The sequence below is a fragment of the Toxorhynchites rutilus genome, chromosome 3 (genome assembly GCF_029784135.1).
Source record: "Toxorhynchites rutilus septentrionalis strain SRP chromosome 3, ASM2978413v1, whole genome shotgun sequence".
Taxonomy (NCBI): domain Eukaryota; kingdom Metazoa; phylum Arthropoda; class Insecta; order Diptera; family Culicidae; genus Toxorhynchites; species Toxorhynchites rutilus.
This window is the reverse complement of record NC_073746.1, coordinates 312617142-312719721: the sequence shown is the minus strand read 5'-3', so window position 1 is coordinate 312719721 and position 102580 is coordinate 312617142. Positions and strand designations below refer to the sequence as shown.

The 102580-nt window shown below is 40.1% G+C and overlaps 7 protein-coding genes across 12 annotated transcripts in view; 4 read left to right on the top strand and 3 right to left on the bottom strand.

Annotated features, from left to right (window-relative positions):
• The first annotated feature begins 7017 nt into the window (after positions 1 to 7017).
• On the top strand, positions 7018 to 8072 carry LOC129778672 (uncharacterized). 2 transcript variants are annotated; one of them, XM_055785726.1, is made up of 3 exons: positions 7018 to 7145; positions 7209 to 7737; positions 7800 to 8072. In XM_055785726.1, the coding sequence occupies exons 1-3, from the start codon at positions 7139 to 7141 to the stop codon at positions 7957 to 7959; spliced, it is 696 nt and encodes a 231-aa protein (XP_055641701.1). In that variant the 5' UTR covers positions 7018 to 7138; the 3' UTR covers positions 7960 to 8072. The 2 variants fall into 2 exon arrangements, with proteins under 2 accessions (XP_055641701.1, XP_055641700.1); XM_055785725.1 differs by having other exon boundaries at positions 7209 to 7740.
• Positions 8073 to 18902: 10830 nt separating this feature from the next.
• LOC129779936 (Golgi-specific brefeldin A-resistance guanine nucleotide exchange factor 1) lies at positions 18903 to 39886 on the top strand. 2 transcript variants are annotated; one of them, XM_055787723.1, is made up of 11 exons: positions 18903 to 19126; positions 19276 to 20977; positions 27091 to 27581; positions 27641 to 27849; positions 27912 to 28403; positions 31440 to 32865; positions 32928 to 33023; positions 33089 to 33358; positions 38181 to 38295; positions 38359 to 39168; positions 39317 to 39886. In XM_055787723.1, exons 1-11 carry the CDS (start codon positions 19025 to 19027, stop codon positions 39337 to 39339), a joined length of 5736 nt encoding a protein of 1911 aa, XP_055643698.1. In that variant the 5' UTR covers positions 18903 to 19024; the 3' UTR covers positions 39340 to 39886. The 2 variants fall into 2 exon arrangements, with proteins under 2 accessions (XP_055643698.1, XP_055643697.1); XM_055787722.1 differs by having other exon boundaries at positions 38359 to 39886.
• Positions 39730 to 77232, bottom strand: LOC129779942 (UPF0235 protein C15orf40 homolog). Its single transcript, XM_055787732.1, has 2 exons — positions 76941 to 77232; positions 39730 to 40063 (listed from the first exon to the last, which is right to left on the bottom strand). The coding sequence occupies exons 1-2, from the start codon at positions 77170 to 77172 to the stop codon at positions 39870 to 39872; spliced, it is 426 nt and encodes a 141-aa protein (XP_055643707.1). The 5' UTR covers positions 77173 to 77232; the 3' UTR covers positions 39730 to 39869.
• LOC129779940 (glyoxylate reductase/hydroxypyruvate reductase) lies at positions 75983 to 78668 on the top strand. Its single transcript, XM_055787730.1, has 4 exons — positions 75983 to 76118; positions 77341 to 77601; positions 77664 to 77831; positions 77891 to 78668. The coding sequence occupies exons 2-4, from the start codon at positions 77411 to 77413 to the stop codon at positions 78618 to 78620; spliced, it is 1089 nt and encodes a 362-aa protein (XP_055643705.1). The 5' UTR covers positions 75983 to 76118; positions 77341 to 77410; the 3' UTR covers positions 78621 to 78668.
• On the bottom strand, positions 78635 to 79282 carry LOC129779943 (U6 snRNA-associated Sm-like protein LSm3). Its single transcript, XM_055787733.1, has 3 exons — positions 79116 to 79282; positions 78948 to 79055; positions 78635 to 78890 (listed from the first exon to the last, which is right to left on the bottom strand). The coding sequence occupies exons 1-3, from the start codon at positions 79131 to 79133 to the stop codon at positions 78711 to 78713; spliced, it is 306 nt and encodes a 101-aa protein (XP_055643708.1). The 5' UTR covers positions 79134 to 79282; the 3' UTR covers positions 78635 to 78710.
• A 9269-nt stretch (positions 79283 to 88551) lies between these two features.
• LOC129779941 (H/ACA ribonucleoprotein complex subunit 1) lies at positions 88552 to 89800 on the top strand. Its single transcript, XM_055787731.1, has 2 exons — positions 88552 to 88743; positions 89082 to 89800. Exon 2 carries the CDS (start codon positions 89115 to 89117, stop codon positions 89736 to 89738), a length of 624 nt encoding a protein of 207 aa, XP_055643706.1. The 5' UTR covers positions 88552 to 88743; positions 89082 to 89114; the 3' UTR covers positions 89739 to 89800.
• A 6443-nt stretch (positions 89801 to 96243) lies between these two features.
• LOC129779937 (uncharacterized) overlaps positions 96244 to 102580 on the bottom strand; it is a 10322-nt gene continuing 3985 nt past the window's right edge. For all 4 annotated transcript variants that reach the window (XM_055787725.1, XM_055787724.1, XM_055787727.1 and 1 more), the window contains 4 exons: positions 97903 to 98348; positions 97427 to 97840; positions 97224 to 97357; positions 96244 to 97158 (listed from right to left, as the gene is read on the bottom strand). In XM_055787725.1, the coding sequence (XP_055643700.1) occupies positions 96510 to 97158; positions 97224 to 97357; positions 97427 to 97840; positions 97903 to 98348 (1643 nt within the window). In that variant the 3' untranslated portion in view covers positions 96244 to 96509. The remainder of the gene's footprint in view (positions 97159 to 97223; positions 97358 to 97426; positions 97841 to 97902; positions 98349 to 102580) is intronic.

The following is a 102580-nucleotide window of genomic DNA, read 5'->3' as shown; positions in this document are numbered from 1 at the left end:
GAATTCATGATATGAACTCATGAATCCGGAGTGAAAATTTAGCTCGATCAGCTGCTCAAAATTTCCGATCACCAATGGGTTCATGACCTTACACCGGATGAAGAACCGAAGAGATAATAAATTGAAGCGATCTTTTAGTGGGAGTAGGCCTGCCAAAACCTCGAGACTCATGGTATGCGTTGAGGGCATACATCCCAAGGCGATACGGAGACAAAGATACTGAATTCGCTCGAGTTTAATGAGGTGTGTTTTGGCAGCTGATTGAAAACAGAAACTGCCGTACTCCATCACTGAGAGAATAGTTGTTCGATACAACATTATAAGATCTTCTGGGTGGGCTCCCCACCATGTGCCGGTAATTGTACGGAGAAAGTTTATTCTTTGTTGACATTTTTTACTCAGATACCTAATATGGGCCCCCCAAGTACATTTGGAGTCGAACCAGACCCCAAGATACTTGAATGACATAGCATGAGTGATCGGTTTACCCAAAAGTTGAAGCTTTGGTTTTGCTGGTCTATGCTTCCTAGAAAAAACCACCATCTCTGTTTTCTCCGTGGAGAATTCGATCCCTAGCCCAATGGCCCAGGTTGAAAAATTGTTCAAAGTATCTTGTAAGGGTCCTTGCAAGTCGGATTCGTTTGGTCCTACGACAGACACCACTCCATCATCTGCAAGTTGCCTTAGGCTGCAATTTTGTATAAAGCAATTGTCGATGTCGCTTACATAGAAGTTGTTCAAAAGGGGGCTTAAACATGAGCCCTGGGGGAGGCCCATGTAAGAGACCCGACTTACTGCCGAATCTCCGTGAGAAAAGTTCAAATGTTTCTCACAAAGCAAGTTATATAACATATTATTCAATAGAGGCGGCAGACCCCGAGAGTGTAATTTGTCCGACAAAACCTCTATAGAAACAAAATCGAAGGCCCCCTTTATGTCTAAGAATACTGAAGCCATTTGTTTTTTTTCGGCGTAAGCCATTTGAATTTCTGAAGAAAGCAACGCAAGACAATCATTCGTCCCCTTGCCCCTGCGGAACCCATATTGTGTATCTGAGAGTAGGCCATTCGTTTCAACCCATCGATCAAGGCGAAGCAAGATCATTTTCTCCAACAATTTCCGTATACAAGACAACATTGCTATTGGGTGGTACGAATTGAAGTCGGACGCGGGTTTTCCGGGTTTTTGAATAGCTATAACTCGTACTTGTCTCCAATCATCTGGAACAATATTATTCTCCAGAAACCGATTGAATAAATTCAACAAGCGATGTTTCGCCACATCAGGGAGGTTTTTCAGCAAGTTGAACTTAATTCTATCCGATCCCGGAGCAGAATTGTTACATGAAAGCAGAGCAAGAGAGAATTCTACCATCGAAAACTCGGAATCAAGATTGCACCTACCTTGTGGTATATCTCGAACAATTTTTTGCACAGGAGCGGAATCAGGACAAACCTTCCGTGCAAAATTAAAAATCCATCGATGTGAATATTCTTCGCTTTAATTCGTTGAAGAGCGATTTCTCATGTTCCGAGCCACTTTCCATCATTTTTTCATTGACGTTTCTCGTGACAAACCTCCCACGGGTTCCACGTTTCCGAAAAGCTTTAAATGCATTCGATTTTTCTACATAAAGCTTGGAACATTGGCTATCCCACCATAGATTGGGAGGCCTTCGGGAAATGGTGGAACCTGGGATGGGTTTCGTTTGAGCGCGAACCGCGCTGTCATAGATCAAACGAGAAAGGAAGTTATACTCCTCCAATGGAGGTAAACCATCTCTGGAATTGATGGCTAGAGCAATCGCGTCCGCATTTTTTTTCCAGTCAATGTGTCTTGTGAGGTCATATGCCATGTTTATAGATTCAGAAGAATTCGACCAAATGGTGATGGAAATTTTGATTGGCAAGTGATCACTACCGTTGGGGTCCTGGATTACATTCCACTTGCAATCTAACGATAGTGAATTCGAGCAAAGCGAGAGGTCAAGAGCACTTGGGTTAGCAGGAGGTTTAGGTACACGTGTTGTTTCCCCAGTGTTCAAAACGGTCATATTGAAGCTGTTACAAAGGTCATATATCAACAATGAACGATTGACGTCGTACTGTTCCCCCCAGGCAGTTCCGTGAGAGTTGAAGTCTCCCAAGATCAATCGTGGCTCAGGAAGGAGTGAGCACATGTCATCAAGTTGTTTGCGCAGCTCTCGGAGGCCAATACAAGCTGACAATACAGAGGTCTTTGCCTCTGATGTTTGCATGACAAGCAACAGCTTCGATCCCTCCAATAGGTGGAAGGTCAATTCTAAAAATTGAGTGGCACTTATTGATCCCCAAAAGCACCCCTCCGTATCTATCATCACGGTTCAAGCGTATTATATTAAAATCGTGGAAAGAGATATCATCTCGCGAAGAAAGCCAAGTTTCGGACAGAGCAAAAACATCACAATTGAAGTTATGAATTAAAAATTTGAATGTATCCAATTTAGGGATAAGACTACGACAATTCCACTGTAAAACAGTGATATCTCCGACCTCTCTATTTGAATTAGACATCAAGAGAGATAATCATTGCAAGGAGGGGCCATGTTTGCATCAATTGTTGCAAAATTGTCTTTAATACTGGAACACATTTTTGCGCCGGGGATTCCCTTTGAAAATAAACGGTGTGCCCCCGCTAGCTGTGTCCGCTTCCATTTCATCAACTGGCAACGTGGAAAAGGTATTGTGTGTTGAGATTGGTTGTTCTTGTTGTTGGGTCAGTGGCGAAGCGCCCTTTAAAATTTCCGCAAATGTGGTTAGATAGGTTTGTTGTCAGTCAAATACTTTTGTGATGTCGCAACACCCGACTGTTACCGACTTTTGAACATTAATGTTGTATTTTCAGTTCTGTTTCAAAACATACAAACGAAATTTCTTCTATGTTTAGCCAACAATAGATGAACGTAGATTCAGGAATGTAGAATATAATCTTGTTTCGACTTCCGGTTTGTCGATAATAGTATTGAATGACAAAAAAATTAAACCCCATATGATTTGGGTATTGGTTGCAGGTGTCTTACAGGCGGAAGTCGAATATCGTATTCCGATGTCATTTTGAAATTGAGGATGGTGACTTCCGGTCATTAAAAGCGAATCTAAAAGACCGGAAATGGCATGAAATCCCACATTACGAATGATAAATGGTAACGTTGGCATATAACCGTGGGTACGCGAAGAAGAATAAAGTTTGATAGTGAGCAGATAGGATTTAAACGAGAGGGAGATGATATTTAAGTGGTAAGAGAACCCTAGAGAGACGCGTGTGGAGTTAGACAAAAAAAATTGCACATACAAATGCACACACAAACGTCAACGGTCAACGATCAAAGTCAACGTCAAAGTCAAAGACATCTTCAACACGCAAACATAATCGCCCTTGAGCACATGCACACGGATGCACACGAAGAGCTTATCAGAAGTATCTGATAGCAAAATCAGATGCGTTCCCTCGGTGGTGAGCGTCACTCGATGAACCAGGCGTATGCGAGCCATTGATGGCAAGCGCCAGAGAGAACGTGTAAACAATCACGGTGTACAAACTGAGGGTCGGTTTAGGACCACCCTGACTTTTCCCAAATAACGACATGTCGTGAACTACAGGTAACAGGTAGGTTCAATTTATATAGCTTATTTTGATAATCATACTATAAGCAATTAAAATTGCCTTATTTTTTTATGTTCCGCAATCTAAAAGAACATTGAACTCATTTTCTATACAGGTCAAAAATATTTTTTCTCTGTTTTTGAAGCAATGAGAACGCAAAATGGCACTAAAACGTTAGAATGGAGAGAGCCAGAAAAAAGTCACCATCAGTCTTCCGAAAAACACTTACACATGTCCACGCGATGTGAAAATTCCATGTTCTTGTTTGAATTCGAACATGATTTTCGCTAGTGTTGAATGTCTATCCCAAACACGAACAATGATACACAAACATAAACATTTGAAAACAAACACGATGTTTATAATTCAAGAACATCATGTACAAACATATCACCCGATGTCGCAGTATTCATTGCTTTCGTTTCGTTTCTTTTCATACACGGAAAGAAATTATTCATCCCAAAACATTTCTTCGTAGAATACTTTTTCACAGAAACGAACTTGAAATTTAGTTCGCTTTTCAAAAATTGCACGAACTAAGAGGCTATGAGTTCATGCACCAAAATATATATTTTTATTAAGGCTCATATGGCGTCAGCCTAACGGGGCCGGGAGTTCAATATTTTGACAATATTTGCTTACAACTATGTTAGTAATATATAACCGATTACTCGCGGTTGGCTCGAGGTTAGTATTACAAGTGTTCTCATAATTGGGATGTTGCAGTCTTCAGTGCTCTGTACGTGTGCCCGACATGGGATACTTCCTATTGGGATGCAGCTGACCGTTAATCAGCAACGACCCCCTAGTCTGCACCCCATATCTAGCGTGATGCGTCTTTTTCGACTCGAGGAATCCAGGATAGAATGATCACTAGCCGGCGCAATCATCAGCTCGTGTAGAGTTGTCATGAGCGGTACAACCTTTGGCTCTTGTTGAATCATCAGTGGACTGCACAACCTTCGGCCCGTGTATCTGTAAAGAGTGTGTGTATGTATTGCCGCGACTAAGTAAAAGTTTATAGATCGTTCATGCACATTTTGCAAATGTGATTAAATAATCCTTGGTTTCGTTCAAAGAAAACATTCTCTGAATAGAAAGAAGCTTTCTATTTTTTTTTTGCGTGCATGTTGGCAATTGAAGTCTGGGGAGCCGACTGCATAGCGGGCGACGTCGTACAAATGCTGACCAAAAACATAAATACCCAAAAATTAGTTTTAGATGCAACCTTCAGCGGCACATAGCAGAACCAGCAGAGAAATTTCAGCGGCTAAAACACACCATAATTTCTCGATGTTATCACAAACTGAATGAAGAAAAAAACTAAAAGCTACACTTACACTGCACTACATATGCTATGTGTGCATGCGATTGCATCATCCTTTCTTCTCCTCTTCTCCGCTCGTTTTATAACTCGGGTCGCGATCGTCGCGAACAAGCAGTATTGGCCATTTGTATTCAAAGATCCAGCCAAAATTGTTGCTCCCGTGGTCGAGTGGTTAGCGTCACGCCTAACATGTCACTGCTGAATAATTCAATTTTAGTACTTGTTCAAATAGCTAATAATAGCGAATGTTACATGAATTCAATATATAAATTGATGCGTGCACTAAATAATGATATCAAATGTGAAAAACTTTCATATCAATCGATGTTTATTTTGTTCAGTTCAGAAAAAGAGGTTTATTTTATTTGCCCAATATTTGAGACGAAGCACCCATTGTCATGAAAGGAAAGCATTTTTTCCATGTCAACATACCAACACACCACGCGTTGAGTGGTGGTGGTGTGGTGTCCGATTCGCTTCATCTGCTCTACGCACTGCCAGTGCTTGAGGTGAAAATGCAAGAGAAACTGTACACCATGTTCGAACATCATTTGAAACATTGGGATTAAACATCGTATGTCCAAACATACCACGAATACAAACATTTTCTAACATAGATACGAAAGAATCATGTTTGTACTCAAACACAAAACTGTGAACAGCAGCGTGGACATGTTTATTCCGGACGCAGTGTTTTTTGTGAAACATGGAAGACTGGTCACCATATTATCAAATTTTCAGCGTTGTGAAACCTTTCATTTGACACCATCGAAAATACGGTAGCATCGTTCCTGAGATACAAGGGGGGGGGTGGTAGGTACAGGACCACCGGTTGCGTTAGGACCATCTTCCCCTATGATATGGGCTTTTAGAAGGGGGAGGGGAGAGCTCAGAGGTCGAGTGACGTGACAACGCTTCGTGGAGACTTTTTTTCCACACAGAGCGCGTTGTCACGTTGCATAATGCATGCCCATTTTTTCTAAGTTCTTGCGAGTTTTTTGAAAAACTGAATGTACTGGAATCCACGTTCATCTTTTGTTGATAAATCATAGAACAAAGTTTATTTGTATGTTTTGAAACAGACCTGAAAATACAACATTAATGTTAAAAAATCGGAAACCGCAAACAGACAGGTGTTGTCACGTCACAAAAGTATTGGGCTGGCAACGAGCGAATTGAACTGTAAAATATTCTCCAACTGGAGATTCTTGTAGGAAATTTTCTCAATTTTACTTTGATCTCGTTTAATATTTGGAAATCGTGTGATTTATACATGAAAACGAGAAAACCCCTGTTTTTAGCGAGTCAAAACGTTGCCACGTCACGCTGGAATGGGTCTCATGCAATAGTTGACAATCCCCAACTTACAGTCCAAAGATGCTTACTAATGGACGAGGAGACGCTTGATCTGATAAAAAAAAATTAATAAAAAGCATTTGCGCACGAAAAATCGAGAATGTCGATGATTACGAACGAGCATATGGACTTGAATATGTACAACAATAGTGGCTGAAGAAGCGTATCCTACCGTACGAAGGTTTACCAGTGATATCGTGAAAATGAAGTGCATGTCATCGGGTAGGACCCACTTGGAAAAATTTGGGGTAATGCTCAAACAAAATCTGGAGGAAAGTGAGAGATGGTAGAATCAAACGCTTTCTCTGATTGAATAACGGGATATTCAAAATATGATGCAGTATTCATTGTATTTTGATGAGGTATTCGACTGGATTGGATTACATTTTCATCAAAACATCGAAAAATATCCTTTATTTTGACTCCTCATATTTTGTCTATTTCGTTGAAACTCTTTATCTACCTACCTAGATATGTTTGTTTCATCAAAACCCTGCCAAAATAAACTGGTTTTTTATTTTGGATTGTAAGTTACTAGAGTTTTAGTATTTCTAAAAAATTAAGAATACGTTATTTTTTCCTGAAATATTAAACGGGAAAACATCTCGATGTCCAGAAATATTATTCAGTGTACCGAAGGCTATTATCGAATAGAATATAACAAAACAACAATAAAGCTTCCCTCCTAGTGAGCGGAACGGTATATTGTTTGGGTATTGTTTACTAACATGCTCTTGAATAGCTACTGATAAGAAATAAATCCGCAACTCTTGCATCATTCAGTGCAGTTTTTCGAAGCGTCAACACGTTAGAATGGACAGTGAGCAATTTTGATTTAAACTACTCAATTTTGGGAATTCATTTGTCTTTTTTGTACCCACAGACAGCGCCTGTCGTCATCGCTTCCGATGTTTGATGTGTTCCGACATCGCTTTGTTTTGCGATTGTTCGGAAAACTGCCACCATGATCACCCAAGACAGCTGCTTATCTCCGATGAACTGCTACTATCACAATACGGCTCAAAAGCGAATGATCCCGAGTATACAGAGATTACCATTTTCAGCTGTCCATATTGCGATCGTCAGAAGCTTAGTGTTTCTTCGCTGTATGATCACATCACACTCGAACATTTGGATATCCCGTTCAACGTGCGTTGTCCGATTTGTGTTTGCTTCAGTCGAGACAGTGCGTCTTTGGGGAGTACTCACCTCACGGCGCACATACTTGAGAAGCATTCCTTAACTATGGAACAATACCATGAGCATATTTTCGTTTACGATACGTACGGAGAAGACGAACTAGAACTGTTGATGTTCATCGCCTCAACACTTCCGCCCACCTACAATGAAGTCGGACGCTCAACAACGGCGACTGCAGTTCCGAGGGATTCAGCTCATCCACCGACGAATGAGTCGTTAGGAAAATGTGAAGTTAATGATGAAGGGGTGAATTTAATGATTTTTAATATTTCAGGAGAACACTGGGACGCATGTGTCCAATTTGCTTGGAACTGGCGTTTGAGGTTAATTGTTGCGAGTTGCAGTGCAAACACAAGTTCCACTCGGAATGTATTACCCTCTGGAAGGCACAAAACCCTACCTGTCCGGTATGTAGGAAGCGTATCGAAAGATAAGAGCAATTGGACGGCTTCCGTACACTACTGTACGGACTACTGTTGCAATTGTATTTATATTGTGTAACTACAAATATTTTTCATCTCAATTTCGATGTGTAAGAATACATTGGTAAGGATTACATTGAATATAAATATTCAAACAATTTTTCAACAATTGATATTGCAACAACGGATTTATTGGGAATAAGATAATGCTATACCAGCGGAAATTATTGAACCTAGGAATGACCATAGAGGCTGTCCACATACCACGCGGACAAAAAAAGTACGATTTTAGACACCCCTCCCCTCTCTTCCCCCTCCGTGGACAAGCGTTGACTTTCTTTATCGCCCACACATACCCCCCCCCCTTTTGTCCACGTAGACATTCCTTTTTGAAAAAAAATAAGAAAATTATTTTTTTTCGCTTAAATTTTATTTCAAGTTTTTTTGTTTATATGTTCTATTCCATGTTTTTATTGACAAAAATGATAGCCTTAGTAACAGTAACGATTTGATTTAAATTCTTCAATTTTTTTTCAACTCTTTCCGGGAGCTCATCAGTTTCTCCCGAATTCCATTTACGTTCGGCTTTATTGACGAATTTACGTTGGATTTACAACCAGATGGCGCAGCGAGTAAAATGAGGATGTTATGTTTGTTTGGTACGAAATTCGTTCAAATATTCTAGAAAAATCAGAATTTATCTTCAAATTTCCTGGTTTTATGTATTCTTTTCACGCTGAAAAGGTTAGAAAATCATCATTTTACAATGTGCTATGTGTATTACGAGGAATGGCTTGTTATAAGTATTGTAACTTTGATTTTTGACGTAGGATTACGTCTTTCGGGAACATATTGGGGTACAAATTGAAAATCGAAAATCGAGCGCACCGTGAAAATTGTCCAATTTCAAATGCTTATTGCTCAGTCATTTCATGATGGATTGATGAGATTTTTGCGTCAATCGATTTCGGCACTACATAACATTTTTGACGTAGGACTACGTCTAACCGGAAGATATAGGGGGTGAAATGGAAATCTAGGCACTGAACAAGTAGGATAAAATGCAAGATTTGGAACGCTTATAACTCGAGCATTTCTCAATAGATCGCAAAGGTTTTTGCATCAATTGATAGGAAATATATCTACGCATCTATCATTACGAATAACATTTCATTTTTCTTGAGATAAATAATTGAATAATTGTGAAATATCAAGCATTGTCAAAATGCACTATGTGCCCATTTTTGATTGGTCCATTTTGTGCTCCTCAAATCGTACCGACCAAAACGGGCAACCAGAGCAGCAGCGAAATAGAATGAAGCACGATTGGAAAGGAAAAAGAGAAAAATGAACGAAACATTGGTCGCAGTCTCACACATGCGTAATTCTCGAGCCAGCCAGTCAGCTTAAAAATTCCCGCTCCGCTGCCGTAACGATCATTCTCATTCAAACGTTAGTACCAGTGCACCAGTCCACCTAGCCGGCGTTATATAGTTTCGGCCGCCGAAGTGATCGAGATGGCTGGCAAAGCTGCGACGATAAGAAAACCCGCATTCGGAACAGATGTGTTCTGTGTTCGGTTCGGCGGACATCAAGACAACAGGCAGTTGCAGCGAGTGGCGAGTGGCAAACGCAATCGCAAAACGGCATCAAGTAGCAGAAGAAAAAAGTTTGTTCTTTATACAAACTGCTTTGGTGGCAAATCTAGAACAAGGCGGCATCAAGGGCGTTCGAAATGGTTTTTTTCAAAACCACGAGTACTAAGTTTTCTAAATTGGAACCATTCCATAAAACAAGGCGCTTTTCAGGGCCATTAAACCTTCCAAAAAAGAGTTTACGAAATACAGTTCAATGCTTTCTAAAACAATATCCAAAATAATAATAAAACACAAATTGATTTTTTCATAATTTGTTTGCCAGGATATGATGAGTATGTGAATTTGGCAGTTGTTCTTAGCTTATTGATTTTCACCAATTCTTAAATTGCTTCTAGATTGAAAGTACAGTAATTTACACTTATCTCGACATTTAGCTAATTGGACGGACCTGTAATGCGACATATTTAGTTGGACATTTTTGAAAACATAGAGTTCGGGGTCCAAATTATGACCCCACATTGAAAGTCGACACTGTACCACTGTCATCACAAATGTTCAATTACAGGTTAAAATTACCTCCAATCCGACACTGAGTAGTGGTAATGCGACGTGCCATTGAATGTAATTTACTGTAAAATATGTCACAAGCTGGATGGGAAGAAATTTTCCAACTGTGAAAGCTGTGGCGAGTGGCAAATGCAATCGCTAAACAGAAAGGTTTAGCCGAACAAGATGGGGATATCGAGTGATAACAAAACAATAAACTCTTTAGATTGAAGATAATTTTGTGATCCTGAAAAGGACCCTTTTTAGCCTGCATGTGAATCCAACGAGCGAACAAATCGTAATGAATGTATTTTTTTGCCATCGCTCCCTTTTAACGCTCATTCGTTCGTCTCGTTGGACTCGCCCCTCTGGCTGAGTCTGCCGATTTGTCTCTATCCTGTGAGTGTGTACCGCTAGAGTATAAAACACGCGGACCCCAAAAAAATATCTTATTTTCTTTCAAACCGTAAACCCGTGTGGTTGTACGGCATCGGCATCGTGGACGTAACAAAGGAGGACAAGTTAAGGGAAAGGCAAAGTCTCACTCGAACCGTGCAGGTCTCCAGTTCCCTGTTGGTCGCATTCACTGATTGCTCCGCAAGGGTAACTAGGCCGAACGGATTGGTGCCGGAGCACCAGTATACCTAACAGCGATTATAGAGTTTCGGCCGTCGGAGTGCTCGAGTTGGCTTGCAAAGCTGAGCAGACAATCAGAAAACCCGCATCAAGAACAGAGCAGGTTCGGTTCGGCGCTCATCAAGGCAACAATTAGTTTCAGTGAGTGGCAAAGTGTTTCTCCGGCACGTCGCATTAAATGTAATTTACTGAACAACATGTCACAAGCTGGATGGGAAGAAATTTTCCAACTGTGAAAGCTGTGGCGGGTGGCAAACGCAATAGCTAAACAGGAAGGTTTAACCGAACAAGATGGGAATATCGAGTGATAACAAAAACACAACACCAAAGGTTCTTTTCAGAACCATCAACATGTTCATAAAGAGTAAACAGTAAACTAATCCATTTTTCAGGTAGATAGGTAGGTATTCACGTAGGAGAAGAAAATAAAACAATATATTCAAAATATATATTTAACAAAAGCTGTCCCCTTTGTATAGTCCTACGTCACTCCGGTTATGTCCCCGACATTACCCACCCGTCTTTTTTACATTGAATAAAATATTATATGTCATGAAACTTACTATCGAACAATTGAAAAATTTCAACCCCTATCCTAACGGAAATAGCCACTTCTGATTGGTCGAATTTGACGACATATGCGGCGGGTCTCTAACAGAGACATCAAAACCAAGCTGCCTGAGGGAATTCGGCAATGCAAACACATGAAAGTAGGGGGAGCTTTTGTTCCCATCGAAATGTATTCCCTAACAGAGATTTCAAATCCAAGGTGTCTGGGGGAAATCAGCATGTAAATACCCTCGTGGTCGATAGTTTAACTAACGACGCGCACAAATGGATAGTGCTAATTGTAACTAGCGTGGACATTGCTGATTGCATACGTGCTGGCGAATAAGTTGGGAGTGATGAAATAGTGTTTTTTTATTATTTTCGTTCCAATAAGAATCTTTCGATGGGTTGATTGAAGAATGATATTTCAATGAACTGAATAGAATTTATGCTTCATAGAATATAAATAAAATAAAAAATTATAAATTAAATTACCTTTTCCAATTCAAATATATTTTCTCCATACTAAAGTAACTCTTGCTTTTTGGTGAGAAAACTTGTGTTCGATAATGATTATGACCAGACAAAACAGACCCAAATCATTATCGAAGAGTTTAACAATGTAATTCTTCAAACATATCCATATCAGCATGCAGCAGATAGCCTAACGGAATCCTACGTCAACTATGCGGTCGTGTCTTGGACACAACCCTCCTGTGACTTTTTTCAACTAAGTAAACGATGAATAAGGTGTTTTGCGCTAAAAATACTGCAAATCCTTCTCGTATCGGCCCCTACATAACCAATGATATCAGCCAATTTGATATGATATCGATTTCATCGCAATTATCCATAGTATCAATAACCGGTATGCATTATCAAACTTAAAATTTTCGAAGATTATCTATGACTTTGGTCAAATCGCGTGTTGAAACCATCGTAAATATACAAAGCCCTAACTTTCTTACCATATACTGACGACATTCAATGGCTGAAATGAATCTCAATTGAAATAAAATGAATAATCACCACCGAATCTTGCTTTTCAATGCGTAAAATAAACAAACACCCTCACTTTTGTGGTTCCGAGCTCTTATGTAGATGTCGCAAGAGGTGATTCAGCTTTAAGTAAATTCGTCAATTGGCGATCTAACGTACAAATCTACACCTAGGCGGCGCTGCGGTGAAAGTGATGATGGTTTTAAATTTTGCCATGTGAGCTTATGGAAGGTTTGTAGTTCTTTCCATAAATTACAATGTTATAATCTTAAAATATTATTTGATTGCGATGGGTTTTTAAGAAATTTAATTCAGCACATTTTTATATATAACATGTTATTTTCTTATCTCTTTCAGTAGTGAAAATTGTATAAATATTGACAATGGTTGAATCAAAGACGGAAATTCGAGAGCACCATCAAAAACAAGTAGAAAAATGCATGGTTCTTGCATGTGAGAACTACCTTGGAAAGTCCGGAAGTAAAACATACGTGATTTGTGTTTTTGTTTTAGGTTACCTTATCATCATTTTCTTAGTTCAAAAACAGAATCCAGATGTCTCACCGATCGTTTACGTTTTGCGTTAGATCGCTAATTCCCGTTTCCACTTCACGGTGAAAACCGTGAAAACAGAATGCAGTGTATCCGCGATGACAACGGTACGGTGTCGACATCTGGATAAGAAATTAGTTTTCCAACTAAAACTTACCATTATAATATAAAATTATCTTCAGATACAATTTTTGTAAGTTTATTCTACCACAAGAAGAAAACAAAGTTTTGCATTCACACTAATTTGATACGGAGAAGGTAATTTTCATTCAAAATTTCTATTAGAAACGTGTTAGTTCTGCCTAAAAACGCATTATTATTTTTGACGCTTCACTAATGCCGGATTTACAATCATTGACAATGAGCGCGATTATTTTACTTCAATAACGATTTTTAATCGTCAACCAATCAGAGCAAAGCGCGAAATCTTCCATGACAGTGCGAAAAAAAGATTCGCGACTACGAAGCTGAATTTGACAGCTTGTGTGCGTGAAGCGAATGTCAACAAAGAATTGCAAAAAGAATGTGATTTTTAAACGCACCGTTTTTAACGTTTTTTGCAGAAATTTTCGTAATGGTGAGTATGTATCGGAAGAACAATCCTCTAGGATGCTTATTTAGTTAAATCACATAAATTTACTGCAGGGGAAAACGTTTTCTTACCGCATCCAAAGGACACTGTCTTTACTTGTGAAAAAGTAAACAAACTTTCAGGATACTAAATTTTAATAAAAATTAATAATTGTGTGCAAAATTTATCTTCCAAACGGTTGGAAAATGAGTTTTCCTTATGCAGTGAAAAAAAACTTTGCCGTAGCTTAAGCTGAATTTAACTTATAAGTGTTTTTCTGTGACCTTGTTTCATGCATTATCAGGAGCCATCAGTCGGAGAAAATGAAACCTGCTACGTGGCTGTGGAGTTTGCGGATGTGTTCGATTACGCTGCGGGTGGAAGCCGTTTAGTCGTCGAAGGCGAAAGAGTATTCAAAGCTAGTTGGTGTTGAAGAAGTTCACGATGAAGGCTTCAGTATTTTCTCGTCCTGCCTCCAGTCATCATCTCCAAGCTCGGAACCCCATACAATAAAAATTCGTACGAAAATCTCCTTCTCCAAATGGTTGTTTTGTATCATTTGCTTAAATATGTTTTATTTTATTTCTTTATTATTGCACATTTTGCACCAAGTTGGACTGTTTCACACTTTTTCAAAAGTGCGAAAATGTGAAAAAAAAGTGCGACCTTGCATCAAATCGATTTGCTGTCTTCAGCGCACTTATTCGTTATCAATCGAAGAATAAGTGCGCTGAAGACACCAACATGATTCGATGTTAGAGCGCACTTTTATTTGTATTTTCGCACTTATGGAAAAGGCCGAAACAGTCCAACTTGGTGCAAAATGCACAATAACGTGTTTTGAATCATAAGTAATTAATTCGCCTCTGTGCTTAAGGAATTACTTTGAACTCATCAAGAGGCTACTAATAAACGACTTGTTTAAAAAAGGTAGTTTCAGGGAAGAAACCTATTAAAAAAAAAGGCCTATTTATTTAAAAAAATATATTCTTAACATGTCTATTGTGCAGGAATCCAGTATTTCCTCTTCTAGCTTCACTGTAGATTTAGGCTTTTGACGATACTGCTTCACGAGAGTCACTGCTTTGACAATAGATTCGAGCATTTCTCTTGATTTAAGTCCAGTCCATGATACAAGATCGTCATCGCTTCCAAAGGAGATCGCTGAGATACGCTTGACTTTAAGTTTATCCAAATCCGTAGTGTCTACCTGAACTGCTTTCTCTACTGTAGAAACACAGACTTCGGGATGATCTGCACATTCAGCATCGATGGCAAGATCCGAAAGGTTTGGTGTATCATGTCTCTGGTCCATCGCTGCCCCAACTTTGGCACGGTTTGCAGCACGTTCAACACGGCCCTCAATAAGTCTTTTCCTGGCTTCGCTGATGGGGGGTTGTGGCAAATTCAAGTCGGGAACTGCTGATGGCCTAAGAATTAAGCGATCAGTGGCACGGCTTGTTGCTATAAAAAGTAAAATAATAATAAAAAAAATAAAATATTATTGCTTCAAGGCGTGTATTACACTTCATACTTGGAGAGTAGAATTTCGACACGGTGAAATGGAGGCTACTAATACGGGAAGTTTTGGTAGGTTCTATCTTTAGCCGTAGTCGTTGGAACCAGTCTAGATACCGCGATTTGTCCGTTTTCGGAGGGAAGGCATGAAAAGAAATTCCGGGGCGATATCTCTGCTTACATCCGGGGACGACGCAAACAATACGGCTTTTGAATTTTGCAGATTGTTCGGAGTCAGCTTCAAGCAAATTTCGTCCGACTTGCATGTTCTCCGGGCAATTTGCGCAGCTTTTGACGTCCATATTTCACACGTTCTAAGGAAAATATTTTGAAAAATATTAGAGCACTGATTGAATAGAAGCCAGATCTTTGTATTTTAGGTATTTTATGAACACTAAGCGGATATTTTTATATTAAATTTCATTAATTCGGTTTACCTCTCTCGCAGGTAGATTGACAGAGGGTGTACTTCAACGGCTTTTTCTCACTACTAAATGACAATAAATTTTGGTTCGGAGCATCGAAACAGCTAAGAAAAACTATTTCTCAACAATTTCCACTAATTGTAAGATAAACACGGTACAAGTTTTCGAGAAATCAATATATTAATTACAAAGAAAATATGCAACGGTTTGTTTACATATTTTTCACTCACACGCGAAACTTTCATAGGTGGCGACACCGTACCTTCGATGACGCGAATACACCTGCATGCACCAATACCAGAGATGCCAAATTTGAAGACATGTCCTAATTTTGAAGACATTTGATTTACTGTGAAGATATTTGATTTTGTGAGGACATTTTGAAGACATTATAGAATATGTGAAGACGTATCAGTATGATAGTGGATGTGGATTTTGGGAGAAATTATTTTCATAAAATTCCTACTTTTTTCCGAAAATATCGCCAAAAGAAGTAAAGCTGTTGTCTCAGTATCATTCGTTCATTTTTCAACAGTGTCACTTGTTTGCTTTTGTCTTTAGTAATCAATGAAGTATTTTGTCTTATTGTCTAAAACATTGGGCCCTGATTCTCGAATACACTTCACGGTGGAAACGACAATAACGGCACGCTATTGAACTACGTTTTACGAGTTAGTGAAGTGTCGAAGATAATGATGAGTTTTCAGGCAGAATGAGCACTTTTCAAATAAAAAATCATTAATGAAAATTATCTTCTTCGTATCAAACTGGTATTCAATGTGAGTGGAAACCTTTGTTTTCTTCATGTGGTATAATAATCCCATACAAAAATTTCATCTGAAGATAATTTGATATTATAATGATAAATTTAGTGGGAAACTAATCTCGCATCCAGATGTCGACACCGTACCGTTGTCATCGCGAATGCGTCTCATACCGTTTCCACCGTGAAGTGTATTCGTAGTGTATTCGAGAATCAGGCCCATTGTTCAAAACTAAATTATGAATTTTAGTTTCCTTCAATATGGTTGTGAACTGAGAGAGAGGAGCCAGCTGAATGACAGATAGTTTGTTTTCTTCCTATTCTTTTTGCGCTTTCTCATCAAGAAAATTCAAATCGAACAATTTCAATCAAGCAAATTGTTGTCATTCATCTATGAGAAAAGTGTTCAAACTTGACGTGAATGTTTGTTTATGAGTACTTTTGTGCGTTTTTATCCTCGATTTGGTTTTTGACGTAGGACTACGTCTAACAGGAATATATGGGGGGAAAACGAAAATTTGAACACTGATCATGTGGGATATAATGAAAGATGTACTAGGTCAGCCCACATCATGGCTTCCAGCAGCATCGGCCCACAAGTTTCTTTTACTTCTGACTATTTCGATATAGTTGTCCTGAAGAATTATTTCGATGATTTCTAAAACAATATCCGAAATAATAACAAACAAATTTTTATGATTCCTTTGCCGGATGAGATCTTGTGTGAATTTATGGGTGTTTTGGGCTCATTTGCGACTTTTTCCGATCGTTCATTCAGTTTTCGAGAATTCATTCATGGTTTCCGGATTAAAAGTCAAGCTAGGCGTGAAGAAGGCATTTTCCAGCGGCGAGAGCAGTTTTCTTCGATTGAAAACAAAAGGTGTTTCGAATGTTTCGTTTTGCGACGGTTGCTATCACTACGCTGCCAAAACATTACCGGTTCGGTTCGGATTACTGTAGCCGTTCAGCGAAAGGTGGTGCAGAAACAAATTTGTGGATTATTAATTTGGGAACGATGTTTTTCACAGCATTTGAGATGAAGTTTTGCTCTTGGCACCAAACAATCAACATGCTAATGTTGAGGGTGAAGGTTTATTCGGATGTTTTATTGCTCCACTGCTTTGATAATGATTTGCGCATTTAGTTTGTCTACATTACATCTGCACTGTATATAAATATGAAACAATGAATTACGTATTTAGAGCTTGTTTTTCTGAAGAGAAATAACTTGACCTAAATTCGAACAAATAAAAATAAACCAATATTTATATTTTTGACAACCATTGGCGTAGTCCTACGTCCCTCCGGTTATGTCCCCGATATTACCGCAGCGTATGTGGAATATATTATTTTATTAGTTTCTACCAGGTGCATTTTGAGGAAAGTTTTTTTTGTGTCCGATGGAAATAATAATAGGTTGACTAAAAAGGATGCAGTACCAACTGTTTGCATAGGCAGTGATCACGATTCGGAAGAAAATTAGAGCTATACTGCCAGTCTCTCGACGTCTTTTTCGTTTCTTGCTTATCGCTGGTGACCAATTCATATTCAAATTTCAAATTTGACATGCAGGTCGCTTATCAAGGCAGTAGAAGCACTGAAGGTCCAATCGAATTGACCGATAGTGTTCCGTTTTCAACGGAAGTAAGATTCATGTATTATAAATCCGCCTATTGAGAGCCACAAACGATGAAATTTATAAGTAGCCACAAACCCATTTTCTACAAAACCAGTGCACAGTCCGCGCACGATATTCAGTTTCACATTCCATTCGACCATGATACAAACGACAAAATTCCAAAATAATCCTACCGAAGCAGAAACGAACCACATAGAGAAAAAGTACTAAAACAATAACAACAGTAACATCATCGCAGTCACGTCGTCCCCACTGCGCATCAGCCCATCAGTGGGCAATGAAGTACAGCAGCGTAACGAAGTGAAATCATTCCTTTCCAAACAGTCAGAGCGAACACGTCCTAACGTGAAAGTGCAAGAGAAAAATACCAGAGAAATATAGAGAACTTTTAACCTACAAATTGATAGTTTATTTCTAGTAAGTGTGTGACCATTGTTGTCGGCGGGTTTTCCTCAAACCGCCCGAACAGATAGTGAAGGTGAACCAATCAGTCTCGTCCACAAAACTAAAAGGTGTGATATAATTAGCTTCACCGTATCAATCTTGAGCAGCGATAACATGTTCCAACCGCTATACAATCATAATTGAGTGGATTTCCAAGCTGGCACCTGCTTATACAGATTTTTGTGATTTCAATAGCTTGCTTTGAAAGCAATTTTTGAGCTATTGAAACTAGTTTTTGGATCAATAACTAACAAACATAAAACGCGTAGACATTCTATCTTTCGAATTACATCCGGTTAACGCGGTTAACATACCATTTCTATCAACTAACAATGCTCGAAATCCTGTTTCTCTAATGTAACGCTCTCGTTCTTGAAGCTTCGAACTTACACCCCAGTATAGAAATGAAAGATGTAGTCCGACGTCAAAATCATTTTCACATAAAATTTCTTGCAAAAAAATGTTATGTTAAATTTTTTTTACATATTTCAATACTTCCCCTTGGTTCACCGTGACTGGTTCGCGCTGACATAAGGGCGATCACAACAAACACGAGCTGGCTCCTCTCTCTCAGGTTGTGAAGACATTTGAAGACTTTTTTCTGTACCATATGAAGATATCTAAAATAATTCATCTGGCATCCCTGACCAATACATTCAACGGTTTAGAAATGAGCGTACCTCCCCACTAGTTCCCTAAACACTTCGACACTTGGAAAAGAAAATAGTAAACGTCATTACTGTGAGTTGGAAGTATGGTGAAAAATTAGTCCTCTGTTCGTAAAGTTTTGGTCCCAAATCTACTGTTTGTGCATCGGAATTCAACACCCGCACCGAAATGTCTCCTCCGGGCAACGGAATCTTCGTCGTCCGGGGCGAAATGTCCATCCTGACGACGGCAATGCGCCGCGGTTCTCGATGGAACTCGAACTCCTATCAGGTTTGTAGTGGATTCAGTGCGCAAGTTTTCGTGTTTTCGTCATTTCATTAATTGTGATTTCTGGTTCGGAATAAAACCCACCAACAGATGAGCACAACGACGAATATGTTTTTCCTTTTCCCAATTGTATTTAAAACTCTTCTTTTTAGGATGACGATAAAGATGGACTGCTTAAAAATTTCCACGATTTGAAAGAGAAGCTTCTGCAGCTGGAAGATTTACGGCTGGTTGAACCAGCCGTGTTCCTCGGACCATTCCTGGAAGTTATCCGATCTGAAGAAACTACTGGTCCCGTTACGAGCTTGGCTCTGTCAGCGGTTAACAAATTTCTGTCCTACGGACTGATTGACCCGACACATTCGACCCTGGCTGCCACAGTGGAGAGCATAGCGGACGCTGTGACACACGCGCGCTTCGTAGGAACCGACCAAACCTCGGATGGGGTTGTGCTGATGAAAATAGTACAGGTCCTGAGGACGCTTTTGTTGAGCCCGGAGGGGAGCGCTCTGTCGAATGAAAATGTCTGCGACATCATATTGAGCTGCTTCCGGTTGTGCTTCGAGCCCCGTTTGAATGAACTGGTGAGGAAAACCGCTGAGAATGCTTTGAAGGATATTGTGCTGCTGCTGTTCATGAGACTTCCCCAGTTTGTGGAGGGAGGTAATTTTAACCTCAAGTCGCTGAAAATGCGTTCCAGTTCCATGGATCAGAGCAGTAAGAAGCGAAAAGTCAGCAGAACGGACGCGAAACCTACTATTACCGTTCCTAAGATAGTGACGAGTGAAGATCTATCCCAGGAGCAAACAGAACCGACCACTCCGGTGGCGATTAATGCTCCCAAAGCATTGAAGCCACCCCCGCTATCAACAACACCAGCGACTCCCGCAGGGACAATTGTGGATATGCAAGGAGCGATTTCCCAAACTCCAAAAAGCAGTCAGGAACCGAAAACTGAATCGACAATACCGGAGGAGGCTGATATACAATCGCAACTGGAATTGCCTCTGGATAACACACAGGCGGACGCGGAGGAAACTCCGCCGGAGTCTTTCGTTAATGCAGTGGGTGTTCGTTTCACCCAGCAAACCGACGAAGAAGTTGCAGGCCCAACGCCACATCTGCCGTATGGGTTGCCCTGTATTCGTGAACTCTTTCGTTTTCTCATATCCCTCTGCAATCCGCTGGATAAACAGAACACCGATGTGATGATCCACATGGGCCTCACACTTCTCACTGTAACGTTCGAAGTTGGTGCGGATAGCATTGGGAAATACGACTCACTGCTGACGATTGTGAAGGACGATCTGTGCAAGAATCTGTTTGCACTGTTGGCAACGGAGCGTATATCGATTTTCGCAACGGATCTCCAGCTTTGCTTCCTCATGTTCGAATCGCTACGGTCGCAGTTGAAATTCCAGCTCGAGTATTACCTCACCAAGCTGGCCGATTTGATAGTGAATGAAAACCCAAGGATTCTGTACGAAGCTCGTGAGCTTGCTCTGGACAATTTGCTACAGCTCTGGCGCATTCCGGGATTCGCTGCCGAGCTGTACATCAACTACGATTGTGACCTGTATTGTACCAATTTGTTTGAGGACCTTACGAAGTTGATGTCGAAGAACACACTTTCGGCTACGTATTCGATCTATAGCGTTCACACGCTCTCAACGGACGCCCTGCTGACGATTATCGAATCCATCGAGAAAAACTGCTTACAGGCGAAAAATGGAGAGAAAACGACGTACATGCGTCATTCGCGGAACAATTCCAGCGTGGATAAGATTGTGCTGGAGCTAGGAGTGGGGCAGCCCCTCTCACCGAAATCGGAACAAGGTGTTGCTAGTCCTCAAGGTGAGTTTCGATACGGTTGAATGCTAGAAAAACATGTCTGATGACAACGGTTGATTACACTGGAATGATTTATTTAATTTCGTCCCGCTCAAAATTATTTTTTTGATATGAATACTTTCAAACTATACTATTTTTATATTTCAGTACAGATGTAATGTACTTCTTCTTCTTTTTTCTTGGTATTAAGAGGGTTTAAACTTTTCAGTTCGTTCGCCTCTACAGATGTAATGTAGACAAATTACAATGCAAAATAGACAATGCGCAAACCATTACCAATCCAGCGAAGCAATAAAACTTCCAAATTAACTCTCAGCCTCAACATTAGCATATTGATTGTTTGGTGTCTAGAGCATGAAACACTGAACTTATCGAATATCAAATTAGTTTTGCGGTATGATTATAGCAAAACTACTACATGCTCTAAAAACATCATTCTCAAATAAATAATCCACAAATTTGTCTATTTGTCCCCTTAAGCCGGGTTCAGACGGTGCGAGTAAGCATACGAGTCGATCTAGTCAGTTACTGCAGTGCAGCTACTCACACCGTGTGAACACATCATGCCAGTTAGTGTCATGTGTGATTCGGCGTGCGAGCTACTTCAAAGTTTTTTGAATTTACTCGCACTCGCATCCCTCAAAACGTCAAAAAACAGAATTTAGCGTTCGAATCAGGGATGCCAAATGTAAACAAATGTCTCTATTTTTAAGATATTTGAAAATATGCGAAGATATTTATAGACTTGAAAAATATTGGAAAAACAAATAAAACCCTAATAGTTTCTAAACGGAATCGTTGTTATTTTGTTTGGCACACTGGCGGGGCACGTTTTCTTATTGAGACAGTTTTATTGGGAATCTAAATATAAAATCATCATCGGGCACAATTTTCATTCAAAATTCACTCACAACTTGCAAAAAAAAGTATTGTTCTAAGAAACAGAATACATATTCGATTTGAAAAAAAGTATATTTTCATTCATTATTTTAGTTTTTGAGACGTATTTATTCCTCCGGCGAATCTACTATCATTTTCATTTCACAAATTGGTACACGAAGCTGCTGTCAACGCGAAGTAAATCAAATTTTGAAAAATCTTTTAGACTGCCATTTGTAGCACCACATACTTTCGGAATTAATTAAGCTATGGATGCTTTCGAGGTTCTAAAAAATAGCGACAATAATCTGATATATATTCCATATTCCAGAAGAAAGGCACATCATTTCTAGTTTCACTCATGAGTGTATATTGGCGTTGTATTTGTGGAGCAATTAAATCCAACAGTTTTTTCACTTTTTCAGGTGTTATTTCCAACACTGCTCTGTACTCTCGGGGATCATCATCGTGGAGTTACTCCAGTATTGTATTTGTTACTCCTTTTCTTTGCATCCAATTCCTGGCCCGAATCCTTTTTTCTTTCTGCTTTTTTCGGATAGTACCCTCAGTTCAAAGAAATTCAGCACAAAGTATTTGTAAACACGGCCAGCGTGTGTCTCGCGATAAAATTTAAAATTGTGTAATGATAAATTCAACTGAAAACCTAAGCCGAAAACAGCCAATAAATAAGTTGATTTCGGATCAATCATCTGTCAAATTCGGACCTGATTGCTGTTTCTGACTATTTGATGGACATTTGAAAAATCGTCTGGCATCTCTGGTAAACCCGTACTTAGTATCTAGTTTCTTGTCAGCAGCTCACATTGTGTGAACGGACAAGGCGAGTCAACCATTTGTCAAGCGAGTTCACCGGGTCAGTAGCTGCTCGTTGTGAAGTCAGCTACTAGCAACGTATAAATGGGCCTTTAGTGATAGCGACCGCTGTGGAACGAATTTTCATCTTTTGTTTTCCTTTGTTTTCAAACAGCTCTCGTCGCTGGAAAATACCTTCTTCGCGTCCATCTTAACTTTTAACTCGGAAACAATGAACGAATTCGCGATAATTGAATCAACGATCGGAAAACGTCACAAATTAGCCCAAAACACCCATAAATTGACACGAGATCTCCAGCGGCAAACAAATCATGAAAATTAGTTTGCTTATTATTTCGGATATCGCTTTAGAATACATCGGAATAATTCTTTAGTACAACTATACCGAAATTTTCTAAAGTAAAAACAGCCTTGTTTGCAATGGGCCGAAGCTGCTGGAAACCATGACTTGGGCTGACTTGGTACATCTTTCATTAGTTCCTACATGTTCAGTGTTCAAGTTTTCATTTTACCCCCTATATATCCCTGTTAGATGTAGTTCTACGTCAAACATCAACTATTGATTCTCGAGTTATGCAAAACTTTGTATTTTATTTGTATGTGAGCCCTTCCATTCAGACGAGGGAGGTATGTCAAACCATCAGAGAAACATTTTTGGTATTCAAAAACCCTTACATGCCAAATTTGTTTCCATTTGCTTGAATAGTTCTCGAGTTATGCAGAAATGTGTTTCATTTGTATAGTAGAAACCCCTTCTCCCATCTGAGAGGGGGCGAGAAGTGTCGAACCACCACCTCCTAAACTCTCGACATGCCAAATTTAGTTACATTTGCTTGGTTAGTTTTTGAGTTATACAGGAATTTTTATTTCATTTGCATGGTACTACAAAGACTAGTTAACGAGCTACAATTTGATATGTCGATCATCTGAATCGGTCCAGTAGTAAAAAAAAGTTATGAAAAAAGCATAAAATTGATTTTGTTATCGGTTAATTTTAAAAAAATCATAACTCAAGAACAAAAAATAACACCTCTCTGATTGTAGGATATGTTACGTAAAAAAATCTCAGCTTTCAAGAAAAAAAATATAGCGCCCTTGGTCCCGAGACCATGCCGTAAAAGCCGTAAAAAACAAATACAATCAATAATTACGGAAACAAAATCATTTTTAGGAGTTGTAATATTTTTTTCGAAAAAGACTAGTTTATTGGCTTTAATTCGATATTTGTGCAATTCCAAATGAAATCAAATTAAAAATGCAGATTTTTAAAACTTGTATTTTTGATTCGAACGAAAATTTGTATTCCGTTTGGGTTGGAGGAAATATGAGTTTTCCACAGTTTTTGGAAATTTTTTGACTCAAGTGTAACTTTTGAAAAGGGCGTATCGATTTTAGTAAGAGAAATCTTTGATAATTTATATCTCAAAAACTACGAGTCCTACCGAAATATTGTTTAGGGAGAGTTATAGAGTGTTGATGACCAAACGTGAAAATAATATACACTGAGAAAAAAATAGTACTTTTTTTAACAAAAACTTCAATTTGCAATATCTAAAATATATATATTTTTTTATATAAAATAGAAGTACAGTAGAACCCCCATTATCCGGGAGCGGATGATCCGCGGTGCGGTTTATCCGCGAAAGCGAGTTCCATGGTAATTCTATGAACCTACCCTAAATTTGACAATGAGTGGTAGGTTTTTGTTCTGTTTTGGTCATGACTTTCACATTATTTGACTACTAGTATACACGACCTTACAGATGGATAGTTCAATGATTCCTGTATTGATAAAACATTGTTTTCATACTGAAATATCTGTTTTTTGTGTTTGCACCTCATTTTTAGTCATTTGTTGTGATATCCGCGATTTTCGTGATCCGCGGTGAGCTAGCCCGACTATTCCGCGGATAATCGGGGTTCCACTGTAATGTATAAAACTTTAAAAATGGGTTCAAGATGGTAAAACTATTTTTTGACGAACTTTGTGGAACATCGAATTTTCATGAATTTTCGTAACTTCAAATTTTTGTATGTAAACAATCATTTAAGTCACAAATTATGAATCCTAATGTGATTCAAAATGAAAAAGCCCTTTATCAATCTCCTTCTAAATGCAGTCATTCTCGAGATATTTGAAAAAAAAAACATTTCTAATTTATTGTCTTTTTCAATTTTATTTTTTTTTTAAATTTATATATGTATTTTTTATTTTTTTTTTATTTTTGTCATATAAAGTAGAAGTCATGTAGAAAATTTAAAAAATGAGTACAAGATAGTGAAACTATTTTTGACAAACTTTGTGGAACAACGATTTTTTATGAATTTTCGAAACTTCGAATCTTTGTATGATAACAATCATTTTCAGCCACAACTTATGAATTCTGATGTGAATTGAAACAAAAAAGCTCTTTATCAATCTCCTTGTAAATGCAGCCATTCTCGAGATATCTTTTTTTATATCAGATAGGCTCTTTTAATATGTTTGTCGTGTTATACCGCCATGTTAATGACATTTTATGAATTTGCTCACAACTTTCAACAACTTTTCCAAATACATCGTTATGGTAAAATATATGTTTAAGAGTTACTTTGAAAGACAATAAATTAGAAATATTTTTTCGTTGTACTTGCCTAGGGTATGGCGCTCCCTGCTGCTCTGCCGTACCACACATTGTTGGTTTACTGTTTGCGGAGGGAGCGCTGCTTCTGCTGCATCTTGCTGCTCTTCAGTACAGATGATGCTCGCTGGTGCTCTTTTATCTGCACCTTGTACTAATTCCGGATTGCAGTTTGCTGTGGTCATTCGAATAGGTAATACTTCAGTTTCTGAAGATGGTGGTTGCTTCTCATTACTGCCTTCGTTCGAAAAAAAGCATCACGACTCACAAATACTCTTCTGGTTCTTGAGTCGTAAATTCGATATCCCTTTAATCCGATTGCATACGCGACGAAGTCGCTCCTTGGAAATGGCGGTCATCAATCTCGTTTCGAATACGTGCAGGTTTGCTAAGTACGGTTGCCTTCCACGAAATCGCTCTTCAGGAGTAACTTTAAGGCCCTTCGTCGGAGAACGATTAATGGGATAAGTAGCTGTTCCAACCGCTTCCGCCCAATATGACTTGTCTAACGTTCTACAATGATTCGGTTCATTCGTTCAGTTAAAACAGTTTTGCTCAGTGTTGTACGACACAGTTGTTTCATCCTGAATTCCACGATGCCGTATGTTTCTGCATAAACTTGAAAATCTTTGGAGCACTCAAATTGCAATACCTCTATTTGCGAGATCTAATGAAGTAGATGAAACAGTTCCTACTGCAATCATCGATAAAGGTGAGGAAGTGTCTGCTTCCACCGATAGGTTTAGTTTCCATGGGTCCACCAAAATCGCTGTGAACAAGCTCCAACACATCTGCCTTTGAATTTGAACGTCTGACGATGATGCTTCTTCTCCAGCATAAACACATTTCTTGTACTATAAAATGCTGACATTTCAATTTTGGTTCCATTTACTCTACATACCACGCTATACGGCCGCTCTTTATACGGCTTTTCGTTGAACAAGCTTGGAACCGATCCGATAGAGTTTGTATGAATCTGTATTGGAATAATTGAATCGTTATACGGCTTTTGCTTGGCGGCCCAGGAACGTATCTAGGCCGTGAAGCGAGGTATGGGTGTATTAATTCTCGAGTTATGCAGAAATTTGTGTTTAGTTTGTATGAGAGCCACTTGTTTTGTAACGAATGCCACTGGGGGAAATGACTCTTGCAAGATCATATTCGAACAAACAAAAAGTTGACGGGTCAGAGCCTAGGGAACGAACGGGATCTAGACATAGGACTATGATTATGTGTAGTAATTGCATTTTAATTGAGTTTTTCATTGTTCAAAATCTGTAGTTTTTCTCTTTTGATACAACAAATGGATGCCCTGGAAAAACCGTTTCCTGTATGTACTTGTATCCTTTAAACGGTTTAGATGACCTAACGTGGTAGAATTCGGTACCACATTCTGTTCAAAAATGCACACAAAAATACCATTAAAGCCATTACCACCCTTTTCTTCTGTTTATTCAATCATGCAGAAACAAAACAAAATCTGGATAAATTTCCTGTCTAATGATATATAACACAACATATGTCGCATCAACCATTTTGAGTAACATGCGTTTGAAAGCTCTTAATAAATCGTTACATTTTTCGTAGAGTGACCCCCCTATATAGAAATCAAAGACATAGTCCTATGTCAAAATGAATTATTCAGAAAAACGTACAATCGGCAAACGCTGCCAAGAATACCTCCCGTCCGATAGAGCGCAGCCGCCGATGGACGAGGAACATTGGGCCGGCGTGAACGTGTTAATCAGTTGATTTAGCAAAGTATTGTAACTTATTTTACAGACCCCGACGGAAACGACGTGGTGGTCGAAAGCATCAACAAGTATCTAAAATCTAGTCAAAACGAGGACCGTCTGCGACAGATTGCTAGCCAGGAGAGTGCTGGCGATGGTACTGCTCTGAGCCAGGAGGAATTGGCCGCCATCAAAAAGAAGAAACGCCTGCTGACGCAGGGTACGGATCTGTTCAACCAGCGTCCCGAGAAGGGCATTCAGTTTTTGCAGGAAAATGGTATCCTCAATAGCACCTTGGATCCACTAGAAGTTGCCCACTTCCTGAGGGAGAATTCCGGGCTGGACAAGAAAATGATCGGAGAGTATATTAGCAAAAAGAAAAACGTTGAAAGCAAGATCCTGGAGGTGTTCGTCAAATCGTTCGATTTCGCTGGATTGACGATCGATCAAGCGCTTCGGTTGTATCTTGAGACATTCCGGCTTCCGGGAGAAGCTCCGCTTATTTTCCTCGTGATGGAACATTTCGCTGACCACTGGCATGTAAGTGTGGGCAGTATATACACTGATTGTCGTTTGATCAAACCATGAGAATCTTTCAGAAATGCAATAACGAACCATTCGCGAACACCGATGCCGCCTTTCGTCTGGCGTACGCGATCATAATGCTGAACATGGATCAACACAATCACAACGCGAAACGACTGAACGTTCCAATGACGGCAGAAGACTTTCTGAAGAATCTGAGAGGATTGAATGGTAACTCGGATTTTGATCAGGATATGCTCACGAACGTTTACCACTCAATCAAGTGAGACTTTTCTGTAGATTTAAATATCAATTTTTATTTCACAATGTCGGTTCCATTTTCAGAAACGAAGAGATAGTTATGCCAGCCGAGCAAACGGGAATAGTGCGAGAGAACTATCTGTGGAAGATGCTGCTGCGCCGTGGCACCACCAAAGATGGCCTTTTCCATCACGTGTTCGGTCCAAACCACGACCGCGAGTTGTTCCGTATAATCCAGGGATCAACACTGGCGGCTCTCAGCTTTATTTTCGACAAAAGCAACGACAACGCTCAACTGTATCAGAAATCGATGAACGGATTTATAAAATCGGCGGTGATCGCTTCGCACTATAATCTACACAGCGACTTCGATGCGCTCGTGCTGACGCTGTGCAAATTCACCACGCTACTGAATCCACCGGTGGATGTGCACGAAATCACAACCAATGTGTTGTTCGGTCAGAACGCGAAAGCTCAGTTGGCGATGAAAACAGTATACGCGCTGATCCATGCCCACGGGGATTGTATGCGGGAGGGGTGGAAGCACATTGTTGAAGTAGTGCTACAGTTGTTCAGGTGAGTACTAGTTCACTTTGGTACCGTTCTGAATCATATTTCGGACAATATCATATTTTGGACAACATCACATTTCGGACACTTTGTTCTAATATCTTGAAATGCTTAATGCACGGATGATTTAACTATAAAATTAATATCACAATTGCTTCTTTAGAGGAATCCCCTGGTTTCACTATCATTTCATATGAGAACTACATTTGAATTATAACATAATCGGTAAAAATCTGACAACACTACTCATTATCGTTTGTGTTTGACGCACTGAGATGTTTCACGGGTTGGCACTCGGGTTCACCAATACAACTATACTGAACTGTCAAGTTCCGAGTATAGTTTTGGAAAATCTAAAAATAGAGACTATGAAAATGGAAAACCTGCTGCTCTTGCTTTTGTATTATTTGAATCGTAATTCAATTCGGATTCTGATTTTGAAGAGTATATTCGTGTAGACGGCATTAAGCTCCGTGTGCTTTCATTGCGAGGCGAAAATTATTATGGATATTCAGGAGGAATAAACATGCTCTCAAAATCAAAATTAGGAATGAAAATTTACTTTAACCTATCGAATATTTATTTTATGTGATGAAATAAGAGGGTTTTTTTCCGATATCGCAGAAACATTGAACGAAAACTGTGTCTAATGATGATTTTATATTATAATAGTAATTATTTGTGGAACAAACAGGAAATGCATCGACAAATGGTTAAGTGAGTGTCAGGACTACATGTGTTAGGTAATCAAACAATATGAAGTAAAAATTTTCATTCAAACTTTTATATTTTTACACTGCACTTGGCCCTTCTGATCTCATAGAGAATACTTTACCTCCCAAGCACTAATATCTCCACCAGACGTCGACACTGTACATTTGTCGTCGCAAATATAAACAAATCAGACTATACAACGCACACCAACAAACCACCGCATTCGTGAAACTGAAAACGTTTTTTTATTACAGAGTCAGTGTGGCACTGACTCAGTTTTAAAAACGAATTTGCTATAAATTTCTCTCGTGTTTCATCATCGTTAACAGTTTGCTGAGATTTCTTGGTAAGTGTTTTGCAGTTGACTGAAAAATATAATCAAGTGTATGGCAATTTTCGTCACAAAAATTACAAAACAAAGTGTCCGAAATTTGAATTCAATCTGTTCGAAATTTGATTTAGTGTCCGAAGTTTGATTCTTATTCGCTTTTTTTGAAAAGCATTTTATTCGATGATTTTTTTATGTTTTCAATCAAATAGGTACCAAAGTAGAAAGCTTAAAAGCATATTGAACTAATTTATTGAAAATATCAACCAAATAATACCTGTGCGTGCATAAAGTTTAGATCTGTTTTCTGCATCATATGCCTTAAGCGTCCGAAATATGATTCAGAACGGTATTTCTTTGTGATGGCGAAGATTGTCGTTTGTTGTGTTTTGTGTCTAAGGGTGGGTTTAGACTAATGATATATTCATGTGAAGAAATATGATGAGATTTATAGAAATCGCATCAACCGTTTACACTAGCGTGAACTTCTATAATGAATATATTCATATTTTCGGTGAATTTATTCACCTGAAGTAGAACTGCATCCAACTTTAGTGATTTCTCACCAGTGAGAAATTCACAAGCGTTTACATATGCAGAATTTATTCAAGTTATATATACCTCGAATAAGTGTATCATATTTATTCTCACCCGTTTACACCTATTTTCACGTGAATAAATCCATCTATAGCTATAGATCTCCCTAGTGTAAACCCGCCATAAGAAATATTACATAGTTGTGTGAGGAATCTTGTTTGAATTTATGAATACCAGCAGGCTCGTAGCGGAGCTAGGTCTACCTAGTGATCCCCGATTTCTGAAATTAATCGTTCATCAACTATTCGAATACTTTTCAGCAGCTTGTTATTCGATACGGTTAACCGTCCCAAATAATCGATTAATCGATTAATCGTCACACTAAGATAAAAAAAAATAGTTAGACTAATATTTTTCATTTGCTAATACGTGTTTCAAGTAATTAAATAACGTGATGTAAAAGTTTTCATTAAAATTTTAACATTTTCAAACCGGCTTCTTATCTTTTGATTTGATAGAGATTACGCTATCTATTTTGGGATCCAAATAATAGACCCTAATTGAAAGTCGCAACCAGACGACACTGTACCACTGTCATCGCGAATGTCGTCAACGCGAATGACAAAACAAAAACTCACTGACAAAAGACATGTACACCAAGCTGTTTACGAGGTGGTATTCGAGCCGTTCGCCGCGAGTAATTTAGCAAAAGCACCCCTCAGAATTTACCAACACATCGCTGCACGCAGTACCAACTTGACAGCGAGAAACTGCAGCTGCACGAGGCGAGGGTGAAAAGAAGCCATATTTTATTATTCTTCACTGTGCTTCCGATGCGCATAGAAGTGAATTTTAAACAACAAAACAATCAAATGTATTTTCACTAAAGATATAGTTATAAACGATAAAAGAAAGTTGTTTTTCATCATGATGTGCGATTCCGTGATTCCGCATTGCTTGAGGACAATTGTTAAGCATGAGAAATTACAGTCCACTCGTTAATTAAGCAACAGGTGGAATGAGATATTACATGCGAAATTCAATATAATCGAATTAACTTTAAAAAATAAAACTGCAGCGGCCTTACGTTTTTTTTTTTGCTCTGGATTTGGATCGGTTAATCGACGTAAATTATTCGTTCGCTTCGATAATTGGTTACGCAGTATTCGTTCGATTAATTATCGATTTCTGTAGGAAGTATTCGATTAATCGATTAATCGAACGATTATCGGGGATCACTACACATGCAGTGTCTCCCAGTTTCGCATTCGCAAATAAACAGCCGAATATCCGGCTATCCGGCCTCGAAGCTTGCCGAATATCCGTTATCTGGTATCCGGCCAAACTACTATCCGTTTCATCACTAGTTAATACTATCATTCTTGCTATTATGAACTTTTAAATTCCTAATAATTTCGCCAATTTGTTCGCTAAATCCTTTGTTTTTCTTATTTGCCATCCAGACTTAAACTTCTACCAAAATCGCTGATGGAAGCGGAGGACTTCTGTGAGCCTGGCGGCAAGGTAGCGCTTGTCCGCGAGCAAAACCAGTTACCCAAAACGGACGCCGGTCTGTTGAGCAGTCTGTATTCTTACCTCAGCAACGACAGCCAGCGGCAGCCTTCCTACGAAGAGCAGGAAATCATTAAACTTTCCAAACGTTGCATCAAGGAGTGCCAAATCGATCAAATAGTGAACGAATCAAAGTTTTTACATTTCGAGTCGCTTGTCGAGCTTGTCAACTGCATGCTCGGGATGATCAAAGCTCCTGAGAGCCACAAGTCAGTGGGCTTACCGTACGCTGAAAATACGGTTGTATTTTTGATGGAACTTCTGGTGAAGATTTTGATACAGAACAGAGATCGTCTGCTCCCCATTTGGAAGCCCTGTCAAGATCAATTCTATCTTCTACTAAACGGATCGTCATCCTGCGATTATACCTATCTGTTGCAGCGAACCACTGTTGCGATACTGAAATTGGCCATCTATCTGATGCGAAACGAGGAAATCTGTTCCACCATTCTTCAAAGCCTGCGAATGCTACTCATGCTCAAACCCACTGTAATTCTATCAATTTCAAAACCGGTCTCCATTGGAATCTATGAGCTGCTAAAAACAAGCGCCCAGAACATTCATTCCGAAGCGGATTGGGTGATTGTGTTTACGATTCTCGAGTGCGTTGGTGCGGGAGCTATGCCACCAGAGTACGACGAAGCACCGGTCGTCTCCGGAACGAAATCCGATGGTGCTCTCAGTAGCGAGGAAGACTCGGGACTGCCCGACCGTGGATACATATCGGATTCGGAGTTGAACACCGTCGTCAAGAGTTCGCATTCGTCGAATTCCTGTACGCCTCTGGTCAGTCCTACCGGTGACAATTGGATACTGGTTAATAAGGACGCCGATATTGTTTCGTCCCGGTCGACCTCCCCGAAGCACACGATCCAATATCACTGCAAGCTGCTGGAGCATTCTCCCTTCGCGCTAGTCAAATGCTGGGAAAGTTTATCCTTCATCGTACGAAACGTGGCCCACATCACACCGTATAACTTTGAGCGCTGCGTGCGCTGTATTCGAACCTTCGTGGAAGCGTCGATGAATGATGGCAAGCAGAAACGTCGCCGGAGCCGCAGTGGGAAGTGTTCCAGGAGCCGGAATCGTAAGAACGATAGTAGCGACAGTGAATCGGAGGACACTCCGGAAGCGTATGAATCGATTTCGATTCAACTGTTGGATTTGATGCATACGCTGCACACGCGAACGGCACAGATCTTCCGTTGGTGGGCCGAAGAGGGAGGCGCCCTGCCACAGTGCTCCGCACTATGGTCACAGGGATGGTGTCCACTCTTGCAGGGTATCGCACGTTTGGCAACCGATCAGCGGAGACAGGTGAGTTTTATTGGAAAATATGACGGCACCATGATTCATGTTCTTCGGTAAACATTTTACAGGTCCGAACAAGTGCAGTCACGTGTCTACAGAGGGCGCTGTTGGTGCAAGACCTGCAAACTCTAACCGGGTTAGAATGGGCCGGTTGTTTCAAGCAGGTAGGCAACCCACAATTAACAAGACTGTGTGTACGATAAACAATATGAAATATATTTTCCACAAGGTTCTCTTCCCGCTTCTGTCGGAATTGCTCAGTGAGAAGCCAGTCAAACCGGTGGATGCTGGTTTGCTGGAGGAATCGCGTATGCGAACCGCAACCATCATGTCGAAGGTATTTCTGCACCATCTGACGCCTCTGATTGCGCTGGCCGGCTTCAACGAACTGTGGCTCGAGATACTGGAGTACTTCGAGTGCTTCATGAAGATCGGTTCGGATCTGCTGTACGAGGCTGTGCTCGAGAGCTTGAAGAATATGCTGCTGGTGATGCATTCGGTAAGTGTTGCATTTTTTCTCATGGTGAATTCAACAAGTGAAATCACCTATTTTCATGTGAGGTGATAATCCGGTATCGAGTAAAAGCAGATGTAGGTCTCATTCTCTGTGCTTATGCTCTTCGCCGTGACTGATCAAGAACTTCGCTATATTGAACTTATTGAAAGTTCACTTGGAAGTAAATCGAGATTGTATTAATTCTGAAAACGATCTAAATACAGCTTGATCCTGTTTAGCGACAAGATTAGCACAATAAAAAAAACAGGGCTACCTTTACGAAGTCAAGATTTGAATGTGCAGCAGGTCTCTTAAAGACTTTAAAATCTGCAGAGCCCAATGGGATTTATCCAGTGCTGTTATAGAAATGCATTGGTTCCTTATTCCTCTTCTGACCTCTTTCTTCTTGGGCTAGCATGATCCTAGCATTCGTAGTAAGTGGCGAGAAACCCAGGTTATATGTATTCCCAAGGCTGAAAACGCAACAGTACAACTCCCAAAGCATAAAGGCCAATTTGTTTAACATCTGTCATTGTAAAAACTGTTGGTTGAGCCATACCAAGTGAAAAGTTTCCTCCCTCATTACATTAACGACCAGAAACCAGAAGATTCAAAACGGCCGCTAATTTCAAAGCTGCAGGAGTAGCAGCGTTTCTGAAAGTTGTATGGAACACGATTGTATCCGAAATAATTTTTAATATGCTTCTCGACTAAGTCTGATATACTGCCGAAACCTTGAAACAAAAGAATAATTATCATCATTTATATCGGAAACGTATATAAAGCGCCCCATACACGCACAATACCATTGTACCAAATTATTGGCACTATTATTGAAGGTTGTCCACAGACGTACAATATTATGGCGCCACAGTCATATATGTGCAATGGAATTGAATCGTTTTGTGATGATATCGAAGTTTGTGCTAAATATTGCGCAAGGCTGGCTACTGACGTTCAATATTTCATCGCAAGTACTTGTTAGAACCTGACACTTGATATCCCATAATGCCGGGAGTGAACGATAAACCTCGATAAACTTGAGAATAAAATACTTTTCGGCGTTTTTGATGGCCATCGCGATACACACGTCCTCGAAAACGGCCTGTAATTTTTTTTTTAGGAGAACACTCATTTAACACTCGTGAAGATGTACATATAAACATAAACTTTGACATTAACTGACACTATATTGCACAACGTCACCCATAGATCATGCAATATTTTAAGCGTTGCACAATAAATATCTAAATTTTTTGATATCGTGCAATATATTGGACAAAATTTCAATATCAGAAACACACGCTCATATTATTTCACAATCTCCTGTGTTGTGCAATAATATTGTAAATGTATGGGCCGCTTAAGACAAACTCACTCATTTTCACTTAGCGAAAGAGAGTTTCTTTTATCCCTCAACTACCGCCACCGTGGAATAAGCATGCTCTCTTCTTTCCTATCGCTGTCGCCAAGAAACATTTCGCGATCTTTTCTTTTTTTCTTTTTTTTTAATTACAATTCTAATATAATATCAAATTAAATTTGTTTTCGGCATTGATATTTGCAGTAGCCGTGAAGTTTGCTTTGTTTACAAACCCAAAAAATTTACATTTCTCTTCGAGACAAATTTTGCTCGAAATCTAGTACACTGAAAACATTAACTCTAAGAAGATACATAATACTAAAATCAATTCGATTCGAGTTTGAATTATCTCGAAACGAGTTACTCGTTTCAAAATGCGCAATGACACCCCTGGTGTCATCTCGAAAAAAAAAATATTTTGACCGAAAATCGATCTATTGGGACTGAGAGACAATGAAGGTGTGCAAAAAAAATAATTATCGAATTTAAAAAAACGATCAAGTAGATTTCGTTTATTGGCCCCAATAAAAATGACCTGTGCGAAATTTCAGCTCAATCGGACATGATCTAGGGGTGCCTCAAAGCATTCAAAGTTTTGATTTTTGGCCACTCAGGCTGTTCCAAAAAGTCAATTTTCGGACAAAATTGTTTTTCTTGATAACACCAGATCTCGACGTTGTATTTTTTTTGCATTTTTAAGTCATTTGACATCGAAAAAAAAAATCGATTTTCTAAATTTCCTTTGGGGCTGTCCACATACCACGTGGACAACTTCAGGGGGGAAGGGTTTACGAAAATTTTCACGCTTGTCCACGGTGAGGGGGTTGGGGGTATAGATCTTTGAGTTGAGCGAAATGAACCATCATTAGATATCTCCAAAGCCGATCTTCACCCGCAGAAAATCATTATTTGTGCGTAGTGAGATAGGAGAAAAATTCTGCATTATAAGCTTCTACCAAACAGTCAATCGATAAATTTCAACAAGCACTATTCGTAACTAAACGAATCAAAATCGTCAATCTAGAACAAACGTTCAGAATTGGCCCTCTTTAGAATAATGGCAAACCTCATGTTTCTTTGAAAGCCTGCTAAAAATGTTTAGAGTTTGACTAGGATGTGATAGTCTATCCGCTATCATCAGATATTGGATTTTTTGTTTATCACTTGTTTAGACCCCCAATAAAGAAATATTGAAGCCACATAGGTTGCGCGTTCGCTTAGTAAGCGATCGATCGTGAGTTCAAAACTCACGGTCCTCAATTGACCATCTTTGTGTTGTAACAGAATAACTACGCCCACGCATTCAGCGATGGAGATCGATCCACGGTCGGAATAAGATCGATTCATCCATACAACTGCTCTGCTCTGCAAGAAACATCGGGCTGTTGTTCTATTAATAACATTACAATGATCATATCAACTGTCGCCGCTGTCCGGTGGTCTAGCTGGACAATGGAAGAACAGATAGAATACTCATACGCCATAATGGCTATTGTGTAATGTACTATATGCAATGGTATAAAAGGAATACTCTTACGCCTAATATGACAACAGTGGAATGCGCTATTTATAGATTCGACAGAAACATGTGACATGTACACGATAAAATGCTAATGAGCCTTAGTATTTTGCTTTCGATTTTTTTTAAATCGGCATGATTATTCCAAACAACTCAATATTACCCAATATTTATTAAGTTGAACGAAGAAAAATCATTGGTAGATGAATCGCGAGGACTTATTATTGAAGCCCAGGCGAGGAAAGATTTTGCAATAGTAAACTGGTTTTAATGGAATGATGAATTTGCGGATCAGCTAAGTGAACCGCATCAGTTATTAGTTTGATCGGCAATTTTGGAGTTGAACTCGCCAAAACTACATAGCACAACACATGTTTATATCCTTATACATGTTATGATTTTCAATCACTGGTTTAATTATCAGTCACTTGATTTCATTGTCTGGTTCTCTTGAAAACTCACAGTTCAGCCAGCTTGCGTCGGTTTATGATAGAAAATGTCCGAGATTAGATTCACATGTGATGTTTTGCTATAACGTAAATATTATGTTTTGGAGCGTGATTACATGGTGAATGAAAGGAAGAAAACAAACAGCAATATTGGGAGTCTTCGTAGCCACTTGGTTACGCGTTCGCTTACCAAGCGATCGATCGTGAGTTCAAACTCAGGGCCCTCAATTGACCATCTTTGTGTTGTTATAGAATAACTACGTCCACGCAACCATCATCAGCGATGGAAATCGATCCACGGTGGAACAAAGATCGATTCATCCATACAACTGCTCTGCTCTGCAAGAAACATCGGGCTGCTGTTCTATAAATAACCCTACAATGATCAATATCAACTGTCTCCGCTGTCCTGTATGCTGAACAATGGAAGAACAGAAAGAATACCCTTACGCCTAATTGGCTACTACTGTGTAATTTACCATAATGTAATGGAACAGAAAACTTAACGCCTAAATGGCTACTACTAACTACTGTGTAATTCACAATTTGTGGAAAACATAAAGATATGTACATGTACACGATTAAACCCGGCTCTGTTACTCATAAATAAATAAATGGGATAAAAAAAACAGCAATACAAATAGCTTTCACGAGTTGTTGTTCCCCAAAGTTGTTCAAGGGATTGAAAAGAAATCGCCTCTATTAATTATGTTCACATGTTTGTAATGTACAAACATAGGATAGAGAATAGGAACAAACATAAACTTAAATTTAGGCGCAATTCAACTATTTTTACGATTATTTTTTCCAAGAAATGGAGAAATTTCCACGTGGACAAAAGGGGGAGGGATATAGAAAACGTCCATGCTTGTCCACGGAGGGGGAGGGGGGTGTCTGAAATCGTACTTTTTCTGCCCACGTGGTGTGTGGACTTGGAAGATTTTCGAGGATGAAAAAATCAAAACTTTGTGCGCTTTGAAGCACCCCTAAATCATGTCCGATTGCGCTAAATTTTGCACAGATAATTTTTTTGGGCCAATAAACAAAATGTACATGGTCGGTTTTTGAAACTTGACATGACCATTTTCGCTGCCACCCTACCCTGTGTCATAACCGGCCTTGAATTCAACAAATATGTAATTCCTGAAACTTGACACACCTGGAAGATTTGTCGCGGAGCTATTTGCCAAACCATTATTTACCATTGGCAATAGACCGACATCTGGAATGGAAATTCTTAGGTACGCTTCAAAATTATGGATACTACATTCATCCACGTCTTCATTTGTGTATGTCTATAAAAAACATTGGAAGCAGTGTTATACCAACGGGCTCAAAAACTCGTTGAGCATACTTCTTAAATGTGCATCGTTATATAGAATCTTCACAGGAGTCCATAGTCTATTTGAAAGCGTATATTGGAGTTCAGAAAATGAACACTTGTTCATGGATTCACTGTTAGAGAATATTTATATTTTTTTTTTCTTCTTAAAGGTCTGTGTTTTCCACAACAGTGACGGAGTGACCCATTCCGTTCTGTGGGATTTAACGTGGCAACGCATATCGGGCTTCCTCCCGAACCTCAAGGACGAACTATTCCGGAATGATGGTAAATGTCTCATTAGCTTTAGGCGAAGCCTTGAATACAGAATTTTTACGCTTTCTCTCTCAGCGGTGCATTCAAGTAAAATCAGCGTTGCTGCTCCTGCAGCACCACCATCCCAAAATGCGCTGACCAACACAGTTGAGCCACCTCCAGCCGTTCAACCCCATTCTAACGTAGATTTGCTTCAACTTCAACCAACGATCGCTAGCCCTCCGGGTGAATTAGAACGAGTAACAACGGGGACAAACAATTTGCTAATCAACAACACAAGCATCCTTAATCCACCACCGATGATTTCTCAAATGCAGACACCTGTTCTGGTACCAAATCTAATAAATGCCCCACCTCCGATAATCCCAGCAACGCAAACATATTCATCACCTGTTCCATCCCACGATGGAATCGAGTTAGAGAGCAGTCCGCAACACAACACGAACCGATACTCGAACATCATCGAGCTACCGGTAACTCCATCGCCGCCCCCCTGCGCGTTAGAACAAAACACTGTCGCGGAGCCAGAACCCCAACACCCTGCTACAATGGACCCAACACAGCCTGTGATTCCACGAAGTCACCTTGTGGCGGGCAATCAGTATCCTTCGCTGCATAACGTTCCCATCGGAATCGCCCAGAGTTTCGCGCCAATATTCGTCCAACCGAATCAGGGGTCCGCTGAGGGTGCCGATATTTACACCGACTACATCAACGATCCGTACAATCTGACGTTGCAGTTCGATCGGAATGCATCCGACCAGCAGCAATCTTCGCCTCCACAGGAACCACAACTCTCAACGCAAGCGAAGCCACAAAACGAACCGTTTCTATCGTCCAACTATTTCGGCACGATGCAGTTCGGTTCGGGCCGGATACCACCAGGTTCGGAAATGTTATTTGGTGAACCCTAGAGAGCTGGACTCATTTCTCACCGTCGGGTAATCTAATATGGTTTCTTTTGCTTTTCTCTTCTGTCGACATTCCTTACATGCCTTCACATGGATCCAATTATCAATCAATGCGCGGTTAGAAGTGGACGAAGATCAGAACTAACTAACCGTTTACCAAGTTACGTTGGAAGATTCGTAGAGTACCGACCGGATATATGTTTTTAACTGTGCTAGGCTAAAGATAGCTCTGAGCATATCGCGACAACGCTGTCGTACGTGTGTTTAGCTGAGAAATGATAGAAATTTTAGGGAAAAAATATTTTTCGTTTATTCCCGATCGCTATTTGTTTCTGTTTTATCCGCAAAACTGTTAATACATATATACATATACCTACATGTTATACACTCTTGTAGAACGAGAAATTTTCCGGGTGTGTGTGTGTGAATGTTTTTGCTAGCACTATGAACAATAGATCAACATATTGAACACAACAAATGTTCCACAAGGAGGGACTTCTTTTTAGTTAGTCGATTTGAAATTTCTGTTCGTAAATATCTTTCATTACGATTGTAACTACCCTTATTTTATTCCACAGAAAAGAAGAGTATAGATATACACATACACGTAACGATGTGAGGATAAAGCTATTATGAACTTACCAATAAATAAAACCACAAGTGAAAAACGACGAATCATGACTGTTGTGATTCTTTCCGAAAAACATCCATCACCTGCTCCGGCGTTCGGCAGCCTTTTTCGAGGACGACCGTCTTCTGGCGAGACTTGGAGCCCCTATCCAGACTGACGTCACTTTTGCGCAACTCGAGCAGCTTGGAAAGATACTTGATTAGCTCCGTGTTGGCCTCTCCATCGACTGGGGGAGCCGCTGTATGGAGAAAACATTTTTTTTGCGATTAGAACGATAGGATACCGTTTTTATACAAAGGGAGGGTCTGGCCGGGTAAGGGAGTAAAAAGTGCCCCCAAACCAAATCACCAGCTGTATGGCAAATATTGTATAGGATATGAAATAAGTAATTTTGGCGGTTTATTTGAACCCCTATGTGGTTTGACGTAGGATCTATAGTAAAAAACGTACTTTTTTCGTTTATTTCACGCAATCCTCAAAAGCTTCGAGATAATAATTTGAAAAAAAATACTGAATGTGCATCTTACTACGGTATATCAAGAAAAATTATCAAAAAAAATGTTTGTCAAAAATAGTACTGAAATAGTACTGAAAAAAATATTGAAATTTAGAAAACAATTTTTTGGCATTTAGAGATTCAGTACTACTCCAATTCATATTTAAATGTGTTCCTACGGCTTTTCTAGATATGTGTGATTTTTTTCAGATTTTTTCAGTGTTGCGCGGTACAAAAAATTTTTTTTTTATATTTCCAAAGGATCTGGCCGGGTAAGGGAGTAAAAACTGCCCTCAAACCAAATCACTAGCTGTATGGAAAATCTTGTATAGAATACTAAATAAAACATTTTGGCAGTAGTACCATATATTTGAGTCCTTATATGGTACACCATAGAATCTATGGTGAAAATTGCACCTTCTCGTTTTTTCACGCCATTCTCAATAGCTTTGAGACAAAAATATGGAAAAAAAATACCGAAAGTACATATTACTAAGGTGTCTCGATAAACATTTTCAAACAATTTCTTCATCAAAAAATCAAATATTAAAAAAAAATTAAATTAATTTTTATTTTAATTTTAAATTAAATTTTCATTTTTTTGCAAAAATATGCATATTTTATTCTGAGATTCAGTACTACTCTAGTTTGTATTCAAATTTCTTCCTACGTCTATTTTAGGTATATGTGATTTTTTTCAGAATTTTTAGTGTTTTTCGCGGTACAAAAAAAAATTATATATATTTTGAGGAATTTCGAAATTTTGAAAGAAATATTACTTTGTGACGAATACAATAAAATAATCGATTCCAAGAAAATAAAAATAATAATGCAGACGATGAAGAAAATTATGGGCTCTATTCCAGAAAACGAGACGAGCAGACGAGCGCTCGTCTCGTTTGTTTCCATATTCCAGAAGCCGAGCTCGACTAAAAACAGACGAGTAGCTCGTCTGGCTCGACGACCGACGGCCGCGCTCGTCGATGAATCAATCGAATCGTCTGGTTTGTTTGATGTGTTTGTTCACCTTGTTGATTGAAAGCATCGGTATTCTTCTGCTCCGCGTTTATCTTCAAAAATTGTTTCACGGCTAAACTAGTATTGCATAAGCAATGTATGTTTTCAACTGCAACCATCAAATTCAGTTCAGTAATTGCTAGATTTTACAGATTTTCAAACGGGCCTCTTCCAAACAACACAACCAAATGTAAACATTGAACTCATATCCAGGGATGCCAGATGACTGTTTTGAATATATTAACACGGCACGAAAAGGGTCTTCACATATTGAACGAAAATGAGTAATTCAAAACAACTACTTTATTGGAAATACATATATATATAGACTAGCTGACCAGGCAAACGTTGTTCTGCCAAATAAATTATTTCTAGTGAATATTTTGGGTGTTGAATAAAACACACTAATATATTGTAAGTGTGTTTGAATATTTTAACGATCTTTAAAATAAATCGAATGTGACCGATAAAAAAACAAATTAAATGATTTGAACGAAAGGTTATATGATGTTTCTTGGTGTATTTCATTAACGTAACTAACATGTTTGATCTCTTAAAAGTTAAACGTCAACTGAAAAAAGTAATATAAGTTTGTCGTAAAGTAGAAAAAATGAAATATAAAAAATAAATATTTATTGCTGTCTCCTTGTTAGAAAATACGTGCATGTGATTCTCAACATGACTTAGTTTATAAAAGCTTGGTCTCGTTCATAAATTGGAAAACGTTCAAATTAATCGGCCTGTTTGGAATCGCGTTATTTTATCGTTGTCGTTCAATCGAGGAGTATTCACATCGGTAATCTAAGTTTGAAACACAGCCATATTGCTTCCTTTATTCATGGATGTTTTTATTACTCTTCACCGATTTGTAGAACTCAATATTCATATATGCATATGAGTGATCGGATTTTACAATTCGATCGAAATCGACTTTTACACTTTTAAATTCGTTCGCCTTGTCGCGAAACAATGGTCAAAATAAGTTGTATTCAACAGAATACAACCAACAATATGTGGGGACGAATACGATCGAACTTCATTTTGTGTTTGAACACACGCGCAATGTCATGACAATGCATTGCGCTTTGGCCTGGATATAACTAAAGCTGTGTCGGCGTTGCTCATGATAGTGTCTCGCAAGTGAATGTATTATTCCTCGCACCGCTTTTGTTGATTGTGTAGTAATATATATGTCGACTTCGCGTATATGTCGACCATAAATTGTTGGCACAGCTTACGATATCTTGAATTGGCGTTTCTTGACCATGTCAAATCACCATATGATAAACATAAAAATCCTTCGAGCGCGCCCTCTGTTTGTGTCGTCGCATGTTCATAAATATTAAATCAAAATGAGAAATGATGTTCATAATGAATTAAGTATCTGTGACGGGGTCTCGTTGGTCTAATGTTTATGCAAGAGATTTTTCGTTAAAGAAACCCTTCTGACTTGCACTGTAGTCACGCGTATTCTTGAGCTTGCCACTCCAGAATACATTCAAGGCGTATTGTTCGTCATAGAAATCTCAACTATTTACTAATAAAAATGACGCAAGTAGTACTACGTTGAGAAGGCAAACCATGGGAACGTTAGTGCCATTGAAGAAGAACATAGCGAGGGTCAACGATGAATTCCAGATTATTGTTTTTTCTTCGCATTAAATTTCTCGTGTCACCGTGCTATCATGATTCCAGCAGCGCTTGTGCTTTGGATCTGCACACGTGCTCTCCAGCTGATGTTTTATCAGGGTTGATGGCAATAGCGTGATTGTCATTTTGTAATCCGAGCAAATGTGATTTGAAGAATTTCGATAACTCATTGTACTCATTCAAAAAGGCTTCCAGCTCGTCGGAGATGCTCCCTGCTTTAGATGAATTGATGTTACTTGTGTATTTGTAGATGGATGTTCAATGAAGCGAGCGTTACGCCATCAGTCATTGAACAACTTAAATGAATTCGTTCTGTTGAAAAAACGAACAACGGTTAAATTATTAGAATATTTTTGACACAAAAATAATAAAATCGAAATTAAAAATAGGGAATTGGGGTCAAAATTTAAGGTTATATGTATGGCATGAAGTAAAATTTTTGAAAAAAAATGTCCAGATCTTTTTTTCTGCATAGAGCCACCCTATTCGGTATTAAATGTATGGTTATCGGTATCCTACCGGTATCATATATAGTTTACAACCTATTCTCATACCTACCAAGTATTTTGAGTATAATTTCATCAAAATCGGTCGAGCCGTTTCGGAGGAGTTCGGTAACAAACACCGTGACACGAGATTTATATTTATATAGATTTAAAACTTTTTTTGATAAATCGTTGATTAGGTGAACAAACATTGTCCCTAATAAATCCATAATAACAGAACGTCTGAACCCATATGCTCGAGGAAAAATATCAATGGAACCAAAAGATATATGAAACTTATTCCTTTTTATTATGTTTTTTTTTAAATTTTGGCACTGTTAAAAGAGTATTGATTGATCAATTTTAAAACAGTTTGTTGTTTTTCTCAAAACAAAAACATGTCTTCTCATCTGACATCACTGATCATACCGAGAAAAACTGACTGAAGTCTCTCCAGTCTACCAAATAAAACCTTTGAATGAAACTCGTGTACTGGAATGGGATATTTTGCTCGTCTCGACAGTGACTGAAGCAGAGACGAGACGAGACGAATTGCTCGTCTCGTTTTCTGGAATAGGGCCCTATGTTTGTGTCTCGCAATGCTCTTAAACATTCAGGAAAAAATTGCACCACATATAGAAAAAAAAGACACATACGAACGCATTTAAATAGAAATTAGAACAGAAGCGGGTCTCAAAGTTTTTTTTTTTTCAAAATTTCGAAATGCCAGATAATATATTAAATTTTATTATACTGCATATTTAATTATTTTTTATAATTACATTTTTTGATGAAAAAATTGTTTGAAGATATTTATCTTAGTAAGATGTACTTTCAGTATTTTTTCCATATTTTTGTCTCAAAGCTATTGAGAATGGCGTGAAAAAAAACGAGAAGGTGCATTTTCACCATAGATCCTATGGTTTACCATATAAGGTCTCGAATATATGGTACTACTGCCAAAATGTTTTATTTAGTACTCTATACAATATTTTCCATACAGCTGGTGATTTGGTTTGAGGGCACTTTTTACTCCCTTACCCGGCCAGACCCTTTGGAAATATAAAAAAATATTTTTTGTACCGCGCAACACTGAAAAAAATCTGAAAAATCACACATATCTAGAAAAGTCGTATGAACACATTTAATTATGAATTAGAGTAGTACTGAATCTCTAAATCCCAAAAAAAAATTCAAAATTTCAATATTTTTTTAGTACTTAAATTTTTTGATAATTTTTCTTGATACACCGTAGTAAGATGCACATTCAGTATTTTTTTCAAATTTTTATCTCGAAGCTTCTGATGATGGCGTGAAATAAACGAAAAAGTACGTTTGTCACTATAGATCCTACGTCAAACCACATAGGGGTTCAAATAAACCGCCAAAATTTCTTATTTAATATTCTATACAATATTCGCCATACAGCTGGTAATTTGGTTTGGGGGCATTTTTTACTCCCTTACCCGGCCCAGACCCTTTGAATAAAAATGGTATGGCGGTCATAAAAATCAGCGAAACCGTAAACACCACCATCGAATCTAACCATGATCTGAATGTAACCTTGTTTTGAATATACAGGATATTAGGTAGCTGATCCAGAATCTTTCAGGAGGAGATATAGACAGCGTTCTAGAACTTTCCTTGTTTTGGGCTTTATATGTCTTAAACTGTCTTTAATTCAAAAAGTCCGCTACATTGTGACAAGCCACTTGTTGGCTGTTGCTGTTTGCTGAAACTTGCCCCCGCCCACGGTATTTATTAAAAATTAAAAAAAGGAGAAAACACACATTTATAGGAGGATAAATAGAAGATATAAAGCATAAACCAAAAAAAAACTATGTACCTATTTAAGGCTATTTAAGGGTTAAAAAAGACGGCACATAGTCATACACAACATTAATTAAGGTTTATATAAAGGGGCTGTCCACATACCACGTGGACAACTTTAGGAGGGGTAGCGTTAAAGAATGAGTCGCAGAACAGTTTGGGGGGATTTATTATGTCAATCAAGACAATTGAGCTCAAAATAACAAAAACTCCAAAAATCACTTTATTTAGAATGAGTCTTAGATGTGTATAGCCAAAAGCTATACACTTTGGAGAATATTGTTATGGCTGAGATTACAGCATATACGTAGAAGATTGTTTCATCAAATATGATTCTCTATAACGCCCGAAGAGATACTTGATCGTTACCACGGTTTTTATTAAAAAGACACGTTTCTTGTTCTTGAATGGTTCGAAATATTTGATCGGAAGTAACGGCTATTAAAGGCTATACACTGTATTATCTTTTAGATAAAGGGTGTGTCACATCAAATTGCATCACGGAAAAAACGCTGTAGAAATTTAATTTTTAGGAATTATATCTTCAGCTTTCGCTTATAATCAGATAAGAGTGTATAGATCACGTTGGCCATGCTTCACTGTCAATTTTTCGTAAATTTGGAAAAATGTCGTCGAACGAAAAAGAACGTCGTGAATTAATCCTGAACACTCATTTCGAGAATCCGGAGTTGTCACATCGGGACATCGGTAAGATGCTGGGAATCGTCCAATCCACGGTCAGCAGAGTACTAAAACGATACTTCGAGAACCTTACCATCGACCGGAAGGTGAAGAACGGCAAAAATGGATGCTCCGTCAGTGAAAAAGATCACAAGCGCGTAGTTAAGCAGTTTAGACGTGATCCGAGAAGTTCGGTCCGGGATGTCGCCAATAATCTGAATTTGTCAAGTTCATTCGTCCAGCGGATCAAGCAGCAGGAGGACCTGCGTACATACAAGGTTCAGAAGGCTCCTAACCGCGACGAAAGGCAAAACATGGTGGAGAAGACGCGAGCCCGGAAGCTGTACACCGAAATGCTGACGAAGCCGCATTGCCTGGTAATGGACGACGAAACCTACGTCAAAGCGAACATTCGTCAGCTGCCGGGCCTGTTGTTCTTCTCCGCAGAGGACAAATTCAGCGTTCCGGAGGAGATTCGCAAGCAGAAACTATCCAAGTTTGCCAAAAAGTACATGGTGTGGCAAGCGATCTGCTCTTGCGGAAAGCGGAGCGCCCCCTTCGTGATGACCGGCACGGTAAACGGGCAGGTTTACCTTAAGGAGTGTCTACAGAAGCGCTTACTACCACTATTGAAGCAGCACGAGAGCCCGACCATCTTCTGGCCGGATCTCGCTTCGTGCCGCTATTCAAAGGACGTGTTGGAGTGGTACGAAGCCAACGGGGTCACCTTCGTGCCAAAGGAAATGAACCCGCCCAACGCGCCGGAGCTTCGCCCAATAGAGAAATATTGGGCGATTATGAAGCAGGCCCTCCGGAAGAACCCAAAAGTTGTCAAATCGGAGGCGGACTTCAAGAGAAAATGGATTTCTGTTCAAAAAAAACTACAACCTGACGTTGTACAGAACCTTATGGACGGGGTAAAGAGGAAGGTGCGAGCATACGGGCTTGAGCTCGAAGTATGAATAAAAATAAAATGCCAAAAGTTGTTCAATAGTTTTTATTTTACTGTCTAAAATTTTCAAAAAGATCGGTCTACTGGGCGAATTTCTACAGCGTTTTTTCCGTGATGCAATTTGATATGACACACCCTTTAAATTATGAATGCCTCGTTGCATTGAACTAAAAACGATATCAACACTCGAAAATAACAAAAACTCAAAATGACCGAAGTGCGACCTCGTGTTGTTTTGATTACTTTGTTACTTCGGACGTATCGAGCATCAAAGGAAAGTGGTGTCCGAAGTAACAGTCGAGTGCTTAAAATTCGAATCTGTACATTGGATATGTTTTGTATTGGCGATAAAAAGGTGAAAAGGATAGATACTTGAACGATTGTTTTCTTAATGCATTCAATGATGTGCATTCATTAACTCGATTTGTTTACATTTGTTACTTTGGACCTTTTCAAAAGTTACGCGAGAAATCATTGGTACAATGCCCAGACAGAAGACCAAAAAGTCGAAGAGGATTATAGTACGCTACACATACAACGTTCCGTCACCTTTCCGTCAACTATTCTTGTACTGATTTATTCACTTGCGGCACCCTCTTTATCACTGCAACCGAACGTGAATTTTATCAACCGACTCGAAAATCTTCCACAACTTTTCCAATATCTTTCTTCCGTGATTAAAAAATTACCGCAAACGTAGGGTCAGCGAGATCCATATTGTGAGGAATTGGTCAGTGGTTGGTGTCTACTATCGATTGCGGAAGCTTCACCGTGATGGATGGCATCACCAACATCGAGTCATTGATTGTGAACGGCAACACTCTCGAGCATATCGTCGCCATAGACCGGTACTCAACCGATGTCGTTGAATTCCCGATTCCGCTGACGGTGACAGGATGTGGTAGACAGACAAGTGGAAGCTTCAGTCGATCACACGCTGCCTTCGACACAAAACTACGCTGTGAAGCACAGTCCAACAAACAGCGCTGGAATTGACCCGCAGAATGCGTAACGAGAACGTACTGTGGGTTTCCAGAAGTGTCATGGACGTTGGAACTGCTCGAAGTAGAGGGAGACTGTTGCTGGACGGCAACTGAGGTGGCGGACTTCGTGATTTGCGGAACGGAAGCTATCAGGGGTTGCGTAGCCGAAGCGTGTTGTTGGAGTGCCACGCAGCAGCTGGTATTGGAGGACTGACTGCCAGAACCGACACCTGAATCGTCAGAATCTAGGTGCAGAAGAGTATGGTGCTGCTTGGAACACCCACGACATCTCTGGCCAGAACAGATCCTCGCGTAGTGAGAATTCGAGCGCATGCAGTTTATACACAGCCGGTTTTGCCGCACAAGTTCCGATCGTTGGGTGACGTTCATATTGCGGAACTCGGGACACTGGTACAGGTAGTGTACCTGATCGCACTTGACGCATGATTTCGACGACTGGATGACGGTGGCTGCAGTTGAACTGAAGATTTCGGGCTGTGCTGCTACAAGAAACGAATCGAACTTGAAAGGTGGAGACTGAGGGCGGAGCGGCTTGGAGCGTGGAGCAGACTGGTAGACGATGGGAGAGACAGCTTGCAACACTCGAGCGTAATTCTGGAGGTAATTGACCGTGGAAACGTATGAAGGCATTGCTGATGACTCCTTGACATCTCGGGCGGTACCTCCTAGAACAGCGGCGATGTTATTGGCGTCGAGTTTGGCACAGTGATTCTCCCATTCTCGTAGCTTTCTTGGATCAAGGCGGACATACAACATGTAAACAAGAAGAGAACTCCAACGATCGGCAGGTTCTCCCATGCTTTTGAGGACGGAAATCTGCTGTTCGAAACGGTCCACCAAGGCCAGAAGTTCTTCGGTTGATTCCTTGAACATTTCTGGGGTGTCGAAAAAAGCTCTGATGTGGCATTTGATCAGCTGTCGTTTGTTTTCGAACCGCAGACGCTACGATCACCAGGCGTCCTTGTATCCCTGCTCGCTGTCTTTATAAGGTCGATGACGCGCGCTGCTTCTCCCTGCACCAGACCCTTCAAATATTGCATTTTCTCGACCGCGCTGATATCCTCTCGAGAACCAACCGCTGACTCAAACGAATCGTGAAAAACACACCAGTCCTCCAATTTCCCGCTAAACTTTGGCAAAATTATTGGCCTTACCGAAGGCGGTGGATTTTCGGGAGTTGAACTAGTGGTTTTCCTTTATTTGTTCATGTAAAACGCTCGCAGCGCATAATATCTGGTGTCAAAATCAAGACGCACACCTTTTAAGTCGACGGGCTCCTCTTCGGTGGAGAAACTTTCCAGTTTCGCGACGATCCGATGGTAATCGTCATAGAACTGCTCCTGCTTCTCAGCCCACGCTCCTACCTGCCCTTGGATCTTCTCCGTTTTATCGAATTCCTGCACGCAATACTCCAGCAACCCCAAGGAATCGACGATGTTGTCCTTGGTATGCCCCAGCTCGCTAATTACATTCTCACTAATTTTCACTTCGGTGCCTTCGGCCATCCTCTTTTATGCATTATTTGCTTCCGCCATTTTCCTTTTTCGGTAGTGTCACGCCCGATACGTGCACTAATTCAAACTCCAAGAAACACTTTCCACAATCAAAATAAATTTCGAACTTTTTGAGAAAACTTTTGTCCGAAATATTTTTTTCGATTCTATCGCCTGTCAGGCACACGGTTCACTTCAAACCGATCACAACAAACAGCGAACAAAACAATCGGGGCTGAAAATGAGACTATCGTTGCTGTTTGTTTGTTCACTGTATTGCACTCATGATGGCGATTTCTTATCCGATAGCGGATTCTCAGAGGGAATTTTCTTAAGCAATGGCGAATTATCACTCGGGGACACTACCGACGGCTGCGGCTCTTCCGCGCACTTCCAATCACTTTTTGGATCAAATGATCTTCTTGTGATCAATCCGCTTGTTTGTAAATACTATGTTGACAATGTTCACACACTTTGCGGTACACAGACATTAATCTAACTTGTTTATTTCGTCTCTATTTGTATACTGTTTTCTCTTGTTTTCCATTTACAATTCTTTGTTGTGTCTGTTTGTGTATAGTAAACAATGCGTGTTTCACTGTCAGTTCATGGATCGTGAAGAAGCCAAAAGTCATTACTAACAGCGAATTCGTTTTTAAAACTGAGTCAGTGCCAAACTGACGCTGTAATAAAAAAACGTTTTCAGTTTCACGAATGCGGTGGTTTGTTGGTGTGCGTTATATAGTCTGATTTGTTTATATTTACGACGGCAAATGTACAGTGTCGACGTCTGGTGGTGATATTAGTGCTTGGGAGGTAAATTGTTCTCCATCAGATCAGAAGGGCCAAGTGCAGTGTAAACATATAAAAGTTTGAATGAAAATTTTTACTTAATATTGTTTGATTACCTAACACATGTAGTTCTGACACTCACTTAACCATTTGTCGATGTATTTCCTGTTTGTTCCACAAATAATTACTATTATAATATAAAACCATCATTAGACACAGTTTTCGTTCAATGTTTCTGCGATATCGGAAAAAACCCTCTTATTTCATCACATAAAATAAATATTCGATACGTTAAAGTAAATTTTCATTCATAATTTTGATTTTGAAATTTATTCCACCTGAATATCCATCATTATTTTCACCTCCCAATGAAAGCACACGTAGCTTAATGCCGTCTACTCTACTCTTCAAAATCAGAATCCGAATTGGATTACGATTCCAATAATACAAAAGCAAAAGCAGCAGGTTTTCCATTTTCATAGTCTTTATTTTTAGATTTTCCAAAACAATATTCGGAACTTGACAGTTCAGTATAGTTGTATTGGTGAACCCGAGTGCCAACCCGTGAAACATCTCAGTGCGAAACTAACAGCTTTCGGGGCGAACTAGTGCGACACTGAGTGAATAAAAAAACGTTTTGACAGCAGTTAGTGCGGCACTGGGGTTGAAACTGAACAAAAACGAATTCGCTATAATTGAATACGGATATAGTCAGTCACAAGACGGGTCTATGGTACTAGGTGAGGCCGTTTCGTCACTAAGTTGGTTAGGGGAGCGGTATATGAAAACAGCACGGAAGAAAGTAGAAGGGGAATTATTTGCTTGTAGCGTGAAAGAGACAGACTGATCACGAGCGAGCTTCGGCAATAGCGTATTGTGTTTTGTTTACAAACAAAACACAGTAGACTTCCAAGATGGCTGAAGAGTGGTTTTAGCAAGTTGGCCCACCTTAGTATATACTTCTAGGCGCCTTGGTCAGTCAGTCAGCTTACTATCCTCAGTTGACTACGACTATGCAGAGCCCTGGATCAGATTATAACACTGCAAAAAATCCTCCTAAAGTACCACGAGTATTAGGTCCCTATGCACCACATTTTCGTCTATTTCAAAACCGCATATGATACAATCGACCGACGACAGCTATACATGATACAGAAAAATCATGTTTTTGAACACCCCCCTCCCCCACCGTGGACAAACGACTTTTTCTATACCCCTCCCCCTGTTGTCCACGTGGGCATTACACCAATTATTTCTAAAAAGATCAAGATAAAATTGAACCTCGCTTAAATTTCATTTTGGGATTGCTTCTATTTTCTATTTTATAGTTTAATGGATAAAAATGTTAGCTTAATTAATAATAACGGTTTGTTTTGAAATCATTTATTTGTTTTCCAACATTCCCCGGAAAGTTATTTGTATCTCTATTTAGTTTCCCATTTATGTTGTCAGATTGTTTTCTCCGCTAAAATCCACATAAAAATTAGCTTGTTAGATTATATAGATAGATTATTTTTATTTCAATACTCCACTAATACCCGCCGTAAGTTGATTGAGAAGTATATGTTTTCAAAAAAATCTTGGGCTTCATTACAAAATGGTTATTGGAATCACGGAACAAAGCAGCAGTGATATAGAAAAAATCGATATCGGTCATGCTATTCAAGTTATAAGAATGTCGCGTTAAATTATATAGGGTTGGTATGTTTATCACACAAATGGCAGCTCAAATGAATAATGAACCTGCATCGTGATCGCTGGCTTCATGTACCAATGATCTTTCTGTTCAACCTCGTTAGTCTAAGTAAGAAAATTTTAGGTTGTCCCCAAATGAGAAGTAGGCATTTAATCAACGCAAATTACAAAAAAAGACGGGTGGGTAATGTCGGTGACATAACCGGAGTGACGTAGGACTATACAAAGGGGACAGCTTTTGCTAAATATATATTTTAAATATATTGTTTTATTTTCTTCTCCTACGTGAATACCTACCTATCTACCTGAAAAATGGATTAGTTTACTGTTTATTTTTTATCAACATGTTGGGGGTTCTGAAAAGAACCTTTGGTGTTGTGTTTTTGCGTTTTTTTTTTTAAACTTGATTCTTGATTTTTTTTTTCTGAAGGCTTTGTACTTATTAAATGTTCAACGCCGGGCATCATTCGGCTTATCCACATATCGTACAATCTAAATGATGGCTGTGATAGGGAATGCATAGGTGGTCATCAGCTCATTCACTATCATATATTTCACTATTGAGCACATTACCGTACCTTAAACTGTGGTTTCGGAGACGAATGAATTGTAAGATTTGTAGTCTCCGCAAACAAAGTAAATAAAAATGAAAAACGACTGAGGTTTTGGAGACGAATTCTACGATCTCCTTTTATATTATATGTCATATTATGTCACTTTAGAATGCATTGGTATTGTGAAAAACTTTTAATAACTCTTCTTTGAAAGGTTTAATGGCCCTGAAAAGCGCCGTGTTTTATGGAATGGTTCCAATTTAGAAAACTTAGTACTCGTGGTTTTGAAAAAAACCATTTCGAACGCCCTCGATGCCGCCTTGTTCTTGATTTGCCACCAAAGCAGATTGTATAAAGAACAAACTTTTTTCTTCTGCTACCAGCTTCCGTTTTGCGATTGCGTTTGCCACTCGCCACTCGCTGCAACTGCCTGTTGTCTTGATGTCCACCGAACCGAATGTGTTCTGTTCCGAATGCGGGTTTTCTTATCGTCGCGAGCAGCTTTGCCAGCTAACTCGATCACTTCGGCGGCCGAAACTATATAACGCCGGCTAGGTGGACCGGTGCACTGGTACTAACGCGCTCGGCCTAGCTACCCTTACGGGGAACTCCAGATCAACACGGTTCGAGCGGGATTTTGCCTTTCCCTTCACTTTTCCTCCTTTACCATGTCCAGACATGGCTGCTTGGGTTGGTTTGTTGATGTGTTGTGATGCGAACCGATGTGGTGTACGGTTTGAATGAGAATGATCGTTACGGCAGCGGAGCGGGGATTTTTAAGCTGACTGGCTGGCTCGAGAATTACGTATGCGTGAGACTGAGACCAATGTTTCGTTCATTTTTTTTCTTTTTTCTTTCCAATCGTTCTTCATTCTATTTCGCTGCTGCTCTGGTTGCCCGTGTTGTGTAACAGGATCACTGGACCACCTACAACCCGATACACATGCCCTTATGGCAACAAAATTCTAGCAAGTGCGTCACGCTGTGCAACCAAAATAAACATGCGAACCATGTCGTAAATTCAGGCCAAGGTTCCGATGGTTATTTATTGCATAATATGACGCGCTGACCATTAACTTCCTTTGTTTACTTTTGCACTTCTTCGCTAGCTTCGCTAGCGTGAATTTAATGACAAACACATGCTTGCGCAAATGCGCAAACGTTTCCTATTTATGCTTTCGATTCCGGTTGACATCTTTTCGGACACATGTGTTATGTGTTTTACTACAATTCGCCTGACCACGCATAATAATAGAATTTAGGTTGTAGCTAGTTGTAAGAAATAAACGAATTGAATAAAAGGGAGTCTGACCCAGTTGGGCGGACTCAGTATGAACGCGTACGTGAAAGTCTTTTCATATAACCGAAAGAAACTACTGGGTGTCCACATGGCGATCCTGCGACCTGCGACATGGCGACCGAGACCGGGACTAGTGTGATCTGTGCGGTACTAAGGGTGAGCCGGAAAGTGTTGTTGTGCGACTGAACAGAAACCAATTAAGCAAATTAAGGTGCAAACAGTGATCTACAAATTTATTTCTCTCGAAAGAATAAAGTGAGTGATAGACGTTGGTCAAAGATTGTAGTGAAAGAAGAAGAAAATTCCGACAATGAATCGCTTGTTCCGGATTGATTGAACAATAAAGACATGCTGTCGAGCATATACAGCAAAGTGGAAAGCATGTTGAAGGAAAATGATTCCTGCACGGAGTCGGTTGGAGAAGCTCATTTGTTTGTGCCATCGTTGTCTGCTGAGAAGTTTGATTCACGATCGATGTTTACGTTGAACTGCAAGTGCTCTAATCCTTAAAGAGTCATTAACTGAACAAACCTATCCTTACATCAGAACCACCGAGCCGTCGGGGCCCAGCGCGAGACAAAAAGACAAAAAAATTATTTTAGCTGGTGCTGGTGAAAAAACAAAGAGAGTGATTTGTGATTTGTGAGTGCTGATAAATGAGACGCATGACAGAATCAGCGAATCGATATTGAAAGCAGCAAAACAGGTGCGCGAGGGCATGACGCTAAAACACACCACTGGGTAGCCTCAACGGTCAGCAAGGCATTCCCATTTAAAGAGGCGTTCCCGCAATACAGTGATTCCGTTGGTACTTGCAATCGTACTGGTACCACCTGCAGCAGTAGCGTTACTTCACCACAGCATCGCTAAGTGTTACCCCCTCGTCAACATAGAAGGAAATCAACTAAGTCAGACAGGAAGCAGCCATCACATGCAGAGGTGCCGGATGGAAAAGCAAGGCGGGTGAGCTCCTGAAATCATTATATATATAAGCAGTTCGTAATAAAAAAAAAAAAAAAAAAAAAAAAAAAAAAAAAAAAAATTCTCAAATGGGGATCAACATAGGGTAGGAGCCTGCCTGTTGGTCTCAAATGTTCCTATCTCACGCCTCCACGAAGATCATATGACGACATTTTTAGATCGGGCGTGAACTGGAAACACACACCTGGTCTTGGCTCCGAGAACGGGTGTCGAAAGTGGCTAAGTGAGGGGGTGCGAGCGAGTCAGAGCGCTATATCTCTCCCGGGGAAGGCCTTCCGGGTCATGGAGGCCTTGCCAACCCGCTGTCTCCCGGGCAAAGGAGATACACCCAGAAAATGGAGCTACGTTCACGAAGAATACTCAGAATGCGATCGCCCGAGGAGGGTCCCCGAACTGGAGCTGGTCCTGGAACGGGCGTAAGAGCGAGCGGCCAGCGGCTGGAGGGCGATGTGCAAGAGCGGGCCACCAGCCGGGTTCAACCCGAAGAGCTACCGCCACACGGAAACAGCAGCCATCGACATCACCAACGAAACGCTGCGCCTACGAGGCGTGTTGCGACTGTCAGACGACAGTCGTCCACACTTGTGGGTACTACTAGGCGAAGGATCATGTGGACACATGAAATGAATGAATTCGTGATCCGCGCCTATTACATCTGCACTGCTTTGGAGACGGACATGAGCGGTCGCCCTCGAATACTCGCAATGTTCGAGGAAGCGTATCCAGAGTTCGTCGGGAGGCTTGATCAGAACGCGATGAACGCGAGGCGTAGAGCGATAGTACGCAACAACATGCTCTCCCAAACGCAAATCGACGAGATCAAGCAGCAGGTGCAGAGAGAAATAAGCTCCAGGAACAACAGAGCAAGCGATGTGTCGAGACGAAGTTCAGTACGGCTGAGCAATTCATTCGCGAGTGGGGCACGCGAATCAGCACCAGTGGAGGCCACAGTACAACAACCCCCTGAGCCGGAAGATCCACAGCCAGATCAACAACTACTACGCGATCTGGTCTTCCATTACGACGAGGCGATCTCACAGTTCCGCGACACGGACCCTTTGTCGCGCCCCAGGATCCCGAAGTTGCAGCATTCCCGCAGGCTGACAAGTGCAGTAAAGCTCATGAACGAGCACGTTCTTCCGCTGCACTTGGTTGATGCTGAGAACATGGAGGAGCTGCAACTGAAAGTTTACTGTGCTGCTGTGGCGACCGCCAAAAGTTTAGGATACCGTATTAGGCCAAGAGGCGGACTGCTCCAACATCTCCGTGAAAGGCGTGAGCCTCCATGGCGAAGGAGATTGGAGCAACGGATCCTAAACAAGCGCGCCGCAATTGGAAGACTGATGGCGTACAAAAGAGGCAGCAGATCGGCGAAATTATGTCGCCAAGTTGCTGTGATCGTGCGGCCTACTGAACTTCGCCAGCTGGGAGCTCACCAGCTGACGGAAAAACTCGACACACTGGTACAGCAATTGAGCGTCCTTACAAAACGGCTGAAACGTTACTCTGACTCTGCAAAGCGCCAGGAACAAAATCGGATGTTCAGAGATAACGAAAAAGCGTTCTACGACCACATTAGCGACGAGAAGCCCGACTACCGCGAAGGTTTGCCAGATATTAGCGATGTGACGAACTTCTGGGCTGGTATTTGGGAGACCCCAGTACAACATCGCGACGGGCAAATGTGGTTAAGACGGGAGGAGGAGAGTTGTGGTGAAATTGGAGAGATGCCAGCTATCATCGTCGAAGAGAACGATGTCCGCGAAGCCTCGCGGTACCTGAGGAACTGGGCAGCACCGGGCCCCGATGGTGTTCAGAACTTCTGGCACAAGAAGCTGACCGTCGCACATCAAAAGATAGCTGAGTGCTTCAACAAGGTGCTACGTGACCCACACAACCTCCCTGAATTCGCCACCCGTGGCGTCACATTCCTCCTCCCGAAAGACAGCAACACATTGAACCCATCAAAGTACAGGCCGATAACGTGCCTATCGAGTCTGTACAAGATATTAAGCAGCATCATAACCGCCAAAGTTTCTGCCCACTGCGAACAACACCATATCATCGCAGAAGAGCAGAAAGGATGCAGAAAAAATACGCATGGCTGCAAAGACCAGGCCATCATCGACGCAACCATAGTCGGCCAGGCGGTTTATAATCAGCGGAACCTAAGCATGGCCTATATCGATTACAGGAAGGCTTATGACTCCATACCTCACTCGTTTCTCGTCCGGGTATTGGAGCTCTACAAAATTGATCCCGTCGTCGTTAGGTTCCTGCAGCATGCGATGAGGCAGTGGAGCACGTCTCTGCACCTTAGTGATGGGGAAAATGTGTTGCAGTCTAGAACGCTGCAGATAAAGAGGGGGATATTCCAAGGCGACTCTTTCAGCCCGCTTTGGTTTTGTCTGGCACTGAACCCCCTCAGTAGGACGCTCAATAGAAACGGTCATGGCTATAAAATAAGGTATGGCGACGGCGCCCACGAAGAAGTGACCCATACCTTTTACATGGACGATCTCAAGGTCTACGCTGATTCACGTCAGCGTCTAGGTGTAGCTATCCGGGTTGTCGAAGACATAAGCAGGGACATCTGTATGGAGTTCGGCCTCGACAAGTGTCGCTGTGTCCACCTGCTGAAAGGACAACTTACCGAATCCGGAGGCTACGAGGTCTATGACGGCGAGTTTATAAGAGACATGGTTCGTGGCGAATCCTATAAATATCTTGGATTCCGACAGCTCACCGGGATTCGCCACTCCGACATCAAGACGGAGCTGCGAGACAAGTTCTTGAGTCGAGTGAACTGTGTCCTGAGGACTTTCCTCAACGCGGGGAACAAGGTACGCGCGATCAACACATTCGCGGTTCCCCTGCTGACCTTCAGTTTTGGTGTAGTCAAATGGAGCAAAACTAACCTAGAGGACCTTGAGAGGAGGATGAGGAAAGCATTCAAAGAGGCCGGAATGCACCATCCTCAATCGGCACTGGAGAGAGTTTCACTACCACGCAAAGAAGGGGGACTTGGAATCGTCGACATTTCTGCACTGTGTGTTGCCCAGGTACGACAACTGCGCGAGTACTTCGCAGAACGCGCCAACCAAAACGCGCTATACCGGGCTGTCTGCGCCGCCGACAGAGGATACAGCGCTCTGCACTTGGCGCAAGCGGAGTACCAACTCAACTGCAATCTGCAGACAGTGGAGGAGAAGATTGCAGCTTGGAAGCAGAAGGCAGTGCATGGTGCCCACCCCCATCAACTGGACCGGCCACACGTCGACAAGGCCGCATCTAATCTGTGGCTAACGCGTGGTGAACTCTCTTCAGTAGTAGAAGCCGACATGATAGCCATCCAGGACAGGATAATGCCGACGAGAAACTGCAGGCGGTACGTCTGGCATCAAGACGTTGATGACATTTGCCGGATGTGCCATCAACCAGGTGAAAACATAGAGCACATTATGGGAGGCTGTCCCGTTTTGGCCAACGCAGCCTACACCGAGCGCCACAACAACGTGGCCCGTATTGTTCATCGACAACTGGCGCTCCAATGTGCTCTACTGGAAGACAACGTACCAAACTACCGGTACCTGCCTGAACCTGTCCTGGAAAATGACCGTTTCAAGCTGTACTGGGATCGCACTGTTCTGACCGACCTCTCGATCCACCACAACCGGCCAGATATAATGGTTTACGACAAGAGTGACCGCAAAGTCACCATCATCGATGTCGCTATTCCACTGAACCAGAATCTGGAGGAGACCCACGGTCGCAAAATCTGCAAGTACCGACCATTGGCCGTGGAGCTCAAGGAACTGTGGGGGCTAAGGGAGGTCCCAAGAATTGTTCCAGTCGTTCTCTCTGGAACTGGAATTATCCCGAAGACACTTCTGGAAGCGCTAAAGGTGTTGAACATCGAGAAGGAATTGGCCGGCATCCAAAAGTCGGTCATCCTTAGCACCTGCGCGATTGTCCGACAATTCCTCGGTCAGGACTAAAACAGCACGAGCATGCAGATACGTGCATTCCGCAGAGCCTAGTCCCCCTTTGGCATTCAGAAGCCCGGGGGCAGGTGAAAATTCTGGCTAGGTTCGCCTAGTTAAGAAGTGAGATAAGTCTGCCAAAAAAAAAAAAAGTGTTGATCCCCATTTGGTTCTCAAATGGGGATCAACACTAGGGTAGGAGCCTACCTGTTGGTCTCAAATGTTCCTATCTCACGCCTCCACGAAGATCATATGACGACATTTTTAGATCGGGCGTGAACTGGAAACACACACCTGGTCTTGGCTCCGAGAACGGGTGTCGAAAGTGGCTAAGTGAGGGGGTGCGAGCGAGTCAGAGCGCTATATCTCTCCCGGGGAAGGCCTCCCGGGTCATGGAGGCCTTGCCAACCCGCTGTCTCCCGGGCAAAGGAGATACACCCAGAAAATGGAGCTACGTTCACGAAGAATACTCAGAATGCGATCGCCCGAGGAGGGTCCCCGAACTGGAGCTGGTCCTGGAACGGGCGTAAGAGCGAGCGGCCAGCGGCTGGAGGGCGATGTGCAAGAGCGGGCCACCAGCCGGGTTCAACCCGAAGAGCTACCGCCACACGGAAACAGCAGCCATCGACATCACCAACGAAACGCTGCGCCTACGAGGCGTGTTGCGACTGTCAGACGACAGTCGTCCACACTTGTGGGTACTACTAGGCGACGGATCATGTGGACACATGAAATGAATGAATTCGTGATCCGCGCCTATTACATCTGCACTGCTTTGGAGACGGACATGAGCGGTCGCCCTCGAATACTCGCAATGTTCGAGGAAGCGTATCCAGAGTTCGTCGGGAGGCTTGACCAAAACGCGATGAACGCGAGGCGTAGAGCGATTGTACGCAACAATATGCTCTCCCAAACGCAAGTCGACGAGATCAAGCAGCAGGTGCAGAGAGAACTAAGCTCCAGAACAAGCAGAGCAAGCGATGTGTCGAGACGAAGTTCAGTACGGCTGAGCAATTCATTCGCGAGTGGGGCACGCGAATCAGCACCAGTGGAGGCCACAGTACAACAACCCCCTGAGCCGGAAGATCCACAGCCAGATCAACAACTACTACGCGATCTGGTCTTCCATTACGACGAGGCGATCTCACAGTTCCGCGACACGGACCCTTTGTCGCGCCCCAGGATCCCGAAGTTGCAGCATTCCCGCAGGCTGACAAGTGCAGTAAAGCTCATGAACGAGCACGTTCTTCCGCTGCACTTGGTTGATGCTGAGAACATGGAGGAGCTGCAACTGAAAGTTTACTGTGCTGCTGTGGCGACCGCCAAAAGTTTAGGATACCGTATTAGGCCAAGAGGCGGACTGCTCCAACATCTCCGTGAAAGGCGTGAGCCTCCATGGCGAAGGAGATTGGAGCAACGGATCCTAAACAAGCGCGCCGCAATTGGAAGACTGATGGCGTACAAAAGAGGCAGCAGATCGGCGAAATTATGTCGCCAAGTTGCTGTGATCGTGCGGCCTACTGAACTTCGCCAGCTGGGAGCTCACCAGCTGACGGAAAAACTCGACACACTGGTACAGCAATTGAGCGTCCTTACAAAACGGCTGAAACGTTACTCTGACTCTGCAAAGCGCCAGGAACAAAATCGGATGTTCAGAGATAACGAAAAAGCGTTCTACGACCACATTAGCGACGAGAAGCCCGACTACCGCGAAGGTTTGCCAGATATTAGCGATGTGACGAACTTCTGGGCTGGTATTTGGGAGACCCCAGTACAACATCGCGACGGGCAAATGTGGTTAAGACGGGAGGAGGAGAGTTGTGGTGAAATTGGAGAGATGCCAGCTATCATCGTCGAAGAGAACGATGTCCGCGAAGCCTCGCGGTACCTGAGGAACTGGGCAGCACCGGGCCCCGATGGTGTTCAGAACTTCTGGCACAAGAAGCTGACCGTCGCACATCAAAAGATAGCTGAGTGCTTCAACAAGGTGCTACGTGACCCACACAACCTCCCTGAATTCGCCACCCGTGGCGTCACATTCCTCCTCCCGAAAGACAGCAACACATTGAACCCATCAAAGTACAGGCCGATAACGTGCCTATCGAGTCTGTACAAGATATTAAGCAGCATCATAACCGCCAAAGTTTCTGCCCACTGCGAACAACACCATATCATCGCAGAAGAGCAGAAAGGATGCAGAAAAAATACGCATGGCTGCAAAGACCAGGCCATCATCGACGCAACCATAGTCGGCCAGGCGGTTTATAATCAGCGGAACCTAAGCATGGCCTATATCGATTACAGGAAGGCTTATGACTCCATACCTCACTCGTTTCTCGTCCGGGTATTGGAGCTCTACAAAATTGATCCCGTCGTCGTTAGGTTCCTGCAGCATGCGATGAGGCAGTGGAGCACGTCTCTGCACCTTAGTGATGGGGAAAATGTGTTGCAGTCTAGAACGCTGCAGATAAAGAGGGGGATATTCCAAGGCGACTCTTTCAGCCCGCTTTGGTTTTGTCTGGCACTGAACCCCCTCAGTAGGACGCTCAATAGAAACGGTCATGGCTATAAAATAAGGTATGGCGACGGCGCCCACGAAGAAGTGACCCATACCTTTTACATGGACGATCTCAAGGTCTACGCTGATTCACGTCAGCGTCTAGGTGTAGCTATCCGGGTTGTCGAAGACATAAGCAGGGACATCTGTATGGAGTTCGGCCTCGACAAGTGTCGCTGTGTCCACCTGCTGAAAGGACAACTTACCGAATCCGGAGGCTACGAGGTCTATGACGGCGAGTTTATAAGAGACATGGTTCGTGGCGAATCCTATAAATATCTTGGATTCCGACAGCTCACCGGGATTCGCCACTCCGACATCAAGACGGAGCTGCGAGACAAGTTCTTGAGTCGAGTGAACTGTGTCCTGAGGACTTTCCTCAACGCGGGGAACAAGGTACGCGCGATCAACACATTCGCGGTTCCCCTGCTGACCTTCAGTTTTGGTGTAGTCAAATGGAGCAAAACTAACCTAGAGGACCTTGAGAGGAGGATGAGGAAAGCATTCAAAGAGGCCGGAATGCACCATCCTCAATCGGCACTGGAGAGAGTTTCACTACCACGCAAAGAAGGGGGACTTGGAATCGTCGACATTTCTGCACTGTGTGTTGCCCAGGTACGACAACTGCGCGAGTACTTCGCAGAACGCGCCAACCAAAACGCGCTATACCGGGCTGTCTGCGCCGCCGACAGAGGATACAGCGCTCTGCACTTGGCGCAAGCGGAGTACCAACTCAACTGCAATCTGCAGACAGTGGAGGAGAAGATTGCAGCTTGGAAGCAGAAGGCAGTGCATGGTGCCCACCCCCATCAACTGGACCGGCCACACGTCGACAAGGCCGCATCTAATCTGTGGCTAACGCGTGGTGAACTCTCTTCAGTAGTAGAAGCCGACATGATAGCCATCCAGGACAGGATAATGCCGACGAGAAACTGCAGGCGGTACGTCTGGCATCAAGACGTTGATGACATTTGCCGGATGTGCCATCAACCAGGTGAAAACATAGAGCACATTATGGGAGGCTGTCCCGTTTTGGCCAACGCAGCCTACACCGAGCGCCACAACAACGTGGCCCGTATTGTTCATCGACAACTGGCGCTCCAATGTGCTCTACTGGAAGACAACGTACCAAACTACCGGTACCTGCCTGCACCTGTCCTGGAAAATGACCGTTTCAAGCTGTACTGGGATCGCACTGTTCTGACCGACCTCTCGATCCACCACAACCGCCCAGATATAATGGTTTACGACAAGAGCGACCGCAAAGTCACCATCATCGATGTCGCTATTCCACTGAACCAGAATCTGGAGGAGACCCACGGTCGCAAAATCTGCAAGTACCGACCATTGGCCGTGGAGCTCAAGGAACTGTGGGGGCTAAGGGAGGTCCCAAGAATTGTTCCAGTCGTTCTCTCTGGAACTGGAATTATCCCGAAGACACTTCTGGAAGCGCTAAAGGTGTTGAACATCGAGAAGGAATTGGCCGGCATGCAAAAGTCGGTCATCCTTAGCACCTGCGCGATTGTCCGACAATTCCTCGGTCAGGACTAAAACAGCACGAGCATGCAGATACGTGCATTCCGCAGAGCCTAGTCCCCCTTTGGCATTCAGAAGCCCGGGGGCAGGTGAAAATTCTGGCTAGGTTCGCCTAGTTAAGAAGTGAGATAAGTCTGCCAAAAAAAAAAAAAAACGAAATAAATACATAGATAGTTGTTGCCCAATGTGTTTTGAGACCAGCATGGGTCTTTTTAGCTCTAAAACTGTAGCAAATACAGGAGACCCTCAGGTCCAAATATTGAACCACTTAGAAAATCATGGTCAAATGCACGAATACCAAGGAACAATCCTTTGTATTCTTCTAGGCGTAATTATCATAACAACGCTCATGAAACTTTTTAAAGCCTACAAAACATGGGTAACAGCTCAAGCTGTGGAGGCGGCACGTAAAATGCAAGCGGCGTCCGACCTAGTATAAAACCAGATGGATCAAACTACAGCTAAGTTACATAAAAACGTCCAAAAACTACAAACAATCAACAAGACGATCCAACAAGAAATAGTAAAAAATCTTAGAAAAACTACATTGAGGGCTAAACTACAAGAAGCAGAGCAATTATATGCCGAAGTAAAACGAATTTTAAAACTAAATATAAATACTATTAAGGGATCGGACTGCACCCACTACATATCAACAGCTAAAGAAGCTATCCAAAATATTAGAGAAACTATAACTAGTAATAAACAGTATAAAAGACGTAGCCTAAAAGAGATTGGACTAGCGGTTTTATTTACAGTAGGATTGAACAAAATAAAATCAAAAATGGCAAACCTTCCAGAAACTATTAAACTCACTTCCTCCATAGTCCCTCAATTTGACGGAACAATCGACAAACTAAAATCATTTTTGGACGCACTGAACCTAGTAAAAACACTAGAAACAAATGACAATAAAACGACTATCATAACAGTTATTTTAACAAAACTCGAAGGAAGAGCTAGAAATGCCTTCCCCGACACACCATCTTCTTTGGAAGAAATCATTCAAACCCTTAAATCGACAATTAAATCCACACCCCCCGCTCAAATAATAGCAAAAATGACCGGTCTGAGACAAAATGGTAATATAGAAAATTTTTGCCAAGATCTCGAAATACTGGTCAACAAATTAGAAAATGCGTACATCGGAATTGAAGTTCCAACACAGGTTGCTAAATCATTGGCAACAAAGGAAGGAATAAAAAGCCTAGCTAACGGACTGAAAAACGAAAAAACCTCTCTAATCATCAGAGCGGGTACTTTCAACTCATTTTCAGATGCAACAACAAAAGCACTGGAAGAAAATTCCACAAGTTCGAACGTTAACATTCTCTCCTATTCGCAAATTAACAGAAACACAAATCGATACAATAACAATTTCAACCACCCTGCTAACAGGGGCAATTATCAGCGTTATCCATTTAATTCTACCAACAGAGGTAGAAACCAACACAGCTTTAATAATCAACAACGCAGAAACGCACAATTTTTCAACAACTCAACTTTTCCTCAAAGAAATAATAACAACCAGGGCCGACAGAACCAAGTTCGAGGTCAATTTACAAATAATAACACGCAGCGATATCACAACAACCAACACAATGCTAATTTTAACCGTCCGGTACAATACATCCGATTGACGGGAAACGAAGAAATTCCGACGGACGACCTCCAGTCCGAGCCGGTTATGTCATTGGAGGGAAACCAACAGTTAGGAAACCGATGTTAAACATTTACAAATGTGACGTAACTTGTTCAATGTTCGTCACCCTAAAAATGCAAATGACTAAAAGACCATGCACATTAATAATCGACACAGGTGCGGACATCTCTATAATCAAAGAAGACCCAATTAACGGAAAGCAAATAATAGACACCAACAATAAATGCATTATTAACGGAGTTACAGAAGGAAAAATAGAAACAATTGCAAGCACATGCACAAACATTATATTCAATGACATAGAAATTCCACATCAATTCCAAATCGTCAGCAATAAATTTCCAATAAAAGCTGATGGCATCTTAGGTAGAGACTTTCTAACCAAATTTGAATGTAACCTATGTCTGAAAACATGGCTAATGACATTCTTTTATGATAATACGCAGATAGAGATACCAATTCAAGATAATTGGGATAATAATTACGTTATCCCACCAAGATGTCAGTTAATAAAACAATTTTTCTTACCGAACATAGAAGAGGATACCGTCATAATAGCACAAGAAATTAAACCAGGCCTATTCTGCGCAAACTCAATAATCTCTAAAAATTCATCATATATTAATCTCATAAACACTAATACAAGTGAAACAACAATACCAACAGATTTCAAACCACTAGCAATACCTTTAAGCGAATACTCCATTAATCAACTTAACTCAACAATAAATCAGGATTCTCCGAATAGAATTACCCAACTACTCAAAGAATTAAAACTGGAAAACACACCAGACAATGCGAAAACTAAACTTATCAAACTTTGTACAACTTATAACGACATTTTCGCTTTGGAAAAAGATACATTAACAACAAACAATTTCTACAAGCAAAAAATATGTTTAGAAGACAAAACTCCAGTATATATAAAAAATTACAGAACACCTGAAGCCCAAACAACAGAAATAAATAAACAAATTAATCACATGCTCGATAATAAAATAATTCAACATTCCATCTCACCATATAACTCACCAATATTACTGGTTCCCAAAAAATCTAACAACCAAGATAAGAAATGGCGATTGGTGGTTGATTTCCGCCAACTAAACAAAAAAATTACACCAGATAAATTTCCACTTCCAAGAATAGACGAAATCCTTGATAATTTAGGTAGAGCAAAATACTTTTCCACATTAGATTTAATGTCAGGTTTTCACCAAATAGAACTTGACGACAAATCAAAAAAATACACAGCATTTTCAACGTCTAACGGCCACTACGAATTCACTAGGTTACCTTTCGGCCTTAATATATCCCCAAACAGTTTCCAGAGAATGATGTCCATAGCTCTCAGCGGACTACCTCCCCAATGTGCATTTCTTTATATTGACGACATAATCGTTGTTGGATGTTCTGTAACTCATCACCTCAACAATTTAGAAAATGTATTTCAACAACTACAAAAGTATAACCTAAAATTAAATCCCCAAAAGTGCTTATTTTTTAGACCCGACGTGACATACCTAGGACACAATATTTCAGCTGTCGGCATACAGCCCGACCAAACAAAATTTTCAGCAATATTAAATTACCCCACACCTTCGACTCCCGATGAAGTCAGGCGTTTTGTAGCCTTCTGTAATTATTATCGAAGGTTTATACCGAATTTCGCAGAAATAGCACACCCATTGAACAAACTGCTAAGAAAAAACGTAAAATTTGACTGGACCCCCGAATGTCAAATAGCATTTAATAAATTAAAGAATGAACTCATTTCACCAACGTTACTTCAATTTCCTGATTTTACACGAGAATTCAAACTAATAACTGACGCCTCGCAAGTGGCATGTGGCGCAGTATTAACCCAAGAACAAGACGGAATAGAACTTCCAATAGCCTATGCGAGCAAAGCCTTCACGAAAGGTGAGGCAAATAAATCAACGATTGAACAGGAATTGACTGCAATTCACTGGGCAATAACGTATTTTAGACCCTATCTTTATGGTAGAAAATTCACTGTGAAGACAGATCATAGACCTTTAGTTTACCTATTTTCTATGAAAGACCCCTCATCAAAACTCACTAGAATGAGGCTGGATCTAGAGGAATTTAATTTCGACGTAGAATACTTACAAGGAAAACTAAATGTAACGGCTGATGCCCTATCAAGAATAAAAATTGACTCTGAAACACTGAAAACAGTGATGGCCATGCAAACTAGAGCCATGACTAGGAAAACACAAAGAATTGAAAATAACCCCGAAAAAGCGAATTTCACTGCACTCGACAACACCGAGTCTGATCAACTTAAAGTGTACGAGGCAGTCGAACCTAGAGAATGGGAGAGTCTACCCAAACTTCAATGCGGACGCGCATTTGAAAGTAATGAAATCACTTGTGAAAATGAAACTGAAATAATAAAATGCGCAATAACAAACAAAACAGGATATAGAGAAAAAATGTCGACATACACTGAAATTGCAAGCAATGACGAAAAATCCCTAGGAAACTTATTACAAAAAATTGAAAATATGACCAAGAAACTGAGAATAAGCGTGATAGCTCTAGCGTTATCGAGCGCAATATTCCAATTATGCAGCGTTCAACTCTTCAAGAAGACTTGTAACGACTCACTAAAAGACTTGCAAATAGTGCTCTACACACCCAAGCGTGTGATAGAAAGCAGTGAAGAAAAACTAAGTATCCTAAAAAATTTTCACAACACACCAATAGGCGGACACGTTGGTGCCAGCCGACTATACAAAAAACTCAGTAGACTCTATTCGTGGACAAAAATGAAACAAGAAATTTATGATTACGTCAGAAATTGCATACAGTGCAAACAGAACAAATACTTAACGACATCTAACGAAAATTATATACAAACCAAAACCCCTCAAAAACCCTTCGACCATATATCCATGGACACGATTGGCCCCTTCAATAAATCAAATTCCGGAAACAGATACGCCCTAACTATCCAATGTAACCTTTCCAAATATGTAATAATAAAACCAACCTCCGACAAACAAGCATCTACAATAGCAAGAGCTTTCGTCGAAAACTGCATCCTTGTTTACGGCACTCCTTCTGTTATCCAAACAGATCAAGGAACCGAATACAAGAATGAATTATTCGAGAACATATCTAGACTATTACAGATAAAACAAAATTTTTCGACACCCTATCACCCCCAATCCATAGGAGGACTAGAAAGGAATCACCGTTGTCTGAATGAATACGTAAGACAATTTGTCAACCCTACACAAAGTGATTGGGATGACTGGCTGCCTTACTACACATTCTGTTACAACACGACTCCTCACACAGACTTTTCCTACACACCTTTCGAACTCGTTTTTGGCAGAAACGCCATACTACCCTTCAATATCCAAAATCCTACACATATAGAACCAATATACAATCTCGAAGACTACCACAAAGAGCTACAGTTCAAACTAAAAGTTACAGCAAAGACTACTAAAGAGTTAATTGATAAAATAAAAAAGAAGCGTACAGATAAACAAAGTGAACTTGCCAAACCAATACAAATAAAAATAGGAGATTCAGTCCTGTTAACGAATGAGAACAGAAGAAAACTAGATAAAATATACCTTGGACCATTCCAAATAATATCAATTGAGCATCCCAATGTCACAATTGTAGACATTAAAACTAAAAACAAACAGACTATACATAAAAATCGCATAATAAAATGCAACTAATGAGCAACCCATCTCCATTAGGGGGAAGGGAATGCATAACTAAATTAAATTCCCAGACGATCACGAGTTTATAATATTACCTATTCAAATACCTATGCATAACTAAATTAAATTCCCAGACGATCACGAGTTTATAATATTACCTATTCAAATACCTATGTTGTATTGTATACTACAACAGTTTACCAAGTTAGTAATTAGTTAGTTAATTAACTCGAATACAAAAAAAAAATGTACATATTCCAAATATTAAACAAACATGTTTATACATACAAAAACCAGAATAATTGTAAGGTCAGACGAATTCTAGGCGAAATTTACTGAATACGAATGATTCCATTAGATTACATCATTCTCAAAAAGAGGGAAGGTGTAACAGGATCACTGGACCACCTACAACCCGATACACATGCCCTTATGGCAACAAAATTCTAGCAAGTGCGTCACGCTGTGCAACCAAAATAAACATGCGAACCATGTCGTAAATTCAGGCCAAGGTTCCGATGGTTATTTATTGCATAATATGACGCGCTGACCATTAACTTCCTTTGTTTACTTTTGCACTTCTTCGCTAGCTTCGCTAGCGTGAATTTAATGACAAACACATGCTTGCGCAAATGCGCAAACGTTTCCTATTTATGCTTTCGATTCCGGTTGACATCTTTTCGGACACATGTGTTATGTGTTTTACTACAATTCGCCTGACCACGCATAATAATAGAATTTAGGTTGTAGCTAGTTGTAAGAAATAAACGAATTGAATAAAAGGGAGTCTGACCCAGTTGGGCGGACTCAGTATGAACGCGTACGTGAAAGTCTTTTCATATAACCGAAAGAAACTACTGGGTGTCCACATGGCGATCCTGCGACCTGCGACAGTTGGTCGGTACGATTTGAGGAGCACAAAATGGACCAATCAAAAATGGGCACATAGTGCATTTGGACAATGCTTGATATTTCACAATTATTCAATTATTTATCTCAAGAAAAATGAAATGTTATTCATTATGATAGATGCGTAGATATATTTCCTATCAATTGATGCAAAAACCTTTGCGATCAATTGGGAAATGCTCGAGTTATAAGCCTTCCAAATCTTGCATTTTTTCCTACTTGTTCAGTGCCTAGATTTTCATTTTACCCCCTATATCTTCCGGTTAGACGTAGTCCTACGTCAAAACAGCAACATGTTTACATGCTGAAATACACAAAAGATTTTTTTCAATTAACAAAACAATTAGAAACATTGATAAAATTGGTGGAATTATAGATGTCACTTGCCCGTCTAGCGATAAACACTTGATGGTAAATTTGTTTTCTTAAAATTGAATTTTTGATGTTAATTTCAACAAAAACAATTAATAGAATTCATGATCAGACTCAGTAGGTCCTAAACAGTTCATATGTATTGGAAACTTCAACAAATAGACTGTTTTTCCATGACTTTTCGGAAAATTTGCTCTTGCTGCTAAATTGGAAGTTGTTAACACGAAAATAACTAAAAAATTAATACAGGCAAACCTTTTTTGTGCGGGGGATAGGGACCGCACAAAAAAGTCGCATACAAAAAAATTTCACCAGCAGCGGTAGATAGGGACCGCATAAAAAAAGTTTCCCCCAAGAAAATAACTCAAATCCACGCCATTCACCGTTCAATTTCCTTTTGTTTCCCTGCTATGCGATGTGACAATGCCTCTTCGGTTGCGCGTGGCTGTTTTGTGCCTTTAGTTGCATGTCGAAACGTGTTGCTGTTAGAAATCATGTCATGCAAAAACTTAGAACATTTGATGAGAGGAGGGGAATGATTTCAGAAGTGGATAATTGAGACGCAAATATGGTTTTTTCGCACTGAAATGCATATAATCCATCGAAAAAAACTAAATGGACGATAACTTCATCAAATATGCTTCTTTTCATACACCGTATAAAAAAAAACCGCACAAAAAAAAATCGCACAAAAAAAACCGCACAAAACAGGTTTTACTGCAGTTTTCAATTTTTTCAAAAGCAGGCACGTTCCTAGATATCAGAACTAGTTACCACAGTTAGACTAGAAGTAATAATTTATTGTTAAAGAAGAGAAAAAATAAAATCGTTGATGGCAATAGTTACCAAGTTACCACTACCCGTAAAAGGGTTCAGGGAAAAAATCCAAAGCACCACAATTATAGATACACAATTATTCGAATATATTCGGTCATTTAAAAAGTATCCGTGTCTTTCTGTTTAATTTCTGAATAATTTTTTTGAAGTAAGACTACGTCTAACCGGAAGATTAGAAGGTAAAATGAAAATCTAGGCACTGAACAAATAGGAAAAAATCGAAAATTTCGAGCGCTTATTACTCGATCATTTCTTAATGGATTGCAAAGATGTTTGCAGGGTCTGGGCTATACCGTGGATCCATCAAAGCTTCCCAACTAATCGCCCTATTTTTAAGCGCGTCATCAGAAATTTAAGTGACTCTTTTCTGTTGATCGATTTTGGTGGTTTCTTCCATAATCGCCTCGTGAAAACTATCCAGTTGGCTATGTAACTCCTCATGATCGAAGATTCGCTTCCAGTTCCACCAAACACACAGCGTCCCTTTTAACGTAGGACTACGTCTAACCGGAAGATATAGGGGGTGAAATGGAAATCTAGGCACTGAACAAGTAGGAAAAAATGCAAGATTTGGAACGCTTATAACTCGAGCATTTCTCAATAGATCGCAAAGGTTTTTGCATCAATTGATAGGAAATATATCTACGCATCTATCATAACGAATAACATTTCATTTTTCTTGAGATAAATAATTGAACAATTGTGAAATATCAAGCATTGTCAAAATGCACTATGTGCCCATTTTTGATTGGTCCATTTTGTGCTCCTCAAATCGTACCGACCAAAACGGGCAACCAGAGCAGCAGCGAAATAGAATGAAGCACGATTGGAAAGGAAAAAGAAAAAATGAACGAAACATTGGTCGCAGTCTCACACATGCGTAATTCTCGAGCCAGCCAGTCAGCTTAAAAATCCCCGCTCCGCTGCCGTAACGATCATTCTCATTCAAACCGTACACCACATCGGATCGCATCACAACACATCAACAAACCAACCCAAGCAGCCATGTCTGGACATGGTAAAGGAGGAAAAGTGAAGGGAAAGGCAAAATCCCGCTCGAACCGTGTTGATCTGGAGTTCCCCGCAAGGGTAGCTAGGCCGAGCGTGTTAGTACCAGTGCACCAGTCCACCTAGCCGGCGTTATATAGTTTCGGCCGCCGAAGTGATCGAGTTAGCTGGCAAAGCTGCTCGCGACGATAAGAAAACCCGCATTCGGAACAGAACACATTCGGTTCGGTGGACATCAAGACAACAGGCAGTTGCAGCGAGTGGCGAGTGGCAAACGCAATCGCAAAACGGCATCAGGTAGCAGAAGAAAAAAGTTTGTTCTTTATACAAACTGCTTTGGTGGCAAATCCAGAACAAGGCGGCATCGAGGGCGTTCGAAATGGTTTTTTTTTTCAAAACCACGAGTACTAAATTTTCTAAATTGGAACCATTCCATAAAACATGGCGCTTTTCAGGGCCATTAAACCTTCCAAAAAAGAGTTTAGGAAATACAGTTCAATGCTTTCTAAAACATTATCCAAAATAATAATAAAACACAAATTGATTTTTTCATAATTTGTTTGCCAGGAGCTGATGAGTATGTGAATTTGGCAGTTGTTCTGAGCTTATTGATAGTTGGGGACTTTCCTGATTATTCAATTTTCACCAATTCTTAAATCGTTTCCAGATTGAAAGTACAGTAATTTACAATTAGTTCGACATTTAGCTAATTGGACGGACATGTAATGCGACTTATTTAGTTGGACATTTTTGTAAACATAGAGATCCAAATTATGACCCCACATTGAAAGTCGACACTGTACCACTGTCATCGCAAATGTTCAATTACAGGTTAAAATCACCTCCAATGCGACACTGAGTGGCGCTTCGGCACGTCGCATTGAATGTAATTTACTGTACAACATGTCACAAAGCTGGATGGGAAGAAATTTTCCAACTGTGAAAGCTGTGGCGAGTGGCAACAAATCGCTAAACAGGAAGGTTTAGCCGAACAAGATGGGGATATCGAGTGATAACAAAACAATAAACTCTTTAGAGTCAGATAATGTTGTGATCCTGAAAAGGACCCTTTTTAGCCTGCATGTGAATCCAACGAGCGAACAAATTGTAATGAATGTATTTTTTTGCCATCGCTCCCTTTTAACGCTCATTCGTTCGTATCGTTGGACTCGCCCCTCTGGCTGAGTCTGCCAATTTGTCTCTATCCTGTGAGTGTGTACCGCTAGAGTATAAAACACGCGGACCCCAAAAAAATATCTTATTTTCTTTCAAACCGTAAACCCGTGTGGTTGTACGGCATCGGCATCAAGAACAGAGCAGCTTCGGTTCGGCGCTCATCAAGGCAAAAATTAGTTTCAGTGAGTGGCAAAGTGTTTCTCCGGCACGTCGCATTAAATGTAATTTACTGAACAACATGTCACAAGCTGGATGGGAAGAAATTTTCCAACTGTGAAAGCTGTGGCGAGTGGCAAACGCAATAGCTAAACAAAAAGGTTTAGCCGAACAAGATGGGGATATCGAGTGATAACAAAACAATAAACTCTTTAGATTGAAGATAATTTTGTGATCCTGAAAAAGACCCTTTTTAGCCTGCATATGAATCCAACGAGCGAACAAATCGTAATGAATGTATTTTTTTGCCATCGCTCCCTTTTAACGCTCATTCGTTCGTCTCGTTGGACTCGCCCCTCTGGCTGAGTCTGCCGATTTGTCTCTATCCTGTGAGTGTGTACCGCAAGAGTATAAAACACGCGGATCCCAAAAAAATATCTTATTTTCTTTCAAACCGTAAACCCGTGTGGTTGTACGGCATCGGCATCGTGGACGTAACAAAGGAGAACAAGTTAAGGGAAAGGCAAAGACTCACTCGAACCGTGCAGGTCTCCAGTTCCCTGTTGGTCGCATTCACTGATTGCTCCGCAAGGGTAACTAGGCCGAACGGATTGGTGCCGGAGCACCAGTATACCTAACAGCGATTATAGAGTTTCGGCCGTCGGAGTGCTCGAGTTGGCTTGCAAAACTGCTCACGACAATCAGAAAACTCGCATCAAGAACAGAGCAGCTTTGGTTCGGCAAAGTGTTTCTCCGGCACGTCGCATTATATGTAATTTACTGAACAACATGTCACAAGCTGGATGGGAAGAAATTTTCCAACTGTGAAAGCTGTGGCGAGTGGCAAACGCAATAGCTAAACAGGAAGGTTTAACCGAACAAGATGGGAATATCGAGTGATAACAAAAACACAACACCAAAGGTTCTTTTCAGAACCATCAACATATTCATAAAGAGAAAACAGTAAACTAATCCATTTTTCAAGTAGATAGGTAGGTATTCACGTAGGAGAAGAAAATAAAACAATATATTTAAAATATATATTTAACAAAAGCTATCCCTTTTTGTATAGTCCTACGTCACTCCGGTTATGTCCCCGACATTACCCACCCGTCTTTTTTTTGGAGTCAAGGCTTTGATGATATTTGTAGTGGTTTGTCTCGCTTATCCCATGATCTTTTGCGAACGATATCGTATTTCTCCCATTTCTATCAACCGTGATTATTTGCTCCAGAAATGGGTTGATTTAAGCCGGGTTCAGACGGTGCGAGTAAGCATACGAGTCGATCTAGTCAGTTACTGCAGTGCAGCTACTCACACCGTGTGAACACATCATGCCAGTTAGTGTCATGTGTGATTCGGCGTGCGAGCTACTTCAAAGTTTTTTGAATTTACTCGCACTCGCATCCCTCAAAACGTCAAAAAACAGAATTTAGCGTTCGAATCAGGGATGCCAAATGTAAACAAATGTCTCTATTTTTAAGATATTTGAAAATATGCGAAGATATTTATAGACTTGAAAAATATTGGAAAAACAAATAAAACCCTAATAGTTTCTAAACGGAATCGTTGTTATTTTGTTTGGCACACTGGCGGGGCACGTTTTCTTATTGAGACAGTTTTATTGGGAATCTAAATATAAAATCATCATCGGGCACAATTTTCATTCAAAATTCACTCACAACTTGCAAAAAAAAGTATTGTTCTAAGAAACAGAATACATATTCGATTTGAAAAAAAGTATATTTTCATTCATTATTTTAGTTTTTGAGACGTATTTATTCCTCCGGCGAATCTACTATCATTTTCATTTCACAAATTGGTACACGAAGCTGCTGTCAACGCGAAGTAAATCAAATTTTGAAAAATCTTTTAGACTGCCATTTGTAGCACCACATACTTTCGGAATTAATTAAGCTATGGATGCTTTCGAGGTTCTAAAAAATAGCGACAATAATCTGATATATATTCCATATTCCAGAAGAAAGGCACATCATTTCTAGTTTCACTCATGAGTGTATATTGGCGTTGTATTTGTGGAGCAATTAAATCCAACAGTTTTTTCACTTTTTCAGGTGTTATTTCCAACACTGCTCTGTACTCTCGGGGATCATCATCGTGGAGTTACTCCAGTATTGTATTTGTTACTCCTTTTCTTTGCATCCAATTCCTGGCCCGAATCCTTTTTTCTTTCTGCTTTTTTCGGATAGTACCCTCAGTTCAAAGAAATTCAGCACAAAGTATTTGTAAACACGGCCAGCGTGTGTCTCGCGATAAAATTTAAAATTGTGTAATGATAAATTCAACTGAAAACCTAAGCCGAAAACAGCCAATAAATAAGTTGATTTCGGATCAATCATCTGTCAAATTCGGACCTGATTGCTGTTTCTGACTATTTGATGGACATTTGAAAAATCGTCTGGCATCTCTGGTAAACCCGTACTTAGTATCTAGTTTCTTGTCAGCAGCTCACATTGTGTGAACGGACAAGGCGAGTCAACCATTTGTCAAGCGAGTTCACCGGGTCAGTAGCTGCTCGTTGTGAAGTCAGCTACTAGCAACGTATAAATGGGCCTTTAGTTGTGCTTCGCTGATGAAAATTAGTCAATCAACTTCCTTTAGAATAATTCATGCGGCTTCCAAACATCGAGTTTCTCTGCGTGGCCTCTTTTTCAAACTATTGATTGCCTAATTCTTATTCCTAGTTTACACAGTGTGAGGTCGATCCTTCCACAACATCTAAGCCCGACCTCCCAAAACATGTTTGGTTTCTCTTAAAAAAAACTGGGCAAGGTTCTTTTTCATGCTATTCTATAAGTCGAAATTATTGCGCTCAAGAAAAGTGGCCCGATAACCGGAAGGTGCAATATCTGGTGAGGACGACGGGTGAAATCAGGGGTTAGACATCAAGTTCAATATGGCGTCATTTGTTTACCAACATATCATTTGAGAGGATTGAAATCGTTGAAATCACGGAGATAGTATGCTTTGATTCTAACTGCATGAGCGATTTTCATATTTCGGTTTTACATGGAGTTGTTCACATTTAACATGGAGTTTAAAGTTAGCCACTATTCGACTATATCACCGGACCGAGTTGTAAACAACAGTAATTGACAGAACCAAAATGTCAGTGAACCGCAGCAATATTGAGTACACTGGCAATATGAGGGTTTTGACGTTTTAGTCATAGGGAAACATAACATTTTCGGCCGGTCTGTCAAAGAGAATGAAATTTGACATTGGAATACGACGTCTATCATATTGGCTAATTCTGTTAGTTTGCTTTGGATCGCTGACTTTAATTTCGTTTAGTTTTTTAGCAGTACTTGTTAGAATTTATCGAAGCTTTGAAGGAGCACATAAATCAGAATTCCATTCCAATCTCACCAGACACAAGATGCAATAGTATGGAATCGATATATAGTAACGTTCTACGTAACCAAGCTTCACCAGGTAATTCGTTGTTCATTTTCCTTTGGTTCATCACCTTTGGAGTTCTCGAAAGACAGAGACAACAACAAACCCGTACCTAAGAAAAGTATGTCGTGCATTTTTTCAAATTACAAGATTCTGAGTATCTTTGATGGTGTCTTCGTCCTGTCGGAATGTAAATAAACTCATCACTCTCAGTTCATGTGTGTTACTCTCAGAATACGCATTTCAGCGAAACAGTTCAACGATATGAAAAAATATGGTCTTTTATTGATAAATACGGAGTCCACGTAAGGAGCGGCAAGATTGAAATTCGATGAAAATGCAGAGCAGATTTCATTCATTTTTGATTATATTGTATTTTCAGAAATATTCATTTTATGTGTCCACGTGGACATTATCTAAACCCCCTCCTCCCTCACCGTGGACAAGCGCGGACATTTTCGTACCCCCTACGCCCCCTAAAGTTGTCCACGTGGTATGTGGACAGCCCCTGAATCATGGACATTTTCAACAAATTCAGTCAGATTATCTGCTGTTTTGAGATATAAAAGCTTTTAATATTCAATTCAGTTTTGAGTGAAATTTTTAATGGTACATTTAAAATGTTATTTTTCCTAAATAGTGCATTAATTTTCCAACAACTTTGTCAACCATCATATTTTAATCAGACAGCTGTATTTTGAGTTGAGATTTTTTTTTTAAACACGAATTAATGATTCCGAATACGCTCTTTTGAAAAGTCAGTCACAATTTCCACAATTGACCACGTTTCAAAAAAAAATCCGGCCGGCTAATTTTGCGTGGAATTGCTCCATACACAATTTAGTCGTAATCACTCACCTATCTGAACGCCTACTCCTTCTTCGCCAATGTCAGTTATCCCGTTTGATTTGGCCCCGGGCTTTGCTTGAATCTTTATCAATACATTTCCGGACTTTGGATCCACATACACTGGGCCTTGAGGTGATGCAATTGGTTCCTTTGCCGTACTTTTGCCTCCCTTCGATCCTTTCGATTTGCCCGACATTGTGCTGGTTGCAAAAGTTTGTTTCAACAACACAGATCGAATCATTCAGCGCGTGGCGAAGTCTACTATTCCACCGACTGTCAAATACTGAGATGTAAACAAGCGTTCCGAGGCAATTTCAAATTACGTTCATCCGAGTGAACTCTGTTTGCTACATAGAAAAAGAGACAGAGATAGCAAGCTAAACACAGATGCTTATATACATCCTCGCAGACAACGGACGGCTTCGTCTCGACGAAACACAACAGACACGCAATCAGCTGTTGGCTGCTGCTCATATAGGATGAATATTTTTCTCCAACCACGATACCTACGGAAAGTGTCAAACCTGGTCAGTACTGCCCTGGTCGTAAGTCAAAACGCACTAGCAGTGGTCTCATCGCAGCGGGATTACTGCTATTTCAACATGAAGCCCAAGGTCTACGTCACAAGGAATGATTACGCTCGTATCGGATTGGATCTGCTGAAGGAAGAGTACGTCAGCTGAGTTAGTAAATACTGTTCACTCGATAATATAGGAGCGCATTGTTTTGCAGATGCAACGTTTCGACATGGGACGAAGCTTATCCGGTGCCGCGAGATGAGTTTCTGAAAAATGTAGTCGGCAAAGATGCAATCTTTTGTTCGCTGAACGATCGTATCGATAAGGAACTGTTGGATCAGGCTGGTCCCAGCTTGAAGGTTGTTTGCACCATTTCGGTGGGGTAAGTTTTATCTTCAATCGTATTAACAGTGTTGATAACACTCCGTATTGCCTCCCAAGCTTCGACCATATTGACGTGAAGGAGTGTCGCGATCGTGGCATCCGTATTGGATATACCCCCGATGTGTTAACGGATGCCACAGCCGAGCTTACGGTAGCCCTACTTCTGGCAACTGCCCGACGTTTGATAGAGGCTAATAAGGAAGCCCATAATGGTGGATGGAAGAGTTGGTCACCGATGTGGATGTGTGGAACGGGAATAAAAGATTCAACCGTTGGTATTTTCGGATTCGGGCGAATCGGCCAGGAGGTTGCGAAGCGTTTGATTCCTTTCAAACCAGCCCAAATACAGTTCACTAGCCGTACTGACAAATGCCTCACGGCAGAAGAGCTCGGGGTCAGTCAGGTTCCCTTTGATGAACTCGTTGAAACCAGCGATTTTCTGATCATTGCCTGCTCGTATAATACGCAAACCGCTAACCTGTTCGACGATTCCGTTTTCTCACGAATGAAACCCTCCACGATACTCATCAATACAAGCCGTGGAGGTGTTGTCGAACAGCATGATCTGATACATGCTCTGAAGGCGGGAAAAATCAGGGCAGCCGGATTAGATGTGACAACGCCCGAGCCATTGCCAATCGATAGTCCCTTGCTGCAAATGAGCAATGTTGTCATATTGCCACATATAGGCAGCGCAGATGTAGAAACTCGCACGGAAATGTCCCGTATTACCGCATGTAACATCTTGGCTGGGTTGAAAGGCGTGAAAATGATTTCGGAAATATAAGTAGCTTTAGGCAATACTCAGCAAATATATATATTATTGATTTGTTCATTGTAATAATATTTAATGCGCCCCTATCCGAAGCCTCCGAATTTAATTACCCACTCGCATAGGAGGAGAAACCAAAATTACGCCATCCCCTCGGACAAACAGCATCGGTATGGTACGCTTGGTAGTCTTATACACTTCCTCGTAGGTTTCCTCATCAATTTCCACTGTGGTCACTGTTTCCTCGGCGTCACCCAGAACCATGTTTAAATGCTGATCGAAAGCCTGTTTCAGTAGTTGACAGAAGTGAATCCCATCTAGATTTGAGTTATTTAAACTTACATGCAATCGTCCACGCAACTCTCGTTCATTTCTCATCTTAACATAAATCTTTTCATCCAAGCTGAGTCGAATCAGATCCAGCGGCTCTTTTACCGGTATGATTGGCATCTGAAAAAAAACAAACATTCATTCTCGATTTCAACGCCGAAAAATGTGAACCAAACATACCTGCTCCTCTTCGGCCATCTCTCAGAGGTATATTTTTCCGATAAAATTGAACAGATATCTCAAATTTTACCGTATTCACGATACGAAACGTTTGTCTATTAATACCTGGCAATACAATCGCGCGTTTCCGATACAGAATGTAAGTGATGTAAACAAATCGAATGTTTCGGACACTCTCAGGAAAAAATGGTATATATGACAAATTTTTTGGTAAATACTACACTCTCCAGAAAAATGGGTATATACGAGGGTCGTTCAAAATGAAGTTTCAGTGCCCCAGCACAATCTCGCATGAAAAGTTGGAACTACAAAATTTTTACCATGTGATTTCACAACATTTTAAGCAGTTTGCAAGAAACCTTGGTGCCGCTTAAAAAATCGTTCAAATATGAGTTACGTTCTACCATTCGTTTTCTGACCGCGAAAAACAATAGTGGTCAGGAATGCCAGGTGATTTTTGAATTGTCTTCACATGGTACGAAAAAATGTCTTCAAATGTCTTCACATGGTACGGAAAAATGTCTTCAAATGTCTTCACATGGTACGGAAAAATGTCTTCACAATCATATCGGATGAAACTAAAATTCATAACTTACTTTTGAGCAAAGTTTAATAGCTAATTCAATGTTTCTTTAAATTGGTATTGTTATACAGCGCATTTTATTAAACTTACTTTTAGATGTTGAAGTTTATTTCAATAAATGTGAACATAGAACATATTGCGCAACTGCGAACTAAATTTATGAGTTTAGAAATGATAATTGGCTTGATATACCATTGATTGAGGTAATATAGGCCCAGTTCTTCCACAAAAACGGAACTGTGATAACTCAATTTGTTTATTGTATTTTGGTTGTAACTTAAACTATATCCATAAACTAATTATTGAAACGGTATTTAACCGGAAAACCTTCGATTTGTGAAGTGATCGTTTGAAAGAAGGTTAATCTATTGTATAGTATAGGCCCAAAATAATAAAAAATACAATGTCACCATTATTCGAATACTCGAACGCAAATGAACTAATGTTTCTAGTGGCAATATGCATTCAAACCGCTGGAAGTTCTCTAGAATTTGAAGTAAAAGTCGCTTTGATGTTTAATTCATTTTATATGCATGTGGTTTTTCAGCTTGAAAAAGTTTGAAAAAAGCAGGTTAATAACCCCGTGACAAAAGTCTCCGTTGATTACTAAGAACAAAAGCGAACAAGTGACAATGATAGAAAAGCGAACAAAAGACAAAAGCCCTACCTTTTTTGACGATATTGTCGGCCAATAGTTAGAATTTCATGGAAATAATATCAATCAATAACCCACATACGCTATCATACTGAAATGTCTTCACATATTTCATATTGTTTTCAAAATGTCTTCACAAATCAAATGTCTTCACAGTAGGTCAAATGTCTTCACAGTAGGTCAAATGTCTTCAAAACGAAGACATGTCTTCAAACCTGGCATCCCTGATAGTGGTGCTGAAATTCATCAAGAATTGTGTTCAGTGTATGGTGTAGGGTGTATGAGTCTTCAAATGGTGAACCGATGGCGGAAAGAGTTCCAACAAAGCCGAGAAGAGGTCGTGCCACGCTATGAAAAATGCATCGAACGTTACGGCCATTATGTAGAAACATAGAAAATAAAACGTAGATTACGAAAATCGCCTTGTTTTTTGTCCCAACTTTATTTTTCTGCGATTTCTGAGGCACTGAACCTTATTTTTTGAACGACCCTCGTATGACGATTTTTGGGAAAATATTTGCAATGATTATGCGGGCGCTACACGATTCGTCCAACGTTTCACTCGAATGTTGGACTCAAACATTTGACTCGATGAATCGACAAATGTTGTGACGAATGTGCTGCTACACGGTGAAGTGAATGTTCGATTCAATGCAATCGGTCCAAACAATCGGCGAGTATGTGGATCGAATGTTTATTGTTTTTATTTACCATCAAAAACGTTAGGAAACTGGATGACGATGCGAGTATTGAAATTGCTGCTGTAGCAATTGTATTGATATCGGGCAGTAAATTAATAATGCTTGTAATCAACATTATTAAACTGCAATATTTTGCCGAATATTTTGAATTTTATAAATCAATTTCATAGTTCCTTCATCTAAAACTTGTAAACAAACCAATCTGTCAAAGATAGATTCGGACGAATCGTGTAGCGGTGTATCGAATGTCATCGAGTGTCGAATCAACGAATGACAAAAATCCTTTGACTCGTGCCACTCGCGTTGGAAGGTAATCCACAACGAACGTAGATTTCGAGGTTGAACTTGGAGATTGTATCACTGGGCATTCTGTTCTAGCCGTCAAGACGACGTATATCAGTAAGGTGCGGATGAGATCTCTCCATACGTGTAATGTTTCGATACTGATTAGTAGGCATCGGCTCTCATAACTTGGTAGCTTATGAGGGCTGTTCCATGGCAAACACCGTAAAGCGAATCGAATGAGCCGTTTTTGCACGACTTAGATTCTGTTGACTCCATTCGAATAATACGGATTCCAAATCGCTGAACAGTATTCCAGTGTAGAGCGAACTAAAGCACAGAACAAAATTTCAGGCAATGGACATCTTTGAAATTTCTCGCAATTCGCATAATGAAACCGAGGCTACGGGAGGATTCCCCAACGATGTAATTGACATGAGTTTTGAAATTAAGTTTGCAATCCAAATAAACGCCTAGATCCTTTATACAAACGACTTTGGCAGACTTAACACCATCAAGATGATAGCCGAAATTAATTGTATCTGTCCTTCTTGAGATAATGATCATGGAGCACTTATTTGGATTCAGTGTCATTCGATTGCCCATGCACCAATTTCCAATTGTCACTGGAGAAATAATGCGTTACTCTCAGACCTCACGTATGAAACAGCTTCAAATCGCCAGTGAAAGAAAGCTGGAGTCCTTCCAGTACAAGATTTACATCATTGAAGTACATCAAGAATATCAAAGGACCAAGATGACTTCCTTGAGGTATTCCTGATGTTGCTGAGAAATCGTCAGAAAGACAATCGCCAATTTTCTTCGTGAGGGAGCGTTCAATCAAACAAGATTTCAGCCAATGCAAAAGATTTCCGCTGAAACCAAGCTTGTCTAACTTTTGCACTGCAATATCGTGGTTGATTTTCTATGTAGACAGATCTGACAGATCTGTGTAGACTGCATCCGTTTTGGTCATACCATTGGACATTCCATCCAAAACGTACGTCGTGAAAGAAAGAAGATTCGTTGCAGTATAATAATCTTCGGCATGAATCCATGTTGGTCGATGGAAATTCAAAAAGTTTTAACACACTGTTCAGAGTAGAGATTCCTCGATAATTATCAACGTTTCTTTTGTCCCCTTTTTTGTGAATCGGAAAATTGTATGCTCTCTCCCAAAGCGAAGGGAAGATACCCACTGACAAGGAAAAACTGAATAAATTTCGTATTGAAGACAGCAATCCCACTGCAATCAGAATCATTGCTAGGATTCCATCCGGTCCAACGGAGGTATTTCAGTCTGTTGAAAGCTGATTTTAGCGTTGCATCATCGATATTTTACATAGTTTCTCATTTTTATATCCGCCATTACTTACATTACTTATTTACTCATTTCGCCCCCTGACGGATTTCTTATATCTCTGTTAGTCGGCTTCTAATCCTCCATTCACCCTGATTTTAATCATTGTGCTTGCTCTAAGTCTACCCAATTTCTTCTACGGCTGTATGCCTCGCGGTGGGTCTAAATGTAGGGATCTTGACTTTTGTATTGTTATGAATTTATTTAGTAATGTTTGAGCTATTATATGCATCTTTATTCATTTGTTGAGCAATCTAAAATACGATATTAACAACATTTAGCCAGTAGTTCTGATACGACATCAGCCAACGCATTCTGGTATTCGGTAATTTCTAATGCTTCCCATTTCTGCTTTGGGATCTTGTAGCATGGCCACTGCAACTCCCGACATCTGATCCTGCATCGATTGGGTCTGATTCACGGCTACAAATTAGGATAAACACAATCATTACTACAAACAGCTACGATGAACTACTCAACTCTTACCATACTTCTCAGCCAAACACAGTCGGGAAATATCACTAAGCTGACGAAGCCCAGGCGGCATTAAGGGAGGCCAGCTCTATGCCCCGTTGCAACATTGACTTGAAGCGCAGCGCAGTAGAAACGGAACCTCCGTCGTGACTAATCCAGAAAACATCCAATTGATCGAACCACCGATCACAATCGTCGACAGAACTTATCTGACAGCATAGTGGTGGAATTAAGACTCGACGGGGCTCGTTTTTGTGTCTCATAGTACCGAGATTCCTCATTATTGAAGCAATGTCTACGCATTATTCCGCAGCAAACGAGCACGGATTATTTCGTGGCTCTCGAATATGTATCAATATTGATTAAAGAATATAAATTGGATTAATTTTCTGTTTACCTGTCCTGAATCAGGGTTAATTCGACTTTCTTCTGGGAAGAAATCAATATCGAAAAGTAGTGCCGAATAATGTCTTGGGTTCAATTAACAGTTATCAGAAATTGAAATCTTTAGTTACCAATGTCGTGTACCAAAATGTATCAATCGTTGATAGCGATGTGTATTGCACATTACATTTATTTTACATACGGCCGGTAATATGAACATTAGGGTTCGTATGAATGTATGGGAAAAAATCGACCCTAACATTTCAAAAAGTTACCCTATAGAAAATGTTCACCACCTACCACCCTATGCCAAATTTCAGCTCAATGGGACTTAAGGGAGAGTGGCGCAAAGCGGTCAAAGTTTGAGTTTTTTGAAAATCGAAAAATCACCCAAGGGGGGTAAGTAAGGGAAAATGGCTTTTTCGAAAAAAAAAATTTGGATGCCAAATGTCTTAAAATGACATGAAACGTCGAGATCTAGTGTCTACCAATTAATACCTGTGCATAAAGTTTAGATCTGTTTTCTGCATCATATGCCTTAAGTGTTCGAAATATGATTCACAACGGTATATTCTATTTAAAATATTAGCTCATTCGGACTTCATTTACTGGTGTCGCAGACGTCGGAGTTTTTTAAAAAAAACTAATGCCAGATGTCTTAAAATTGAATGACACGTTGAGATTTACAGTTATTTCATAAAACTGCCAAAAACATTTTTTTTTGACAAAAGAAAATCGAGATAACTGTGAATCTCGACGAGTAATGCAACTTTAAGACATTTAGCACATTTTTTTTTGAAACCTCGATTTTCGGTGATTTTTAGTTTTTCAAAAAACTTTTTTTTTGTGACACCAGTAAATGAAGTCCGAATGAGCTAATATTTTGCATAGGATATATTATCGTGCAAATCAACATTTCGTAGCAAGTTCCGAATGAAAAATCGAGATATCTATTTTTATCGGCACTCAATACCATATTTTTCGTTACGTATTCCGAAAAAAAAGTCCTAGAGTGCCGAATTTTGACAAAAAAAAATTCGAGATTACACTAAATCTCGACGTTTTATGCCATTTGAAGACATTTGGCAGCAAAAAAAAAATTTTGAAAACACCGATTTCCGATTTTCCTTGGGTGATTTTTCGATTCTCAAAAAACTCAAACTGGCCGCTTTGCGCGACTCTCTCTTAAGTCCGATAGAGCTGATATATTGCATAGAGTGTTTTTTCGAGGTGGTGAATAATTTTTATGGAGTAACTTTTTGAAATTAGAGATGTGACGTATATGTAAACTATCACGGTGATGCAATATCGTGAATCGCGGTCGCCATGATACATTTCGGTACATTTCGGTAATTTAAAAAAAGAGATGTGTACTTGTCGATGTCTGTTACGAGAGTATATTTCTCTTACCAACTAACTTACGAGCTAAGTTCGCATATGATTTTACATGTTTATTTATTATCATTATTGTTGTCTACAACAAGCGTCGAGCGGGGCGGTATGTTATTGTTGTTAGTTGTTGGAGGTCGTATACAGGGAAGTTTGGCGTGGCATAATAGCGTTCAGCCGATGTTATGAAATTAGTTGGTTTGGGGGATTTCCGTAAGGAAATCAAAAGTTGCTGACGAATGTAAATGTTGTTAGATATGGTATGCGGAAAAGTGGTTATGGGAAATAAATAAGAATGCGGAATTGAGGATGAGAAAGAATGAGGGTCAGGATGTTTTGTGTTTAATTGAAATTGAGGTTAGTTAGTATACTACACCTCCCCCCTTTAGGAGAATGGTGTAACCATTCGGAAAAAAAGGATAAAGAGAAATTATACCCGCTGAGCTTGCGTTTACAAATGAAAAATATATTCAATTTTTTTTTTTTACTAGTTTTGTGCATATAAGTTTCATGCCTTGATTAGCCTATTTTTGTGTACTATCGTTTGCTTGCCTGTTACAGGATGCTTAATAGTGCAATTAGTATTTTCTATATTTATTATGCTATATGGTCCTATATAAAAAGGATATAAATCTATCATGTTTGAACTGGACCCTATTTCTTATATTCGTTCCGTTTCGTTTTTATAAAAACAGATTTTCTATAGAATATTGCACTACTGATTGTCGTTTCATTATTCATAAAATAATTATTAACAATTGATACAACATGTAGTATACTCTTCAAAATTTAAAAAGTGAATGTTTAAAAAAAGATATATAGTTTTCAACTGGGTATTTGTTTTAAGGTTAGTATGAAATTATAACTTTTATTGACTCAACGCGTATGAACTTCTTCGTTGCTCGTCTCATCTCTGTCTAGAAGAGTGGACATGTGAGTACGGAATAAAATTTCTGAACTAATCGGTACAATGCGCTAGAGCAATTTCGTTCTTTTAATATGCCCATTTTATATTCCTTCGCTAGTCAGCTCTTGTGCTGCTGCATTATATTCATGACCTTTTATTTAGGCTCATTTTTCCCTTTTATCTTTTTTATCTTCATATTCTCTTATCTTATTATCTTCTTATCTTCTTATCTAGAAGAGCAAACTCGAGTGTTTGACTTCCATTTTATTTAATTATTTCATTTCTTTCTCTTTTCTAGAAGAGCAAACTCTTATGTTTGACTTCCATTTTAATAAATGTGCATTCGTGCATCATATTTCTTTTTTTTTATTTCGCTTCTTTGGGTCTTCATAAATTTTCGGATTCTTGACTCTCAGGTCAAGTCCTTATAAAGTCATTACTACGCTTCGTCAAGAAAAAGTTAAAGACAATCGTGCTATTTTGAATTTCATGACATGAAGTTGATCAGTCTTCTGCCACTAATTTTCTAATAAATCGAAGTTTTTTGGAATTAGAAATTGGAAATATAATTGGAAAAAGAGAGAAAAAGTAAAACATATCCAATTTTTAAAATTTCAAGAGTATAAGTGATTTATTTATTTTTAGTGCATTTTGGAGGTTTATACAATGATTTCATACATGGAAATGGCATTGTTGACGATTTCCTTTCGTGTATGAGATAATGTTATCTTATCTCTTATGTATGTGTTCACGAGCTTCTTATTTCTCATGTTCTTGAAAAACATTAAGATATATATATATATATATATATATATATATATATATATATATATATATATATATATATATATATATATATATATATATATATATATATATTTATAAGAATGTTTATTTATTCTTCGCTTGCATTTCAATATAAAAACTCTATTCATGTATTCTCATTGGACCATTACCATGATATTAAATGTTATTCTTTAACCTTGATTTAATATCCTTACACAGCTGATGAAGCTGCTTTGCATACAACCTATTTGTTGGCAAAAAAATAAAATTGTCATATTTTGCTCATTGCCCATAATAATAATTTTAAAATCTTATTGTTTCTATCGACTTCTTTGTCTTCAATATGTTACTTTCATCGGTAACTGTACCGAAATTCATTAATTCCTTGTCATTTTTAATTCGATATTTTACTTTCTTCGGTAATTTATTTCTCGTACTAATAAAATAAAAAGTTATTGTACTGATTCCTATTTTTCATTCAATATTGATTTATTTTTTCATTTAATATTGATTTAATATCCGTATTAATTGGATAAGGAATTTAATAATGTGAAAAAAATAATTTTCTAATTAGAATAATCAAATTAAGAATTAAATTTGTCAATCAATAAGCTACGTCGTTGTTACAATTGTATGCGAGGGGGCGCTAGCCATGAGCCTCGATTCAATTAAACAAACGAGCGCGCTTGAAAATTTGTTTATCCTACATTATGGTATATATTTTGGTGCAAGCGCGTAACGCGGTTTTTACAAAATGCTGCTGCTGCTGGTCACAATTGTTATTATTATTATTATTTGGCCTTAACCGTCGTATCGGCCGCTTTCGAAAGTCGCGATTCACAAATTGTATCGCTTCCAAGGTTGTATATATATATATATATATATTTGTCTGCAAAAGAAAAACAATTCATTCAAGCCTCATTAGGCCATTGCCATGAAATTATATGTTATTTCATATTATATGCATCTAGTGGCATTTTGGTAATCGAAAAAGCTAAATGCTCGCTGATACAAACTGTGCTTTCGAGGTGTGTGCTTTAATTCTAAGTCGTTTTATCTCTTCAAAATATATAGCGAAAACCATCTTAAAAAAATAGGAAATAAACTACTAAACTCATCCATGTCCATGCTTTCACAACACTCGGTCTATCATCAGAATCGACTACTATTTCTCCTATAATTAAGTGAATTAATGGATTTATTTTTCAGTCATTCATTTTTCATCATTTCAAGAATTTCTATTGGTTTTTACAAAATTTTACAAAAGTTCTCGATTAGGCCGTAAACTATCACGGTGGTGCAGGATCGTGAAACACGGCCGCCATGACGTATATGTAAACTATCACGGTGATGCAAGATCGTGAATCGCGGTCGCCATGATACATTTCGGTACATTTCGGTAATTTAAAAATTTCAAGGAAATCAAAGGAAACATTTTCATTGGCACCCTAATAAACATTCTACCTATGTTTGCATTACCATAGATTTGATAGCTACTTTTAGTAATCATTTTTCTGGGTGTACACTCTCGTTTTCGAATCCAGGGGTTAGACATCAATTGAATATAGGCTACCCAAAATCAAAATCAATATGGCGTCATTTGTTTATCAACATATCATTTACGAGGATTGAAATCGAAAAATGCGCTGCTTTATGCTAACTGCATGAGCGATTTTCATATTTCGGTTTCACATGGAGGTGTTCACATTTAACATGGAGTTTAAAGTTAGCCACTATTCGACTATATAACCGGACCGAGTTGTAAACAACAGTAATTGATTGAACCAAAATGTCAGTAAACCGCAGCAATATTGGGTACACTGGCAATATGAGGGATTTGACGTTTTAGTCGTACCCCTGTTCGAATCACCCCTAGACAATACGACTGTCACAACACTAGGGAACTGTCAAATAATCGCGTACCCGTATTCGATAATATTTGTAGTTAGAAGTGTGCGTTGTCAACATGTGCTCAGCTTCGACAAGAGTTCTTCTGTGAAGTTTGCTGAATTACTCGAAATATTTGTGTTACTTCCAGTGAATTGTGTTGACATAGTTATAAGAATTATCCAGGGACATACAAATATACATTAAAAATATAAATATTGTGAGTATTTTGCCTACTTCAATTGAATTCCTGTGTGTGAACTAGTCACAATCGCATTGTTCATCCTTGAATTCATACTCGATATTTCAAAAATAATAATAATATTTTAGAAAGAAGGTTGTTCAAAAAATTTGTATTGTTATACGCTTTAATGTATAACAACATAATTTTTTGAACAATTTTCTTCATATAAACTAAAATTTAATAGATGAAACACTAATACCGCTCAGCCTCATAACCTCAAACAATGTTTACAGTCTAAGGTCGTACCGTAGTGAATGTGTTTTCCGTCAACAGCCATTCTGAGATATCAACTTTTTTTTCAAATACATTTTCAGTCTCGACATTATCAACTGAATACTCCATCCACTATGAGCTTCCGAGGTGGTGGTGGTCGAGGCGGCGGAGGCTTTCGCGGGGGACGCGGTGGAAGAGGAGGAGGTGGAGGTCGGGGTGGCGGCCGCGGAGGCTTCGGCAACAACCGTGGCTTTGGCAATCGAGACGAGGGTCCCAAAAATATCATACCCCTTGGCTATTACGATTACCCCTGCCAGGAGGATCTCGTGGCGAAGGTTGAGGTTGAGAATGTGCCCTTTTTCAACGCTCCGATTTACATCGAGGGTGAGAAGCAGATCGGTAAAGTGGATGAGATATTCGGTCATCTGCGGGATTTTTATGTGTCGATCAAACTGATGGATAACATGAAGGCCGATGGATTCCAACCAAAACAAAAGCTTTTTATCGACTCCTCGAAGCTGCTGCCACTGGCGAGATTCCTCCCTGGCAATACTAGGAAACCGGCGGGACGTGTCGGCAAACCGGGCGGCGGCCGCGGTGGTGGTGGGCGAGGTGGTCGTGGAGGCGGTGGTTTCCGTGGCGGTCGTGGTGGCCCAGGAGGTGGTGGAGGTGGTGGTGGATTCAGAGGTGGACCAGGACGAGGAGGTGGTGGTGGTTTTAGAGGAAACCGAGGAGGCGGTGGTGCGAAACGATGGTAGTTCTACCATCAATTTTTTTTTTCTCAAAAGAAAATATTTAGGAACAATAATGATGTTTAATAAAGCCCATATTTTATAAGATATTTTTAAGTAACAAAGTTGTTTTAAATTTAATCAATCTGCCTGATTCTGCGTGGCGTGTGAGGTTGAGATGACAATTGTCACTTATGTCACGCGATTCTACCAGGTGCTTGTCGTGAGAAATATCACTTGCATAAACTTTCACCGTATTCCAACTGTTAATCTAGGTGACGATTGCCACATGAACTGGGATTTCTTGGTGACAATCGTCGATATGTCTCAACACGTTAAGGACCGCACGTTTTGAACGCTTCATTTGTTCGGATTCCACAAATGAGATAGTTTCCTTCGATTTGAATGAGACGAAGGCGAGCCATCGGTAGGCCTTGATAGATTCTTGACAAACCAAGGATTATTTAACCTTCAAGTGTAGAAAACACGGTTAATTCGTGATCTATCCGTAACAGACAGAACGCGAAACACGAGAAATCTCGTGAGCGGTCCGCAATGTGTTAAGGTGTCGACAGCGCAAAAAACAAACCATAATTGAAGTGAGATCGTTTTTGATGGTAAAGAATTGATAGTAATGGTACAGTTTATATAAATATACTCAATTTATCTTTAAATTTGAGAGAGCGTGTGGCCAACTGGAGACACCTAGGAGCGTTATGCTGATATTTGGAGGGCTTTGGTAATAGGCTTGAGTAGTCTTGGTTCACCGATGCGGTCAGTCAATGAATTTCCAAAAAGTAAACTGTCGAAAAGAAATGAAAGCTCTTAGCAATCAATCCATTTTATTAGCAATTTGCAGTTTTGAACAGATTTCAAACCGAAGGCGAAGTGCAAAATCATCCTATTGCATGGATCTTATGGGCCCTATTCCAGAAAACGAGACGAGCAATTCTTTTCGTCTCGTCTCGGCTTCAGTCACTGTCGAGACGCGCAAAATACCCTATTCCAGTACACAAGTTTCATTGAAATGTTTTGTTTGGTAGACTGGAAAGACTTCTGTCACTTTTTCTCGGTATGATCAGTGATGTCAGATGTGAGGACATGTTTTTATTTTGAGAAAAAAAAGCATTTCTAAAATTGATCACTTCTTTCTCATCTAGATACGATGATTGAAACGCATTACTTAAAAAAGAAAATCAGTAGGAACATTGTTTTATCAAAAATTTCTCAGAAGTTGAATCCTGTTCACCTCTCGCCACGATATTTTAATTCACTCACATTGCACCGTGTCTTCGGCGTGTTTTATAAAAATTGTCAATGTGTGATTTTAAATGAAAGAATGAAAAAAAATGATTAATTTCTAAATATTTCAACATCGTTAAGCGTATCCGGGTCAAAACTCAGACGGTAAATAACGTAAAAAATTTAAAAAATCCAATAATTTAAAATTATTTCACTACTACAAACAAACATATGCAAGCGAGAAGCGGAAAAGTACAAATATCGCCGGCGTGAGGTGTTTTCGTTTGCAAGCCAGCAACACGCCAAAACCACGCTCAGGACACGTCAGCCTGGTGCGAACACATCCGTAAAAACACACACGATTAATCGTAAACGTCACATGTCCCGCCCAAGCCACGCTGACGCCCCGTTGCAGTGAGAACAAAACCTAAGTGTATCGAAGCATACAAACAACTCGTTGCCATGATCGTCGCTCGTGGCAACCATTGCTATGCAAATATAAGTTTGTTGAATTTGCAAAACATAATTGGAAAAGGAAAAGTTGATAAACGCTCATCTTATTTCCTAACAAGAATAAGACATCTACTGAGTGTATTGATCGAAAAATTATTTAAGATTACCTTAGCATGGGTTCCCTCTCATTGTTAGATTCCGGGGAATGAGAAAGCGGACTCGCTAGCTAAGGTGGGCGCTTCAGAAGGCACACTTTTTGAAAGGCAAATTGCTTATGATGAATTTTTCCACATTCCTCATCAGCACACACTCGTAAGTTGGCAGCGCATGTGGAGTGAAGATGAGTTCGGTCGTTGGTTACACACGATTATCCCTGAGGTCTCAACGAGTGCATGGTTTAAGGGATTGAATGTAAGTCGTGATTTCATCCGCGTGATATCTCGGCTTATGACCAATCACTACAACCTAAGCACGCATCTCTATCGCATTGGGCTCGCAGTAAACAATCTTTGTGATAGTGGCGATGGCTACTACGACATCGAGCATGTTGTCTGATCGTGTATCCGGTTCAATGCTGCCCGCTCTCAGCTCACCAGAGCATTGAGGGCAAAGGCAGACAATCGGATATCACCGTCCGGGATGTCCTAGGTAGCCGTGATCCTGATCTTCTGCAACATTCTATACCTGTTCTTCAGAAACGCCGATGTCAACGTTTAATGATGTTTCCTCCGTTGTATCCCTGTGTCTTATCACTCCTATCCGATGATAAACTTTTACTTAGTCGCGGCAATACATACTCTTTACAGATACACGGGCCAAAGGTTGTGCAGCCCAGTGATCATTCACCAACAGCTGAGGATTGTACCGCTCATGACAACTCTACATGATGATTCTGCCGGCTAGTGACCATTCTATCCTGGATTCCTCGAGTCGAGAAAACGCACCACGCTAGATATGGGGTACAGACTAGGGGGGCGTTGCTAATTAATGGTCAGCTGCATCCCAATAGGAAGTATCCTGTGTCGGGCGCACGTAGAGACTGTAGCATCCAATTATGAGAACACTTGTAATACTAACCTCGAGCCAACCGCGAGTAATCGGTTACATATTACTAACATAGTTGTAAGGCAAACATTGTCGAAATAATGAACTCCCGGCCCTGTCAGGCTGACGCCATATGAGTCTTAATAAAAATATATATTTTTGGAAAAAATCACTTTCGTTTCGTTGAAGACGGCAATGAGCTGTTATTCTCAGAAGATTCGTCTCAAGATATTTTTGTAAGATTATTTTGATTTTTTGTCCGTCTGTTTACGTCCGCTACGTCGGCCGTCGGATATCCGGCTACTATTCGGCCTCGAAGTTGACCGGATATCCCTTATCAGGCCAAACCACTACCCGTTTCATCACTAATTCAGAGTAAACACGGTAGTTTTATTTCGCTTCGCTAATTTCCAGGATTACATCCGAAAACGGTGGTTCTAAGTTGCAATTCTTTTCGCTTTCACAGTCAAAAACGGCACATATTTCGGGTCGGTACATTCGGTATCGAATTGGTAAAGCGGCGTACGACGTTCGGTGCGCAAACAATTGTGAAGACCGTACCGTGTTAATACAGGGTGCGGCAGCATAACTTCCTTTTTTAAAATGCGCGCCACTCAGTTAGTTGATGTCATAGCGGAGCGCTAGTGGTCTCGTTCAAGAGGGGATACTGTAAAGTTTTGTTCCGACACGGTTCAGTCGCCATCATGTGTTGGAATAGTGAGGAGCGTGTCTTTGTCGTTGAGGTTTACTTTTCAAACGGATGTTCGGTTATTGCAACACAGCATGCATTTCGGAATCGCTTTAATTTAGTCACGTTGGCTCCCGTCCCAGACCCCAAATCAATTGTTACATGGGTCACTACATTCAGACAAACTGCAAGTGCGACAAAAGGAAGAACTGGAGTCCCTCGGCCCGTTAGATCACCTGAGAACATTGAAGCAGTGAGAGCGTCAATGTTGCGATCGCCACGGCGTTCTGCGCGCAAACACGCATCTGCCCTTGGAAAATTTGGATTTCCAGAGCGCCTTATCTCAATTAGAGGCGATTTGGAATGGCCGGCACGCTCTCCCGATCTGTTCCCTTGTGATTTTTTTTCTATGGGGTTTTTTGAAATCCCGTGTTTATGTGAACCGTCCAAGAACCCTACAAGATTTGAAGACCAACATCCAAGAAGAAATTGCCAACATAACACCTGCTATGCTAACAAGAGTCATGACAAACGCCGGAAATCGGTTTACGCAATGTATGGAGAATGGGGGACGTCACCTAACAGATTTGATCATCAAAACAATGTAAATAAAAACTTTAAACATGTACCTACATTATAAAAAATAAATAAATATTTTCCGATGCATACAATTGGCGATCTAACGTACAAATCTACACCTAGGCGGCGCTGCGGTGAAAGTGATGATGGTTTTAAATTTTGCCATGTGAGCTTATGAAAGGTTTGTAGTTCTTTCCACAAATTACATTGTTATAATCATAAAAGAATATTTGATTGCGATGAGTTTGTAAGAAATTTAATTCTGCGCAATTTTATATATAACATGTTATTTATTTACCTCTTTCAGTAGTGAAAACTATAAAAATGTTGGCAATGGTAGAATTAAAGTACGAAATTCGAGAGCACAATCAAACACAAGTAGAAAAATTCACGATTCCTGCATGTGAGAACTACCTTGAAAAGCCCGGAAGTGATATAAACGTGATTTGTTTTTTGAGTTTTAGGTTACATTAGCATCATTTTCTTAGTTCAAAAACAAAATCCAGATGTCTCACCGATCGTTTACGTTTTGCGTTAGATCGCCAATAGTTTTTACTGAGTTTTGAAAAAAGGAAGTTATGCTGCCGCACCCTGTATTTTTGAAACAAACTGACATCTGACATCCCTGGATATGAAGTTCTATGTTTACATTTTGTTGTAGTATTTATAATACACCCAGTCTTGTTTGCGCGGTTTTTTTACGAGGATTTTTTTTGCGGATTCTCCAATTATCGCAGTTTTTTACGCGGATTTCCCAATTAATTAACAGTGCAATATCACATATCTCCCTCAGCTCACATTTCTTTCTTATACTCCCTCAGAGCATATTACGGTAATTAGTGCTTGTAACGGAGCTTAGCGCTTATGAAGGAAATTAGTGCCGCACCTTATCACAATTCTAACATGGATTTTAGGTGTTGGGTAACGGGGAGCTCACCGGACGATACAACGGGAAGGGGTTTTTACGGGCAGCGATTCGTGAACGTCTTTCCGTCTACTTAGCTCTGGACGGTCCAACAGTGGTACTGCACGTGCATCGGCAGTAGAGTGTACAAATCACAAAGGAATCATCTAGCAACAGCAGATGACCTCATTCGTGAGGAAATCCGTGTTTTGCAATAACAATATATATTTAGAGGCGAATGAACTGGAAAGTTTAAAGCCTCTTAAAAACAAAGAAAAAAATAATAACAATATACTGAAAAATATCGAAGGGGATGTTTTAAGATATAAAATTTTTTAATATTTAATTCAATTTTTGAGTAAGATTTTTGACAGCGTTAGTTTTTATTAACAGTTCGTTGATTTCCCATGATACACCAAAGTTTTTTTACGCGGATTTTCCAATTAACGCGGTTTTTCCTCTATCACTCCGCTCACATTTCGTCTTCATGCTCCGTCAGAGCATATGACGGTAATCAGTGCTTGCGACGGGACATAGCGTTTATGACGGAAATTAGTGCCGCATTCTATCACGATGCTTACGTAGATTTTAGGTGACCTGGTTTTTTTACGCGGATTTTCCAATTAACGCGGTTTTTCTTACGAGGTACGTATCCCCCGCGTAAAAAAAACCTGGGTGTATTTTAATCAGATATCTGGATTTTAACCTAAGTTTTTTTTTAAACAAAGATCAGTGATTTTGAATACGCCCTTTAAAAAAATCAATCATAATTTTAATTAGTCATATGATAATGAAAATTGTGATTTTTTTAGCTTCCATCACGAGTACCAAGCTTAAAAAAAAAGTCAGAAAGGGCCGGATAAAAAATTGCAGTTTTTTGGTCGATTTGACGTGGAATTGCTCAGAATTGCTTTCGTATCGTTTCTATTCATGCACGGGAAAAATAATTCCTCCTAAAACATTTCTTTGTGGAGTTTTTTTTCACAGAAACTAACTAGAAATTTTGTTCGTATTAAAAAAATTACATGAACTCAGAGGCTATGGATCCATGCACATTTTGTAAGTCTGATGAAATCATCCATAGCTATTTCCCGTGAAAAGAAAACATTCTCTGAATAGAAAGCAGCTTTCTATGATTTTTTTTTCTCCGAGCATGTTGCCAATTGAAGTCTGGGGAACCACAGCGGGTCCAATTCGCTTCTTTTACTCTACACACTACTGTTGCTTGGGATGAAAATACGAGAGAAATTGAACATAATGTGAAACAAACATGTCACATTTTTAAACAACGGGTACGAAAAAATAATGTTTGTCTGCAAACATAAAACTGCGAAAAAAGGGAGAACATTGTTCGTCTCGTACCCAGTGTTTAATGTGAAACACGGAAGACTGGTGTGAATAATCTGTTAGATATTTAAAATTCCCATATAGCCCTCGAAGTGATGGCGTCCGACCAAATGTAAATATTCGAACCTTTTGTAAACTTCTGTTCGTTAGTAATGCATTTTAAATTTCATACGACTTTTGTGTGCTGACTAGTCAAATCACATGTTTCATATCAATAACTTTTTCAAGAATATAGACAAGGCTGTGATATGTTCAACAAAAAAATAACATGAATATTTGATACGGATATTCTCCCCTATATTGAAACGACAAACCGAAGTGGCGAAATCAGAAAATAAAATAAAGTTTATAATTTTTAGCATATCAAGATGCATATGGATAATTTCGCGTTAATTAGATGAATAGTTCCGTCAAGGGATATATAACTAAATAATTAGTCTTGGCATTACGACGAACCTATGAATATCATTGCATATATAAGTACTAGTAATATAGTAGCAGTGGATCGATAATATGAGAGAAGAATCTACGCTCAGTCAACTCAGAACCCACCTTCCTGGTTATCAAACTCGCCCTGATCCGTTTCCATATTGGAGACTCGTGGAGTTGCAAGGGACTGATAATCATCCTTCAGCTGTGGAGTTCGATCGTTGTCTTGCTGCTGCTGTGCCAGCACTGATGGCGGTCCCAAATCATCCAGCGAGAGCTGTGTATTGAACTGCTCGTTTCCAGTCCCAGCGATGTTGTAAAGCGATTGCGACGGATCGTACGCAACTGATGCGTTACTGCCAGAATAAGCAGCTGCTAACGGCTGATCTGAAGAAACATTTTCACTACCGGTCACTTCTTCCTCAATTGCGGTTGGGGTCTGCTCGAATGACTCCTCTGTCTCTACCACTGCTTCGTCTTCGCGACGAACCAATCCGAGCATGTCGAGCATGTTTCTTTTCACCGTGTTCTCCTGACATGCTTCCACCGTTGGATATACACTCTTCCGATCGCATGTCACCAAGTGACGCGCCAAAGCGTTTCCGTCTGAGGAAGAAAAGCCACAAATGCAATGCATTTCCATGTCCAGCGGAAACACGGGATAATCGGACGTAGGGTTCGTATTGCACGCAGCAGTGTGACCAACCATCGACGGTAGACAAGCCGTCTGATAGGAGCACTTGAGGCATTTCGACAAGCCGCTGGAATATTGCCGAATGAATTCATTATAACGGTTCCAATCAAAAAGGTTACTTTGAATACTTACATCATGTGATCATCCTCGTCAAAATCGTTGTCGCACTCAAGGCAAACCTTGCCGCAGGCCATGTTCAACGTTACGTGTCCATACGACTCCAGTGTCTTAAATTGGGTCAATTCTCTTTGGGTCGGTCTTTTAGCCTGTCACAACGTGAACAAAATATAAAATTAATTTGTGTTCCATTGCCGAATGGTCGCACATTTTCTCACCTTCGGTTTGCTTATAATAGTCAGCGATCTGGTGATTGGCTTAACAGTCGGCCCTGGCGAGGTCATTACGTGCGCAAATAACGTGTGCATCTTAAGTGCACCTCGCGAGACGAAACTGAGCGCACACTTGCCGCACTTCTTCACAATCGTCTTGTTGAAGTGCATCTTGAGATGCTTCATGAAGTCGCTAACGTTCTCCGCGATTGGACCGTCAGTGTTGCAAACCAGTGCCATTTTCAGACAGAACGGACACTGTATCAAGCCCGAGCGGTTGTGTTTCTTGTAGAAGTGGTCGATCGTCAAATGATGCGAGGAACTTTTGAAATCGCATCCGGCGCATTTGTATGGTAGCTCGAGCTGCAGATGGATCTTCTGCAGATGGGTGGTCAACATTTGGATGGTTCCGAAACGTTGCTGGAAGAGAATAAACTTAAGTACATCAATGAAACATTGCCATGTGCGTTCTCAGGGTATACCTCACAAATTAAACAGTTGTACGTGGAAGCAATCGAATTTTTCGTCTCGAGAGAATGGATCAGCACGGTATGTTTCTTCAGTACTTCCTCGGTTGCCCAATTTTCGAGACAGTAGCGGCATTGATATTGCCCATCGGGAATGGGATACGCGTGTCTGAAGAGATGCTCCTGGAAGTCGCAATTGTTTCGGAAAGTTGTTGGACACTCGGGGCAAGTGACGCTGAAAGCGGCCGGTTCGGCTCCTTCCTTCACCTCGGAAGTATCATACTGACCGTAGTAGTACAGTTCGAGGGGAAGCAATTCTTCCTTTTCCTCAACAACGGTGCGAGATTTTTTCGCCAAAGGTTGCGATTTTGCTTCAGCTGCGGCTATGGCTACGGCTTCTTCTCGTTTCAGCTTGTTCAGTAAAATTTTCTTGGGAGCCCCTGAAGTCAGCGGTGGAGGTGCTAAAAATTATTCGAGGTAATTTATTCGCCAATTAAATTTTGCTCAAGGATCTCACAGACTCTACATTAAGCTGCACGAAAGCATTGTGTGTGTCAAAGCAAACGAGGATAGAATCATAGAAAATATTTCTCTAGTTGAAGTTCAAACAATGGAATTTCTTTTTCTTATGTTTTCGCACAATAAATCCGTTAGTTAAATTTTTATTCCGAAAAAATACATCTTTACATCATAAGCAATTAACAAAAAAAAAATGGAACTTGGCTCAACGATTTCGCAAGAGAAATTTAATTCCGACTTCATACTTATAGTTCAACTTAAAGCGTGACTTTTTTCTAATGCTGTTTTTTCACGCTCATTTTGTTTTTCGTCTACATAAGGTGACCTTTAGTTATTTTTCGTATGTCTGTTTACAGTCAGTGATTAGCAGTAGCTCTTCTCTCTATCCCTCTATCAATCCTGAATTCTCTTTCCTAAACATTTTTGGAAAACATTTCTCTCTTTCAAGTACTTTTTTCAATTTGCTGAAAGGAAAAAGAAATGAAAAACAGGTGATTGGTGAGATTGAAGTGAAAAAAACTTAACGAAGTAACGTGGAAATGATAAGGTGAAACCAAAAAAGACCAGAGAAAAAGCAGCACTTTTCTGCTGTTGAGCTGTTCCATCGCAAATGACGATTTTTTTCATAAATTTCATTTTGTTTTTTTTTTATTTGGCTCAAGTTTTGCAGACGCAAAAGAGAATTTGCATCATTGTTTTGCCATTTTGACTTTAGTCTTACTTTTGAGGAGGACATAAGCAGAGATTGTTTAAAAATTCCCAGAAAAATATAACTCAGAAACGGTTGGTCCAATTGATTTGATGTCTTCCATATTATTTTTATTATTAGAAAGCATGCACGTTTGAAAAAATGTTTAATTTTTATTTTATTTCAAAAATAACACTTACAACTCAATTTTCTCAAAAAAGTTGCTTTTGTGTTTTTGGTATATGTTGCAGTGGACAACTAATGAAGTTAATTGTACAGTGCACCAAAATGGAAAAATACTGGACAAAAAAGTTATAACTCAAAAAAAAATATTTTTGAAAATTGTTGAAATGTTACTTATAATTGTTTTTAGATCTGATATTATGAAAGCACGCATAATTTGCAGTCAGAAGGAACGGCAATATTTTTGCTAAAATATTTTGCTAAATGCTACCGTTTTTGAGTTACAGTGATTTTAGAATAAAATTTACCGGAAATTCACAACTTTTGGTCGTTTTCGAATGTTTTACGAGTCTTTGTAAAAAGAAGTAGATTTTTCTAAAAGAGTAGATAATTTTCGATTGCAATGGCTGAATTAATTAAGAGATGTTACCGGGATATATACTGTAACTCCATCTAACTATGCGCCCCCGTAACCCGTAACCCCGTAGCCCGTAACCGCGGCATCCATAGCCGGATTTCCAAATGATACGGAACGTTTGAACACATCCGTGGCATTTTTCTTGCGAACCATTAACTCGTAACGATCAAGCTGTAAAAAATATTTTTTTTTAACAAAAGCCATTGGTTTAATTTTGATTATTGGCGTTACAGAAACTCCAATCTTCAAAAACTTTTTTTTTTCGTTCTTTCGTTTTCCGGAAAATGATAAAAAATGGACAAATCGCTAATCAAAAATATTGGCCAAAACCTTCATTTTTATTGCTGTAGGTGTTTCAATCCATTGGGTTTTTCCTACATCACAACGTGTGATATTTTATCAAAGTAATGTTGTAGAAAAGTTTACATATTTTTGGATTCATTCATTTGATACCAAAACTTTACCATATGGTTGCCTTCCAAAGCCATGAAAAATTATCAAAGTTGCTGTTCGATTTTTCGAACTTTACGAAAACTAATCCCAACGAACTCATAACGAGGAAAGCGATGAATCGTTCACTCCGAGGGTGCGCAGAGCATTCTGTATTTCTGCTACAATTTGCGATGAAGTGCTCCTCTAATTTACTACAAACTTTGAGAAAAAAGGCTAAACGAATCAAAATGAAATGTTCACAGATGTTTAGGGAAAACACTGAATTTTTTAAAAATCTTTGAATAATAAATTATGTTGCACGTATTTTATTGTTGCAGTATCGGCAACATAAACACCATTCACAATTAAAGCCGAGACGGCTTGCATTTTTGCATTTATAAAGGAAAAAGCGTAAAATGTACCGAATTTTCTCTTTGTTGACCACCATTGTTAATACCCTGTAACTCACAACTGAATGGAACAAGAACAACTAATTAGTGTGAAATGTCGCCTTTAAAACGAGCCTATATTTGAAGTTGTATGATCAATATTACGCGAGATATTGATCACTAAAGCCAGCTATCAAGAAAATAATTGATAACTTTTTCCGCAAGGATATATGTACGTAAAATCTTCCAATACCTGAAAGTTGTAGCTTTAAAATGATGTACATCCCATCGATATGCGTTTATATTTCACGAAGTTACAGCATATCTAAAATCACTTAAAATTTCCAACTTTGCATTCTGTTCCTCTTATTTTTTGTCGAGTATATTACAAAAATTGTATCTGAAGATAACTTCAAGTAAATAAATAACGTCAAGTAAAAGCTTTCATTCAAATTTTAGCAATTTAAACAACGTAAACTGGGACGGCTAATCTGATAGTATGCTTTTTTGAAAACTAATTTCGTATCCAGATACCGACACCATACCGTTGTCATCGTGGATACACTTCATTTCGTTTTCACCGTGTAATTTAATATAAATAAATAATTTAATTGGACCAAAATGACGATGGAAGCGATTACGTTGGTGCAGTAAATAATGAAGATGTACCACCCCCAACGATAGGTGAAGTAAGGAATGCTATTAAACAGTTGAAGAACAACAAATCAACTGGCAAAGATGGCATCGAAGCGGAACTTATCAAGATGGGTCCGGAAAAAATTGGTTAGTTATCTGCATCGGCTGATTGTCAGAATTTGGGAAACAGAAAAATTACCGCAGGAGTGGAAAGATGGAGTTATTTGCCCTATCTTCAAGAAAGGGGACAAACTAGACTGGGAAAACTTTCGTGCAATCACCGTCCTGAATGCCACCTACAAAGTGTTTTCCCAAATCATCTTCCGTCGTCTATCGCCACTGGCAAACAGATTCGTGGGAGGTTATCAGGCCGGCTTCATCGAAGGTTGGTTTACTACTGATCAAATCTTCACCTTGCGACAGATCCTCCAGAAATGCCGTGAGTACAGAGTCTCCACGCACCATATATTCATCGACTTTAAAGCCGCATACGATTCAATAACACGAAAAGAGCTATGGAGTATCATGGACGAAAACGGCTTCCCCGTGAAGCTGACAAGACTGATTAAGGCTACGATGGATGGAATACAGTGCTGTGTGCGAATTTTGGGTGGATTATCTGATCCATTCGAGTCCCGCAGGGAGCTTCGACAAGGTGAGACCTTGCCTACTGTTCAACATCGCGCTAGAGGGTGTTATGAGACGAGCGGCGTTTAACTTGCGTGGTACGATTTTCAATAGATCCAGTCAATTCATTTGCTTCGCTGATGACGTATACATTGTCGGCAGAACATTTGAGACGGCAGCTGAACATTACACCAGACTTAAGCACGAAGCAGAGAGAATTGGACTGAAAATCAATGCGTCTAAAACCAAATACATGCTGGCTTTCGGATCCGAGCATGACAGGACTCGATCAGGTAGTAGTGTAATGATCGACGGCGATGAGTTCGAGGTAGTGGACCAATTTGTCTGCCTTGGCTCAATGGTAACGTCTGACAATGATACCAGCCGCGAGATCCGGAGACGCATCATCAATGGGAGTCGTACCTACTATGGTCTCCACAATCACTTATGGTCAAACAGACTTAGCAGTCGTACGAAATGTTCCTTGTACAAAACGCTCATAAGACCGGTTGTCCTCTACGGGCACGAGGCGTGAACAATACACGAAGAGGACCTGCGAGCACTCGGAGTCTTTGAAAGGCGGGTGTTAAGAACCATCTTCGGCGATGTGCAGGAGGACGGCGTATGGAGGCGAAGGATGAACCACGAGATCACGCGACTCACCGGCGAACCCAGTATCCAGAAAGTGATCAGAGCTGGAAGGATACGCTGGGCAGGACAAGAATGTCGGACAACTATCCTGCAAAAATGGTGTTCGTCGGGAATCCGGCTGGTACGAGACGAAGAGGAGCACAACGAGCA

What these genes read in the sequence shown, in the direction of transcription:
- LOC129779936 (XM_055787722.1), top strand. Translation starts at nt 19,025, where the DNA reads ATGTCTCCTCCGGGCAACGGAATCTTCGTCGTCCGGGGCGAAATGTCC. An exon ending in AGGTGTTGCTAGTCCTCAAG is followed by an intron (nt 20,978 to 27,090) that starts GTGAGTTTCGAT and finishes CTTATTTTACAG; the next exon opens with ACCCCGACGGAAACGACGTG. An exon ending in CGAACTATTCCGGAATGATG is followed by an intron (nt 38,296 to 38,358) that starts GTAAATGTCTCA and finishes TTTCTCTCTCAG; the next exon opens with CGGTGCATTCAAGTAAAATC.
- LOC129779940 (XM_055787730.1), top strand. Translation starts at nt 77,411, where the DNA reads ATGAATATTTTTCTCCAACCACGATACCTACGGAAAGTGTCAAACCTG. An exon ending in TTGGATCTGCTGAAGGAAGA is followed by an intron (nt 77,602 to 77,663) that starts GTACGTCAGCTG and finishes ATTGTTTTGCAG; the next exon opens with ATGCAACGTTTCGACATGGG. An exon ending in GTTTGCACCATTTCGGTGGG is followed by an intron (nt 77,832 to 77,890) that starts GTAAGTTTTATC and finishes TTGCCTCCCAAG; the next exon opens with CTTCGACCATATTGACGTGA.
- LOC129778672 (XM_055785725.1), top strand. An exon ending in CATCCACCGACGAATGAGTC is followed by an intron (nt 7,741 to 7,799) that starts GTTAGGAAAATG and finishes TTAATATTTCAG; the next exon opens with GAGAACACTGGGACGCATGT.
- LOC129779942 (XM_055787732.1), bottom strand. Translation starts at nt 77,172, where the DNA reads ATGATTCGATCTGTGTTGTTGAAACAAACTTTTGCAACCAGCACAATG. An exon ending in AGGAGTAGGCGTTCAGATAG is followed by an intron (nt 40,064 to 76,940) that starts GTGAGTGATTAC and finishes TTCTCCATACAG; the next exon opens with CGGCTCCCCCAGTCGATGGA.
- LOC129779941 (XM_055787731.1), top strand. Translation starts at nt 89,115, where the DNA reads ATGAGCTTCCGAGGTGGTGGTGGTCGAGGCGGCGGAGGCTTTCGCGGG.
- LOC129779943 (XM_055787733.1), bottom strand. An exon ending in AGTTGCGTGGACGATTGCAT is followed by an intron (nt 78,891 to 78,947) that starts GTAAGTTTAAAT and finishes CTACTGAAACAG; the next exon opens with GCTTTCGATCAGCATTTAAA.